General features: G+C 50.9%; 1 protein-coding gene and 1 non-coding gene across 5 annotated transcripts; one reads left to right on the forward strand and one right to left on the reverse strand.

Annotated features, from left to right (window-relative positions):
* Positions 1-5938: 5938 nt before the first annotated feature.
* Positions 5939-65164, reverse strand: FAM222A (family with sequence similarity 222 member A). Of its 4 annotated transcripts, none has more exons than XM_036904032.2 (3): positions 64105-65162; positions 36010-36137; positions 5939-9981 (listed from the first exon to the last, which is right to left on the reverse strand). In XM_036904032.2, the coding sequence occupies exons 2-3, from the start codon at positions 36089-36091 to the stop codon at positions 8705-8707; spliced, it is 1359 nt and encodes a 452-aa protein (XP_036759927.2). In that variant the 5' UTR covers positions 36092-36137; positions 64105-65162; the 3' UTR covers positions 5939-8704. The 4 variants fall into 4 exon arrangements, with proteins under 4 accessions (XP_036759927.2, XP_036759930.2, XP_057347343.1 ...); XM_036904035.2 differs by lacking the exons at positions 36010-36137; positions 64105-65162 and adding exons at positions 13781-13842; positions 22647-25467; XM_057491360.1 differs by lacking the exon at positions 36010-36137 and having other exon boundaries at positions 64105-65164.
* Positions 28159-28265, forward strand: LOC118922022 (U6 spliceosomal RNA). The gene has a single exon (XR_005028602.1). It is a non-coding gene; the product is annotated as a U6 spliceosomal RNA (small nuclear RNA).
* Positions 65165-106200: the final 41036 nt, after the last annotated feature.

Below are 106200 nucleotides of genomic sequence, written 5' to 3' on the forward strand. Positions count from 1 at the left end.
TGCCACTCATTTATCCCTTTGGCATTTGTCAGGCTCTGTGCTAGGCACCACCAGCCCAGGGGTGCTGGCTTTTTCCTCAAGGATGCAACAGGGCACCACTGTTCCAAGCACCGCACCGAGATTCAGCTACATCCTGAGAAAGGAGAGATGAGCTTTCCTGTGTTTTTTTTTATGGGGAGGAAACCTTTCCCTGAAGTCCCCCAACCAGACTCCCCTTTTGTATTATTGGCTAGAGTTGTGTCAGGTGTCCTATGCTTCAGCCAATCAGCTGGCAGGAAGCAGCAGTTGTTCTAAAGAAGCAGAGGGCAATTTGGAGAAAGGTAGTTCCCCCAGCCAGGTCTGCGTTCTGTGGGGGAGGCTGATGGGGCAGTCAGCATTGCTCGGGCAGCCAGTAGCATCTGCTACAGACCTGGGGGGTGGGCAGCTTTGCCACTGAGAATGGCTGTGGCTCATTCTGGGGCATGAAGAGGTCTCATCTCTAGGGGTAACGGGATGGGCTTGCCCACAAGATCAAAGCACCCCCTCAGCTCAGAGGGATTCCATAACTATTGAGGTGAATGCTTCATTCATTCATCTTTTAAAATAACAAGGTAATTGTAGGCTATGAATTTTCCTCTGAGAACATTGTTTAGCTAAATGGGTACTCACTTTTTCAACTGTGACTTTCCAAAATTTGATGGTTTGGGTATTGATTCTCTGTAAGTTGAAAGCTGTTTAGGGGGAATTTAAAATGTTTTGAAGTCATTGAGAATTTGTTTGTTCCAGTAAGACCTTAAAGTAACCTTTTCCAGTGTCCTTCCAAGTGTGGAACTTGGACTGGTCTTCATGGGACCATTGGATGTAGAATCACTTAGAACGCATACACCCTTTTCACTTTTCTGTCCCCCATTATAACAAGGTCTCCGTTGGGTGCTTCTGTGTTTTTAATGTCTTGCTAACACTTGCAAATCTCTGTCTATCTAAAGAGAAAAGCCTGAGGTTCAGAACCTCTGAAGGGCGGCGCTGGACCACGGAGGGGGTTAGATCCCCCCAGACTACAGGGACTGAGAACGGGGAAGGGCAGTTCAGAGGGACGCTGGACTGTTGGTGCCTGTGCCATTCTCCCTTTTACCCATGCCTTTGCAGTATAACTTTATGGTTATTCTCCCACTGTGGGCAAAACATAATTTCCAACTCCTGGCTTGACTTGGCCATGTGACTAGTTTTAACCAATGGGGTGTTAGCAGGCTTGCCTGGGCTCACCCCGAGAGGATGAGAGGTACTTGGAGCAGAGCTATGGCGTCCCAGGTGAGCCTACGTAAGATCAGAGGAATCCCACGGATGCATGACAAAGAAATGTTTTTGTATGCCACTGAGATTTTGTCATTTTGTTTAAGTGCAGGCATCAATTTTGTGGCAAGAACTAATGGATACAGACACTAAAAGAAATAGCAAATAGAACCTGAGCAGGTCAAAAATAGCTCCACGTTATAGACGAGAAAACTGAGGCTCAGAGAGATGAAGACTCTTGCCCAGGGTACCTGGCTGGCAAGTGGTGGGGCTGGGATTTGAGTCCAGGCATTCTGCTGTCAGACCCCACTCTGGAGAGAAAAACTCTGACCCCTGATGGGCGAGAGGGGACAAGTCCAGGTCACTTCTGCGGGGAAGACACTGTCTCCTGCCACTTTTGCTGAGCCCCAGAGACTGTCAGCTCCCACCCAGAACCTTCTCCTTTTGAACATACCCCTAACTTGATTCCAACAAGGATGTCTTATTATGTGTGTGCATGTGTATTTAATAATGATGAAGCACTTGTATGTCATATTTGACAGGAGGGCTTTTTTCTTCCCAAGTTTAAAGCACTATGGGGAAATTAGTGTTACTCGAGTCAAAAACAATGGGACCCCATCAGAAAAGACAGTCTTAGACACTCTCAGATCTTAATTGAACAATTACCTCTTATGCCTATGAATAGTTCATTATTACATGCCCTGTTATTATTAGCTGTTATTATTGTTGTAGATGAATGCTGGGGATTTTTTAAAAATCAAAAGCCATTTTCAACTACACCGTTCATCTCCCCCGAATGCACGCTTCTGACATTTCCAAATGTAATGATGTCGCGGTCGGCATACCTTCTTGCCTGGATAATGGTGGATTCTGATCATTTTGATTGTTTGGACAGGGTGGTTAAATACTCCAGGCCTCTGTTCATGCTGTTATTAATTTTTTACTCTCTGGCAAAAGCATTTGCATGAGAATTAAGCACCCCCTACCTCTTAGTTTTTAGGAATCCAAAATCATCCAGGACAATGGGGAGATCTTTGTTCATCCTGAGCTTTTGAGATGCAAACAAGAGAGGCAGTTATGGAACCAGAGACAGGGTAGAGGAACACTGGGCAACAAGGGACCTGAGCCCCAAGGGTGGGGAGTGGGAGGCTGGTCAGGAGAGGCCAAGCGGGCTGTTTGGGCTGTTTGTAGAGAATCACAAAAAGGAGGAAGCAAATAAACACAGAGAAGGCTTAGGCACCATGCTCAGCGTTTGGCATTCTTATCACAGGACCCACGTGCAGAGTTCATGGACCAGTGTCAGTGCCTCCCCAGAAGTCCTGGCCCTTCCTCTTTTTTCACAGCACCTCATTTTATTTAGGGTTCTCCACTCAGCTCCACAGTTCTGGGCTTCCCTGAGCCAAGCACTGTGGCTCTACTTCCTTTACAAGGCATTGGTATAGGAATAGCCATGTGAGCCAGTTCTGACCCATGAGACAAGAGGGGAAGTCTGCTAAAGGAGGGGTAATTCTGGGAAAATAAGACAAATATAGGCACCATCTTCTCCTTTGCTAGGCACTGCCAGGTCTGGATGTGATGCCTGGTACTGCAGTAGCCATTTTGTGACCGCGAAGGGGCTTGATGGAACAGAAGGGTAAAAAGGACATGGATCCTTGATAACACAGTCCTGCTGCTGAGTTAACTCACCCTGGGGCTACCCTACCTTAGGCCTTCATATGAGGGAGATCATAATGTTTCTTTCTCATTTAAGCCAGTGAGGCAGGATTTCCTTATTACTCTGACCAAATCATGCAGATACAAGAATGCATTTTTATCCCTATTTTATAGATGAAGAAAGTGAGACCTAATGAAGTAAACACACTTGCCTAAGGACACACAGCCTGCATGTGGTAGAATGAGGAGCTGAATACTCGCTTAGGAAGATAAATCTTCTAGGGGGATGGGTGGCAGAATATCCTATTTTTACTCGGTGTTTTGGCCTTTCCAACACATGCACATATTCTGTTTTCTACAACAGGATGTAATAATGACCTCTAACAGGTGAGGACAGGAGAGGCTGGGTGGAGGTGAGACTTGGACCCAGGTCCCCAGATCCTGACTCAGTCCTCTCAGCATCCCAAGGGGCTCAGTGACAGCACAGAGCCCCCCCGCGGCTCTTAGTCCACCTCAGTTTTAGATGCATCTGCTGCATCTCGCAGATCTGCCTTTGGCCTGCAAGGGGTGGGGTGCTGCTCCTGGAGATTGGCCAGCAGGGGCCGCTGCATTCACACCCAGGGGCCTCCTACGAAGAGGCCAGAGGGAAACTTGGAACCAGGGACTTGATCCGGAAGAGCCCCTAGCAGAGAGCTCCCCATTAGATGTACCCTGAGACTGTAAGACTCAGGAAACGCCCCCACACCCCACAGGGAGAGATGGCCGACATCTGCCTCTGGAGTGTAGGACCTAGTTGCTGTGGGCCCTCAGGCAAGTTGCTCTCCTCTGAACCTCACTTTTCACATTTTCAAAATAGGGGTACTCATCTCCACTTCTCAAATGGGGGCTTCCTCTCTCTCCCTGGGGGGGGTCTCCCCTCTCCTTTGGGCCTTGCTCCACACAGTGGACCAAGAGACCAGTTGGGATGTGGTGGCCCAGAGTTGAGGCCCACCCCCTCGGGTCAGGCCTGGACTCCGGTCCTTGCTCTACTGTGGATTCGTTAGGCATCTTTGTGCTGCAGCTGGGGAAACAGAGAGGAGAAGGGACTTAGTTTCCCCAACTGCAGCACAAGAGGTAGGACTCAGTGTTTTCTGAATTATTTGCTCCTTGGAGTGTTATTAGAAACAAAACCTTAGGTGATCAAAAAAGTTAGGGAAATGATGGGTTAAAGTGAAAAGGGTACCTTGTCTGCAGAACTTTTCAGAGCCTTTAATATGCCCACATGATTTGTACTTCTCTAAGGTAGGGCGAGGGGATACACACCTGCTTCTCAAACTCTCAACCTGGAAACCTACTTTCTAAGGTGAAAATCAGCTGGACTAGGTGTGGACAGAAATCACACACCTTTCAGGCATGAATGGAACAGGCTCCGTGCTACCTCGGGGCTGACCACCTGCCCGGCTCCTTGGTCAACCCCACATGGCGCACGTGTTATACTAGTCTCACTTGACATTGCGAAGCAGATGGCTCAGAGAGGGATGATCATTTGCCAAGGGCCACATGCTCGGGAGGGGCAGCACCAGGACTGGAACCATGTCTGACCCTCAAAGCAACAGGCCCACTGCCCTCGGAGGTGGGGTCCCTCTCACAAAACTAATTCGTCCTCTCGTCCTTATCACGCATGACCTGGTGCCATCCCAGTCCCTCCGGTGCTAACATGTCCTTGGACAGATCTGGACTTGAGGCCCAGCGAGGTCACACAAGTGCCCCAGGGTCACCTATGGAGTGAATGGGATACTGAGGCCAGTTTTCCTACCTCTTTGCCTTCCCCTGTAACTCTCTAGCGAGTTGGTGATGGTGGCGATTTACACAGAAAATTTTCATCCACCTGGCTTGCCCACCCAGCGGGTCAGGCCCCGCCTTCCCAGTCAGCACAAAGGAGGCACTGGTGGGGGCACAGCGAAGGCCCTTTAAGAGCGCCAGGTGTACGGGATGCGCAGGCGCAGTGCGGCGCGGTGGAGCCAGGTGCACAAGGAGCACAGGTGGGCACGGGTCCGAGAGTCCAGGCGCCAGCTGGGAGCAGCGCTGGTTTGACGTCGCTGTTTGTAGGCAAGTCAGGGGTGGAACTTGTCTCAGTTTCCCCTCCTCGGAAGTGGGGCAGTGCTCTAAAGGCTGGGATAAGGGTCAGGACAGCACGAGTCACCCTGGAAAGGTGAGCATCCCCTGGACTGGTCTCTCCCCTCTGGGGTAGCTCTGCCATCTCTGTAAGCCGGGTGGTCTTCTAATGGTTGTTATGACGGTAAGAGGTAATGGTAGTCGGGGACACTACCTGTGTCCAGCCAGACAGGACGCGAGGAGGAGTCCATGCTGTGGGGTTCAAAACCCCCTTTCCAGCTGGACAGCTTAGCTCCAAGCAGTGTGAGCCCAAGAGAACCACATGGAGAGGAGGATCCCAGTGTCCCAACGAGAGACTTAAGTGACACGGGACTGCAGCTCTCATGGGGGACAGGGCCTAGATGGGGAGGCAGATTCTGTCCTTGGCCTTCTTCACTCCACAGTTAAGGCCCGGCAGCCAGGGAACCAAGGCTGGACCTAGGTTCTGGAGCCAGATCCCCACGTTTGGGGGCTGTGGTAGTTTCCTGTTCTCTGCATACTGCAGCAAGTCAGAGCCTGGACTGAATCTGACAGGCCTGTGTTCTGTCCCAGCTGCTTCTCCCTTCTGTCCTCAGCTGTATGACTGGGCAGTGACCACCCTTCCCTGGGCCTCTCTAGCCTCATCTGTGGCATGGGAACGTGCCCTGTGGTTATGAGGACTACACAGACCACACCTGGTGACCAGCTGCCTGTGGCAATCAAAAGGGAATACAGAAAGGCAGGGGTGCCGCAGGCCAGGAGGGGATGGTGGAGGGCCCGTTAAGACCAGCCAGTTGAGCTCCCAGGGAGTTGGGGATAGGAGAGAGCTGGAACCCCAGCTGGACTCGGGGGCCACGTGCACAGACTACCTGTGCCATATGCCTTCACCTGCCCTGCATGCAGAGGATGAGGTTTACCCAGGGCAGGAGGCAGGTCCTAGCCTGGATCTCCAAATGTGAGTGGTTCCAGTCTTGTTTCCTTCTCCTCCTAATGCCCCGGGCAGGGGTGAGGGTGGTGTTGGCCCGGACACCCACAGACCACACGGTGCTGAGGTGGCCCCTGGGAACAGCTGAGCCCCAGGCTCCAGCTCAGCTGTAAACCTGGCTCTAGACCCTGCTGTTCTGCCCTGCCCCTCCTGCAGGTACCCACACTGGGCTTCTGTCTCCCTGAATTCTGTCTCTGGTTCTGGTTGGGGACGGACTGGTTTAGTGTCAAAGTAGCAATGCCAGGATAGGAATCAGCCTCTAGCTCACTGCAGAGGCGTGCCTGCCTCCAGGGGCCTCTCGGGGTGCTGTGATATCCCCCAGGCCAACTCAGCTGTGGGTGAGGCTGGAGGCTTGGGGGGAGGTCTGGAGGCAGCCTGACCCACAATGCATGAGGCCTGATGCCTGATGCCAGAACCCGGCTCCCTCTTACCATCCTGGTGACCTTTTCTCAGATTCTCTGTGTCCTTGTATGTAAAATGGGAATGATTTTATTACATTTCTGATGGAATTGTTGTGAGATTCAATTACATGAGGTCAGAAAAACACTTAGCCAACTGCCCTTTACCTCCCGTTTATGATTACTCCCAGGGGCCCTCCACACGGCACTGACGTCCCCAGTGTGTCACGCGGCAGAACCCAGCTCCTGCTGCCCAGGGGTGGTTCACTGACCCAGTTCGGAAGGGCCTGAGTCCTGCCCTGGCATCGTGCATGGGACAGAAGGCCTGTATCAACCTGGGGACCCCCCAGGTGTCCACAGCCCAGATGTCAGGATGGCAGGCCAAAGTAGAAGTGGGCACAGGATCTGAGGAGTCCTTGCTGTGGGGTTCAAACCCCTACTTTCCAGACTTGTTATGTGCCCTTGGAGCAAGGCACTTCACACCTCTGACCCTGCAAGGGTATGGCACGTTCCAGAGAGATACAGCATCTGTGAAAATGCCCAGTGCACAGTGGGCGCCTGCTACATGCAGAGCATCCTGGGGCTGGGTGCTCTCCTGCGAACCCACGGGCACCAGGACATGCGATGTCTGCGTGCTGGGCTGGCCAGAGATGGCCACTGCCAAGCCACACGGCCCCCGGGAAGCCTCGAGTGTGCAGACAGAGGGAGAGCTGGGAAGGAATTTAGTGAGGCAGGTGGGGCACCACCCCCAGGCCCCCTCAGTACCTTGCAGGGACAAGCCAGGGGGGCCCAGGCTCAGTTCCATCTCAGCCCATCCTACAGCCTTGATCCCTGGCCGGGACCCAGTGGCGATCAGCCTGCGAGCTACCGTGTACACTGAGTGAATGACAATGTCCACGTGGAAAGGGCTGGAAGAGTAGGTGGAACACGGAGTGCAGAGGGGCCCCGCCCAGCAGGTGCCGGAGGCTCCCGGCCTTTCTCCTCAGGGCCCAAGCCCGGCCAGCTGGGGAGAACTGCCCCTTTCACTCCTAGGAGAGGAAGAAAGAACAGAAACAAGAGCTACAAAGCAAGCCCACAGCTGAGACACCATCTGTGTTGTCCTTTTTTTTTCTTTCTCTTCGTTTTTAAAACAATATAAGTGCAGACTGCACTTCTCACAGTAGAATATAATGGTCAATTTTAGTATAAAAAAAAAACATTCTCAGAGATTTGTAAATGCACTTAGTGCTTGAACAGGCCTTGGAGAGAGATACAGTACCGCTTCCGGAGTGCCAGAGGGGCCAGGACTTGGGGAACTGGGGCCTTGGGGACTTAATGGGGAGACCCCTGCCTGCCTCCCCACATTGGTGTGGGGCAGGCAATGGAGGGTGGCTTGCAGGAAGGAGTTGGATTGGGTCCCCAGTTAAAACTAGTGGGTTGCCTCCCTGCTGACTCCTAGAGGAGCCCCTGGAGAAGGCAGGGTAGGGTGCCTCTGACTGGTGTCTAATATGACAGGCCCATCATTAGCCCGTGCTGCCTTTGTGCGAATAGGAAAATGGCACCCCTTCCTCAAGATTCAGAAAATTGCTATAATAAATATACAAGTCTAGGATGCAAGTGGTGTCTCCTTGGACAAGGTGCCTTTGTGCAGTGCACAGCCTACACAACTGTGCCCAGCAGCCCTGTAAGATGTACTGGAGGGAAGGGGAAGATAGTAGTCCACGGTTTGGAGCGTGGGGGTGGGAGTACAATTCTGTGCTGGGAAGGACTGAGGGGAGGGGAAGGAGAGTCTAGGGGAGGGGCAGGGGGACTGTAGTCCGGGGAGCCTCTGCTAGTGGTCCTCACCTGGGGGACACTGTGGGCCCTGTGACTTCGTACAAGCCCCTTCTCCAGGAGGCTGGGAGCTGCTGGACCCCTGGGGGTTGCTCTTAGCCCACCTGACTCTACACCATCACACTTCCTCCTGTATCCCACCCTGGCCCGAGCCCCTCTCCTGAGAGAGCCAGAAAGAGCCACTCCTACTTAGAAGTGGTTTCTTTCTCTCTGTCTCTGCCAGCACGGATGGAGGAAGGTGTGGACATCAGCAGCTGCCCTGGGCCCTCCCCATATCCTGGGGCAGCCGGGGGTGAGCTTCAGTGAATGAGGTCACCCTGCCACTCCCCCTCAGGTAGCAGCCACATGGCAGCACCCAGCCTGGCTTCCCTGTGGGCACCAGCAGGCACTCGGGCACCTGCATGCCACCCACCCTGTTCTGCGGCCTGCCTCCCCCCAGACACCCCCGTCTGTCTGTGCGGCTGCCCGGCAGGCCTTATCTGTAGACAGGCAGGCGGATGTGGGCGTGCTGGTGGTCGAGCAGCCGGGGCACAGCCACGGTCTCGTAGCCCTTGCCCAGCATCTGCTCCTTGATGCAGGGTGGTCGGATGTCATTGATGAGATACTCCAGCGACTGCAGGCTGCTGCTCAGCACCGCTGTGTTGCACACACTCTTGCTGGGCAGGCCTGAGAGCGCCTCTGCAGGTGGCCCTGCCAGCTCTCGGGCCACTGCCGGCCCCAGCTCGGTGACTGCCACCGTGGCCGGGTTGTAGCAGTCACTGGTGGGGGTCACCAGCACGCTGTTCCAGGGGGCGGCAAAGTACTGACCCACAGTGAAGCTGGTGGGCAGGCCCATGCTGCAGTTGAGGGGCGACCCACTGGCCCGCTCATACACCCGCCCCCCGCAAGCCTCGGGGGACTTGCTGGCTACTGTGCCCCCGCTATAGGCCCGCAGTGGCTGCGGTGGTGGTGGGGGTGGCTTCTGTGGCCATAGCAGGTAATCCAGGCCGCTGTCCACATACCCTGCAGGCCTGGTGGCCCCAGCCAACGTCAAGGCCGCTGTGGTTCCCTGGCCCAGCTCAGTGCCTTTTCGGCAGTCAGGCAGGCCGGCTGCGGCGGAGTAGGCCATGCTGGGGAAGCTGGGCACAGGGCCGTGCTTGGCCGGGCTGGGGTGGGGCACAGCCACGCCCTGGCAGGCAGTGGGCGCGGCACCTGGGGCCTGGCACTGCTGGTTGAGCTGGTAGAGGATGCTGTGGATGGAGGGCAGGTTGGAAGGCGGCAGGGGTAGGCCGCGGCCCGGCAGGGGGATGACAGAGGCGGCAGTGGCGGCAGCCATGGGCAGGCCGGGTGGTGGGGCTGGCGCCTCGGGTTGCTTGGGGTAGGCCAAGGGCCCCAGAGTGCTGGGCGCCGGGTAGGGTGCGATGCCCACCTGCACGGTGGCCGGGGACAGCTTGGTCCGCTTGCCATCGGCACTCTTGAGCACGCTCTTGGTGGGCCCGGCAGGCGTGGCCACACTGGAGGAGGAGACGGCGGCCTTGACGATGGCCAACAGGCCCTGGTAGCCGGCGGCGTGCTGCGGGTAGGGGCTGTAGCGCTGGCCACTGGTGTCATAGCCGTTGACGGTGCGGCTGAGGTGCTTGTGCTGGGGCACACGGATGTTGGTGGGGAAGATCTTGATGGAGAGCGGGCTGTCAGCCACCTTCTCGGCGTAGGCGTCCAGCTCGGCCGGGCTCGGGTAGCGGGAGGAATGCATGGAGCTGGCCGCCGTCTCGCCTGTGGGCACAAGCAAGGAGAGGAAAGCACAGGTTATTGCCGACCCAGTGACAAGGGGAGGACTTGAGGCCCCCACCCACCAAGCCCCGGGGCCCTAGAAGCACACATGGGCTGCCCTTCGCTTGTTCCTTCATTTTTTCCTTCTCTATCTGTAAAGGTTTGGCTCAAAGCACAAAGTACATAAAGGAAACTGCACACACCATCAGTGTCCTGAATTTTCACAGAACAACCACATCAGTATAACCACACCTAGGTCAGGAGGCGAACCGCTGCCAGTCCCCTGGAGGGCCCCTGCAGCCCTCCCGCTCACTAGCCATGCACCATTCAAGGGCTCCCTGGATGAGCTGTGCTTGGTCGTGTACCTGCAACGTGTTCACGTCTGCTCTGTCCCCCATCATCAGGTGGTTTGCGAGATTCATCCATGTGGCCGGGTATGGTCGTGGTTCATTCTTTCTCCCTGCTGTGGGGTGTTCTTGTATGACTACATCACAGTTTTACTCATCATTCCTACTGTGGATGGCACTTGGGTCATATTCAGTTTGGGGCTGATACAAATACAGGCACACCTCATTTTACTGCACTTCAAAGATACTGTGTGTTTTACACACTGAAGGTTTGTGGCCTCCTTTCGAGGAGCAAGTCTGTTGGCACCATTTTCCCCGACAGTTTGCTCATTTCACGTCATGTCACCTTTTACTAGTTCTTGCGATACTTCAAGCTTTGTCATTGTTACATTTGTTATGGTGATCTGTGGTCAGTGACTACAACTTGCTGAAAGCTTAGATGATGGTTAGCTTTTTTAGCAATACAGTATTTTTTAATGAAGGTATGTACTTTTTTTTATATGTCATGCTATTGCACACTTAATAGACTATAGTGTAAACATAATTTTGTGTGTGCTGGGAAACCAAAAAATTCATTTGATTCCCTTTATTGTGGCATTTGCTTTATTGTGGTGGTTTGGAACTGAATCCATGACATCTCCAAGGTAAGCCTGTAGTGCTTTCAGCCCCTGGTACACATATTCCGTGAATTCTGTTGAGAATATGAGCAGGAGTAGAACTGCTGGGATGTGGGGGAGGCAAATGCTCAGCTTCAGAAGATGCCCAACCATCTGCCAGAGACTGTGCCAGGCTGTGCCCCCACTGTAGGGCACGGGAGTTCCGGGGCTCCCACACCCTCAACAGCACTTGGTGTTGTCTGCCTGCCCATCTGATGTCTCCACTGGCTGTCCACTCCGTCTGTGCTTTACCTGTCCTCTTGGTGCCTCCCTTTCCTCCTCTGTAAAATGGGGTGTGGACGACCTGCTGACCTCTGTGGGAAGATCACGTGCATTGCCGTGAACAGAGCCCAGCAGGAGGTCTGGCAGGTGGGGAGGTGGTGTAGGCGGCGGCTTCCCCCCACACTCCTTTGCTCAATCAGCCAGCAGGTGAGATGGAGGGATTTTGTCCATGCTGGCTACCCAACCCCTCCCGAAGTCTGCCTGTCACCTGCAAGGCCAGTGTGGTAGCCAGTGCCTTTTTTGTGAGCTGTCAGCATGGGGCTAAAAGGTGTGTAGCAGGTCGACTGGCCCTACTGTTGGTGGGCACAGCTGGCCCTTGCCACAGGGAGGTGGCTTATTGATAGACCCCCTCTTCCATCCAGAGCCCCTCTCTGGTCCTGACACACTTCCTCAGTGCCACCCAGGACCCTTCCTGGGGTAGGGAACCTGCATGAGGCAGGTGGAGGCCCCTGGGGCTCTGGAGCTGGCTGCCTGGGCAGAGTCCTGCCTGCTGCTGGGGTTTGTGGCCCTGAACAAGTTGTTCGCCTTGCTGAGTCTAGTTCGCCACCTCTGGAACAGGGAAAATGACCACACCAGCTCTGCAGGGCGGCCCAGGGAACAGCTGTGCCGAGGGGCCGAGTGGAGGGTGAGCACGCAGTGCCTGGAGACGTGACCTACCTGGCCCTTGCGTGAGGACCCTACAAGGTCTCCGTGGCTCCTCCTGCCCTGTGGGCAGCCCTGGGGCCTACCAGTGCCTGGGGGACTGGGCTGTGGCCTCTCCACTGAGCCTGCTGTTACTACTACTTCCCAGGGTGGCCACAAGGATATAAGGATTCGAATGTGGGGAAGTGAATTAGCAGAAGTGGGTGCTAAGTGGGAGTGTGGACACCCCCCCACTGTCTGCCTGGGACAGAGGTACCGCCTTCCCTTCGGACCAGCTCAGGTGGGCCTGGCAATGTGGCTGGGGCAGAGGGCAGACCCACCGTCCTCCCTAGGCTGCCCCACATGCCAAATCCCATCCTTCCAAGAGCCTCAACCTCCTGTTGGTCTCACAATCTGAGCAAAATATACACCATGATGGGCACGTGCAGACAGCATGGGAAGTCTCACCCAGCTGGGACTTCGGAAAGCAAGACAGCTTCCCGGAGGAAAGGGCATCTCAATTAGGGCCATGGTGAAGGGGGTGAGGAGGGAAGAGGGAAATGTACCTCAGGCAGAGCAGCATGGGTAAAGGTCCAGAGGGGAGGAAGCATACCCCCACTGGGACTAAATAATTTAGGAGAGCAGAAGCCCAGGGCAGGCGTGTAGAGGAGAGACCAAGAGGGGTGACCGGAGAGGGCATGGGCCAGTGCAGGTGGGGCCTCTGCACTGCAGGGCAGCGCTTCTCAGCGGTTCTGCCCCCCCAGGACGTTTGGTTCCTGGGGAGGGGGTGCTACTGGCATGAGATGTGTAGAGGCCAGGGGTGCTGCTCGACACCCTACAGGGCCCAGAATAGCCCCGTGCCCCAACGTCAGCAGCGCTGCAATGGTGGAGCTCTGCCCAGGGTGTTGGCACCCAGGGAGGGGTTTAAGCTGGGGAAAGTGCAGAGGCAGGCCTGTCTGTTAGAAAGGTCATCCCCCTGCCCTGAGGGGCAGGGATGTGGTCGGCCCTGGGCAGCGAGCAGGGAGGAGAGAGGCAGGCCGCACCTAGCACCCCTCCACCCCTCTGGCCTAATCTGGGCTGGGCAGGTGGAGCCGACCCCTGGCTAGCCACAGGCGTCTGTCCTGACCCCGGCCTGGGGCAGCCCCCTCCTAAGTGGCCTAAAATAAACACGGTGTGGAGAATGGAAATGTCACTTTGGCCAACGGGGGAATCTTTCTCTGAGATTGGATTTAAACTACATTATACAAGCAATTTCATGGGCACTTAGCGCCACTCGGAGAGTCCCACAAAAAAAGGGACCAGCTCTTCATTTACCAGCCATAAATCAGCACTTGCTGTAATGAGCACAAAAATGTCACTTTTATGCAATTTTACAGATGAACAAAACTGGTGAAATTAACTGTGGTAACCTACTATAGTCAGCAAAAGCGGCTGCCGGGGGAAAAAATTATATCTGTATGTATTTTTGTTCCTCTTAAACTCTCTTCCCAAGCAAGTTTCTGCCATTGTGGTGTGAAAACTCGTTTGTCCTCACCATTATACTTTCATTTGGAGTTTATCTTGAGTATCCAATGAGCCACCAACTGTGAAAATGATTAAATCTACAAAATCTATCTAATGGGCAGAATAAATTAGGTGTTTAAAACCTTAAGAAGAAAAAAAAAAGCCATGCCTGTTACTCGTTCCCATTCATTGAAAGCAGGGGCCTTCTGGCCCAGACTAGTTGGCAGGGCTCAGTACACGGTAAGCCCCGTGCCAGCTGCACCCCTCAGAGCTTCTTGTTCGGAGCGCCTGACGACTCTGAGAGGTGGGAGGGGGACAAGGAAGCAGACAAGTTACGGCATTTGGCAGGTGGCCTCCAAGATCTGCCATACCCCGGACCCCACTGACTCTGACCTCCTGGTGGCCACGCCCTTGTGTGGTCCCCTTCCACTCCAAATGGGCCTGACCTGTGTGACCTAGGAGACAGCGCGGAAGCAAAGGGGTGTGACTTGTGGGGTTGGGTCATAAAAGACGCTGCAGCTTCCTTCTTGCTCCTTCTCTCTTGATCACATGCTTTGGGGGAAGCGGCTGCCACGGGGGGACACTGGGGCAGCCCATGGGGAGGCCCACACAGGGGCACGTGAGCCTTCTTGGAAGCAAGGCCCCCGGCCCCGGTCGAGCCTTCAGGTGGTGCAGCCCAGCCGACATCCCGACTGCAGCTTTCTAAGACCTGCAGCAGAACCACGCAGCTAAGCTGCTCCTGAATTCCTGACGCACCGGCACCATGAGAGCACGTGAATATTGATGTTTCCAGCCATTAACGTTTTGGAGCAACTTGTTACACAGCAACAGATACTGAAGATATAGGCCCTGTTTTGCAAATAAGGAAATGGGGGCCTACAGCTTCCTGAGACCACACAAGTGGCGATGGGCAGAGCTTGGGGTTTGGGTCTGTCTGTCTGCCTTCCAAGTCATCTCCCGCAACCCCTGCGTACCCAGGGGCAGGCCCCGGATGAAGCCAGGATACTCATGAGGCCCTCCCTCTTTCTCCATAGCATTAGGAGGAGGACAGTCAGCCTGGAGGCTCAGGGAGGCTGGAAGGGCGCCAGCAGAGGCTGCGTGGCCACGCAGTTCTCACCCCTGCCCTGGCTTCTGCCTTGCTCCCAGATACTGCCAACTGGAGGGCCTGTGCAGTTCTCGCCTGGGTGTGTGTGTGCATAGTGCTCTTCGGGATTTTGAATGTGAGCAACCTCAGGAGGGGCATGGACCTGCAGGTCACCAGAGTCCCTTATCTCAAACCTGGCCTGGTCACAGTGCTGCTGTGACCCCTGGGAGGCTGGGAGTCTGCAGCCCCCACTTTATACCTTGTTCCTGAAGGGCCTTCTCCTGGGCACCTCAATCCCAGACTTACCCCAGGGTACAGTGGCCATGGCTTGGGCTCTCGGCCAGCTGGGCCAGACAGGACCCTTGCCGCAGCCTGGTGAGGGCTCCTGACCCTCTCCTGGAGGTGGGCCCAGCCACCAGTGCTCAGTGCAAATGTAATGACACAAAGAAAGGCCTCACAGGAAGCAGCCAGTCGAGCCTGCTGTCTGCAGTGAGCTTCAAAGCAGTGCTGAGGATGGGGCCAGTTTCGCAGTCACTCTGGGCCCCACCCTCTGTGCTGGGCTGGGACCTCCCGCTGGAGCTCCCCTCCAGGCCTGGGCTTCACCCCGTATGGGCCATGGCAGGTTCTGGCGGCCTGGGGCTCCCGAGCTGCTCGTCCCACTGCCTGCAGGACACAGTCAGTGCTCAGGAACGTTGTGATGGATGACGGCATGGCTGCACCAAGTCACAGCACTTGGAGGGAATTAGTCCTTGGAGGAACTGAGCCAAAGAGCTCCTGGGGGGGCTGCCCTTCAGGAGCCTCCCTCCAGCCGTGCACCCCCCGGCTGCCCCCAAGCCCCTCCTCTGTGCGGGCCTCTAGTGGGCCTTGGAGGTGCAGCACAGAGCAAACCTGAGTCCCTGCCCTCGCGGAGCTGACAATCTAGTTGGCGGGGGTGGGAGACACTGACATACAATGTATCAGACAGCAAGGAGCCCAGGAACAGGAATAAAGCAGGGCTGGCAGTTTTAAAACCTGCCCATAAATCCTTTGGCACTTCTCCCACAAGTTGAGCCTCATTTTCCTTCACCTGAATGTAGCAGCTCAGTCCTGCTGGCTGGGATGCAGCAGACGTGGCGTCACAGGACCACCATGGCCATGCAGTGAAAGGCACTGTGGCTTCTACCTGGAAATCCAGGTGACTCTCTGTCTCTTGGGATGTCCGGCCCTGGAACCCAGCCACCGTGTTCTGGGATGCCCAAACATCAGCCTCCCCATGCGTGCGGGAGCAGGCCTGCAGAAGGTTCCAGCCCCCAGTCTGGGCTCCAAGCAGGCCCCGCACCCGACTCCCTGTGACACGTGGAGCACAGACACCCATCTCCTCTGTGCCCTGTCTCTATCCCTGGCATACCAAGTGGCTGTTTAACATGACTGAGTTTTGGGGTCATTTGTTAAACAGCCACAGTGACCAGGACAGCAGGGTATGGCGGACCAAGGGACGCCTCGTTTGGACACAGTGATCAGCAAAGAAGGTTTCTCGGATGAAGTGGCTTTTGAGGAAAGGCTGGACAGAGGTGAGGGAGAGGGGGCAACAGACATCTGATGAGGGTGGTGTGGGCGGCGGGACAGCGAGCAGAGGCTGAGGGGAGCCGTGGCCGTGTGGCTGGGGGTTAGGCTCAGCAGAAGGGTCGGGGAAGATGGGCCGGAGGAGGCATGGGTGTGCAGAGCACACGGGCCAGGCCTCAGGGGCCCCCAGGAGGACCTGGGCTCTTGCTTCAGAAGCAAGAGGAGAGCAGAGGGAGGCACAACCTGCCTCAGGCTTTGGAGAGGCCCCTCAGGCTCACGCAGTGGCAGAAATGGGGGCCTGAGGCAGGGGTCCCGGGAGCACTGCGACTCCCCATGAGACGGAGCACCCAGAAATATGCCTTCCCTCTCAGGGAGGACAAGCCAAGTCTTGGGAAGAGCCCTGGGTGCCAGCAGTGGCCCTGCCTGGGAAGGGGGCATTTTATTTTTCCTCTGTGTGCTTCTGTAATTGCATGTGGCTGGCCACAGCCACGAGTGGCTTTCCAGTGGGACCCAGGCACATGGCTCCCCTTCCTCCCAGGGTCCTGCCCTGGTGGCTGCGTCATGCAGCCTGCTTCAAAGCATCCTCCACTTCCCCTGGCCTTGAGCAGCCCAGGGCCCTCCCACTCCTCACCCACCACCGCTGCCATGCTGCCAGGCTCAAGGGTGCAGCACAGAGGGTAGCGGGCAGTCTTTTGAGAACACGTCCAAATCATGGCTCTGCCACACTGTGTGGCCTTGGACAGGCCGCTGCCTCTGTCTGAGGGACAGTGGTGTGGCTGCTGCTCTTGTCGAGTTTTTATGAGGATGACGGGGGCCTACCCTCAGCGGGTGCCACGGCTGTTGGCAGTGATAAGTTCACTGAAGCCCCCTACTGCCTCTCTCCGTGAAACCCTCTATTAAGCCTGTTTGGAGTCTGAGCTGCTCAGGGTGGCCTTCGAGGTCCTGGCCCCCTGACCCTGACCTCCCTCTGCGGCTCTCCCTCCCCACATGCTGCCAGACACCCTCCGCTGAGTGCCGGCTCTGGGCCAGGCACTGTGTCAAGTCCTATGGCCTTGTCCTTCTGCAGGCCTGGCTCCAGGAGGGGGGTCCTGCATTTCAGAAGAGCAAGTCAGACATTCAAGGAGCAGAGTGTCACCGTGTTTCTGCTGACTGCTGGTGGACAGAGGGGCTGGGACTGAGCCAGAGGCCCCAGGTTGGGCAGGGACTGAAGTGGGTGGGCTGGGTGGGCCCTGCCCAGAGGCATTCACTTTGGAAACCATGTTCAAACACTGCACAGGGCAAACCATACACCTGGTAGGTGGAATGCAGCCTGTGGGCTGCCAGTTTGAGACTTCTGGTGGTGCAGAAAGGATCTGTGAGCCAGAGTTTGAGACCTGGCTACCCACCCCCGGGCCCCTGCTCTCAGCCGTTGGGCACCGTGGATGTTCTGGTTGGCTCTCTCGAGCTGACGCACCTTCTCTCAGTAACCCAAATCCCACTGGTCCTTCAGAGTACAGCCTGCGTGACGCCCAGCTGGACAACCTACTGATCCCAGGGTCTGTGCCTGCCTGCTTCCTTCCCCTCCTGGTGGGAAGCCTCCTGCCTCTGGGTCCCCCACAACACCACACAGGAGTGGCTGGTTATACCCAATACCAGATCGATCTGGGGTTGGGTGGAATTGTCCACACAGTGCCTGGCACACAGTAGGTGCTCGAATTATGTGCTGGGAGAGTGAAGTAAGAGGTGTTGCTGACATCCACCCTACCTCTGGTCCTGACATGCCCCCCAGATCCCCATGATGTCCGTGTCCATTGACTTGTTTCCTGGGCTAGATTTGGAGGCCTTTGAGGGCAGGCCCTGCTCTCTCTCATCACCCTGGTGCCTAAAAGAACTTGTGGAACCACGGCAGGAGCTTGGGACAAGGTGCATGAACGACGGCGCAGAGCCCAGCAAATCCCTGGTGTCCAGGAGGCTGCAGGCCAGCCGCCAGACAGAGCAGGGACGCCCATGTGCAGAGAAAGGCCCCTGCGCTGTGAACCACGCTGCCTCTGCCCCCGTTCTGCCCACCAGGGCCCCACTAAAGCCTTGTCAGGAAATTTAAAAGGCTGGCTGGAACTGCGGGTGAGTCGTCACTGCCATTAACTTAATGTTATGGGCCTTTTACAGGTGTGTTAAATAGACGTGGTTATTAACGAGTATATTAAGCCAATTAAAAGCAGCTCTTTAAGGGGGATTTAATACTGCTACAGGGAGACACCGAGAGTGGGCCTCGGCACCCTGCCTTTCAGGAGTGGGGAGGAGGGGAGGGGTGGGTGGAGGGTGGGGCTCTGCGGGGAGCCTGCAGAGAAGCGAGAAGCTCAGAGGACCTGACTGTAGTCAGGCTGTGGCCATTTGATGCCCAGCATTACCACTTGCTGCGGGTGACCTTGGGCCAGCGACTTAATGTGACCCTTAGCTTCTCATCTTTGAGGCGATGAAGGGGTGGACGCGCCGTGGGTTGTTGAGGTCGGAGCAGTGCTCTGCACAGGAAGGCATGTGCTACTTGCTCATCAAGGAGCAGTGGAGGTGGGGTGTCACCCAGAGTCCCCGTCCCACGCCGCAGGGCTCCCCATGGGTAGATGCCAGTCCCTGTGGTACTGTCCCGCTGACGCACCCCTGGAGAACGTGTTCCCTTAGCGGGCCTTGGACTTTCTGGCTGTAGAGTGGAGTTACCTGTAGCCTTCCACAGGAGGGGAGGGAGAAGTAAAGGTGTGCAGGCACACAGTAGGTTTTCAGCAAATGCCCACTCTTTCCCAGGCTGTGGCTGCTTGTGCTACCGCCTCCTCCCATGGGCCCAGGAAGTCACAGCAGCAGTATCTGTGCTGAAGTGGGTGGAGGGTGTCCAGGGCTGCTCCAGGGGCAGAGGGCCGGCCCAGCCCACAGCGGGGAGCAGCCTGCATCTGCATTCCCCTTCGCTGCCACACTGCCCTTGGAGGTGGCAGCCTCCTGAATGCTCAATTAACGTGACACTAATTAGCTGGTGGTACCAGCAGAATCCCTAATGAGGCCGCCCAGGAGGGGGTGCAGGGAGGCGGCTGGGCCAGGGCAGATGCAGCTGCTCTCTGGCCTCCACTGGGAGGCGTGTGGGGTGGGACCTGACCTGCCCTCAGCCCGGCCCTGAGCAGGGTGTGAAGCCAGGTGCCCCACTCACCAGATGGGGGACCTCAGGGGAGTGACGGCAGTTCCCTGGCCTCCATTTCCCTAAGGAGACTGAGTTAAGATCAAATGAGAGAACGTGAAACTGAAAGATTGGCACGAAGAGGGTGATAAGAAGAGGCTGGGCGCCTGGCCTTCTCGCTTTCTGGGTCAGCCGGGCAGGGCAGGGTTATCACTGGGCACTGCACGAAGAACCCTGTCTCTTGCCCTCCAGCCACGTGCATGTACAGATGTGTGCAGGCTCACACACATGCTCGCAGGCAGGTGCTCATAGGCACATGTGTCCCTGGAGTGGCTGAGGTGTCCCTGTGCGTGGGGCTGGGAGTACTTTCCAGCTCCTACCCTGTGCCTCAGTTTCCCTCACACGCACCCTGACTGTGCTGCCTTTGGGAGCCCACTCCTCACGCTCCCTGTACCCAGCCCCTGGCTTTGTCTGTGTCCCGACTCCCCCTGTTGCATTTCTGCCTGTCCTCTGTCTTCCTGGTGGCTGCCCCTGCCCTGTGAACTATGGCCATATACCTATTCCTGTCTCCGCGTCCGTGCTGGCCTGAGCCACCTTCCCCTTCCCTCCCACTGTGGCCTCTGCCTCCAGCTCTCGTGCTCATCCCTCCACACCACCATCCTTCTGTAGCCATGTGGCTCTCTATTCTGGAGACTGGTCCATTAGAAGTGTAGCAGACGCCCTCTCTCAATTTTTGGCTGATCTTGACTTTATGGTATATGTTGCTTGTTTTTTTTATGGTATCTGGTATATGTTGCTTTTAAACCGTAGTTAATTTTAATGTGGCCCAAGTTACTTTCTTTATTTGGGCATTCTTTCAGTTTGCAAATGCTTCCTAAACTAAGGATGATACTCTCCAGCATTGTCTTCAAAGAATGGTACGGTCTTTGCTTCCCACAGTATTAGAGTTTTAGTCTTTCTAGACTTCCTTTCTGTGTGTGGTGTGATGTGAGGCAGGCTGCACATCTCCTCCCCAGCAATGGCTCAGCCACCTGGTGCTATAGCCTGAGCTGCTCCCTCCCCCTCTGCTGGTCACTCCCCCAGCCTCCAGCCCTGGTAGGACCTGAGCCTTCCCTACCCTTATCCTTGTGGTCAAAAGCCCATGGCCATTCTTGGCTTCTTGGCCTCTTGGTCTTTCCTTATCGACTTTGAAGTCAGCTTTTCAAGTTACACACACATACATACACCATCAGGATTAGGGATTGGATTGCATTTTTCCCATATTGAATCTCTGTCCATGTACATGACATATGTCTAAGTTTACTTAGTCTTTAAAAAAAATATTGAGTAAACTTGGATTTTCCTCCATAAAGGTCATTTACCTCTTTTGTCAATTTAGGTTCCTTAATAAATTGTAGTGTATCATAGCTTGGATAAAATGGACATTTCCTAGAAAGACACAAAAACTACTGATTTAAGAAGAAACAGAAAACCTGAATAGACCTATAACAAAGAGATTCAATGGCAATCAAAACAGTACCCATAAATCAAAACCACAATGAGATACCACCTCACACCCACTAGGATGGCTATAATCAAAAAGACAGATGATTAAGTTTTGGTGAGGATTGGAGAAATTGGACCTTCATATACCACTGGTGGGAATGTAAAATGGTGCAGCTGTTTTTGAAATCATTCTGGCAGCTCCTCAAAAAGTTAAACATAGAATTACCATGTGACCCAGCAATTCCACTTCTAGATAAATACACAAGAGAAATTAACACATACATCTGCACAAAAATTTATACATGAATGTTCATAGCAGCACAACCCAAATGTCCATCAGCTGATAAATGGTAAATAAAACATGGCATATCCATACAATGAAATATTCCACAATAACCAGAAATGAAATACTGGCTTATGCTACTATATGGATGAACCTTGAAAACATTATAAAAGCCAGGCACATAAGGCTACATAGTGAGTAATTCCATTTATATGCAGTGTCCAAAACAGGTAAATCTAGAGAGAAAGTAGTTTAGGTGGTTGCCAGGGAATGGGAGGGGGCTAGCAGGGGAAATCAGGGGGTGACTGCTAATGGCTGTTGGGTTTTTCTTTGTGGTGATGAGAAAATGTTCTGCTAATGGTGGTGGTCGTACAACTCTGAATTTACTAAAAAATTCACTAGTGCTTTGAATGGGTTAATTGTATGGTATGTGTTGCTATACACAAAAAATTATTTCCAAAAAGAATTGTAATAGCATCTTTTTAAAAAATACATTTTCCAACTCTATTGGTGTAGAGCTGGAGCTGGCAAAATACTATATACTGGCCAAATCCAGCCTGCCACCTGCTTTTGTAAGTAAAGTTTTATTGGAACACAGCCATGCCTATTCATTTCTGTGTGTCTGTGGCTGTTTTCAGACTACAAAGCAGAACTGAATAGTTAAAACGGAGACTGCAGGGCTTGCAAAGCCGAAAATAACAGGTCTTCACAGAAAAAGTTTGCCAACATCTGTTGTACAGGAACACAACTGTGTTTGTGTGTTACTCTTTAACTGCTGTCTTGCTAAATTTTTATTTTCTTGGGGTATACGGATAGTTTAACTTCTTTCTAATCCTTACAACTTGTTGTATACTTTCCCTGTCTTACTGCGCTGTCAGGACCTCTGTACAGTGTGGGGAGGCAGCCATTTGGATCTTCACCTTCCTCTGATTTTGCCACCTCAGGTTGGTGTGCTGTGGACTGTGGCTGGATACTGTGCGACAGAAGACAGAGGTTGCTTGCCTTCCTGGTTCGCTAAAAACTTAAGTGTCTTTGTTAGATCATAAAGGGGGCTACCTGCCTCTGGCCCACCCGGCCCCTCCCCAGCCGTGGTCCTCGCCCAGGGGCGGTTCCAAAGGCAGGGGCGGTGTGGGACCTTCTCTTCGTCCTCTAGGCTGCACTGCACTCGGCAACAGCTACGTAATTGAATCTGCTGCCAGAGGCTTATTTTTAATTTTATTGGAATTTTAAATGGCTTTGCTTCTCCCGTACTTTACACTGTCAGGGGGAGCAGCTGCACCTGCAGGAATGCCTGTGGGGCAGTGGCTCCAGCCGGCCCAGGGCAGGGAGGGTTGTTGGGCAAGAGGCAACAGGCGGGAGCGGGGAGAAGAGCAGCCCCCTGATCACATAGGCTTAGCAAGCCTTTCAAACTTATTGCCCATGAAGACGAGAGAGCTGAGCCAGGGAACCTCTGGTTCCCTTGTGCATGTGGGAAGGGGGCTTCCCCTCCTGGGGGATGGGGCAGGTGAAGTGTGTGTCTGCTCCCAGGCCCCTAGGGTTCTCTCCTTTCCTCATCCTCACATCACAGGAGGAAACTGAGGCCCACTCATGCCCAAGACCACAACACGGCCCATTCAGGGCACCTTGGTCTCAAAGCCTGCCCTGGGGTCTTAGGGAGGTGAGCAGCGTGGGTGCACGACCCTCACCCCCAGAGGAGCCGCCTGAGGCACAGAGAGGCTGTGTCACTTACCCAAGTTCTGGCAGGGTGAGGGTGGAGGCTCACAGCAGGCAGTCTCCAGGGGCAGCTACCTCGGTTCCCCCTCCTTGAATGACAGGTCCGTGAGTACCCGATGCTCCCCCATAAGCCAAGCCCCCACAGTGCCTCTCTGGGTTTTTCTGCACAGCCTGTACTTTGAGCAGCGTGTGACTCAAAGCTTATGTATCCACACGGTGAAGAGAAAGTCAAATATTTATTAGTGGGGAAGGTCCTGAGCAGCTGAGGAAAACAGGCCTCTGTCCCAGGCGTGGGAAGGTCCTGTTTGGGACCCAGGGAGTACGCCCAGCTGGGAGCAGCCCAGGATCTTAGGCCTGAGGTAGGGGAGGGGGAATGGACTTTCCTTCCCCCCCACCTTTTTTTTTTTCCTTTCTTTTTCTCCAGATAGCTGTCTAGTCACCTAGAACAGGCTGCAACAGACGGCCACCTGTGGCTCCTGCTCCTCCACCTCCCTGACCTCAGGTCCCAGAGAGGGGAACTGCAGCCATTTAGGGTTCACTGGCCACGTTCTGTGCATATGCGGAGGTCAGTCCCCATGCAGCCCTGTGGAGTCAGCCCTCTCTGATCCCTTTCACAGGAAGAGGAGGGAGAGGGTCTCAAACTAGGCCACATCTTCCCCCTACCAGGCTTTCGACAGTATCATCACAGATGGTCAGAGCTGGACGGCTTCTCGGCTTCATCTGACCTGAGCCCTCACTTTCCAGAGGGGGAGACACAGGCCCCAAGAGGCCAACCCACTCATCACCCTGCACATGGCCCTGTCGAGACCTGTCTCCCTTGGTGAGAAACACTGGAGCTCACAGTCTGGTCATAAGGCTCAGGGCCAGTCCTTCCTGTCTCAGTTCTGTGGGGCTGCAGGGAAAAAGAGGGTCCGCTTGGAGACTGACAGCCCAGGAGTCATGCCCAGGAGCCAAGGGCAGGAGCCTCTTCTGCCAGTTTTCCAGGCCTTGACCGGCAGCAGGGCACCCAATTTAATTTGCTTATCTCCTTTCCTGCCTCCCTCTTTCCTGTACTCTTCAATTACAGCAGAGTCAGTGTCCTTCCCAATAAGTATAAAGATGTCAAAGGGTCTGAGTGGGCAGGGAAGCAGGATGGCCTTGGTGGCCTCTGGTTCCAGCCTTGGAGTGGGAAGGGAGGACTAGCCCAGATTGTCATGCCTAGCTTGCCAGCAGGGGTCAAGGCAGGGAACCCCAGTAGCTGGACAGTAACAATCAAAGGCTAAAATGCATTGATCCTTTGAGCCAGCAAGTCCATCCTGGAAGAATTTTTCTGCACAGATATTTACACATGTACAAAGATGCTCATTACAGCACTGTTCAGAATAGCAAGAGACTAGAAACAACCTAAATGTCCATCAGCGGGAGAATGGTTAAAAATGTTATTCTTTGTGCAATGGAATACAATGCAAGTATTAGAATGAGGGCACTCTTTCTATCAGATGTGGAATGATCTCCAAGATATATTAGTGAGGAAAAGAGGCAAGGAGCTGGGAAGAATGTGTTGGGGGGCAAATGTTTATGTAAAAGGTATTACTGCCCCTCACACATATACATACTTTTCTGAAAGGTACTTAAGAAGCTGCTAATGCTGATTTCCTCTAGGAAGAGTTAAAATCTTTGCTGTAAATTCTTCCTCTTTTTGAATTGGGTGCCATGGACAATCTATTCAGTTAAGTACTTAGTTTTATAAAAGACAATGAGATGTTCTCCCTGGAGGTCATGTATGAGAGGAGCTGTGCATGAAAAATATTTTTTCTTAAAACCAAAGGCCCTCCCTGGGAATGTAAATTGGTTCAACTGTTGTGGAAAGCAATATGGAGGTTCCTCAAAAAACTAAAAATAGAAACACCATTTGACCCAGTAATTCCGCTCCTAGGTATTTACCCAAAGAAAACAAGATACCTGATTTGAAAAGACATATGCACCCCTATGTTTATTGCAGCACTATTTACAATAGCCAAGATATGGAAGCAACCTAAGTGTCCATCAGTAGATGAATGGATAAAGAAGAGGTGATACATATACACAATGGAATATTATTCAGCCATAAAAAGAAAAATCCCACCATTTGCAACAACATGGATGGATCTAGAGAGTATTATGCTCAGTGAAATAAGCCAAGTAGAGAAAGACAAGTACCAAATGACTTCACTCATTTGTGAAGTATAAGAACAAAGCAAAACTGAAGGAACAAAAAGGGACTAGTGGTTACCAAAGGGGAGAAGTTGGGGAGGGAGGGAGAAAGGGATTAAGCTGCATTATAATCAGCACTCATAATACAGGTACGTCACAGGGAAGGCAGTATAGCATGGAGAAGACAGGCAATGACCCTATAACATCTTACTACACTGATGGACAGTGACTGCAACAGAGGGGGTGAGGACTTGATAGTATGGGTGAATGTTGAAACCACAGTGTTGTTTATGGGAAACTATCATAAGATTGTATATTAATGATACTTATAAACAAACAAACAAACCCAAAGGCCTTCCCAAATTATCTGTGTCTGTTCACTGTTCTGTTTTGATGAGGCAGACAAATATTTCTCTAAACCCCTCTCTCTGGAAGAACCCCATCAGAGGACCTTCACTTTTGAGGATGTTACTGTAATATCTTAGGTGCCCCTACTCCTCCTGAAAATACCCTGAAAGCAACATGGAACAAAAACCTAAGTTCCATTTTTGGCAAAGCTAGGAGCTAGCTAAACCCCCTCAACAAAAAGGCAACCCACTGTGTGGGAGAATATATTTGCAAATTATATATTTTGGACATTAGCCCCTTATCAGATCTATCAAGAACTCATATAACACAACACCAAAAAAAAAAAATCCAATTAAAAAATGGGCAAAGGACCTGAATAGATTTTTTTCCAAAGACAATATACAGATGGTCAATAGACACATGAAAAGAGAATGTTCCATGTCACTGATCATCTGGGAAATGCAAATTAAACCACAATGTGGTAGCACCTCACACCAGTCAGAACAGCTACTACCCAAAAGACAAGAAATAACAAATATTGGTGAGGTTGTGCAGAAAAGGGAACCTTCCTACACTGTTGGTAGGAATATACATTGGTGTAGCCACTGTGGAAACAATATGGAGATGCCTCAAAAACTAAAAATAGAAATACCATAAGACCCAGCAATTCTACTTCTGGGAATTTACCCAAAGAAAACAAAACCACTAATTCAAAAAGATATATGTATGCCTATGTTCACTGCAACATTATTTACAATAGCAAAGATATGGAAGCAATCCAAACGCTCACTGACAGAAGAATGGAAGAAGATGTGGTTTATATACATAATAGAGTATTACTCAGCCATAAAAAGAAGGAAATCTTGCCATTTGCAACAACATGGATGGACCTAGAGGGTATTATGCTAAGTGAAATAAGCCTGGCAGAGAAAGACAAATACCATATGATTTCACTTATATGTGGAATCTAAAACACAAAACAAAAAAGGAACAGGCCCACAAATATAGACAACAGACTGTTGGTTACCATGGGGATGGGGTGGGTTTCGGTAAAACAGGTGAAGTGAGTAAAGAGGTACAAACATCCAGTAATGTATATAATTACCGAGTCACTATGTTGTACATCTGAAACCAATATAATATTATATACCAACTGTATTCCCCTCAAAAAGAGTGGACAGGCTGCCCAACACAACAGAGATCAAGTGGGCCTGAGAGAGGAAGCAGAGGGTGCCACAGCTATAGATTTCTGAAAGAGTCAGCACTGTACACTTACCAAATGTGAGGTACAAAATCTAAACCCCTTTCAGCAGTGAAACCAGGAGTACATCAGCTGGTGACAGAGCTTTCCTAGACCTAATTTGTTCCAAAGAGCAAAGAAGGTAGGGCTAAATAAGAAAACCCACAAATAAACCATATTTTCAGGAGACTGTATGTCTCTGAGGCAACTGGAGGGAAATAGCTGGACCGGGAAAAACTCACCTCTTTCAGAGCCAAGTAATCAAAAGTGAGCCAGTACAGAACCTAGTCAACATATATAAGAAAACTGATGGAACAGCAAAGCATAAGTTAAGTAATGGTTGGCACAAAACACTTCCATCAGAAAAATGTGGCCATAGAAGAGATGAAGATTATAGCCAAATATTTAATTGTGAAGGAAATACTTAGGAACACAGTTGTTTCTATATCAAAAACACAAAGGAGATATACAAGAGCAGAAGAAAAAACTTATTGTAAAGCCAATGGGGAAAACAGAATGAGCATACAGGAAGAAAGAAAACACAGGGAAAAAAGTTAGCAAAATGAAAAGGAAAAAAAAGTTTAAGTTAGAGGAGGATATATAGGGAAGAAAGATGAAAGACAGCCCATCAATCTGTGCTTAACTGAAGTCCCCAAAAAAGAAACTAAAGTAATACAAGCTGTGGATCTGCCTGTCAAAAGGCATGGTAGTGTGTTCGAAGAAAAATAGACTGAACAGGCAACCTCAAGACACATGCTAGTAAAGTAAAGGCATAAAAATATGGAAAGATCAAAATGAAATATAAAGGAGAAAAAAAATAGGCTTCAAATTCTCCATGGCAATATTCAGCATGAGAAGAGAATAGAAGAAGATCTATAAAAAATCTTCAAGGAAACAAAGTGACCCAGGGATTATATTTTACTCATTTAAGTGGGAAGCTGACAGACATCTGAACTTTCAGGGACTCTAGGAGGGTTGTTCATATGAAGCCTTGAGCCATCTGTTAGTGGGCCAATTTGGGATGATGAGAAGCTAAGGGAAAAAGATTGGTGGTGAGCACTAACCCTATTTATGTAGGAGACTGAGACTGAAACAGCTGCAGGGCTGTGGTGATGTAACCAAGATGCTCACAGCATAAGCCTTGGGAATAGAGCAAAGGTTCTGCTAGTAACAAAAGGGAAAGAGGGGACAGTAGTATAAGTACATGGATAGCCTCATCTTTAATAGCTGGGATCAAAAGACATCATTTAAAGCTGGTGTCAGGTAACAGAGGTTTAAAACAGTAACAGAGGTTTAAAACAATGACATGCACTCCAAGAAGTTGTACAGAGAAAGTACATACATTAATTTCATTATTTTGTCCACCTTAGTGAAAGTAATAGATACTATTCCAAAGAAATAAAAGAACTGGGGTATTACTTAAAGTTGTATCACTAGAAAAAAATCACCAGCCTTCCTTATGATTAGTAGAGACAAAGCAGAGAACACAGGTCACATAGGGAAAAACCTTTGAAAGCAACTAAAACAAAGCCCAAAATGACTGAAGACTAGATATCAGTTACATCAATAAATGAAAATGGGCTAAACTCTCAAAAAGTTTTAAAAAGACATTCAGATTGGATCACAAAGCTAAATCCAACTCTATAGTATGAGTCACATCTTAAAGTAATTCAGAAAGGTTAAAGTAACAGGATTGGCAAAGGTTTCAAGAAAAATGTGAATTCAAAATGCAGAGGTTACCAACTTAATAGGTAAAATTGAATCCAGGGTGCTTGCTGCAGCAGCATATATACTAAAATTGGAATGATACAGAGAAGATTAGCATGGCCCCTGCACAAGGATAACATGCAAATTCATGAAGCGTTCCATATTTTTACAGAATATGATTCATAACATACAAAGAACGGAGGAGGAAGAAAAAGGAGGAAAAAAAAAACCTTTATGTTGTGTTTGTAATAGCATATGAAGTGAGTTAAATTAGACTGTTAGATAGTAAGGGAATTACCCTTGAACCTTTGGTAACTATGAATCTAAAGCCTGCAATGGCAATAAGTACATACCCATCGATAATCAACCTAAATGTAAACGGTCTGAATGCACCAATCAAAAGACATAGAGTTACTGAATGGATAAAAAAACAAGACCCATCTATATGCTGCCTACAAGAGACTCACTTCAAACCCAAAGGCATCTATATGCTGCCTACAAGAGACTCACTTCAAGCCCAAAGACTGAAAGTAAAGGGATGGAAAAAGATAATTCATGCAACTAATAGTGAGAAAAAAGCAGGAGTAACAGTACTTGTATCAGACAAAATAGACTTCACAAACAAAGTAACAAGAGACAAAAAAGGACATTACATAATGATAAAGGGCTCAGTCCAGTAAGAGGATATAACTATTATAAATATCTATGCTCCCAACACAGGAGCACCTACCTATGTGAAACAAATACTAACTGAATTAAAAGGGGAAAAAGAATGCAATGCATTCATTCTAGGAGACTTCAACACTCCACTCTCTCTGAAGGACAGATCCACCAGAGAGAAAATGAGTAAGGACACAGAGGCACTGAACAACACATTAGAACAGATGGACCTAACAGACATCTACAAAAGCAGCAGAATACATTCTTCTCAAGTGCACATGGAACATTTTCAAGAATAGATCATACATTAGGCCACAAAAAGAGCATCGGTAAATTCAAAAAGATTGAAATTGTACCAACCAGTTTCTCAGACCACAAAGGTATGAAACTAGAAATAAACTACACAAAGAAAATGAAAAATCCCACAAACACATGGAGGCTTCACAACATGCTCCTAAATAACCAACGGATCAATGACCAAATAAAATTAGAGATCAAGCAATATATGGAGACAAATGACAACAATAATTCAACAACACAAAATCTGTGGGACGCAGTGAAGGCCGTGCTAAGAGAGAAATATATTGCAATACAGGACTACCTCAGGAAAGAAGAACAATCCCAGATGAACAGTCTAAACTCACAATTAATGAAACTAGAAAAGTAAGGACAAATGAGGCCCAAAGTCAGTAGAAGGATGGACATAATAAAGATTAAAGCAGAAATAAATAAAATTGAGAAGAATAAAATAATAGAAAGAATCAATGAAAGCAAGAGCTGGTTCTTTGAGAAAATAAACAAAATAGATAAACCCCTAGTCAGACTTATTAAGAAAATAAGTCTACACACATTAACAGAATCAGAAATGAGAAAGGAAAAATCACTACAGACACCACAGAAATACAAAGAATTATGAGAGAATACTACGAAAAATTACATGCTAACAAATTGGATAACCTAGAAGAAATGGACAACTTTCTAGAAAAATACAACCTTCTAAGGCTGACCAAGGAAGGAAGAAAATCTGAACAAATTACCAGCAATGAAATTGAACTGGTAATCAAAAACTACCCAAGAAAAAAACACCTGGACCAGATGGCTTCACCGCTGAATTTTATCAAACATTTAGTGAAGACCTAATACCCATTCTCCTTAAAGTTTTCCAAAAAATAGAAGAGGAGGGAATACTCACAAACTCATTCTACGAGGCCAACATCATTCTAATACCAAAACCAGGCAAAGACACCACAAAAAAAGAAAATTACAACCAATATCCCCAATGAACATAGATGCAAAAATACTCAATAAAATATTAGCAAATATAATGGATATACAATGGGGAAATGACAGCCTCTTCAACAGCTGGTGTTGGCAAAACTGGACAGCTACATATAAGAGAATGAAACTGGATTATTGTCTAACCTCATATACAAAAGTAAACTCAAATGGATCAAAGACCTGAATTTAAGTCATGTATGAAACCATAAAACTCTTAGAAAAAAATATAGGCAAAAATCTTTTGGACACAAACATGAGCAACTTCTTCATGAACCTGTCTCCCCGGGCAAGGGAAACAAAAGCAAAAATGAACAAGTGGAACTATATCAAACTAAAAAGCTTCTGTACAGCAAAGGATACCATCAGTAGAACAAAAAGACATCCTACAGTATGGGGAATATATTCATAAATGACATATCCGATAAGGGGTTGACATCCAAATTATAGAAAGATCTCACGCACCTCAACAAACAAAAAGCAAATAAGCCAATTAAAAAATGGGCAGACGAGCTGAACAGACACTTCTCCAAAGAAATTCAGATGGCCAACAGCCACATGAAAAGATGCTCCACATCGCTAATCATCAGAGAAATGCAAATTAAAACCACAATGAGGTATCACCTCACACCAGTTAGGATGGCCAACATCCAAAAGGCAAACAACAACAAATGTTGGTGAGGATGTGGAGAAAGGGGAACCCTCCTACACTGCTGGTGGGAATGTAAACTAGTTAAACCATTGTGGAAAGCAGTATGGAGGTTCCTCAAAAAACTCAAAATAGACATACCATTTGACTCAGGAATTCCACTCCTAGGAATTTACTCTAAGAATGCAGGAGCCCAGTTTGAAAAAGTCATATGCACCCCCATGTTTATCACAGCACTATTTACAATAGCCAAGAAATGGAAGCAACCTAAGTGTCCATCTGTAGATGAATGGATAAAGAAGAGGTGGTACATACACATGATGGAATATTATTCAGCCATAAGAAGAAAACAAATCCCACCATTTGCTACAACATGGATGGAGCTAGAGGGTATTATGCTCAGTGAAATAAGCCAGGTGGAGAAAGACAAGTATCAAATGACTTCACTCATCTGTGGAATATAAGAACAAAGAAAAAACTGAAGGAAAAAAACAGCAGCAGACTCACAGAACCCAAGAATGGACTAACAGTTACCAAAGGGGAGGACCCGGGAAGGGAAGGATAATGGGGGAAAGGGGGCATTACAATTAGCACACATAATGTAGCGGCAGCGGGGGGACATGGGAAAGGCAGTATATACAGAGAAGACAAGCAATGATTCTGCAGCATCTTACTATGCTTATGGACAGTGACTGTAATGGGGTATGTAGGGGGGACTTGATAATAGGGGGAGTCTAGTGACCGTAATGTTGTTCAAGTAATTGTACATTAATGATATCAAAAGAAAAGAAAAAATTGTAACCAACCAGCTTCTCAGACCAGAAAGGTATGAAGCTAGAAAAAAATTTAAAAAAACCACAATGACATATCACCTCTCACCAGTTAGGATGGCCAACAACAACAACAACAACAGAATTGAATCCAGGCCAGAAAGAATTAAATACAGCAAAGAAGGATGCAACTCATTGTGAAGATTAATATCTGAGTTAAATAACATTGCAACACCATTCATAAGGCCACAGGTATAGGGACAAGAGGAAATAAACTGGAACACATTAGCAGTAGGTGTCTAATTCATTTCTCTATTCATGACAGGTAAGGATATAGAAGATATAACTAATATAATCAATGGGTTAGATATGATTGGCATACACCAAACTCTGAATCCTGCAAACAGAGCCGTGCATCTTTACAAGTCCCATGAAAAGGTCCCAAGACTCACAAAGATAATCATAGATTATACTGCCAAGAAAACGTCACTAAAATACAAAGTAGTAGAAATCACAGGCAACAGTCTCTGATCATAATGCAATAATACTAGAAATAATTAAACATAAAAGCACCTATCTAGGTGGATATGGGGGGCCCCAATGAGTCTTAGGCCAAAGAAGAAATCAAACCAAAATTATAAAATATCTAGAAAATGATAATGATAAAAATACTATGTATTAGGCTTATAGGATATAGCTAAAGGAGTACTCAGAGGATTCATAGCCTTAATTTTTCCATTTTTTCATGTTTACCAGTAAAAACTTTAAGCCTCTAAAGAAATTTTAAAAAAAAAGGAAAGCCAGAAGATAAAAGCATAAATTAACAAATTAGAAACCAGGAAAGGGTAATTACTAATAAATAAATCCTAAAGATGCATCTGTGGGAAAGGGGGATAGATAACCTCATTAGCTAACTAACCTAATCAAGAAAAATGGTGTTGGTGGGAGGACAAAATATGCAATGTAAGAAATAAGGATGAAATAATCATTTAAAAGAATTCTAAATTATTTTGCTCAACTTCATGCAAATAAACTTGAAAACCTGGATAAAATGAATACTTTTATGGAACAACATAATTGAACAAGCAGAAGAATAATTAAAACAGATCACTATTACAGAAGAAACACAGACAATTATCAAAGAGCTACTCACCTATCCCAAATAAATGTACTAGTCTGGAGAGTTTTCATAGAGGACCAACAAATCTTTAAAGAATCCATTTCTACTTAAACTGTTACAAATGTGTTAACATAGAATAAGAAGGAAAGCCTTCATTCTCTTTATGATGCAAATATAAAATTGATAGCAAAACCCATCCCAAGAAAGAAAACTGAAGACTAATCTCACTAATAAAATTGAGGCAAAACTTGTAAATAAAATAGCAAATCTAATCCAGCAACATATTAGAAGAAATATTCACCAAGACCACAGGGGATTCAACCAGGAATGCAAGGATGGTTCAATATTAAGAAATCTGTATCATTACTCCTATTAATACATCAAAAGAAAATATATGATCAACTTCATATATACTGAGAAGTCATTTTGTAAACTTCAACTTCCATTCTTGATTTTTAAAATTCTTAATAAAACAGGAATAGGGGGACACTTATTTAACATAGTGAAATAACTGCCCCCAAAACCAGCATTTTGTATACCGGGAAAATCCTAGAAACATCTCATTAAAAGTCAGGGATGAAGCAAGAGTACATATTTTCACCACTATTATTTTACATTGTTCCAATGATAATTGCTAACAGCATTAAATAAGACAAAGAAATTAAGGTATAAAACTTCTAAAGTAGGAGGTAAAATTACCATTTCCAATGATATAACAGTATAACTGGAAAATCTAAGAGCTAAGTTGAAAAATGGTTACAAACAATAATTCAGTAAGGCAGCGGAAGTTAATAGTCTTTACTATAAACAACCTCTGTTTATGAAAGAGAAGACTGGCCCAAAAAGGTTAAATATCCAGAAATAAACATAAAAAATGTGCAAGAAAGATCTAAATGAAGCAAATACTAAAATATTCCTGAGATGTTGGAAAAAGCAGAAGGGTGTATCATGTTCTTGGAGGGAAAGACATCATCATAAAAACATTTCTTCCTAAATTATAAATTTCATGCAATTCCAGTAAAAACACAAGCAGGATTTTTGGTCTTACCTAGATAAGTTGATTCTATAGTTCAGACAGAAAAATAAATAGAACACATCCAAGGAAATTCTGCATGGGGAGGGAGGATGGAGAATCACAAGGAACTACAGATGTCACCAAATATTAAAATGTGGTATATGCATCCTACAATATGAATGAACCTTGAAAGCATTATGCTAAGTGAAAGAGCCAATCACAAGAGGCCACATGCTGTATAATTCCCTATTTATGAAAGTCCAGAATAGGGGAATCTATGCAGAAAGAAGAGGGGCTGGGGGAATAAGGGAGTGGCTGCTAATGGGTAAGGGGTTTCTTCTTGAGGTGATAAAAATGTCCTAAAATTGTGGTGGTAGTTACAAAATTCTGTGACTATATTAAAAGCCATTGAATTGTACACTTCAATGGACTGTATGGTATGTGCACTTCAATAAAACTGTTAAAATTTTTAGAAAGGTATTAAAACTACAATAATTAAAACCATATTGCACTGATTACTTGAACATGCTTGGATCCACACCTCACACTTTATACCAGATAAATTACAAAACAGAGATCATCTATTTTAAAAATCAAACCATGAAAGACTAGAAGTTAAAATTAAACCATAAGAGACATAGAAATCCTAAGGAAATTTTTATCAAAACAATCCCAGCAAGAGGTAGGACGTTCTAAGTATGACACAAAATCCAAAGGCCATGAAAGGAAATACATATTTCTTTTCTCAAAAGAAAATTCCTCCATGGCAGAATCAGGGACAAATGCCAAATTGGAAAAGACACCTGCAATTCATAAGACAGAGGGGGGTCTAATTCCATCATACAAAGAGCTCCTACAAATCAATAAGGACAAAAAGAACCCAATAGAAAAAGTGGACCAAGGAGACGAATAGGTAAGTTCTAAGGAAAAACAAATGGCCAAACATGAAAAGATGTCCAACCTCATTCATACTGAACTTAAAACTATACTGTGATCCTGTTTTCACTAATCAGGCAAGCAAAGCCTGAGAGTCTGATGCCACGGTGAGGGTGTGGAGAAACAGGCTCTCTCACACAATATCCTCTAAAGGTGTCAGGCCACACCCATCAGAACTGCAAAGTACCAAATCACACATACCTTTGACTCCATTATTTCCACTTCTAGAAATTATCCTGTAGTTTTATTCACACCTTTGGGACCCATTACATGTTGGTTTCCTGCTGTGTTGCTTGTAATGAACAGGTTGGGTCCAGTCTATACAGGGCACTGGTCAAATTATGGCTCATCCTTGCTATGGAAAACGATGTGGCAAAAGAATGAGGAGGCTCTTTAGAGGCTGACAGAGGATGTATTGCTAAGTGAAAAAGGAGTGCAGGACTATGTTCCAGGTATGTTGGGACATGCATAAAACATCAGGAAGGACACATAGGAAGCTTACAATATTGGCTGCCTCTGGGCAACAGGAGAGGGAAACTTTTGTCTATATACCCCTTCATTCCTTTTGAATACTGGACCATATCAGTGTGTTGACCTTGTCTAAAGATAAATTCATATTAAGGAAGAAAAAAGCAACAGCATGAGCACAATGATAAATGGCACCCAATCCTGTGCTATAAGGCAGAGGCAATAGGGAGAGGTGGGGGCTGTGGTGAATTGGAGCTAGAGGTCCCCTTTAAGGAGACAATAGTTCTCATCAACAGCTGCAGTTCAGGAACTCAGGCCTATGTTGCTATATCCTCTGACTTTTTTTTTTCAAGACACACTAGAAATCTAGATTTTTATGCATACCTCCTGTTTTTAAGTGTTTTCAAATACTTTCAGTTAAAAAAACCCTATGGTGACTAAAAGAGAGTTGATGATCTCTGTCCTAGATAGTCAAGGAGAACAGACCCTTAGGTCACCAAGTCCAGCTCCTTAATTTGACACATTGAAACAGCAAGGCCCAGAGAGGGGAAGGACATGCCCAAGATCACACACCATATCAGGCCCTGAGCTGGGATCCCATTTAGGACTATGTTTCAACATTATCTGGCTTTCTGATAATGCAGGAACATGATAGTGACTGAGACCGACATGGCATACTGCGGGGTCCCAGGGGAGGGGCCCAGCTGGGGCCATAGCGCTGGCAGGGGTCAGAGGCTGCTGGGAAGAGGTGGTCACACCCAGTGGGAGGGGACCAGACAAAGGGACTGGGAACCAGTCGGGGAGGCTCTCCAGAGAGGCAGACCAGAATGGGCAAAAGCCTCCAGGAGCAGGGAGAGTTCAAAACCAGGTCGTGGTGGGTGACCTGCCGGGGTGTGGATGGCATTCCTTGCCTGGGACTGCCCTGCAAAGTCCCAAGGTGGGAAGGGCTTGGTGTGTCCAGGAACAGAAAGCCCCCCGTGGACTCGGTGGCCGGTGGAAGGGGAGAGGTGCCCACTCACACTTGCGCAGCTCCAGGCTCTTGCTGGGGCAGGCCAGGTGCTGGCCCGGTGGGTTCTGGGTCCTCTGCAGACAGGCCAGCATGGCTGAGGTGGGGCGCCACAGCAGGGCGCGCTCTGCGGCAGGGTCCCTGAGAGGAAGGAAACGAGGTGCTCGTCACACGGGGCTGCTCAGTGCCTGCCTCCCGCCTCCCCAAGCTGGGAGTCTCTGCCAGCCGCCTTTCTGCTACCGGGCAGAACATCAGAGCTGTTCAGAGCAGACTCCTTTCTCCATTATTTGACAGAAGTGGAGGCTGAGGCCCGGAGACATCAAGAGGCTCATCTGTGGCCTCACAGTGAAGAAAAGGACTGGGGTGCGGGGGGAGGGAGAGTCTCTTGAGTGGTGGACTTCCAACATGACAGGGCCAGCAGGAACCGGTCAGACAGGCCCTGGCCCTGCTCAGTGTGAGGGTTTACGTCCTTTAAGGGATCCCTGACACCCCTCGGCCTGGTCAGATACTCAGCCCCTTGGTGCAAGGTTGCCCTTCCAGCCGGCAGTGGCCTCTGGCTCTCTTGTAACCACCTGTGAGTGGATCTGTCCCCTCTCTTCAGCCTTGAGCCCATCGAGGACACAGACCCCATGTGGTCATCTTGGGAAGAGCTACATGAGGGTGCCCCAGAACTGCCAGTGGGCACACGGATGTTCAAGTTTACTGAAATGTCGGTTTGGGGCATTCTCACAGCCCCCAAGAGGAGAGATGTCTGGGAGGGCATTCCTGGGAGAACAAGGGGTCCCCAGCCCTGAGCTGCACTGGGCCTGACCTTTGCTTCACACTGAGCCCTGAGGACCACCAGGGTTCTCTGATGGAGCCCCCCATCCCAGACTGGAAGGGCGAGGCCACCCAGGACGGGCAGAGTAGCAGCTTAGACGTGGGTCCAGACAGGTCCATGCTGTGCTCAGTCATCCGAGTCAGAGGCCGAGTTCCCATGCAGATATATCTTCCTAAACCCCCTTCCCGGAACCCGTGGCCCCCAGGGCACAGAGGCGGAACAGGAAGGGCCTGCCCTGATGCCGGCTCCCTTCTCGCTGAGCCGGAGCCTGGCGTCCACCACGCCCGGACACCCCGTCCCCACCGCACCTCCCGCGCAGCCGGGCTGGGCCAACTCCATCCTGGTGCTGCTTTCAGAAAAGGAGAAGAAAGAGGAGGGGGTGTGTTTAAGGGGAAGAAAGGAAGTTATTTAATACTAAACAGGTGTCTGGAGCCCTTAAATTCTGCTGCTTTCTTCTAATAATGAAGTATTCATGAGGAAAAGCCTTTTTTCACTACTTTCTTAAGATACTAATTTCACAACAAGCTCCTTGTTACTGCGCAATTATTCCAATCTTGAATTTCCCCGAGACGGTTGCAGCCTCCTGTCTGTCCTGGCCTCTCAGTAAATGAAAGACAATCACGTAACCACCTTTCATTATGCTCTATTTTACTTTCAGCAAAGGTACCCTGAAAGAAATGATTTACTCTGAAAGGGACTTTTATTCAGTTTCAAAACCAATTTTCTCCTATTACTGTCTCAAAAAAAAAAAAGAGTGCGAGAGAAAGCAGGGGCGGGTGGGGGAGGGGAGGTGGCGCTCACCCCCCTCCACCCCCACAATCGCCAGCCTCAGCGCAGCAAGGCGATAAAAGCTGCAGTATCCACTTCCCGGCTTTGATTTCTGGTAATTTTAAAATATGCCATTACAATCAGGCAGAAATTATACAGTTTAAAAAGGGAATGAAGTGGGGCTTATTGCAGGGATGAAAGCCCTTGACTGCAGGAGCGAGGAGCTGCTCCTCGGGGACTTGGACGTGGCCCTTTAGGACACATCTGCACAAGCAGGCACGTTCTGCCCAGCTCTGATCCCTGGGGACATGCGGGCATGCCACCCGCTGTGCCGGGTGTCCACATGTGCCAGACATGGTCACTACATGCATTCTCCCCCAGATGGGCACACCACGGACCTGCCCTCACCCTGAGTGACATGCTCTGCCACGCCCTCTGGCACACACAGGCAGTCCTTGGACACGCACATGTGTGCACCTGGGAGGTCGCCCAGCAGCCCAGCCTCTGTCCCCACCTGCTCCAACCCAGAGCACTGTCCACTTTCCGGTGCTCTGACTCAGGGTTTGGGGGACAGAGGAGAGCCAGGGGAGGCTGGCCAGCTACAGGTAAAAGGGTCAAAGCCCCCTCCTTCCACTAATGGGGAAACCAGAGCCAGAGAGAGGCAACACTTACCCTGGCCACCCAGCAGACAGCCTGACCCCTCACCACCGGGCTACACTGCTGCCCACAGGCCAGGGCAGAACTAAGCTGGGAAGGAGGGCAGTGAACGACCTAGTGTGCCGAGGACACCTGGGCTGGAAGTCCGGAGCCTGCTCCTACCCAGGGCCCTTGCTGTGACCCCAGGGAGCTTCTGCTTACATCTTGTAAAAGCAGCTCCATGATCCTTCCTTCTCAGGTCACCTTCCTCCGGGGACCTGGCCATGCCCGGTCCCACCCCTGGAGGTCCTCCCCACCTCTGGCCTGGCATCAGGTGCCAAGGGCCCAGAAGCCCAGCCCCTCTGCAGGACCTCCATAGGCTTTGCATTCCAGCACACTTTATGTTTGAAAAGGGCAGGCTGGGGGTACAGTTCTTAGAGGATGAGGAGCAGGTTGCTTATTCTGGGGCCTGTCTGGACCCCATCAACTGCCCTGCCAGTGGGGCTCTGCTTTGCAGAATGCTCTAATGCCCACGCAGTTCTGGGAGCTGAGAGGTGGCCCAGCTCCATGGGCCACAGCGGCTTCCCGAGAGGAGACTGTACCCACATGAAGGCCTCAGAGCTTTCCTGGTGCAGCTGCCTGGGTCATTTCAGCCCTCACTTCTGGAGGACCAGCAGCAGGGCCTTGCAGCCTGAGAGACCATGTCCACCTGGAGAGGAGCAAAGCTCCCTCTGTACCTCCACTCTCCCCAGCTCACTGCTGTTCTCCCTGGAGCAGGGCAGGAGGGGATCCAGTGTGGGAGCAGGGCCGGAGCCAGCCAAGCAGGAGGACCAGTGGAGTCCTCATTCCTGTATCATTCCAGTCATCTACAAACAGGACCAAGTCAGAGTCCTCTCCTTGGCCTTTCAACCTCTTTATGTCCTCAGAATAGGGCCCAGCCCTTTCTGCCTGGCCCACAAGAACCCCATGATCGGCCCCCTCAACTCTCTGGGCTCCCTCCCAGCCATCCCTCTGGCCGCTGCCTCACACCTCCAAACCTCTGTCTGTGCTGGTCCCTCAGTCTGCAGCACCACTACCCTGATCCCCCTAAACTCAGACTCTGGCTCGGCTGTTCCCTCCTCTGGGCATCCCCCTTCACAGTGCTGATAACACCGAGTTGTAATTGCCAATTTTCACGTCTGACTATCTCCACTGGACTGTGAGTTTTTCAGGGGCAAGGACCATGTCTCATTTGTCTCTTTCTCCCCAGTGCCTGGCAAAAAATAATCATTTAATAAATAAGTGTTGAATGTATGGCTGAATCAATGAATCAGTTGTTGTCAGATGAAATGACTGGGGTCCAGAGAAGCCAAGCATCCTGCACAAGGTCACACAGCAAGCTGAGGACAGGATTGGGGCAGATACCTAAAACACTCTTGTTCTTCCCGTGACACCACCCTGTCCCCTCTCTGCTTGGCATCATTGCATCTGCAGAAAGCCAGCCCCTTGGAGCCCTCACCCCAAATCGTTACTCCCTAGCTGGGGACCATCCTGAGAGCTCTGCTCATTTTGAAACCCTATCTGCAAATCGGGCTGTTTAGAAGCTCAAGGTCCTTTGTGACTTTAATAATAAAAAAGGGGGTGGGGTGGGGAGAGAGGGAGGGAGAAAATGTCGCAAGCTTCAATGATTAGAATGCTTTGGCATCGCCCCTGACATGGGGGCTGATAAGACGCCTTATCTCAGAGGCACCCCTAGGAAAAGGACCCTCCACCAGATAACACCCCCAGCTGTCGATGTGCCCTTTCATGGCTGAGAATTTAGATAAAAGAAATGTGACAGGGGAGGGGAAAGAACGGAAGGAACTTTCCAAGTCCGAGGAGGAACTGAGTCTGTGCTGCCTGCCTTGGCAGAACAAAGCATAGCAGCCGGCTGTCTTTATTTTTATTAAAAGAACAGGAAACTGGGGCCTTGGGCCCTGCCTGCCTTTTGTTGTCTCTCCCAGCCGGTCTGGCTGCAGGGGTCCTTGGGAAGCCCTTAGGCCAGTGAGGGGGGCGCTAAAAAATAACAATCCCAACATTAGTGCTAAAAACAGCAGTGGGGGCACTTAATGAATGTGCCCTCCAGCCCTCTGCTTCCCACACGCATCCTAGCTGTTACACCTCACCAGAGCCTCCTGGCAGCCTCTGTGGTGGGTTCTGTTTTTAGCCCCATTTTACAGATTAAGAAGGGGCCACTGAGAAGGGAAGTAATCTGCACGAGGTCACACAGCTTCAGGTGGCAGCGCCTGAGGTTCTCAACCCCAGCCAGAGCCTGCACCCTCAGTCCCCACTGTACGGCCCCCACCCCTGCTCCATCATGGTGGGGGGCCCTCTTGGCCCCCAACTCCTCGTCAGCTGGGCAGGAAGGAGCAGAAGGAAAGGCCTGCTTCTCCCCAGGGCCCAAATCTACTTACCCTGAGAGGAGCTGGGATCACAGAGAGGGAAAGGAGAGGAGGGGTCCCCAGGGGGCCACTTATTCACCCTGTGAACGTTCACGGAGGACACTGTCGGGCAGCACAATACTGAGATGAATATAGCCCGGGCCTACCTCTGTGGGGGGAACCCTTTTGAGAGGTCTGTCATTTACCCACCCATTCCTTCACTCATTCATCCGTTCAAGCAGCAAACACTCCCTGAGCATCTTTTGGGTGTCCACCCTGGGCCATTTACAGTATGGAAATGGGTAAGAACGTGCTGCCAAAAGCAAACATCCAGCCGGAACTTATTTCCTGCTCCCAAATCCAGCAAGTTAAAAATGGACTTTCCTGGCTCTCCCTCTAGCCTCTAATCTTTCCCTGAAGTGGCAGGTGGGCAGAACTCTCTCTCGTGTCTACTGCCCTCCGCTGGGCTGGCTGCCTCTGGAGGAGGGCAGAACGGGAGGACGTGCTTGGGCTCCACAGCACGGCGAGGCTGTGACTTCACGAAGGCCACGCTACGCCGCTGCCAGCCCCCGCCCTTCTCCCTTCCCCTGAGCTGCCCGCTCTAGCCTCTGTGGCTCCCCTGGAGACCAAAGACTGGCTGTGGCTTGGAGGGGAAGGTCATGCCAGGCCTGTCCCAGTGTCCAATGGGACTCGTTCAGACAGGAGAGCTGGTCCCAGAGGTCTCAGGGTGGCACCTGCCAGCACTGGGATTCCGACTGCCCGAGTGACCTTGAGGAAATCACAGTCCCTCTCTGAATCTTGATGGGGGGTGGCCCAGCCAATCATAGGATGGCCTTCCAGTTTGGACATGAGGGAACATTACAATCTGGTTTTCAGACATAATCCAGTGCACTAGCTGCGCACACGGCAGCAGGGCTAGGTCCTCAGCCCATCAGCACACAAAGAAGGTTCTAGATGTAGTCTGTCCTGAAGGAATTTAGAATCTTCAGTTGGGACCCGACAGGAAACTGGAAAAAGCCAGCAGTTCATGGAAAGCACTGAGTGGGCTATTGAGACTCTGAGTTTCCTGAAAGGAAGGGGAAGGAGAAGCCTGCCCCTCATTCCTCAGGGGCCCACAGCCTGCATGGGGAGGGACGAGGGGCCACCCACCGTCCTCACCTGGATCCCCCTTGCTCTACATGAAGCCTCATTCTCCTCCGCCCTGTCCTGGCCAAAGAGCAGGTCCCCAAATGCAGGGAAGACCTCGAAGTGGTGGTGGGCCTGGGGAGGGGACTGAGCACTGGGCTAGGGGCCTGGAAGAGGCACACCCCAGCCGTGTGGCCCTAAGTGAGTTATTCTCTGGGACAGTCCCCAGCACAAGTAGGGCCCGCATGAAGCCTCAGAAAGCCCAGTGCTCCCTAAACAGCATGGGGCGGGAAATGGCCCCCCCACAGGCAGGACAGCGGGTGGAGGACACTTGCCCAGACAGGGGATCTGGGTGGACAGGAGGATCCACTGTCTCTATCCTTGTCCCTCTCCCTCCCTGTCCTGGTGTCCTTCCTCCTCCCTTCCTGCTCTGTCTCTCACCCCCTTCCTGACCCCACTCTCCCCTACCCCTTCCCTCCACCCCCTCAAGTCTGTCTGGCTTTGAGGCAGCCAGAGTAGAAGCCCACCCCCATTCCCCTCCTGCTTCCCTCCCCCATCCCTGTTCAAGCCGGAGGCCTTCCAGGGGACCCTGTTAATAATTAAATGTTAATCTAAAAAGCAATTTGAGCTGCGGCTAGGCAGATCTGGTTAGAGATTACATTAGCATGGAGGAGGCGAGGGTAATTTTCTTTAACCCCTCTCCTGATCTCTCAAGCCCCAGAATCTTCAAGTCACACTGCCACTGCTGATTAAACTGGTGCAGGGCTTGGCTGTGGATAAGGGGCCTGTGAAAAGTGATTATTTTCTACTGCCATTTGGGCTGTGGCTCCAGAAGGGGATTTTAATTCTCTTAAAATTGACGGTGGAGAGGCATTGCCCCCTTCAACAGGAGGCCTCATCTGCCAGGATTACTGCTGCATCCATTCCCACCCTGCCAGGGACAGAGGTCTCTAAAATGCAAATCTGGCCACAAAGCATATCTGGCTCCCGCTGTTCACAGGCCTGGCGGACAACATCCCTTCCTTCAGTCTTGGCTTTCTGTTTCAGCACCTGTCTGGGCCTGTCCCTGGGCAGGGCAACGGAGCAAGAGATATACGTGGTTTTGGGCCACAGGAGAGCCCCAAAAATCATGAATTATAGGTGGCAGGCAGCTGGAGTCCTGAGGTGGGCACAAGCTTCTCACTGCCACACTTGCTGGCCTGTGCCCATGTAATCCCTTCTGCCTGTGAGCCCTTCCTGTGTCTCTACCCGTTGAAATTCTATTTGACTTTCAACTGAAGCCTAGATTCCTCAAGGGCTTCTCAGAGACATACAAGGTGCTTGGTAAATGCTGATGAATAATCTAATGAATGGAGTTGCTCAGGTGGCTCTCCCTGATCCCTCCTTCACAGGTTCACTGTGCTATGACCTGTGTCCATGTGCATAGTAGGCCCTCAGGAAACTGGCTCCTGAAGGAAGTAAGGGCAGGAGGCTGGCCTAGGAAATCAGGGCAAGGCGGGGCAGGCAGTGTCTGACTGGGCCAGGGGCTGCAGTCTGGGGTGTGGGGGCGGGGGGCTGTCCTGGGCCTTTCAGCACCAAGGCCAGCTCCCCACCCACGTGCCCTGCCGAGGGGTTGGGCTGAGCCTGGGAGCACAGTGACGCCGGTCACCATGGAAACTGACCTTGACATTATCTGCCCTGGGCAGCACTCCAACCTCTGGAGATGTGACACATTAAGCACCTACTGTGTATGCTAGGTCCAGTGCTAGATACGGAGGCAGTGACAGATTCTGACCAGGGAGAGGGGCAGGGAGAGGGGAATTACAAGGCAGGGTGACACGTGGTAGCCAAGGTGAAAGGACAGCCTGTCGCTTCACAAGGAGGGTGACAGTATTGTCTCGGGCTTTGGAACCAGACACCTGAGCTTTAGCCTTAACTGAACTCCAATTTTATTCCTTAACTCTGGCCTTGGGCAAATCCCACCATCTCTTTGAGCCTCAGTTTCCTTGTCTGAAAAAGGGGTTAACTCCTTACTAATTTGTAATTAGTACAATAAAGTGCCAGGGTCATAGTTGTAACCCCCTAAGTGGTAGCTGTTATTCAGTAATATTTATTACTATTATCAACAGGTAGGTAGGAAATAGCTAGGTAAGGAAGGCAGGGGAATGAGGTCTCAGGCAGAATTTGGAGACTTGACAAAAATTGGTGTGTGGGGAATTAAAGCATCTCCACATTGCAGAGGAGAAACCCTCTTAGTGGGTAGTCAAGAGCACCCCATCTGTGTGAGGCCAGGCAGGGCCACCCAGACAGAGGGAACAAGGGCAGGGTCCTCAACCTCTCCCCGAGCCCAGGTCCCCCAAGGGTCAGTATCTCAGGAGTGAAGGGGGCAGGCGCCTGTTCTTATGAAAAAGAGCCTTCAGGAAGCCCTAGCTGGGAGAGCAAAGCCCCCAAATCTCAGACCCCCTTCCTAGCTCCACCTCCTGAAGCACTCTTACCCAGCAGCAAGGCCCCAAGGAGGGGAGACTATATGCGTCATTCCTTCCTTCCCTAGTTCCAGCCTTGGCTCTGTAATGACAAGTGGCACTCAAGTCTCTTTTGTCACCTTCCAGCAAAGGGTAGGGCAGGGGTGGAGCTGGGGAGTGGGAAACCGGGAATCAGTGCTGAATGCCATCAGTGCTATAATGCCATAATAGGGGCTGTGGGGCTCCACAGAAAGGCCCCAACACAGTATTTTTGGAGGAGGCCATGGACCCTTCCAGGAGGAACATGTAAGTGGAGACTAAAAGGATAGCGGGCGTTACCGCAGGACTCCAGGAACAGTGGCTCCAGGAAAGGGAGCACTGTGTAGAGGGCAAAGGATAAGACCCGTGGTGGAGCTGGGAGGGGCTAGGTACTCCCAGCCATCCCCCTCCCCTCTCCATCCACCCAGGTCCCTGCACCCACAATTTAGGGTTAACCCAGCAACCGGGAAGGAGAAAATCTAATCATCAGGGCAATAATAGGAGCTCATTGTTATTTTTAGTGTTACCCATGGGCTCAACACTTTACAGGCATCACCTCATTCAACCCACTCCACAACCAGTAAAAACATAATCACTACAGTCTGTGTTCCCTGAGGAACAAGAGGCTGGAGGAGGAAAGGGGTCTCCAGGGCCACAGGGCTGGTGCAGGGGGCAGGAAGCCCAGTGGAAGTGGTGCGGCTGGGCCCGGTGGGCTTGAGGATTAGATCCCAAGGGGGTAGGAGAAAGGGAAGAGGAGTGGGCTCCAGGCAGGAATGGCAGGAGTGCTGAGGATACAGAGGCCAGGATCAGGTTGCAGAAGTGGATAAAAATGGCTGGTGAGGGTTGGTCTTGATTTTTTTGCCCAAAGCCAAGGATCAACAGATGCTCCTTGGGGGTCAGGGTGAAGCAGAAATGAGTATCCTTCCAGGTAGAGGCAGAGAAATAGGACAGAGCACACACTAGCCTGACAACAGTGTGTGTGTGTGAGAGAGATAAAACATATGTATAACACAAACATATTACCCCCTGGGAGCAAACCCCAATCATATGTGGGCCAGGTGGGCAGTTCCTGCCCTCTGCTGAGAGCTGCACTGGGGCTGCCATGTTTCTAAGCCCTTTTCTGGTGGGGGGGGGGGTTCCCTTCGTGCCAGTCACAGGGTACCATGATTGCAGCACTGGGGTGTAGGGACCAGACCCCCCTGGGTTCAACCCCAGTTCTGTCTCAGCCTGGTCATCTGACTATGTCTATTTCTGGGAGTTTGATTTTTCTTCTTTGTGCTTGTCTGTATTGCTAATTTTTCTACAGTGAACACACATCACTTCTGTTTTTTTTAAATAACTTTCAAAAGGGATTTCAACCACTGACCACCTGGAGACAAGGAGCTGGGGCGTACTGAGAATCACTGACGTGACAGAGAGCAGCTGCTCAGGGATGAGGCAGCAGCAGCCAGGGAAGGTGGGGATGTGCGGGGAGGGAGGCAGCAGGAAGGGAAGGCCTAGAGGCTTCAAAATCCAGGAGCCAAGGGAAGCAGTCAGCTTTCTGGGGAGCAAGTCCAGTCTAGCCAACCCTCCAGCAGGTCCTTTCGGCAACTCTTCTTCAACAGACCCCTGCCCTGACCATGTGTCCCATCACCTCCCAGACTCTGCACAGGCCCCTTTACCCATTGTCCACCCTGTAGGGGCCAGGATGAACTTTTCCACGTGAAACTCACTCCCTTCTCCACCCAAAACTCCCCCACTGGCTTCCATGGCATCTTTCTAGCAATATCCTCTGAGGGCCTGCACGAACTCCTTCCCTGCTTTCCACCCACATTGTTCCTCTCCTCTTGCTCACCCTGGGCCTAACAGGCCAACCTTGGTCTCACCCAGGGCCTTTGCACTTACAGTTTTGTCTCCACCTAAAGACTACACCAGTGCTCTCCAACAGAAATATAAGGTAATTATAAATTTTCTAGGACCCACATGGGAAATTGTGTTTACTAATATTTTATTTTATCCCAATATATCCAAAATAATATCACTTCAAGATGTAATCAATATTCAAAAATTGCTAGAGAGATATTTTATGTTCTTTTTTTATACTAAATCTTTGAAATCTGGGGTAGATTTTCTACTTACAGGACATCTCAGTTAGGATGGATGGCTATCTATGACAAGTCTGTCTCTTCATCCAAGCCTCAACTCAAACATCATCTCCTCCAAGAGGCCCTCCTTGACCACCGTAAGTTGGCAACCCTCTGCCCCCACCACTATACTACCACCACTGCAGTTCTTTGACTGTCATTACTACCCTGAAATTATCTTATTGGTGAATGGCTTAACATGTATTCTGTCTACCAGAGCACAGACTCTGCTGTGTTTGCACACCAGGGCACACAGTAGGTGCTCAGGTGGGGATGGTGATGGCAGCTCACGGCCCTTGTCTACCCACCTCATTCTAAATTCTACTCTCAGTGACAAGAGGCAGAGGCCTGTGCATGTGTGTGTATGCACATGTGAGGAACGTGTGTGCATGTGTGTGCGTGCATGCACACACATACAGACACACACACAACCGCCCCCCACCAAAATCTCTCCCTGCTTCTGATAAAGCAGGCCCAGAGGATGGGCCTCCTTTCAAAATCAGCCCAGCGCAGAAAAATGGCTGTGACAGCACAAAGACGAGATTGAATCAGCAACAGGCCCGATTGCCTGGTGACGGTTACAAATGATCTGATGTGGCAAAGACAGGATCAGATGTGTGCAGCACAACGACTGCTCTGAACCCCCACACCAGACAATGGGGGGCTGGGAGGGTGGGCAGTCGGCCAGGGTGCTCCCAGAAGCTCAGGTTGGAAAGTGCCAATTGGCACGGGGCTCTGAGTAGGCTTAGCATGTAGCAGGCTCTTCCTTGGGGCCAGGCCCTAGGCTTAGCCACGTCCATGTACCAACTCACATGAGCCCTGGTTGACCGCAACAGTCACTGATGCAAGCCAAAATCAGACACTCCCCAAATGGCCAACACCTGGGAAGAATGTCCCCAACCTGAGACCAAGTGCTTAGCTCTGGGCACTTGGATAATGGCTGAATCTTTCTTCATCAGAACGTGTCAGTTCCAAGTGCTAAAAGATGAGTATTACTTTTGAAATGGAGAAGGAAAAAGAACCTTTTCCTGATGTCTTGTGCACCCATCCCCCCCAGCTTCTGTTCTCAGAACTTCAGAAGGTTGGGCAGGAAGAGGCCATGCTCCCTGCCACACAGAGCTCCATGACAGCCACAGGAACTGGCTCCTACCCCCACGGGACAGGGCAGGGGTTTGAACCTCTGTGTGCAATCCCAGGCTCTCAACAGTTAGTACTAATGTCATCTTACTGAGACCCTCTCCACAGCCCTGTGCAAGAAGGCTGGGTTCAGACAGACTGCATGGCCCATGTTCAGTCTCCTTTATCTCAAGGCCAGGCACCTAGTAGATGCTCAACAAATCCACACAGACCAGAGGGATGTGTTGGGGCTTTTCTTTTCCCATCACTCCTTGTATTTACAGCTCTCCTCTCCTCTCTGGTCATCTGCCCTCTGGGTCTCTCCCCTCTCATTTCACTGCATTTTACCACCTCAATCCAAGAATTCCCTCTGTACATCTGGAACATCTAGGCCCCCAGAGAACAGAGTAGGTGCTCGTCAATGCAGGTGGGTGAGTGGGGCCTGAGAGGGGAGGCAACACAAGCCATATCCCCAGCCATGTCGTGGATGCTCAAGAGCTGGGAAGCTTCTGGAGGAACGGGGGTGCCCCTTCCTCAGGAGGTCTGGGCAGGGGGCTGTTTTATCTAGTAGCGGCCATGTGCTGGATGCCATGTCTCAGCCTAGAACCCATCCTGAGAGGTGTGGGTACACCAACACTGACCATTCTCCAGCAGGGAGCAGAGGCTCAGAGAGAACACCTGGTGGCCTCTAGACATGAAACTGGGTCTTTTGAACTCTCAAGCCCGTGGCAGGGCCATGCCAAGGGAGGGCTGGGATTCCAAGTGGGCACCCGATGTCCCACTGGCTATTCCTGTGCAGGCACTGGGTCACCTCCTCTGGGTGCTGCTCTGGCCCTGAATGGTCAGCATGACTACAGGCCAAGAGGCTGATGTCAAAGGGGCCGTCCTGAGGCCAATAAAGTCAGCCCTGTACCACCACAACCAGGATGGCATCCTACTAGTCCTTATTCTCTAGATCTGAGAGACACAGTCCCCTTTAGCCCTGGACCAGTGGCATCCAGGAAGGGCCCAACAGCACTGCGGCTAAAGCACACACCTAGGATTATAGTGTTGGCACTGACCAGCAGGACTGTCTTGAGTTAGTCACTGAGTCTTTTGGGACCTCAGTTTCTCCATATGAAAAACAGAGGCACACCTCCCGCCCACCCATGGTGAGGAACTACTCGGGAATGTCACCCTGCACTCAGCAGCAGTGACCACTCTCACCATGGCTCCTCTTAGCTCCTTGAAATCCACTATCCACTGGGCACTCCCTGTGCTGGCAATGTCCACCCTCACTTCCTCCATCACGGGCTAAAGATGACAGTAAGAGGCTTAGAGAGGAAAAGGGATTTGTCCACGGTCAGGGAGGCATCGGCAGCTCTGGCCTGGGGACCCTTTAGCTCTAGGACCTGAAGTCCAACCCCTCACCTCCCAGGGTTGAGCCCCAGATATTCCCAGGTGAGCATGGGAGAGGCTACTATGGCTCCATTCCCCAGCGCCTGCCCAAGGACTGCCATGTGCTGGGCTGCTGGGACCAGAGAAGAACCAGCACTGCCAGGGTGATTAGGCATATGCCTGGCAACCTGCATGGAGCTTCAAGGGAGCCCAGAAAAGAGGGGTTGTTCCGAGGAGGAGCAGCTTTCTGCAAGAGGGAGCATCTGAATGCCTTGACTGTGAGCTCTGGGGGCAAGGGCAGCACCTTGCATAGAGCCCAAAAGCACCCAGGAGGGACTCAGTGAATTGGGTGAGTCAGGCTTCACAGGGCCGACTGCGTGGTGCAGGGATGGGGAAGGGCGTTCTGGTGCAGGAACCACCCACCATGGGGAGATGTCAGAGGCAGTACCTAGCAGTTATTCATCCACTGAATCCCCCTAACCTCTCTGAGGTAGGGACTATTATTATCCCAATCTTCCAAGAGGGGAAACTGAGGCACAGAGAGGGGAAGCCCCTTGCCCAAAGTCATCCAGTGAGGGACTGGTAGATTGCATATGTGGGCATGAGACAGCACACAGGGTGGGGGTGGGCAGTTTGGGCAGGGTGTGCGAGAGAATGGACACAGGCTGGAGGGGCTGGGTCAGGGAGGGCCCTTGAAGGCTGGGCTGAGGTCTTGGCACATCATCCACAGACAAGAGAGAACTATGGAGGTGTGGTGGTTACAATGGGCACCCTGGAGCCGGCCTGTCTGGGTTCAAACCCCAGCTCTTCCACTTGCCAGCTGTGCAGTCTCAGGCAGGCCAACGAACCTCTCTGGGCTTTGGTTTCCCCATCAGATCAATGAGGCTAAATTCTGGCACAAAAGGCATCTCATGTGTTTATTAAATTGAATAAACACAAAGACACTGAAAGCTGGCAGACTGAGACACTGCCTACTCAAGCTTAGGGACAATCTAGTCTCTGGGCTTAGGGCACGTTTTGGCCCTGGGCAGTAAGGACCGCCTGGCCCAGCCCAGCCCTGCCCGGTGGGTGCCAGGCCCAAGGAGGGGTGGCAGCATCTCTGAGCTTTGCTGGGGCGTGCGCCAGCATGTGCATGCACGTGTCTGTGTGTGTTGCTGCAGCGGCTTCTATGCAAACATGTTAATTTGTTTTCATTTTGTGTTTTTTTTCTCTTGCAAGATAATTGGGTGAGTTTGAAGTCTTGGCGAGGCTGCTGATTATAGCTATTTGGGTGGTGCCCTCGCAGGGCTCAGGCCCTGCCTCCTGCCTCTGGCGGTAGAGAAAGCATCTGGGGGTGTCTTAAGGGGTGCTCAGAGCTACTGCTCAGAGCTACTCTCGCTGGTCAGGCACAGGGAAGGCAAGACATCCTGGGACCCCCGTCATGCTCTCCGCCCAGACACCACCACGTCACTGAAGGGTGCAAACCTTGCCCAAAACAGCTTTTCTTTGCCCTGTTTGCTGCAGTAAAAAACTGTGATATGGTTGCCAATATTAAGAAAAATGAAAATTCCATCTAAAATTCTCATTGTCTACTTTCTCTTGAAAACAAACTAAAACCAGCAGCTCCGGTACCACTCAGCCCATTCCCATGAGGCCAAGCAGCAGCAGCTCTATTCACTATGTCACCAGGTTGGTCCCCACGGGCACCTGAGTTTTATGCCCTGGAGAAGGGCACGGGCTCCGGGGTGCGATGGGCCAAGCCTCCACTCTCAGAAGCTCCGTGGTCTCACCTTCCTGTGGTATCTGCCTTCCTGACGCTCTTTTCCCACCTCTAGAACCTCTGATTTGCCCTAGGAGGACTAAAATGAGACGGCCACATTTTCAGGAGCATAGTAGGGCTCAGAAGTGTTCATTCCCTTCTGAAGGGGAAGGAGAGCAGGGGTGGTGGCTTCCTGCCCCCCAGGGCATCCTGCACTTGAACCCATCCCAGTGGATGCCGCCTTGTCACTGATCTGTTTGTATCTGTTTCTCCAGTGAGGCGGGGACCAGGTCCCTGAGGGCCAGGGCTGCATCTCCCTTTCAGACCTGACTGCGGCCTATGTGCCACACCGAGGGGAGGAGGGTTACCAGGGAAGAGGAGTGCATGGAAGGCCCTACCTGAGCGAAGTCACAGAGGAGGAATCGCCACATTGCCAGAATATGCCACGGGAGGCCAAGCAGCCCTTGAGGGCTCCCAGGTGTGGTTCTGGCCTTACAAAGAGGACTTCGTCAGTGTCGGCGATGGACAGCTGCCCGATGGGCCAGGTGAGGGTCCAGAGGAGACTAAGGGCTGGGCCTTCCAGGAAGCCACCTTCCCTGTGTTCCCAGGCTTCTTGGGGCCCTGTCACCCTTGACAAATCATCTGAGCCTCAGTCTGCTTACCTGTAAAATGGGGTTGCAGCAGGGACCCAATGAGACAATCTCTGCCATGTGTTTACGCTCCCAAGAGTTACCCCCCACATCCCTGCCACTGACCTACTGTCTCAGCTTGTCCCCTTATTTCTCCCAGGAGGTGGTAGGAATGCCAGAAACAGCAAATTTGTGCAGTCTGTAGGTGCTGAGCTCAGAGCCCGTTTACCCTTGTCCTGGCACAACATCCCCCGGTGCTCCTGGGGGTGCATTCTATTTCATTCCCATTTCTAAGGTAAAGAGACTGAGGCTCAAAGAAGTTTAATGGGTAGGAAAGCCTCAACAGGGTCTTGTTCTTAATCTCCACAAAAGCTGCAGTCACGAGCCCAGAGCCTGGCCAGGACTGAGGGGTGGAGAGGATGCCTGGTGCCCACCGAGGGACAGACCCACAGCCTTCTGGAGGCCACCCAGGCAACTGAGGTGGGCAGCTCAAGTTGCAGCCCTGGGTCCTGGAACCAGAGACCAGCAGGGCACAAAGGGCAACTCCATAGAAAGAAAAGGCTTCGAAGCTGGCGAAATCCTGGCCTCATAACCAGCTGTGTGAGTACAGTAAATTGCCTTCCTCCATGACCCCAGTATCTTTACCTGTAACCTGGGGTGACTGTCTTTTACCTGCAGGGTTGATGAAGGGTCTGTCAGGCCCACAGCAAACCAGGTTAATGGCTGCTGTTGGCTCCTCTAGCAGCCAGAGGCCCCAGGAAACAAGAGAAAGGCGAATCATGGTGATAGGAGGTAGTGGGAAGAAGATGGCAGGCTCCCAGGCGGGTCCCCTGGGGGTGGCGGCAGACCTCTGTGGAGGGCTCGGGCTTCTCTGGTCACACAAGGTGGCAGCTGGCAGCACCTCCTCCTCCACTGAGCACCACACAAAGGAGCCTCTATTCCCCACTCTGAGCCTTTATTCCTGGCCGGCTGGGCTGCACTGCCCTCTCCCTATTCCACTGGCGGCTCTGCCTGGCCCGAGCCTACTCGAGCCTACACAAAGGCCGGTGTGTCCCTGCAGAGCCAGCCTGGCCTTAGAAGACCCTGTCCACAAAGAGCTACAGAGGGCCCTGGGATGGGTTCGTAGCGTGCGGCAAGGCCTCACCTCCATGCCATGATGAGGAGGGGGCTAGGAAGGTGCCAAAAAGACTTGGGAATGGATGAACCTGAACTGGGCTCCAGCTTCCCCAGGCTTATAACCTTAGGTCAGTTTGGAGCTCAGTTTTCTCATCTGTACAATGGACACAATCATAATAACATGCCCAACTATCTGGGCTGCTGAGGGCTCAGTTAGATGACGCAGGGCCTTTCGGGCAAACAGCACCTCAGAGCCAGATTTAAGGCAACTGGGGGACGGAGAGGCAGTCAGGAGTCCCTGGGGCTTGGCTAGGCAGGCTGTCAGCATCTCCCTCTCCTGTACCCTGGAAGCCTCATGGGCCCAGCCCCCTGGGGAGGGAGGAGAATGGCACCACTCACAGTCCACTGCATCTTCCACTCTCCATCGAGCAATGTCCACACGTATGGGTACTGACCCTCAGGCCAAGGTCTGAGTCCATACTGCCCTGGCCCATCTGCAGGCAGTTGTAGGACAACAGCTACTGTTTATGAAAACACCTACTGCATGCTAGGACTTTTAGCTTCTTTTAACCCTATGGCTGCCCTGGGAGGGCGTGGAAGGACAGGCCAATGGTTACAACAGGCTCTGGAGTTCCTTAACCTGGGTACAAGTCCCAGCACCACTTCTAGCCATAACACTCTGGGCCTCATGCTCCCTGGGCCTTGACACTCCCTCAACCAACCAAATGAGGAAAATGTTGCTTGATGCCCTCAGTCCAGAATCCAGTCCCAGCAAGCTTGAAATCCTGACCACTAGGCTATTACCCCCAACTCACAGATGGGCAAACTGAGGCCCAGCCGCTAAGTGGAACAGTGCCTACCCTGCAGGAGGAGGCAATACATCAGATGGATCATTCCAGGAGACGGACTCAGGATTCAAAGCCAAAGCTGGTGGACGCTGAGTCCTTTTCTCTTTGAAGATATTACAAACATATCTTAGCAGTTTTTTCTTGTTTCATAAGTGTCCTCAGCTCCGTGGGCCACACGACCTACAAAGAGTTGGGCAGGAGAACTGGGCTTGGAGCCTGACCCATCTCCCTGGCTGACCTCCAGGGGCCCTCACCATGCCATACAAAAGTCCCCCTTTCTCCCTCCCACCCGCTCAGGGCGGCCAAGTGAACAGCGGAATACCAAGTAATTAAGCCAGCGCGCACCATCCGGGCGCCCAGGAACACTGTGGAGTTTCCCTTTTATGTTTATAGCAATTGTATGAAAATGTGCAACATGGAACGGCACCAGCTGACAAATGAGACGAAACAGACAGAATTCCGGGCCGGCTTTTTTCCGGGCCTGATTGGCATTAATTGTGAGCGTTTACAAAGCACAACTCGGCGCCTGACATTTGCTTCAAGCGAACGTTTCCTTCTAATAGTTTTAATGATTACAGCGGGAGCCAGTGAACACTGCCGGGCGGGGAATGGGCTGCCTGGAGCCTGGCCTGAGCTCCTGCCAGGGGCCTGGCTAGCCTGTGCCTACCTGGGTCCCTGGGGTCCCACTTTTCCCTGCTATCTGTTGCAGGAGAGCCATACTGAATATCAGGTCCAGGGCCCTGGACATCAGGACCCTTGCTTGGGGCCTGGCTGCTGGCACCCACTCGGCTGCCAGCTTGTAAAGTTGATGGGGAAGCCCATGGGTTCAGTGATCCTGGGTGCAGACCTCGGGGTGGGGAACAGTAGGATTTGGCTGGCCTGGCTCTGACGCTGGAGCACCTCGGTTTCCTTATCTTACTTGGGGGTAGGAAGGCCCCCACAAATGCTGTCAACTATTTCTTTGCTGAGTGACACTGGCAAAATCCCTTCTCCACTCTGGGCCTATCCTTCTTCACCTATGATGTGAGGGGCAGGGCCTCAATCACTAGAAGCCACATGGCTGAGTTCCAGTCCCAGCTCTGGCCCCCTTCCAGCTGCATGACCTTGGGACAGTCCCTTGGTCTCTCTGAGCTTCAGTTTTCCTCATCTGTAGAATGGAGTTCATAATCCCCACAGGTTTCTGAACCGTTTCTAGACTCCAAAAGAAAGGGTGTAAAAACCCTGAATTTCTAGCAAGTCAAAGAAGCCTGTGTCCCATTCTCTCCCAGAGAGTCTTCCAAATACCTCACTTATTCATTCATTCAGTAAACATTGAGTGTCCTGATTAGGAACTGCGGAAGACACTGGTGAACAAAGTGACCTTCCTTGGAGAAGAGAGATGACAGATATAAAAGCATTTCACATGCACCATCTCATTGACTTCTTATCCCATTTTACAGAGGGAAAAACTGAGGCATGGAGAGGGAAAAATGATAATCTGAAGTCACTCAGTTGGGATGGATGGCATGGCAGCTGAATCCTGGCAGGCTGCCCAGAGGTGAGTCCTCTCAGAACCGCCTAATGACCAGGCCCCAGGTGGAAACCCTTTCTAAGGGCCTAAAGATTGCTGAGCCCTTGGGTAGCGCTCATCTGCCAAGCTGGGCTGGGCACCACGCAAGGAGGCCTGGGTCACTGGGAAGAAGGGAGTCCCTGACGCCTGGACAGCCTCATCCTCCTGGGCTAGAAATGGGAAGGAAGCCCACAGCACTGTCCATTTCCACCTTCTCATGCTGTGCAGTGCTCACTCCATGCCAAGTCCTGCTCTAGAGGCCATGCAAACAGCAAGGTGGCTGAGAAAGGACAGTGGGTACTTGGATGGCTGTGTGGCACAAGCAAAGGCCCGGAGCTGTGAGAGAATCCAGTGGGCTCGGGAACTGCTGGTGGGTGTGGAGGTCATGGGCTCCTCTCAGCAGTCAGGCCCGATGGGGCCTTCTCAGCCCTGATTTTGCCAGGCTCACCCTGCAGGAAGCCCCCAGGAGGGGTCCCAGTTCCATGCTTGGCTCCAGCCAGAAAAACCTTGGCAACTGTTTCTTTTGGAGTCAGTTTGGGGTGTGGGGTAGGGAGAATTTTTTTTTTTAATGGGGATTTTTTTCCCTTTTGCATATGGTGGCACAGATGGGCCCATGATCCATAAAAACTGTTTGCAATTAAACTCCCACTTTGCATGGCTGGATCTGTCAGTTGTTTGAACCATGAGTGTGGGGCTCCATACTGACAGGGAGATGGGACTCAGGGTGGGGTGGGGCCAGATTCTGCAGGACGGGCGGAGGCCCAGGAACCTGCTCTGGGCTTGGGGCCCAAACTGATGGGATGTCACAATGGCCATGCCAACTCCCTGTCTGGGCATCCCCTAGCCTTCGCCAGGAGTCGGAGTGTGGCCAGGCAGCTGGGGTGGGGCTTGGCAGGGCTTCCCTGCCCAGCAGAGACTTGGCCAGTGCTTGGTGCTCTGGCTGCAGGGGTAATGAGGAGGGGGGTGTGGAGCCAGTCATGATTCAGCCCTTGCCAGAGGCTGGATCTGGGACCCAGGACAGGCAGGAGGGTGGCTGGGCAGTGCGAGCTATAATGGGGGTCTAGCAGGTGGAGTGCAATGGCAGGTTCAAGAGCTGGAGCTTCTGGCCCAGCTGGCAGAAAGGTGGTGCCAGGAAGAGCTGCCAAGGGCCACAACCAGTTCCTTCCTCATCCCTAGGGAAATTGGCCCAGCCTCCTTATGCCTCTTTGAGGCAGGTATGGAAACTGAGGCAGGCACTGAGAATATCTCAAGGACCTGGGCTTCCCTTGCCAAAACAATGAACTCTCTGCATCTGGAGCCTTTTCAGAGGGCTTTCACAATGGGGGTTAGGGGCCTGCACCCCTTTCACTACTGGACTCAAAACACCAGCCTGCCACCCCAGCTGCTGCCCTGGGATGCTTGCTTGTTTGGGTTAGCAAATGCATCATTTGGCTTTGGGAAATCCTGAGATCGCTAATAATTATTCCCTGATGAAAAGAAATAAGGCCCTGATACTGCTCCCCCAACCCAAGCTGGGAAAGAAAAGTCATAAAAATAGCTCGTTATCTCACCTATTGAGGCTCCGACTGGATGTTACTGCTAATTGGGTATAACATCCTTGTCTTGTTCTCTCAGAAGCTAAATCAAGAAAGCGCCACTGCTGCGAACTAATTATATCTCCGGCCTGCAGCCTGCAGCTTGTCTCTCCCCTTTATTGAGTTAAAAAATGGTCACGAACCTTCATCTTTTATCCCCCCAAGTGCTGGGTCCAGGCTGCTCGCCAGGCATGGACAGGCCTGCAGGAAGGTCTAGAAAGGGTCTTGAGAACAGGCAGCAGGGTCAGTGGTGCTGGGAGAGAAGCTCTGCCCCAGCCTGGTTGCCTCCCCAGCCCCAACGCCCAGGCCTAGTGTTCAACTTGTCCTGGAGAGAGGGACTTTGGCCTCTTCTCCTTGTAGCTGGGCCCACAGGGAGGTCAGAAGCATTTTGGTCCAGTGAGCATTCATTTATTCATTCAACAAGCATTTCTTGGTTGTCTGCCTACTGAGTGCCAGGCAGTGTTCTAGGCATAAGCTTCCAATAGACCAGAGGTAACCTCAAGCACTAGCTGACCTCACCCCAGATTTGTGGAAATATTGAATATGCACACTGGGACCGGATCATTTATCTACTCAAAGAACTGCCACAGTTCTCTGCTACAGGAGGGCAAAAGTCCAAAGGCAAAGACAGCCCTGCCTCCCTCTGTGGGCCCTCTCTCCCCACATTCCAGCCACACACTAGTCCCTCAACTTAGGCACTCTTGCTTGCCTGCCTCTGAGCTGCTTCTCATGCTGTTCCCTCCACCTAGAAGGGCTCCCCTCCCTTTCTTAGGAGGCCCAGCTCTGCCTGTGAGAAGCCCTCTAGCCAGTAAGGACTTTAATGACACCTCCTCCAGGAAGGCTGCCCTGCCTGCCACCCTCAGCTCTGCCTCAGGCTGTGGACTTTAAGACCTGGGTATGAATGCCAGCTCAGCCGCTCGGCAAGTGTACAACCCTACTCTGCCTACCAACTATGAGCCTTGGTTTCTTCATCTCTAAAATGGGTTCAGCCTTTTTCCTAGAGGTGCTAAGAGGCACACTGCAGTTGCTCTGCAAAATGATGAACATGGGGTACCCATGAAGGACCTAGCTCTCAGGAAGGGCTCAATAAATGCTATTATTATTATCTAGACTGAAATCATCTAGAATCTGCCCAGAGTGCTTCCAATGAGCACATGCTGGGCTTCATGGGTGCAGGTCTTTCTGGGAATTGGAGGAAGGGAACAAACTCTCACACAATAGCTCTTGTGGCTAAAGAATCTATACCCTTAAAGAAGATCCCCAGAATCCCTCATTTTGGTACCTTGGTCCTCTGAACCACATGGAGACAGGCCAGAGCAACCTCTGAGCTCAAGGCCAGGCAGGCAAGCAGGCTTCAGCTCATAGGCCCCACTGATTGACTGGTGCTGCCTGCCCAGAGCCCTGGAAAGAACCCAAGGTCAGGGGAAGAACTCAGCAGGGGAAGAGGGCAGTGGTTGATTGACAATGTCTGCCAAGGGCACAACAGTATAAGGCCAGCCAGGCCTGCCACGGACTGCCATCCTTGACATTTTACAGAGGACACAGCTGAGGCTGGGCTGGGGTGGGAGGTGACTTGCTCAAGGTCATGCACGTCATACAGACAACAGCTGGCCCAGAACTGGGCCCTTTCAATCCCTGCTCAAGGACCTCCTATGATGGCCCCACCCAGCCCAGTGCCCTCACAGGCAGGGGACAGGCAAAAGCTTGCATAGATAACAAAGAGGATTCTGTTAACCTGCCATGTAGCCCTGGGCTGCTGCTTCATCTTGCTGAGCCTCAGTTTCTTCAGTTATACAACAGGGATAAAAACACCCTTCCCAGAACCAGAACCATATGAGGAATAAATGAAAGAACAATGCCAAAGTAGGAAGCTCAGTCTGGCACACAGCAGATGCCAACAGTGTCCTGTGATTCCCATGATAAGCAAAGGGGTTTAGGTGGAAGTCCCTGAAGCCAGCAACCAAAAGTGCCTTCTTCCTCCAGGGAGCCCTCCCTGGCTACCCCAGCCAGAAGTAATAGTTTCGATCTCTTTTCCTAGCATGCTTGGAGAGACTGGGGGCCCCAGAGGGCAGAGGCCAGACCTAACTTGTTCACTGCTGTCCCTTCACTCTTGGCACACTGCCTATACACTGTGAATTCCTGTATTGTGGTGACTAACCCATTGTACTGTGACTGTATCCGAGGCCTCACCACCTTTCAAGGCAACTGGGCTTGTTCATCTTTGTGTCCCCAGCACCTGGCAGGGAGCCTGGCATGGAGCAGTGAATCTTTCTGAATGAACGGATGAATAAAGAGCAAAAAGAGCAGTTCCTGTTTACTGCCCACTTGCTGTCGGTTACTGCCAAGCCTCACACCTGCCCTCCGAAGTGGATCCTTGGCCCATCTGACAGATGAGGGGACTGAGGTTACACAGATGCTGAGGGGCAGGGCCAATCCCCAAATTCAGGCCCGGGACTGGAGACTGGTGGGCTCTGCCACCTCTGCCTCCCCCGGTGCCAAGCTCCAGCCTGAACCTGTCAGGAAGCTGCCCTTCCTTGGCAGGGGACCCTGGAGCAGGGAGCTGGTGGCTGGACCTCCCTTCTCCTCCTCCAAGGGAGGCTCCCCTCCCCACAGACTCTGGGTCATGAAGTTCTGCATCATTAAGTTCCATCCCCAGGAGCCTGTTCACAGCCAGCCTGGGCTTTACCCCCTGACCTCCCAGGCCTTTGTCTCCTGTGCCCTCTTCACAATGGCAGGGGCTCCCAGGGCCCCAAACAGCTGCTGTGGCTGGGATGCTGGTTTGCTGTGGGGCCAGGAAGGCTGTTCAGGGCCTGTGTCTGAGCCCACCCAGCTCTGAAAGGCTCAGTAAGCTCATCCTGTGAGAAAACTGTTATTATTCCCTTGAACAGATGAGGAAAGTGAAGCCCAGAGAGGTAAAGTGACTTTTCTGAGGGACACTGCCAGTGAGAGTGCAGAGGCCAGGTATTCCATCCCAGTCCACAACTCCAAGACCGTGCAAAAGTGGCCAGACTAACCTCTACAGCCCCCAGATCAAGTCACACCCCTCTTCCCAGACACCTGCACGGACTTCCAGCTGTTGTTCTCTGGACAGGTGGGTACTTAGCTTGGCACTCAAGGCCCACCCTCCTAGTTTACCTCCATCTTCTTATAAGCTCTGCCTGCTCTTCCTGGTCATGCCCTTGGTTCGCAGACTCCCTCAGTCAGCGACAACCCCATTCACTCCATGCTGGGCAGATCCACCCAGTCCTCGAGGTCCAGAGCAAAAGCCCTCTCCATCAGGAAGCCCTCCATGACCAGCTGTAATTTTGCCCTCCTCAATGTCTGTTCTCCAGCCCTGCTTTGGTGGTGTCCAGAATCCAAGTTAGTTGCAGATTCATTTTACTCCCCACGGAGGCTGTGGGTTGTCTGGTTCCTCTGCCACCCAGAGAGTGGCCAGTAGGTTGCCCTCACCAAGGCTGCTGCTGGATGTTTACTCGACTGGAACCGAGAGGGGTTTGGAGAGGGGGGAGCTGGGACACAGGCTTGCCCTTCCACCCTCTTCTCACTGCCCATGGTGTGCCCCCAGTTCTGGCCACCCTGCTTCCTCCCTGGTAAGATGGGGGTAGTAACAGCACCTGCATTTCTTAGGGCTATGACATGAACCCTGGAAGGACCAGACAGGTGACCTCTACCAGGAACCATTACCATCATTACCGCTGTCTGAACCCTACTGGACTGCACAGCACATGAATCTGGGGGTCAGAGACTCCAACCACTTACAGGGTATGTGATTCTGGGCAGGTGGCTCATTCCTCATTGCCTCTACTTCACCATCTCTGAAATGGTATAAACTCTGCCCGTAGGAATGCAGCCCCCCCGCCCCCCCCACTCCTCCAAACACACACACAGCCCCAGTCTCTGACCCGTCTTTTGTTCCAGGCTCGCAGTAGGCACTCAGATATTTCTCAACTAACGAATCAACAGTCCAGGTGGAAAGAATCCACCCCCCTTCCAGCCTCCGCCCCTCCCACCCCAGCCTCTAGAATCCTCCCTCCCACCCCAAGCCCGTGCAGACTAAAATAGTCATTAGGCAGATTTCAAAAGATGTCAGTGGCTTATAATTATAGTCGACATCCTTCTGAGATAAAAGTGATTACCTTGGATGCAAATCACTTAGCAACCAATCAGGACGGTGGGCGGCGCCCGCGGAGGTGACCAGCCGGCCGGTGTGCGGCCCTCCGCCCGCAGTCCGCCCCGCACAGGCGGAGAAAGCGCACAATAGCTCTTGACACGCAAATGGGTTAACACAATAAAGGCGGCTCCGGCCGCTGCTGGGGGAGAGCAGCAATTCCCGGCCCGCAGGAGGTAATAAAGCGGCCCTTTTGTGTGCGCCTCCTCGTTCTCACCACCCACCTACCCCCACCCCCGAGCCCAGAGGAATCGCCGCCTGATTGAATTACGGTTCATGAATATGAGCTGCTCCGCTTCCTTCGGTTTGTGAGGGATTGTAAGGCGGAGGGGGCAGGAGCGAGGTTGGGGAGCAGGACCCACCCCCAGAAGCTCAGATGGAAGCCACGTGTGCTCACCACGTGGGGTGCCCTGGGTAGGTGTGTGGGAGACCCAGAAGAGGCAGTTGGAAGGGTGGGGGTCCCTGCCTGCCCTGGAGTCTTTCACATTTGTCTGCAAGAGGGACAGGGAGAGCCATTCAAGGCCCTGTTCTGAGGATGAGGTTCAGAGAAGTGAAGGTACTTACCCAAGGTCACACAGCTAACAAGGGTGGACCCAATCCACAGCCTGGCTCTTACCCATGAGCCACTGCCCACCACTGGGGGTTAAGCAGCCCAACCCCAGCCTTGGTCCGGAGCAACTGTGAGGCTCAGAAGGGATAGGGGATAGGCAAGCTTACACGGAATTAGACAAGTGATAAGGATTACTGGGGGATGGAAAGCAGGGAGCTAACCTTGAGAGAGGAGACTGCCCAGAGTCCTCAGAAGGCCGCCCCCAACACCCCCACCACTGGAAGGGGTGTCCAGGGTTAACATCCCTGTCAGGGGTGCCCTAACTCCCTTGCTCATGCCTGGCCCACGCACCTACGCCCCCAGGACACAGGGCCACCCCTTCAGCACACTCCAGCACTCACAGGCCCACTCCATGGCCACTCCCAATGCTCAGAACACTCCTTCCACTCCTCTGCCTGGTGGATCTCTGTTTGTCCTTCCTGGGAGTCGCACAGCACGCCTCCTACAGGGCCCTTCCTGACTCCAGGCTGGCTCAGGAAGCAAATTACCAAAACTGCCATTGCCCCATCTACATCCTTAACTCCCCCACCAGCTGAGTGCCTGCCAAGAGGGTCCCTGGATGGCTGAGGGCATCTGCACACCCCTCCCCGAGATGAGCCCAGAGGGGCAGATGACAAGGAGCCCAGGGCCGGCTCTCTCAACCCTTCCTGGCAGGTGGGTTTTCTGCCATACCTTTTGCCTCCCCCAGTGCTGTAGGAGAAAGAGGTGCCAGGGAGAGGGCAACAGGCTGCCCACGAGGCTAGGGCAGAAGTTGCTACTCTGCTCAATACCATCCTGTAAGTAATGAGCAAGCAGGATTCAAACCCAGGTTTCAGTGTGCCAAGGCATCTTGGTGAGGCCGGACTCCCTCCACAGATGATAGCCACTCACTCTTGCAGGGACCCTAACAAGTATTCCCTTCACCCATGGAAGGGGCTGGGAAAGCCTGAGGACTTGAGCCAAGGCAATTCAGGGCCAAACCTCTGTGGCTGCCTGGCTGAGCACTGTAGCCCATCACTTCCTCTTTTGAGCCTCAGTTTCCTCACCTGTAAAATGGGCCACAGCCCAGGAGCCACTCCTAGGAGTAACTGAGATCCTATACAATGCCTGGCACATAGGGAGACGCTGAGTAAGCTGGCACTCCCTCCTGCTCATCGTCTGGTACTATTGCCAAGCCCAGGGAAGGGAACAGAAGGAATCGCCCAATTCTGACAGCCTTTCCCTCTGCCTTGGCTGTGTAAGTGTAAATACTCCACGGAGGACCTCCAACTGCCTGTGTTTGTGGATCTCTGGCGTGCACTCCTAGTTTGTTTCTAAACTGGGAAGCTTTGAGAGGCAGCGCAAACAGCCCTTCTGCCCACCTCTCCCCCCATCTGCTGTTGCTCTGTCCTTGGAAGCCTGTGTGTTTAACGACACCATTTCAGCTGGAAATACCATCTCCCTGCCAAGTCCCCAAAAGAAGCATCGCTGATATTTATTGACCTGTTAATCCAGCTGGAGAGCCTGGGAGAACAGGAAAAAATGCTCGCTGAATGGAAACAGGGGCCTGGCTTCTGAGAATGACCCACCCACACTCCCCTCTGCTCTCACCCCACCCCGTGACACTGAAGCGGTGACACAGTTCTCTAACCTTTTCCTAGAAATGTGATCACATCTGACACTGGCAGCAATTGCTGGAAGGAACTTAGAAGAGGAATCAACCAGCCAGCAGCACGAAGCTGGCTGGGGGTTCTCTGGGCTTTCAAAAGGAACTGGGCCAGTACTGGGGTGTGGTGGGGGAAGAGAAGGCTGGTGTCTGACCCCCATCAAAGCTGGCCCCTGGCAGGGACACACTTTACTTAAACCTTGGCACTGATGGGCCTGACCTGCCCTCCTTTCACTTAATAAGCACCATGCTGCTGCAGGGTCAAAATCAACTTAAACACCAAAGGAGAGTGGGGCAATTAGGAGTTCAGGCTGGGCCAAGACCCCTTATCTTGTGGTTGAGCAGCAGCGGGGTGCCCTGGACTTGAAGGGCAGCAGCTCCTCTGCACCTTCCCTGGCTGGGGGTGGGCAACCACGGTTTCCCTGGGCAAAAGCAGCCCATTTTAAGCCAGAGGCCCACATCTCTCTAGAGACCCTGGGGACTTCAGCCTGCTGGCTGGGTACATAGTGGGTTTCAGGGAGGTCCCCACTATAGCATTCCTTTTGAAAGCAGAAAGTTGCTATGTTGGAGTCGTGAGCCCCCAGGCACTGCCAGGCTATCTGAGCAAAGCTGAACACCTGTCCTTGGGGGGAGGAGCATCAGCAGGGACAGCTGGCACTGCCTCCCTCCCCCACCTCACAGGGGAGCTGGGGATTTAGGTCAAAGGACTGAAGCTCGGCGTGGGGGAAGTCTGCCTTCACCCCTCCACTATCTAAAGGTATCCAGCCTTGCTCTGGTTACCACGACACCGCCCCCCCCCTTTGGCCTTGGGTCAAGCAAGCCACGTCACCACGGCAACCCGTGAGGTCAGAGGCCTAAGTAACATCATGCCACGGCCCCACTGGAACCCAAGGTCCCCTCGGTTTTTTAGAAGAACGTGGGTTGTAAGGGGAACCCTGCTACGATCCAGCCGCAAGAGGTGACAGTCCGCTAAAGCAGCCCCCTTTATGGTTTGGACTCCACATCCTTTTCTGAGCTGATGTCCCTTGAAGATCTCAGAGGCTACTTGGGAGAACCCCAAGGTGTTTCATCCTGGGTACTCCCTTCCCCCCAAGACGCAGGAGTTCCCAGAGAATTTTCGAATGATGGAGCCGCTACCTTTGTTTATTGGGTTTAGGGATGCGGTGACCTTTCCTCCCCGGCACACACCCGGCCAGGGTTTCCGCGGAGTCCGCACAACGGGCCCCCAACCTCCACATGGGCCGGCTGGCTGGTATACAAGCCTGCATGTGTAAGGAAAGGGGCAGACAGGGAGCACCGCTGCTTCACGATCCCCAACAGTCCTAGGCCCCTGTAATTCCAATCCGGCTGCCCCAACGCCAGGGAGTGCCTCTAGCTCCAGCCCGGAACCCCGCCCCGCGGAACTCACAGGATCAGCCAGGCTGTGGAAGGGCACCAGGTCTCAGCAGCGACGACTCTCGGCTCGCTGGATCGCAGCCACGCGGAGGTGGCAAAGGCTGCCTGAGGAAGCCCCCCTTGGGGGCCGATGCCTCTTTCCGGGTGGGAAGAAACACTGGCTGTGAGGGCTATCCAGGCACCGGCCGGCGCTGTCCGAAGTCGGGGTGGGGGGTGGGGAGGGGGTGGGTCTCTGCTCAGCGGGGGTCGCGCCCTCCAGGAACCAGGGCCGCGCGGGCGCTCAGGCGGTGCATCTTCGCCAAGGCCTGCGCTCACAGCGTGCGCCGGGCGGCGCTGCGCCTCTCCTCGGGGTCCTGCTCAGGGCAGCAGCTCGGCCGGCGCCGCTCCTCGGGACTCCCTCTCCTCCTGAGCCAGGAGCCTGGAGGCCTCGGCCCCTCTCGCTAGCTCCAGCTGCAAGCTGTCTTTGTTGCTTCCTCTCGCTCGACCGCCCGCCCGTGGCTTGCAGCCCCCCGGCTGGCCGGGGGGTGGGGGAGTCGTCTCCTCCGGGGTTGCACGCACCTGCAGCAGCCCCGGTTCCTCGCGGGGCATGCACCGGTCCCCGCAGGTTGCGAAGAGCGGCGGCGAGAATGCACCGGCCCCACCTCCTCCTCCTCCTGCTCCGAGCCCCGGGTGTTGGGGGAGGGGAAGCCGGAGAGCAGTGGCAGCCGCGGCAGCTGCAGCGGGCGGCGGAGGCTCGGATGCAGCCCCAGGGGCCTCGGTGCCGAGAAATAACCAGTCGGGGTGGCGCAGGGTGGATGTGCGGACGGCCCAGAGGACTGTGCACCTGGCGTGCGAGCTAGCGAGCTGCAGCAGGGGCGGCGCGCGCCGGGCTCTCACGCGCCCATGGCCCCGGGCGGCGCGCGGGGCTCCCGGGGCCTCAGCCTCGCGCCGCCTAGCGCGCGCCGGCGCCTCGCCTCAAGCCCGGGTGCCGCGCGCCGCGCCCCGAAGGCGGCGGGCTCGGCTCTTCACCTCCCCCGGCTGGCGCGCGCAGCCTCTCCGTGGAGCCGTCGGCCCGGCAGTCCGACACGCTGCTGTGCTCTGGCCCGACTGACAGGCGCGAGCGCCGGCAGCGGCAGCCGAGTCTCGCCCCCCGCCCGCCCCCTGTGGTCTGGCCCAATCAGTGGCGGCCGAGAGGCGGTTACCAGGGTGACGCGGCGTCGCGTCCTGCGGAGGGCGGGGCCGGCGGCCGCCACGCGCGCTTTTCGCGGCAAAATTCAAAGGCCTGCAGGGCGGCTCTCCAACCTCCTCCCACAAGCTGAGGCAAGGCGGGGCCTGAGTAGCGAGGACTGCAACTCCTAGCATGCAGCGCGCCCGCGTTGGGCGGAGGGGCCCGACTGGGGGCGCAGGGCATGCTCGTACTTGTAGTCTCTGCCGCGAATGGAGGGGATGAAAAACCTGTTAAGCACATATTTGGGGCAATGCACAGTGCTAAATGTATCATCTCTATCGTTTCACTTAATCTTGGAAACAATGCCATGAGGAATTTTTCAAAAATAATAAAAAGAATAGCAAGCTACCACGTAATCCTAATTCTTACAACCACCCTGTATTATCATCCCATCTCATTACAGATGAGACAGCTGATAAGGCAGGCATAATAATATACTCCCAATTTATAGAGGAAATAGGGGTTAAGAGACGTGAGGTTAAGAGTGTTATACTCCAAGGCATATTTTGGGCAGTGATAGATTTTTGGTATCACAGTTACTATCTGTGGAGCACTAATATATACCCAGACACTATGCTGAGCTCTTGGCAAGTTCCACCTCATGGAATCCACACCAGACATATGGAAAGCAGGCACTGGTATTCTGCCCCCATGTAACAGGTGGTGAAACTGAGGCACAGTATCATCTGGGGCCCAAATTTTGAGTCCATCAAACTATACGGCACCTTGTCTTTTACTTTCTAAGCAGCTTCATAGGTTCTCATTTGGTCTGCCTGATATCCTATGGGTGGCCTGCTTAGCAGTCCCATTTTACAGCTGGAGAAATTGAGTCCTGGGAGGGGCAATGCCCTCAGTTGCCCTGTGTCCATTACACAGAAAGTGGAGGGGCCAGCTTTCCAGGAAAAAACCTCCGGATGCTTACAAAAATGCAAAGCAGCAGCCAGAATGCCTCCCACCTCCCTCAGGCTATGTCCGAGTATCTGCTGGAACCCCAAGGAACCTGAATGGGATTCCAGCCCTGTCCTTGCCAGCTGTTGGCCTTGGACCCTTATCTTCATGACTCTGTGCCTCAGTTTCCTGTGTGTGTATCATAATTCCCACATTACAGAGTTATGGGGCAAAGTGAATTATTGTGTGGAAAGGACTCAGAACACAGTAAATGGTCAGTAAATGCCCAGTATGGTCATCTAGAGGGAGAGAGCTTTGGAGACCCTGGTGAATATACCCAGGGGAATGGGACGATTATAGTTGGGCCCTAACCTACTTTTAGGAGCCAACCCACCCCTACCCAGAGTCTGGGACAGGCGCCGGCAGGGATCCTCCAGGGCCAGACCAAGTAGGCCACCTGCTGCCTTATCTAGGGCAGGAGCTGGCCCTGTTTCAGGCTGCCATGCATGCCGTTGCCAGCAGCTCCCCACCTGGGTGCCCTGCTCTAGTTCTCCTGGCCGACCCACCCAACATCCCTGGAGTTTACCTGGAAATATGATCCAGCCACCAGCAGCTTCGGCTCAGGGCCAGCCATCAGGGCTGACAGTGACATCAGGCAGGTTGCCCCAGCAACACACTGGGTGAACCCAGGGTGTGGACAGATGGGAGAATGCACAGCCAGACTCAAGCCGGGCGCAGGGCAAGGGACAGCAGGTCAAGGGACAGTTACAACCAAACCCCAGGGAGAAAAAGAGGGCAGGATGGGGAGAAGGCAGCAGGATCACACAATCATTTTTCTGAAGTTTGGAATTTTTTTCCAATTTTTTCCATTGTAGGTTTCCATGACTTGACACCTACTATGTGCCCAGCATTGTGCTCAGTCCTATTTATATCACATTATTTCTATCTCCTTTCACCCTGACAGCAACGTGTGAAGTTTTTTCGATTGTTCTCCCCGTCCTACAGCTGAGGAAGGCCATGTGACTTGCAGTAAGGTCACACAATGACAGAACTGGTTCTCAAACACCAGAGCCCCTGACCTTGATTTATTGCTCCCTGTACCAGCCACTGGTTGTACAGCCACTTGAGGTCAAGTTTCTTCTTCTCTCCACACCTCAGTTTCCTCTGCTGTAAAGTGGAGGGTGAGGCTCATAACCCAGCCCTACCAATCAGACTCTCTGGAGTTGGCACCCCCTTTCCGCCTCAGTAGCCTCTAAAGGTCCCCCTGTGACTCCAGTGTACAGACAGAGGTTTGGGATCTCAAAGGCCCCTCCATCTCTGACAGTCTGTGAGGCCATGTGCTAACAGTGGGATTTCAGACAGCAGCAGGCATGAAGGTAGCTATGTCACTCAGTATTCCAGGTGCCTGTCACATCCTCCAGGCAGGTGAACACCTCACAGATGCTTAGCCTCAGTCCTTCAGTAACGCCCTGCCCTGACACAGTGCCCCCAGCCCACACCATTCCCCACACACCCACCCCCTGAAGTCAGGCCCCCCGCCATGCTCCCCACCTTGGTCGTGTCCAATAACTCTGCATTACGTGAATGGAGACAGTGTCAAGATGGATTTGCCACGGTCCACAGAACCACCAGGCAGCCATCCCTGAATCCTGGCTCCAGCCAGGAGTCCAAGGGACAGGCACAGAGAGCACCTCATTCCTTACTAATCCTGTAGACCCCCTACATAACAGCCTTGCTGAAATAACTGCAAATTCTCCCATCCTCTGGCTTCCAGGTATTTGTCCATGCTGTTCCCCCCACCTAGAATATCCTCCCTCCAGGTAGTTGTTCCTCCTTCAGATTTCAGCTAGGGTACCACCTCCTCTGGGAAGCCTTCCCTGACTACTGCCCTCTAGGCTGGAGCACTTCCCCTTCATAGATGTACCCATCTGTTTTATAGTGGCCCACTGATTGGAGAGTCTTCCCCACCAACCTAGAGCTCTATGAGGGCAGGAGCTGAGTTTAAACTGCCTTATCATAACACAGTCCTGGCATAGTCAGTGGTCCATAAAGGTTTATTGAATTAATCTCTGAATCAATGAATGACCATGGTAGGCTTTTGTTTTGTTTCCCTGTGGGGCCAGGAAAAAGAGGGAGAGGACGAGGGAGTAGAACCAGCCTGCCTGTGTTTGGATCTTCACACTTTAGGTTCCTAGCCATGTGACCCATCTTCTGTCTGCCTCAGTTTTCCCCACCTGTGAAATGGGGTTAATTGCTACAAGGACACTGCTCAAGGGGTCTGAAGCCTGGAACTTTTATTTCTACCCTCCCATTTATATAAGGTTAGTCATGCTCATTCCATCTTTAACTCTGCTAATTCATTCATTCATACATTTCCTAAGTACCTGCTCTGTGCCAGACACTGGGGCTTCAGCGATGATCCACACACAACATAGCCCTTGACCTTGGGGAACTTGTTTCATGGGGGGATAAGGTAACAACAGTTATCATTCAGGGTAACAGGAGAGGGGGGAAAGCATAGAGCAGGCACCCGACCTAGCTGGTGGGCTGGTGATGGTGGAAGGACTGATCAACTGCCTTGTGAAAAAGGAGGAGGTAGCCAAGGAGCAGGCAGAGGGAACAGTAACGCAAAGGCCTAGTGTCCCAAGTAAGGGAACTGTGACTGTCCAAGAGCGGAGGTAGGTCAGAGGCTGAGCTGGGGCTGGGGAGGGAGGCGAGGAGGCTAAGACTGAGTTTTGTCCTGGTGGGGGAGCAGGCCTGCCCCAGCCTCCCACCCCAGCCCCCAGTTGCCTCACCTGCCCTTATTACCGTAATCTAGGCCAGAGCCTGGAGGGAGCTGAGCCCCCATTGGTGCACACCACGTAGGCTTTTCAGAGATAATTTAATCAGAGCTATTAATAAGCAGAAAGAAAGAGCTCTTTATGCTCCTCCTGGAGGAAAGGGGGAAGAAGGGGCACGTGTAACCTTATTATTCACCCAGCCCTGGCCCAACACCTGGAGCCTCTCCCTGGGGTAGCCTAGGGGGATGGGGCAAAGAGGCCACAGGAGGGGGCTGAGCAGGCCCAGGTAGCCTTGGGACTGACCCCTGCACCCCTCACTCCCTCTCCTGTAGCTGCTTTGGCCTCCTCTTAGTTGCTTAAAAGTGCCATACTGTTTCCCACCTCAAGGCCTTTGCACAAGCTGTTCCCTCCACCTGGTACACTCTTCCTTCTGTGCTTTGTATGGCTGGCTCGTCAATATACTTTGGGTCTCAGAACAAATGTCACCTCCTCAGAGAAGCCCTCTCCGACCACCCCATCTGCAATTAGCTTCCCCAGAGCACCTTCCTTTTACTTTTCCCTTCCTATCACTTATTACTGTTGGCAACTCCCTGAGCACTTGTGGGTTGACTGGTTTATTTTCTGACTCCCTGCATAGACTGTCAGTTCCTGGAGGGGAGGACTCTTTGTCATCCAGCACCTTGCATAATCACTGGCACATAGTAGATGCAATGTCAATGTTTGTTGACAGAATTGGGGAAGGTTCAAGAGGCCTGGGGAGCTGGGACAGGAACCAGGAGGTGGTGAGGGTCCCTTCTATCCGTGAGACCCTCCAGAGAATCTGGGAACCATTAAATGCCCCCTTTGTTTCCACACTGGGAGTCAGGAGGCCCAGAGAGGAGAAGGCACTGGTCCAAAGTCATGCAGTAAGTTTGGGGCCAGAGACAGGACTTGAACCCAGAGGTTTGGATGCACACAGTTCCATATGACTCTCATCTCAAACACCAGCTCTGTGCTGAGGAGGATTCTGAGGCCTCACCCAGGCTCAAAAGGGAAAGAGTGATGTGCTGCCATCAATAGTGATGTCTGCCACGAGTCTGTGGCTGGGAACTAGTGCGTGTATTTGTCAGGTGGGAGTGGCTATTCCTGTGAACAGTTTGAAAGAGCTTTGGACTGGGAGGCAGGAGGCTTCCTCCCTTCAACTACCCCCTCATCTCATCATGTGACCCCTGGAAGAGTCAGGCAACTTCCCTGGGCCTCAGTTTCCTCATAGAGTTGGGACTATTTACCCCATCCCTACCTATCCCAAGGACTGTAATGAGAAAATAGGTACAACATACCCAAAAGCCTAATGGGCTCTACAAATATAATGATTATTATTGTAAAATACAGTGACAACAATAATAACAATATCCATCAAGTGAGGCCCCACTGTGGGCCAGGATCTACCCCGAGTGCTTCACATACCTCGTCTGTAAACCTTGCGACAAGCCTAGGAAGAGGAACCCCAGTCCTGTGTTACAGCTGTGGACCCAGAGGCTGAGGTCAGTGGCCTTGCTCAAGGGTGGCAGAGAGCTCCTGAGTGGGTGTGACCAGGATTTGAACCCTGCTGGGTCTTTTATAGATAGAAGGTTTCTGATTTAGCTGAAGGGCTTAACAAACAGGAAACAGTGCCTGGAGGTGGGGGTGGTCCCCACGGCCAACCAGCCCAGGCCATCTCTGCTCCCGGGGCCAGCTGGGCCTGGTTCCCCCAGGCTCTGAGTGGCAGGGACATTCCCAGGGCATTAAACCCAGCCCAATACCTCCCCTCTGGCCTAGAAGGGCCAGCAGGCCCTCGCAAGCCCACCTAGCAGATCTCCTTTTGTACGAAAAGTTATTGACTTATCAAGGTTAAAATACATTCAGCTCAGGCCAATAAAACAGGGATTCCGCCGCATCCTGGCTGTCATGTGCGGCTCGGTGTTCATGGCAACAGGCCCTCTTCTGCACAGGAAAGGTTCGGTTGTGCAAAGTTCAGGCGTTACATAAACAGGGAGTTAACAACAGCGGCAAAAATCAATGTCTGGCCCGGCATGGCCTGGGGAGATAGCATTGATTGGGCCCTTCGGCCTCCTCCTGGATAGGCCAGTAGGCCGGGTCCCTGCTTCCTGCCCAGGGCCTCGGGCTCCCTCCCACGGCTCCTGGCCCTGGCTCAGACCCAGAGAGCTCCAGGAAGGTGACTCCGCCCTTGCCCCAGAGCCCCCTTTCTGGCTGGGATGGAGCAGGGAGGGGATCTGCTAAACTGTCTGCAGCCGTTCAGAGATGCCATTCCACTGCTTTAAGCTATGTTCACACCACTGTTAATGGAGAAAGCATCCCTTTGCCTTTTAAGCCATCCTTGTGACAGGGAGCAATCCCACTGCCTCTATGTTTAGCTACAAAAGCCACCCATACATCAAGATGTGCCTCAAACGGATCAAATAGACCAGCATATGAAAGCAAGCTGGCTGTGCAATCTTGGGTAAGTTACCTCACCTCTCTGAGCCTTGGCCTCTTGATTTCTAAAATACCTAGAATAACAGCACCTACTGCATGGTGTAGGGCAGGAAGGAAGAAATGAAGGGACACATGTGAAGCCCTAGCTAGGGTCTGTGTCAGGAAGCTAACCTGTGTCTCTCTTGTACTGTATATTCCCCCAGACATCCTGATAGAGCAGAAAAGAGCAGGGAACTAAGAAGTGACATTTGGGTTCAAATCCCAACTCCACCGCTAGCTGGGTGACCTTAGGCAAGTCACTGCACCACTCTGAGCCTTGGTGTTCATTCCTGTATAAAATGGGGAAAGTGCCTTTGCAAGAGGGAAGGATGGATGAGATGAGCTCAACCACATGAACTGTTGGTCTGGGCACACAGAAGATAATACCTAGTAAAAATTTATCAAATCAGATCCTTTTCCAGTGTTCCAGAGTCAAATCTACCTACCCTCACAAAATGGAAAATCTCCTGGGCTTTCCCTTAGGAAAAGGAAGGCTCAAGAAGAAAAAGTAGTCTGTTCCATTTACTGGGAGGTTCTTAAAAGCACAGGGGCCTGGTCTTGTTTATCTTTGTATGGTTAAGGTTTGGTACAGAGCCCAGGTATACAGTAAGAGCTCCATAAATGTTCATTGAACAAAGTTACACTCCTCTAGAGAGCTGGCTGGGACCCTTCAGATCTCACATGGGCAGCATGGAGACAAGGGGGTGGCTAGGATGATTTAGGGTGCTTGGGAGGGCTTCCAGCCATAGTGGGTATGGCAGATTCAGTCAACTCACCCTGAAATTCATCCCCACTGCCATAGGATGGAATGGATGCCAGGGAAGCAGAGCTCAGTGAGAGTATGTGGCTGGGGTATATTTCTAGGTACTTCTGAATGAGTAACTTTTGCCAGTGAAATGTGAGTAAGCATGATGTAAGAAGTAGATATGCACCTTTTCAATACAAGTTTTCTCTTTGATACAAGGCAGGCAGACAACCCTTCCAGGGCAGGGCAGGGCCAAAAGGTGGATAGAGTCTGGGTCCCTAGATCACTGATGGAGAAAAGTAGTCTACCTACTGACCAACGACACAGGTTTTGAAGTGTTATATGAGAAACGAGCTTCTTGAGCTGAGTTACACCATTAAGGTGCTGGTGTCTATTTGTTACAGCAGCCGATCCGTGTTGCCATATCACAAATTCACAGGGGGCTTCCCAGAAATGACTTGGAACAGCCCCCCTCCATGGCCCTCTCTGGGTCATGGAACTTTGCAAAGCTGAGAGGGTGCCTTTGTTTAATAAAGCAAGTACAGTAAAATATTAATCGTAGAATCTAGGTAGTGGATATTTGGATATTTAAGTATTCACTGTAAATGTCTTTCAACTTTGCTCTGTTTGAAATGTTTCATAAGAAAATTATTGAAAAAATATCCGTTCCTGAGCTTTTCAAAATCATCCTAGGAACCCCAGGGTTCTAGGAAGATGCATCAGGAACCACTAGCTGTGGTGGGGGTGGGCAGAGGGAACTAGAAAAGGGGGAGCGTGGGGTCTACACTCCGTTTCCCACCCCACCAACTTCAACCAGAGAAGGTTCAATTGCATCTCTTTTTCAATGTGTGATTTAATTTGAAAAAAGGTTTCCATTGTTTTAACAATAGAGGTTTGAAAGCCACTGAGTTCAATCCTTTCGAGTTGCAAATGGGGAAACTGAGGTTCAGAGAGGGCAAGGGACCTGCTTCAGGTCACATAGCCAGCCAGTGGCTGAGCAGGGATTCAAACCCAGGTCTCCTGATCCCCAGGGCAGAGTTCTTCTCCAGGGCTTTCTTAGGGTGGTTCTCTGGGGCAGCCACCCTGAAGGCTCCGGGAGGCAGGGAGGTGTGTCAGGTATTGGGCAAGACTCCCTCCCATCCTGCACCCTCCAGCCGAGACCCTGCCCATGGCTGTCCCATGCAATGGTTCCAAGATATGTGACCAAAGGGTTCTGCAGATGGGGAGTAGCTGTTTGGGAGGTGATGCAGGGGAGCCCGGAGAGGACTCAAGTGAGACCCTCCCCTCCATCCCAGCCCCACCTCCTTCTCTCTAGCTGCAATGGGAAGATGGATGGGGGAGGCAGGGCTTGAACAGACCACTCTGGAATGATGGATTTGGGCTTTGACTAGAAGCCCCAGGGGTCATCTGGGGCCATGAGCAGAGGTGAGAGGTCACCCAGCTGGGGCAGGTGGGCCAGCAAGGGACAGAGACAAGGAGTTGGCTTAGGGATCCAAGGGCCGGTGATGGGAAGGGTGGTGTGTACCCTACCCTAGTACCTTTAGGACTAGCTGTCTCCATTCATTCCTTCCATGACTCCAGTGTGCCAGCCCTGGGCTGGGCACTGGGGATTCCAGGATAAATGGGCACTATTCCTGCAGGGAGAGAGGCAGGTGGGAAATGAACAGTGCCACCTCACCCCACCCCAACAAATGCCCAGTCGCGTGACCTTGGGCAGGGCCTGTCACTCCTCTGAGCTTCAGCTTCCTACTCTGTAAACTGAGGATGACTGCAGTTCCAAACCGATAATGTGTGTGACTCATGGCACAGAGTTGGGTGTGCAGAAACGGTGACACTCCTCCCCAGACTTCCAATTAGAAGAGGAGAGAAGGGTCCCATTACCCCATCTGACCGTTTTAGGTAAGAACAGGGCATGGGTTCAAATCTTGATTCCACTTAATATGAGCTGTGTGACCTTGGGCCAAATAGTAACTGCCTTATCTGATGACTATGAGGTTTCAACCAGTTGATATATGAAACTGTTTAGAACAGTGCCTGGACCACAGCTAATACTCAAATGAATGTCAACCTTTGCTATTATGCTATGGTGGACTCTGAGTCTACTACAGCAGTAATAACACTACTGATGAATACTGACGTAGTGCTAGAGAAGGACTTGCAGACCATCTAAACCCAGCCCTGTGCCTGCGTGCCCACTCTGACCCATCCAGGGGGAATACCTGGAGCTCTGGCTTGGATTGGTTTTGCTATCCAATCCAAGCTCAGTGAGAACAGTGCTGCAGTCAATTAGTGATGCCTGCCACAAGCAAGGAAGGGGACAGAGAGAGGAGGTGTGCTATCTATTAGTCATTCTGATGCTGGCCCCATCCCTCTCCTTGCACAGATGGGGCAGCTAAGGCTCAAAGGAAACAAGACTTGCCCAAGGTCACACAGGCAGTCACAGGCAGGGCTCTTGCGCCTCCCTCTGTGATTCCTCACTGGGTCCTGGTCTATGTCATTTAATCCTGTGGAGAAAAGCCATTATTTCTCCATTACATTTCCCTGCCTGTTTTCTGGAAGGAAGTTAATTGATTTAAACTTTTCCAGGATGATTCCCCCTCCTCCTCCTCTCCCCTGGGCCCCCAATTCTATTATAGCTCTGCCTCTCGGAAATGAGTAGGTGGCATCTGCCAGGACAGACACACAAGTCTCCAGGCAGGGCCTCCAAGCAGGTGTGGAGGGTGTGAACTTTGCCCAGGGCTGGGTCTCCTGGGGACCTCCACATTTGATGACAATAACTGCCAAGACTCAAGTGTGTGGTGTTGCTTAACCTTAGAGTGGTTGCCACTGGTGTGTGCTAGACGCAGCTCCGAGGGTTGATTGGCTCATCACATCCACCAAATTGACAGAAGGGGAAACTAAGGCTCAGGAATGGTCCCAAAGCTGGGGTTCAAACCCAAGACTGACTGGCCCTGAATTCTTAGCTCTTTACTATTCACAATTACTGCCTTCACAGCTCTGTCAAAACCTGGTCACCCCAAATGCCCTTTCAGATTCTCACTCGAGACTTTTGAGCTTGGCTGATGGGTCATCATTGACACCTTGTTTGATAGATGAGGCCACTGAACCAAAAAGGGGAGGGACTGGTCTGAGCCACATAGCAAGTGGGGCCAGGGTTCGGTCCATTGTCTGCCCTTATGAGGAAGAAGCAGGACAAGCAAGACTCAGAGCAGGGCTGGCTGGGGCAGTGCTCCTAACCTATTCATCTTCCAGGCTGAGATATTTATTTACACACCCCGTTTAATCAGGATATGCCATAATTAGCAGCAGATTTGTGCCTCCTGCCTGTGGTATTATTTATTTGGGGTTCCAGGTGGCCACTTTTCCGGGCTGAGTGTGCCCTGGGCCTGGATTTCAATCAGACAGGGCCACAGCAGAGCTGTCCCAGGGGATCTCAGGACGGTGATGTCCCCCTCGGAATGATAAATGAGCCCACAGACAGCAGAAATGCTGCCCAGCTGCTCTGGGTGGCTGGCGTGCATGGGGTGGGGAAAGGGGTGTTCCCGCCAATCCCAGGATCCTGTCACTGAGGAACTCCTCCTCCCCCAGTGCCAGACAATTGCCTGGCATTCCTCAACCTCAGGAAGAAACATACCAGAGAGATGGCACCGAGCAGGTTCCACTACAGTGTTGCTTCTAGAATCCTAAGGCTGGAAGGAACTTGGGAGGGCCATCTGTCCCTACTGCTGTCTCAGGATGGGCTTTTATCTCAGCATCCTTCAGCCTTAACCGTGGGGGATATAATCTACTCACTCTGCTCACAGACCCTGTGGCTGGGAAGTTCCTTCTGCTGTCCAACGTTAGTCAAAGTGAAAGCATTTGCAACTGTCCCCTGGGTGATCCCATGAGTGACACCCTCTGTTGCTGTCCAGGAGGCAGAAGAACTGGAAGGGTAAGGAGTGTGGACTGGGGTTCTTTGGACACTAAAGGGAGGGGAACAGAAATATAAGCTACCATTTACTGAGGCCTCCTGTGCTAAGGCTTTTATCTGTTTGGCTGGGTTTCTTAACCTCTCACTGCCTCTGTTGCTCAACTGTAAAATGGGAATAATAGCAGGAGCTACCTTCCGAGACTGCTATGAGAATTAAAAGAGTGAATACATGCAGAGCCCCTAAAAAGTACCCGACACACAGCGGGTGCTCAATAATTGTGCACGACTGTTATTATTTGGTGGTTAATTCTTACACTAACCTGGCAAGTCAGATCTATACCATTTTACAGATGAGGAAACTGAGGCCAGTGCCTTGCCCACAAAAGGGGCCTCGCCATCCCCATTTCCAGGTGAAGAGACCAAGGCCCAGGATGCCAGGGAGCTCCTCAAGGGCTGCCTCCAGCACGGCGAGGGCTCCGTGGATGGTCACCCGGCTCCCCGGGGCTCCTTCTCTGGAAAATGGGGACACACGTACTGACCTCACCTGGTGCATTGGGGATCAAGCAAGAGCGTCCACGGGAGGCACAGTTCGGTAACTGAAGCCCAGCCTCTGGCCACAGAGAGGCTGGGTCCTGGGGTTGACTCGGAGGTGTGCCAGGCAAGTGTTTGACGGGTTGTGAAATGATCATAACAAAGCTGGCACAGCTCCTGAGGTCCACTGCCAATTAGGCCAGGTGCCCACAGGGGGAATCCCATTGTCCCTGGCCTAGCTGGGACAGGATTTATGGCTAAGCCTCCCCCAAGGACCACTGCTTCCAGGCCAACTCCCCTAATGAGGTCAGTGAGCGATGGGGCTGTAATAGGTGTTTGTGTGTCGGAGGACGTCACCTATGTCTCATTTTGCAGACGAGGAAGCTGGGACTGAGCAAGAAGAGGTGACTTGCTGAGGGTGCAGGCCATACACCAGGGAGGCTCTGGGGGAGCGCCTGACAAACATCTCCTCGATTCCCACATTCAAACTGGTCTAGATCCAAAGCGCCTTTGCTCTGTGGCCTTGAGGGAATTATTCAACCTCTCTGAGACTCCCTTACCTCAGATGACATAACGGAATTAATATCTACCTGGGAAAGGGGGTGGAGGACATGCTGGATGTGAGGATCACGTGACGGCAGACACACCTGCTGCCCAGAGGATTCCAACCCTGAAAGTGGACAGTGTAGTGCTGTGGGGGGGGGATGGCACCTTCTGTGTCCACACTCCATGCCTTCTCACTTTTCCCAGGCTGTTCCCTCTGCCTGAAATGCATTTCCTGGCCCTTTTCCCAGGCTGACTTCTGTTTATTGTTTGGGTTCCAGTTCAACTGTCACCTCCACTGGAAAGCTCTCGCAGACCCTCCTCCACGTATGGATTGAGTTCCACCTCTGTGCTCCCCAGCCTTGCCCTAATCACACTGGACTACACCACCTGCTTCCTCACTGTCTGCTCTGCAGGGCAGGGGCCCTTACTGAATTGGCTGCAGCCCTGGCGTGTGTCCAGCATGAGGCCTGGCACATGGTAGGTGCTGATAAACATTTGTTCAATGAACTGACTCACTCACTGTGTGAGTGAATGACAGAACCAATGAATGGAATTCACCTGCATGCTGCTATGGTCTGAATGTTAATGCCCTCCCAGATTTAGCGGTGTAACGCCCCAGGTGATGGTATGGGAAGGTGGGGCCTTTGGGAGGGGATTAGGTCATGAGGGTGGAGCCTCATGACTGGGATTAGCGCCCTTATAAAATAAGGCCCCAAGAACTCCCGCACCTTTCCCGCCATGGGAGGACCTAGTGAGAAGTCTGCAGGCCAGAAGAGGACCCTCACCCAACAATGCTGGCACCTTGATCTCAGACTTTCAACTTGCAGAGCTGTGAGAAATAAATTTCTGTTACTTATAAGCCACCTAGACTCTGGCATTTTGTTAAAGCAGCCGTAATGGACAAAAACACATGCCCACTACTCCTGGCTCTCCGACCTTCCTCCCTCTTTGGAGAGAAGCAGGAAGCTGGCAGCAGCTACATCTGAGTTCCCCGTAGAAGGAGCTGCACAGGTGTAGAGCCAGGTTCTTGGCTCCGAGAGTGTGTTGGCTTTCTCCGGAGTGGCTGGGTCGGGTAGATGCTGCTGGGGAGAAACCAGCTTCGGGCTGCCCACCTCTGGTGTCTAGAGGAGCAGCAGGAAAGGCTGATATGGAATCTGCAGTGCCTGGGTTCAAATTTCAGTCCTGGCACAATCTAATTGGGTGACCACAGCCAAATGCCTCCACCACCCTGGGCCACAGCTTTCTCATCTATGAAATGGGCTTGCTGCCAACCTGTGCACACTTAGGGAAGCTCTTTGATGGGAAAGGGGCAACACACAGACATAGCCTGTCTCACATCTTGGCCTCTTCATCCACGAGAGGGCACAGGCCCCAGCTCCCAACATGCTGGGTTTGAGGGATCCTCAGCATCTGCCCATCCTATCCTTCCTCTTTCCACACTGATGCTGAGCTCTCCCTCTGGAAATTTCCACTGTGAAAGAGCCAAAAGTGTCCACGGTCATTTACTGAGCACCTCCTACATGCTAGGCACTGGATATTCCTGCTCTCCCTCGGTCTTCCCTACTGTCCCCATTTTACAGCTGAGGAAATTGAGGCTCAAATGGGGGGAACAGGAGCCCAGAAGCATGCAGCTGGGAAGGATATGAGACTTGAACTCACATCCCCCAGCTCTGGGAGGGGCCTCTCCTTGAGTGATGGCTCATGGCCCCTGTGATTGCACAAAAAACAGAAGCCAAAACCCACCTCCAAACTGGGGCCCAGCAGAGGTGATGGCAGAAGAGGAAAGTTATTTGCTGGGGCATGGGGCCAGACAAAGAAAAGAAGCCCCCTATAGAGACCATTAATTGTAATTATTGCTGTCTGATTAACAGTAATAATAACCTGTGTTTTGAGCCTTTTTCACATGCAATGCCCACCGAGGCCTCCCAATGACTCAGGACATATTCAGAATGTATCCCCATTTTACAGATGTGGAAACTGAGGCTCAGAGACGTGAGGTGATTTTCTGGAAGTCACCCAGCTCAGCAATGGCAGTAATGTGATTTGAACCCCAGTAAGACCAGAGTTTATGCTCCTTGCTCCTTGGCCAGGGGCCTTGCACAGGGATGGCACCAGGAAATGTTTGTCGATTGACTGACTAAGTGGAAGAATGAATGAGTGAAGGAATGATTTAATGAATGAATGGCTAGCTCTACGAAGCCTGTTACGGGTTGGTGGGAGCTGGAAAGGAGCCTCCGAGTCCAACCCAAGCCCTCTGCCTGCCTCCTGACCTCCTACTGCTTCGATCTTTTGCCTGCATGGGGGTGGAGGTAGGTGGCCATCCGGTGGGCAGAGCAGGAGGAGGGGCCAGACCGGCTCAGCCCCCATCCTGCCCTTGAATGCTCACACTCTTTGCGACTCATTGTTCAACTTTACAAGCCCCTAGCTTTATGAGGGTTATTTATAAAGCTCTGCGCTTTGATCTGCAGCATAAAAAAAGCAAACTCCCAAGTCTGAAAATGTCACTGGGGATTAGGGAGTCTTTGAAGTCCCCTCCCTGCAGGCAGCACCGCCCAGCTTCCCCTCCAAAGGGCCTCCAAGCCTGGGAGCCCTGGCTAGGGTCTAGGGGCCCTCTTCTGGGGTGGAAGTGGCCCCTCTCCAGATGAATGACAGGTAGGGGTCCCCTCCCCCTGGAGCACTCCACCCAGCCAGGCACTCTTCCCAGTTCCAAGCAGGACTGGGCCTCCCTGATCTCCAGATGTTAGCAACATCTGTCTCTCATGTTCACAGACAGCCAGAGGCTGCTATCTCACGTCCCTGAGCCCAGCAGTAGGGACGGCAGGGGTTTGAAAAATGGATGATTATTACTGGCTTATTGGGAGGGAGGATGGCAGGGAATGTAAATAGGGCGGTAGGGTAGAAAGAAGAGCTCCTAGGGAGGAGGTGGCTGTGCCCCTCCCCCTAACCCTGGGATCTTGCCTTTCACCCTGCCTGGTAGGGGGGACGCCTCATTCGTTTCTTCCCTCCTATTCAGTCAGGTGACAGCTGGGGGTTTAGGCTAGCTAGCTCACCGCAGGGATAGAGAGAGAGACCCAAGTTAACAGTCCAGAGAAGCTACAGTGTCCCCTGCTCCCTGGCAGGGTCCCCAGTGGTCGAGGCCAGAGGGAGGAACAAGACCTCGCCAGGCTCCACCAACTTTCCCGGTGGCCTGAGTATGTCTAGGACATTTTCTCTCTTGCCGTCTCTGGATCTCAAGGGAACTTCAAGCATCTCAGTAGCCAGTGAGGAGGTGAAGTCCCCACTCTGAGCGTGTGATCTTGGACAAGCCCTTGCCCTCTCTGAGCTGCCCTTACCCATTTGGGCAAATATTTCCCAAATGGGCAGCCCTGTACCATAAAAGACAGTGTGGCGATTAAACAAGGTTGTTCCCATGAGATGCTTGATAGCATTCAAAGATCTAGTGGTCCCTCCTGCCTCCTCCAGACCCGCTTCCTTTCTCAAGGCTCAGAGGAGGCGAAGCTGGAGCCCCAGGGGAAAGAGGCCTCAGCCAAGACCCCCTGCATGGCCCTCTGCCCAGCTTCCTCCCAGACCCAAGGCCTGGCCTCCACCAGTGGAGGAGGCAGCTACCATAGCCATCCACAGTGCTGACCTCACTACCACAGCCTTTTCCTACACCTTTCCAGGGTCACTGTGGAGAGGTGCAGTTCTTCCCTTCACGGGGGCAAGGCAGTAAGGCGGCAGTGGGCGTGTGCAGGGCAGAGCGCTGGGTGTGTGAGGGTTGCAGTGTGAGGTGCAAGGAGGGGGCAGCGCTGTGGGGACCAGGGTGGGTGGAGGTGGGGCCATGCGAGCAGGTGTGTGAACAGGTTTGCAAGGAGAGTGAAGGGAATTGTGGCCCACTTGGATGATGGAGTATTTCTCAGAGACAGGAAAGAATGCACACCTGATGCAAGCAACAACACGCGTGAATCTTGAAAAACATATATTTGCACCTGCTATGCCATCTGCCGCAAAGCTTCCTCCCTTACCCACCGTCCCCCACCCTTTTCCCCTTTACTTGGCTAAACACCTCCTCATCCTTCAGAGTCAGATTCAAAAGACTATGCACAGTTGATTTCATGTGCATGAAATTCAAGAAAAGGCAAAACTATAGATAGTGACAGAGAGCAGATCAGTGGCTGCCTGGGGGGCCAAAGTGTGGAGTATGGAAACTGACTGCCAAGGGACCTGAGGAAAATTTGGGGGTTCATGGAAATGTTCTATGCTCCATTATGGTGTTGATGACATGACTGTATACATTTGTATTTAAACTGTATGCATTTGTAGAATTTGTATACTCATCAAATTGCACACTTAAAATCAGTGAATTTTGTAGTATGTTCTTTACACTTCCACAAAACAAAAAGGTTAAAGTAAAAAAAAATATATGCAAATAGAAAACAATCATCCTGGAAGAATATAAGATTACAAAGTAAACAAGTAAAATGCTTTTTAAATGTTTTAAAATGAAGGTCTGGTAAGCCTTCCCTTATTCATTTCTACTCCCCAAAGCAAAAATGCACTCATTCATTCATTCACTCACTCAATACTATCTACTACGTGCCATGCACCACTAAACCTACTTTTAAAACCATGCTGTTTGCAGAGAAGACAAGTAGTGACTCTATAGCATCTTACTATGCTGACAGACAGTGACTGCAGTGGGGTTGGGGGGACTTGATAATAAGGGTGAATGTTGAAACCACAATGTTGCTCATGTGAAACCTTCATAAGATTGTATATCAATGATATCTTAATTAAAAAACAAACAAAAACAAAAAATATATATAAATTCAAAAAAAATTGTGCTGTATGTGTGTGACTTTCTAGAAACTTTTTCTGGTTATACTTTGCTTTGGGTGGATGTGAATAAACAGCAGTCTGTTTTGCACATTTCCCCCCAACCCAGCAGCCCAGCCTAGAGAGAGTTCTGTGTGAGCATGTCCATGTTTCCCTCATGCTTTTAAAAGGCTGTACAGGAGTCCTTGAATGGATGAACCAAAGTTACTGAACCTGTCTTCTCCTGATTGACATTTTGGTGGGCTCTGCGTTTCATTTTTTATCACACACTGTGCTGCAGTGAATATCCTTGTACATGCAGGTGGCCTTTTCCTTGGGGTAAATATCTGTGAGTCCAAGAATCTTTGTATTTCAAAACTTGACAAAATTCAAAATGTAAATTTCTCCAGTCAGCCCTCTTTTGACTTTTAGATGTGTTTCCACTCCCCTCAGAAAAGGGACCCAAATCCCCACTCACACTCACAAGCTGCATGGTCCTATCCCTACCAGTTTTTCTGGCTTTGTCTCACTCTGTGCTCTAGCCACTCTAATCTCTTTTCTCATGGGGCCTTTACTTGCTGTGCTGCCTGCAAAGCTTTCTCCCTTTCCCGTGTCCCCTTTTGCTGGCCAAACTCCCTCTTATCCTTCAGAGTTCATCCTACAGGAAACACTACTTCCTCCAGGAAGCCTTCCCTGATTCTGTTATATGTTTCTGTTACAGCTTTCAGAGACCCTGTTCCTGATTCTGTTGCTTCCTATTGGAGCACTGATCTCCACTTATAAAGACCTTTTTTTAGGAAACTGTGAACAATGCCTGCCTCCCAACTAGACTGTGAGCTCCACAGGGCAGAGACAGACTGCTGGGACAAGGAATGGTGGATTGTTGTGCAGTGACTGTTTAAGGAAGCGATCCCATGGGAGATGAGTAAGGGAGGAAGGGAAGCAGGACAGGGATGGGGAGGAAGCCAAGTAGGGTACAACTTTAGGCAAAGCCCATGGAAGGTGGCTTCAGCTTGATCCCACAGGAGGCGGGGGGGTGAGTTATCCCAGAGAGTTATCCTGATCTGAGACAAGGGACCTACCTGGCTTTCACCCTCATTGACAGCCACTAAGAACTGCCCCAGCATGCGGGTGGTGGGAATATAAGCTCCTTGGCTCTTTGCAGGTGTCAGAAAAGTGGCTCCAATAGCCTAAGGATGGTTCTTTGAAGGAGCCACAATTGTAGGCAAATGGAAGAAAAGCACACAGGAGCTGGTGGACAGCCACACAGAAATGATCAAAGAGACCCTAGAGTATCTAGTGACTGTACCCACTGCAGCTGATGTCTATTTTCTTCACTCTCCCAAGTGCCTAACATATGGCTTGGCACATGCATGTGCCCAAGAAAGCCCTGGTGAGCAAGTGAAGGAACAAGGGAAGGGGGGGGCTTGTAGGGAGGGTATTCGGGGAGAAGGAATGGCAGAGGCAAAGGCTCAGAGGTGGAACTAAGCAGTGGCCCTTGTACCAGTCCAATGAGAGCCACTTGTGACATTTTCAGGAATTTTGTGAGCCAGCTGTGAAACACAGTATTCTCACACCAATGGGTGCTTGCCATTCCATCTGGTTTTGATGCTTAACCACTTGCAGCTAGCATCAGTGTCCACAGGTTAAGGGGCACGGTTCCCGACAAGACTGCTCACTTCAGATGATGGCAACAAATGTAGGGGTCCCTACTTTTATGACCCACTGGGTACAAAATCAGGGGGTGCCTTATCCACTCTCAGGTTTGATAATTTGCTAGAACAGATTGTAGAACTCAGGGAAGCACTATACTTGTGATTACAGTTTTATGATAAGGGATAAAATCAGGACCAGCCAAATGAAGAGATATGCAAGGTGAGTCTGGAAGGTTCCAGAACTCAGAGCTGGAATCAGGGCACACCCATAGGTTTACCAACCAGGAAGCTGTATTGAACTTTGGTGTCCAGAGTGTTTATTAGGGTTCCATTTCCTAGGCATGGTTGATTGAATCATTAAACTTAATTGAACTCAATCTCAAGGCCTTGCCCCTCCTTGGGGTGGAAGAAGGGGCTCAAAGCCTCCACCTTCCAATCACATGGTCCGTCTTCCTGGTCACCAGACCCCATCCTGCATCATCTCATCTCTGAGCATAAACTTAGGTGTGATTCAAGGGACCCAACAAAGACACTCCTATCACTCCAGAAATTTCAAGGATTTAGTTTTCCTCTCGGGAACCAGGGTTAAAGGCCAGTCACATTCTTTTGCTATAATATACAGCAATTATTGAAATTTAAATTATATAAATTTGAAGTCAAATAAATCATAACAGTAATTAATAATCGAATGTTTACTCTATTTTGCCATTGTCTATGCTCTTGAGGTTATTTCCATTTATCCTTTCTAGATGATGGAAGTACTGTAGTGGTATCTGCATGTTTTCCCCCAATTCCTTACTCAGTAACATGTCAGTAAGTTTGAAATGAGAGTATTTACACCACAGAAATTGGCAGGTGCTCCAAAGTAGGGTTTAACCTATTGTGTTCTTGATGATCTAAAGTTAGAAAGTAATGGAGAAAATGTTAATAACGCAGATTAAGCTTAAAAGTGTACTGTGTTTATAGCCATTACCTGTGACTAGCACAAAAAACTGAGGAAATATTCTCCAGTATTCAACAACCATTAAGCAATTCAGCAGAGAAGTTGCTCACATCACTGAAAAATGAGTGAAGTCCTGACATTCATTTTCATGGTCTCCCTTTCAGCGTACCCACTGACACTTAAATGAAAAGAGCAACCGATATTCATGCTGAGCTACACTTGTTCATCAATTGCAACCATAGGTTGGCTGTTGATACCAGAGTTTGGCAAAAATCAGTGAAAGCATTTTATGAGAATCAATTGACTCTATGGAATTTACAATAAAGACTATTGTATATTTTGCTATTGTTTTTAAATTGTGTGCCACAGAGCAATATCAATACAATATATCAAAAAAAGCTATAATTAGGTGCACACACACATATGATGCATATGGTTCTTTCCCCAGGAGCTGGGACTAAGTCCCCATGATTGGGCAGGTTGGATGGAGAGCAAGGGACAAGTTATAGGAGCTAAAGTTAGAGACAAGGCTCAATTCAGATAGTGCAGGAACCTGAATACCAGGCTCAGAGAGGGAGACAATCTGCCCTAAGGCGCACAGCCAGGAAGTGGCAGAGCTGAGCTCCTCAGAGGGTCACAGTGGGGCTCTCCCTCAGTTCTCTGCTCCCACCCAGGGCTCCAGCTCATTTCTCTTAGGAAGAAACCTGGGTGGTGTGGGTGTGGGAGGTTGGCCCAGCCTAGCCCCGGAATCCTGGAGCTATGTGTCAGGTCTTTGAGTACCAATTAGTGGGCCCGAGCCTGATGGCCTGGCAGATCTGAGGGGATTTAACCAGACTGGAGGTGGTGGCAGGGCAGGGGAGGAGGAGCATGGATGCGGAGGGCTGGAGGACCCGGATGATCCTGCCTTACAAGTGGCCCTTTGGTGTGTCTGGGGAAGAACTGCCATAGCCCCTGGGGGATGTCACTGCATGTGTGGGGAGCAGTATTCTGGGGAACCAGGAGGGCCTTCGCACCCTTCCCTAGAAAGCCACATCATGTTTGCTCAAATTGGCTTGGGAAATGACTGTGTGTGGGGCCCTGCCTCCCCTGCCTGGATTTCAGAAGTTAGAGGTGGGTGGGCGTGAGGGAGGGTGTTCTCGGGCAGCTATGCATAGTGGATGGTGTCCTGACACCCCCTCCTCTTTGGTCCCAGCTTGCCTGGGAGAATGTCAGCAACTGTCTCCCACCTACCAAGGTTGCGCTAGCTCTTTCCTGCAAGTGAGCCTCCAGGGACCCCACCTTGAAAAATGTCATCTTAAAAGCTGGGCAGAATTTCTCAGCTCCTGCCAATATGCTCACCTTTGAAGATGTGTTTCCACCAGGATTCCAGGGAGCTCATTTTGGGGCTTTGTTGGAATTAGGAAAAAGCATCACCCCTGGGCAGACCCATTAGGAAAAAGCACTCTTCCAAGTGTAGTAATTACCAAAGGGCAGCCTTTTCTCCAGGCTGTGGAAGGCTCTTGGTACAAGCCTCAGCTAGCACCATGAGCTGGATTTCAGATGCATTTCACCTCTAATTCCACTGCTTCAACCAGGAGCCTCTAGGCAGAGCACAACCTGAACAACTGGCTGTATCCTACAGCCCAGTCCCCATCTTTGGACCCCAGCGCCTGCCTCTGTCCCCTCTGACACCGTGGAAAGAATACAGGCTCTGTAAGCAGCTAGTTCTGGATCCAGATCCCAGCGCTGCCTCCAGCTCTGCATGTGCCCTCTACTCCCCTCTTGGGGCCTCAGTTGCTTCATCTCTAAAATGGGGATAACAGCCCTTCCATCCCAGAGCTCAGAGACAATTGAAGGAGATAACATATGCAGCCATGTGGGGCCCCACATAGGTTCTCAGCACACATGTGAGCCTTTATTCCCCGGCACCAGCCCAGATCCTGGCCTGGGCCCTCCTGAGAACCAGGACTGCCCATCTGTCTGCCTGTGGCAGAACTGGGGTCTGATGATAGCAAGGCTGACAGATGACCTGAGGACTGGGCCTGGAGTTGGGGCTGGGGCAGCATGTGACAGGAAATTGGATCCAGACCTCAGAGCAGTGGTCCTTGGCGTTTGGGGGTCATAGGCATTTAACAGAAACTATGGACTCTCTACCCATACACAGTTTTGCAGATTCTTTCAGGGGTCCATAAGCACAGTAAAACCTATCCACGGACCCCCAACAACTCCCATGCTAGAAAAGGCAGGTTCTGCTCCCTGTCCCCCAGGGGGCCCATCCAGCCACTGGATTCTTCCACAGGGCAAGAAGAGAAGAAGGTGGGAAGGAAACTGGCATCTATGGAGCTGACTTCACATGCATTAGCTCAGCTAAGGCAACCTGTGGTGTGGTAGCTGTTCCTACATTACAGATGAGCAAACTGAGTCAGCTAAGAGATTGTGCTAAGATCACACAGCTAGTGACAGAGCCAGGACCTGAGCCTTGGTTGTCTGATGTCAAAGCTGTTTTACTGGGCTAGGTGGAGGCCTTTTCCTGGTGGGCCAATGCCCTGGTTGTGCCTTTACAGGGAGAAAGATGGGCATCAAAGACCTGGTTTCTCTAGTCTGATCCTGAATATTAGGGACTGTCAACTGCTCTGCACCCAGCTCCTTGCACACACCCTCCTGTGCTCGTGATGCCAGAGTCCTACTTGCTGCTGCTGCATCAGACATTCATCCTCCATCCTCCACATTATCCAGGCATTGTCCCTGGATCAAGTCAGAGCAAATTATCCTTTTCCCAGGAGACTCTGGTTTGTCTATGTTTGTCTATGTTCGGCCACAAAGTGATGGAGCACTTGGTGGTTGCTAACAGTTTATACAAAAAAAAATCATATGTGGAATGTCTCTATGCAAAACTACTATCAAGAAACTGATCCATAATGTTGTCTATGGTCATTCTACATTATATAGATCTAGAATGGCCCAGGGGAACACATCCCTCTCAGCATTCAAACCTGAGAAATGTCTCTCTTTCTAGATAACCCATAGTTTTACTTCTCTTAAACTTTGCTTTTGTTAAACAATGAAAACTAGGAAAACTAACTTGTTTGCCTTTTTGCCATGGCTGCTAGGAAGCTCGAGGCTAGGTTTAGATTTCAATTGTTGATCTCTGTCTTACCTTAGGTTTTCTGATACAATTTGTTTCCGTACATACTGTTGGGAAAAAAAACACATTCTACCAAAGAGGTACCTTTTAAATATTTTCTAAGGGAATATGTTGACTTAATAATTATCTTGCAAGACTGTGAAAAACAGAGAAGGTAGTCAAGGAATGAAGCCCTTTTTGTGCACATCCCCTGCACCCCCACCCATTGGTATAGGCTTGTTTCCCCACCCCCTTCCTCTGATGTTAAACGCTGGCTACCTCTCTGCTCCCAACCATTTTATACTTGGCTCTTGTATTCTATTTCTAGTTTTAATGGTATAATTTTAACTAGTCTGGGTTTTTAAAATGTTAAATACTTCAAATCATTTTTTTGAAGCAACACAGTTAGCTAATATAAACAGTGCCTATCTTTAAATGCACACAGAGACCCCCACAAAGGCACATAGACACATTTATACACATCTGGTCTGAAGACCTCTTTACTCTTTGCTTCCTGGGACTTTGGTTTGTCTATGTTCTGCCTTCCCTCACCTGCAGCATTCTGGAACCTGGTGCTGAATTAAAAGAGAGGTCCTACGGAGTTGCCTCTCTCTGCTCCAGGTCCCTGAAGATCTCTGTTCTTTTTCTTTCTGGCCCGGTGGGCCCATAGAAGGGAATCAGAGTTGATTATAGGTCTACAGGGCCACCATGGGAAATGCAGGGAGTAAAGACGCTTAGATCCCAGCTCCAGTTCTAGCCCCATCACTTTACCCTGCTTGGGCACCTTGTCTAAATTTCTTCATTTCCCTGATTCTCAGTTTCTTTCTTTGAATAATGAGAAGAAATAATGACACAGACTGTTAGGAGGATGAAAAAGCATGTAAAGTGGCTGGCGCACAGTCAGGGCATAATGAATGGTCACTCCTTTCACTGCCTTGTCAGGTGAGCAATTATCTCAAGCCCCCAGTCTGGTGACTGAGAGGTGGGAAATAGTCTTAGTTCTAATAAGGGCCACTACCAAAACCAGAAGTCAACATCTACCAATCCATTCACTTCCCATCCAGCCAACCATCCAGTCATCCATCCATCCATCCACCCACCTTCCAACCCAGCCATTCATCCATCTACCAGCCACAAATCCTTCAGTGTGTTCATCCATTCATGTACCCATTCTTTCAGCATCCATTCTTCCACTTATCCAACTACTTTCCCTGAGCACCTTCTCAGTGCTAATTTCTAGAGTTAAAGAGGAGAATAAAGCATAATATGTTCTCTTAAGAAATCCTGGTATTCAGGGGAAGATGAGATGCATAGTTAGATTACTTTCTCATATGTGTCTTCCCCGCCCCACCCCAAGGTGTCAGGAAAAGGAATGTGGGAGATGTTGCCTATTAGATTCCCCTCTGGGTGATTCCCCACTCACATTATTAGCACATTAAGAGATCTGACAAGTTCTATAGTCAAGATCTCTTTTCAATCCTTTTCAACCACTATTGCCCCAAATGACTTGGAATGAGATAGTCTCAGAATAGATTTTGGGAAATGCTGATAAACCAAGGAAGAAAGAACCCAGTGTCATTTTAAAAGCATGCGGTAGTAGTGGATTGTAACACAAAGTATAAAATAAATATCCATGGGTCCATACTGATATAAATAAATGACTGAATAGATAAATGAAAGGAAAAAGACTCCCCTGGACAGAAGAATTTCAAATAATTTATGTAGACACTCTGCCCTCAAGGAGGGGTCATAACTCCCTACTCCTTAAGTATCAGTTGTACAAAGTGACATCCTTCTAAAGAGGGCAGTATAGAAAGGAGGGGAAAAAGTAATTTTACAGTGGAGAAGCCTGACAGATGCTACCCACCACGTGATCAAGGTCAAGATCAACAGTGATATATCAAATTCATAGTATGTACCCTTGATGAGATTGATGAGAATGGCACTTTATCTCTATGGTCTTCCTCTCCAAAACACATGACCTCATCTAATTATGAGAAGAGTATTGGACAAATCCCAATTGAGGTACATTCCTGTACTGGCCAGGACTCCTCAACTTTGTCAAGGTCACCAAAAACAAGGACAGCCTGAGAAACTGCCACAGCCAGGAGAAGCCTAGCAAGAAGTGATGACTAAATGTAGCCTGGGCGGGATTCTGGAGCAGAAAAAGGACATTGGGTAAAAACTTAAAAAATCTGAATAAAGAATGAACCTTAGTTAATAATAATGTATCAATATTGGTTCAGTAATTGTGACAAATGGAAGATGTTAATAATAGGGGAAATGGTGCGGGGCATATGGCAACTCTCTGCATTATCTAGGTAATTTTTTGTAAGCGTAAAATTGTTCTGAGATTAAAAGTTATTGAAAAAATAAGTAAATTGGTAAATGAGTAAATAAGACCTCAAACAAGCCAAGTATAGGGTTTGGGGAGCAGCTTGGGAGAGGCAAGATGTTCTAGTTAAGGGGAACATCTGAAAGCAGAAAAGCCTGGGTTCTGTACATTAATTACTGTGTGACCTTGAGCAAATTGCTTCATCTATCTGATCTTCAGCTTCTTCATCTGCAATATGGGGATTTTAAAATGCTGACTGCTACTTGATTTGGATGAAATGAGGCAATGTATATAAAGTAGTAGGCACCAATAACACTCTACGACTGTTAGAGTTACTATGTAGTCATTTTTGGCAGGCGAAGTAGAGGGTCTTGAAAGGCTAAAGGGAATATAGGAATATTGGCACCAAGTCTTGGAGAACTGGTATAGAATCTGGACAGGGTTGGAAGGGAGGGTCAGCTTCCTCCAAAGCAGAGAGGTCTTCTTTCCATCCTTCACTCCTCACCCATTTCCAGAGCAGGGCTAAGGGGGCTGGGAGGAGATGGAGACCTCACAGTGAGGCCCCTGGCTTCCTACCTCAGCTCTCACCCTGGCTTGCTGTCTGTCTGCCAGGGTCTCTAGGCTAAGTCATCACTAATTCCTCCCTGATGAAGCACCTGTATCTGTAAGCAAATGGGCTGGCAGGTGGCGCCCAGATAAAATATGACCAGCTCAGCAGGGGATTTGCTTACCAATAGGGAGGCAGCCCATCCGGCTGCTTGCAGCCTGGAGGGCCTCCCAGTAAAGCATAAATCACAGGTGCCCATAAGGCAGGTGGGAGGGCAGGAGGCACCTGAGAGAGGAAATGCCCTCTGTTCGGTCCTTGGTCACAGGTCTAAGGGGTATGGACACTGTCTCAGTGCTTGCAGAAAAGAGCCAGGACTAGGAATCCAGAGATAAGGGGAGTTTATTCTAGCTCTGCCACATACTTCCTGGGGAGGCTTGGGCAAGTCACTTTCCCCCTCTGGGCCTTAGTCCTCAACTCTCTGAAATAAGAATTGTTCCTCTTTTTCTCCTTGGGTTTGCTACAAAGATCATAGGAGAACTGTACGGAAACACAAAATACTTGTTATAATCTTAATTAATATTATGTTGTTACTATGTTGCTCCTATGGAAGCCCCAACAAGCAGAGTTCTGGGGCTAGTAACTTTCTGGTAGGCTGGTAGCTTTCAGGAATTACCTTCAAGGCTATAGTAGCTATTGGCAAAAAAAAAACCTGATCAGAGACTTTTCCAAGGAAGCAACAGGATATACGGAAAAGCACACAGCCTGGAGGCATCGGAACTTGGTGCAAACCTACTCGTTAGCTGAAGGGACTTGGGCAAGTCACCTGTCCTCCCTGAGCCTTAGTTAACTCAGTGAAGCCCTCTCAGCTACCTTTATACAGCACAATGAAGAATATAATCTGTTAGGTTGTGGTTATGAGGTTTGCACAAGATTGCATTCCAGAGCGCCTGGCTCCTAAGTAGCTGCCCCATAAAGGTTAGTTCTTCAAGGCCGAACCGGGTTTACAAATCAGATTTCCTAAATTTCTACTCAGCTCTTTGCTGAGGCTTCAGCAAGCCTTGGGGGACTCTCCAGGCCCCTGTGAGCTGAATCACTGCCCCCACCTCCAGCCTCCTACCAGGAGACTTCTGCAACTTGGACCTGGAAGGAGACCCCCTGGGAAGTGCTCCTGCCCAGGGGCTGCGGGGACTGCATGATGAAGACAGAGCCGTTTGCTAATACCATGTGGCTGCTGTGACAGTCTGTTAATGCCATTTACAACGTGCTGTAATTATGTCTCACACATGCTGGCGGCCCAGCCAGCAGGAACGGTCCCTGGGAGGGGCCTCAGAAAGATTCCTTTAGCAGGGTGGGGGTTGGGCCTCCTCAGGAGCCTGGGGACTAGGGGGCTGGAAGCCATTGTGAAGGAGGAAAAATTCCTCCCAGACCCTGGCGACCCCGGGCGCCAAAGAAAGAGTTCACCCTTTCTCGGGCCAGGAGTTCCCATCCTGAATTTAGGTGGAACTTTGGACAAGTCATGGTTCCTCTCTGGGCCTCAGCATCCCCTTTTGTAAAATAAGGATTTAGGGAAAGATGAAAGAAATGTATTAGAGCAGTAGTTCTTAACATTTTCTGTGGCATTTCCCTAAAAAAAAATGCACATATTCACATCCAATCACAATGTAGCCTGCATTTTCAGGGGGCTCATAGGCCACTGAGGTCATAAAGCTCCAAGGACCCCCGGTCAAGAATCAGTCTAGATCACTTCATGGACGTACCACCAATGTTTCTACTTCTCCCTGTGGGTCCTGAGGCTGCTGTCTACTGGACGTTGCTGCCATGTTGCTTGGGGCATAGGCATTCATGACAGTTAGCTGCTCACTCTGGATTGGGTTTCTTATCATAAAGTGCCCAAAGTTGTCCTAAAGCCTTTTTGTCTTGAATTTAATGGGTCAGCTAATTTCCACAACGCTGCTCAAACTCTGACATTCCACAATCTTTGCTAGTTTGTGATGCTCATTATCCTCGAAGTTTGGTAAAAAGAGCTCAGCTTTGGAGTCAGATGGGTGTGAGTAAGGATCTTTCCATACTTCCTTGCTGACAAGCCACTGGCTTCCTTGAGCCTCAGTTTTCCCTTTCAGGAAGTGGGTTGTCATGAAGGTTTAATGCATCATTGCCACTCAGGTGCTCAGCACAGAGGAAGCACCCAAAACATGCCAGTTTTTCTATCCCTCTCACCGTCCCCCCAACCACACTGAGCTCAGGCCCTCCTCTCCCTTTCCTGGTGGGAGCGGATAAGTCTTGGGGAAAAGCTCTTGGGAATGGAGAAGCCTATTTCCAAGTCATTAGTGCCCCAGTGTTGGGCTGCAGGATGGATTTTGATCAAGAGCAGGGTGACATTTGGCAAAAGTTGCTGATGAGGGATTGAATGATTAATCGTCATGACAACCAGGCTGGAGTAATGACAGGGATGCGATGGCGCCCGAGTTAAACACAAAGCGGCCCCGCAAGCCGGGGCGGTAAATTACTAGGCATGTCACCACTGCGCTTTTGGAGAAAGCGGCCGTGCGTTCCTAATGAGAGGTTAACTGTGTCCCCAAAGTAATTACAGCCGATTGAAGAGGTGGCTGGTAATTAGAGGATTAGCAGTGATGAGGCTCACCTGCATGGTTGCCATGGTGATGGCGGGTGGGATAAGGACATGAGGAGGGTCCAGACTCCTCCCCAAGGCAGGTGCCAGGGGCCTCCCTAGTTGCCCCAGCCTTGGTGTCCACCACTGATGGGACAGGCCCTGGAGAACTGGTGGTCAAGCCCCAAGGTTCTGCCTTTGATGGCTGGGACTCAGTCTTCCCATCTGTAAAATGAGGGCATGAGCCCATTTGAGAGTATGGAGTAGAAAACCTGGAATTCTGGAACGTTCTGGCTGAGTCAAGTGACATCTCTTTCAGGATCCAAGTAGTCTTTAATTTGCCACCCTCCCTGCAAGCCTGGCATTGCTGGGATCCAGGAAATCACACAAATTCCACTTCTTGGCTGAGTGACTCGAGTCAGAGCGGCAGTTTCCTCTCCTCTAAAATAGAATAATAATGGTTCCTACATCTAGTACTTTCTGGAGAATGAGGTGACACCATAACTGCAGAGTACTAGGACAAAGGCTCTATAACGTTACTGGTTTTGATCACTTCTCTGCTGACCTGGGGTAGCTGGGGGCAAGGAGGGGACAGGAGCCTCAACCCTTTGTTGGGGAATGGGCTTAGCCCTCCCACAGGTGACAGATAACAGGGACTCCGGGGGAAGGAAGTAGATGCCCACTTTTACTCACTTGCTGCGCACCCTTGGGTAAGTCCCTTTACCTCTATATGCCTCCTGATTCCCGCCTGCCTGACTGCTCTGTTGGGAGAAGAAAGGAATGAGACGCTGGATTTGTGGAGCACTTACTGTATGCTTACCGGCCCTCACTTGGTACTTTATAGCTATTATTTAATTTTATCCTCCACATAATCCATAGAATATATTATCATGTCCATTTTTGAGAGAAATCAAAGGCCCAGAGAGGTGAAGGGACTAGCCCAGAGGCACACAGCTGGAGTGTGAGAGAGCCAAGATTTGAACCAGTCAATCCAGATTTCTTACTCTTTCTACCATATGAGGCAGCCTCTTTGCATCCCGAGGAGAAGCCAGACCAGTACCTCTAACTAAGGGGCAGGGCACTCCAGGGCGGAGCTTCGAAAGAAAGCTCCCTGGGATTGGCCAGGGCTGTTAGGACATCACAAGGGTGGGGCACTGCAACTGATCTGTGTGAATCGCTACCCTGGCTGCTGGTGGGTCTGATTTGAGATGCTGAGGGGTGGGGAAGACAACAGTGAAGGCCCCAAACTGGTCCCTGGGCTCAGGCCTTGGTGAACCACCGAGCGCAGTGGCTTAATTATTCCATCCATAAATGATAAGCTCTGTTCATTTCCAGGCCTTCATGACAAATTTATGGCCTTATTTAATGTGCTGGCTGCTGACCTTCCTGGGATGGCGGGGAAACAAGGGGCGCTCTGGAGAGCAGCAGGCGACTCTTTCTGCAGTGGCCGCTGGACCACTTGTCCCCGCCGATCAGCCCCAGGAGCAATCCAGGCCTCCGTCCTCAGGTGGGCCTGGCCTGTTGCAGTTTGCAAACCTGGTTTTTCATTGCTTTACTTCTATAGGTAGGTGCTGGAGTATGAACCAAGGGCCTGTACTCTAGAGTCAGAAAGACCCAGGTTTGGGTTCCAACACTGTTACTTTTAAGCTATACGACCTTAAGCATTTTATTTGTCAATTTTTTTCGGTGCCACTGTTTGGGGCCTGGTGACCCTGGGGTGAGCCATATCTTAAAGTATCCTAAAGTAGAAGGACACCTAGGCTGGGCCACCAGTTCCTGCTTCTGCTCTGAGCAGAGAAGGCTGCAGAAAATGATCGTTGCATGAGTCCAGCCCCGAGCAACAAGGAGCCTGGTTTCCAGCGTCAGTCCCAATTCTGAGCTGGCTTTGGGGACTCATACTGCTCCCTCAGTTTCTTCATTTGTCACAGGGCCTGCCAGCAACATAATACTCGTTACTGCCATGGGCCAGAGGTTCCAGCCTAATGGAGGAGTGGCAGAATCACCTTTCTGGGCCAATTTCTGGAACCTACATAAGGCCCTTCATCCTTGATGGCTGGCAGGCTCTGGTAAGGGTGGGGAATGCCACTAACAGACCACAGGACCTTGGAGCTGGCCAGGAGTTTATAGGCACCTCCTCCAGCCTCACACTTCACAGATGGGACATATTAAGTGCTTACTGTACACCAGGCCCCATGGTCATAGCTTGCCATCCACTGTGCCATTCAGTCCTCACCACAATCAAATATGGGCCAGGTCAACTTAGCCCATTTACAAAATAGGAAAACAGAGGCCCAGAGAAGTACAGAGACTGAGGCAAGGCCACACAGTACCACCTCCAGGTCCAGGTCCTTTCCTCATTAATGTTCATGCATTCCCATTCATTCCTATGTATGTGCATGCTTCTGTGTTGGTACCATATAAGGATGTGGGTGTACACCACATGTGAGCTTGTGCATGCCGGACCCACACTATCATCCATGGAGCCCATTCCCCCAACTCCCTCTCCAGTGCTCTCGGTCTTTCAGCAAAGACACTGGACATGGGAGGTTGGACTTGGAAGCCTTTCAGCCTGGGGAGTGACTGGCCTCTCACAGTCTTAGGGAATGAACTTATTTGCATGCTCATTTGCATGACAGTGCAGTCAAGTCCTCAGCGGGCCGGCCTAGCCAGGGAATGCTCATGTTGACCCCCTGCACTGCCTCTAATTCCACCATCAGCCATCCACTGGCTGTTTGATTTCTGTGAGGTAGCATTTCTATCATTTCCGCCATTGTGCAGACCAGGAAACTGAGGCTTAGGAATGCAGGGCCAGGGTCATGCTACCAGCAAGTGGCACAGCGGGGGTCTGATACTTACCTGGCTTGGGGTTGCCAAATCCAGTGGTCTTTTCCTAATCCCCTCCTGCCTGCAGCCTTGAGGTGGATGTGGAGGAGTGAGCAGTCAGGAGGGCTTCGGGGAGAAGCCATGGAGTCCTGGAAGGTCCTTGGGACGCATAGATGGGGAAGGGGAGGGACAGAGGGTGGGTATGTGTGTGTTACGGGTATGTGGGTATGGAGGGGCGTGTTTAATCATCTTGAATGGTTCAGAGCCTATTATGTGACAGGCACATAAACGACAGTAACAATAATGACCTAGCAAATATCTATCTAGCGCCAATGGTGCACCAGGCAAGTGAATTCCATTAACTCATCTGATCCTCACCACAGCCCCATGAGATGGTAACATTATCATTCCCATGTGGGGAAACAGCAGCACAGAGAGGTGAAGTAATTTGCTCAAGGTCACACAGCTGGTAAGTGGCAGAGCTGGGATTCAAATCCAGACCGTCTGGGTCCATGGTTCATGGATCCACCCATTCCACTCTCAAGCTGGGAGCCTTGGCCAGCTGCTGTCCCACTTCCAGCACAGTAGGGCCCACGATGGCATGTGTGTGTCTAGTTGGATGGGTGGCTTAAGTAACAGAAACTGATTTTCTCAACAGAAATTGTTTAGAGACCAGGAAGTCCAAGATCAAGGTGCCAGCCAGTTCAGTTCCTGGTAAGAGCTCTCTTCCTGCCTTGTAGACAGCTGCCTTCTCGTGTGTGCTCACACGGCCTTTCCTCAGTTCCCATGCATGGAGAGAGGGAGATCTCTCTCTCTGGCATCTCTTCTAATAAGCGTACAATCCCCTCATGAGGAACACACCCTCATGACCTCACCTAACCCTCATTACCTCCCAAACACCATCTCTAAACACCATCACATTGGAGGTTAGAGCTTGAAAACATGCACGTTGGCAGAAGGGAAGACACAAACATTCAGTCCATAACAGTATGAATGCTGTACATGTATTCACATGTTCATACATGTATACATGCACACACGAGTATGTTGCATTTCCATGCATGCATTTCAGGTATGTGCATATTCATGTGAAGGTGCCCATGGATATATAAGGGTTTGAATGTATATACATGTGCAAGTGTGTGCATGTAGGCACATGCTGAACCTGCACATATATACCTTGGAATGTGTGTGCATGGGTCTAGCAGAGGTTGGGAAACATCCCAGATCAGCTCCTCTGCCAATGAGTCCAAGAGCCCTGTGAAAGCAAGGGTCCCACAGAGGGGGCTTTAGGTACCTAGGGTCTAAAGCTAGTGCTCCCTGGATGGCAGGGGACTCCCCAGCTGCTCACGCCTGTCACCCTGGTCTCCAGGAGACATTAATAATAGATCAGCAAATTTTAAATGTAAATAGGGCAATCAGGCCTGCAAACACAGACATTCATCACCAAGATATAAATTATGCTGCTGGCCCTGATGTAATTACCGGAGTTGAGCTCGATGTTTTGAGCAACCCCCGCCCTGTACCCTGGCGTGTTGCTTTGTGCTGCTGTTCTCTCCACTGAGAAGGCTCACCCACCTGACCCACAGCCACAGCCAAGGGTCTCCAGCTCTTTTAAGTAGGTATGAAGACAGAAAACCCCTAAGATTCTTGTGCTTTGATGGCAAAGCTCCAAAGGTCCTTGGGTAGACACCAGGCAACGAGTCAGATGCCTGCTTGTGACACCAGTTTTGAAATGACTTATATGACCCTGGGCAAGTCACTCACCCTTTCTGTTTCCTCTTCTGTCCAAAGGAGATAACAATACAATATGGTGTTAGATCTTTGGGTTTCTTAGTCAGAAGGACCTGGATTTGGATCCTAACCTTACTACTTTCGAGTTGGGAGACCTTGGGCAAATTTTCTCCACTCTGAAGCTCAATTCCTTCATCTGTAAAGTGGTATAATAATGCCTATCTCATGGGATTATTTTGAGGAAAGAATAAAATAATATTTTTCTTTTAATGGGTGAATTTAACTCATTCACATTTATTGTGATTATATTATAATATCATGTATAAAATATATATTACCAATATATCAGTATATCAAAAAACCTGTCTCTGTACATATAGTGATTATGAAATCATGTGATATAAAGCTGGACCGTTTCTTGCCACATTTGTTTGTGTTTCCTATTTATCAGTCTTTTTTATGTTTCTGTCTTTCCCGTGGTTGTTGTTTTTTGTTATCATTACTCTAAAACTTAGCAGCATCCCCCAAAACCTTTTTAGCTTCTCATAGTTTCTGTGGGTCAGGAACCGGAGTAGCTTGGCTGGGTGGTTCTGGCTCAGGGTCTTTCCTGAGGTTCAGTCAGGACGTTGGCCAGGGCTGCAGTCTCATCGGAAGGCCTGATTGGACTGGAGGTTCCACTCCCTAAGTGGCTCCTCAGTTTCCCACCATGTGGATCTCACCATAGGGCTGCTTTAGTGCCCTCATGACCTGGCAACTGGCTTCTCCTAGAGCAAGTGATCTAAGAAAGCAAGGCAGAGGCCACAGTGTCTTCAACGACTGGGCCTCAGAAGCCACAAGCTGTCACTTTTGCAGTGTTGATTACCCAGGCCTTTCTCTTCACACACGAGAGGACTATGCAACCGGTGAATACAGGGGGGTAGGGGTCACTGGGAACCAACTTGGAGTCTGGCTTCCTTACCCATCTAGTGTTGGATTGAACAATAATGTGTGTAAAGCTCTTCACCCAGGCACTGGAGAAATTCATTAATCCCTATGACCCCAATGTCCAGCACAGTGCCTGGCACAGAGTAGGCATCCACAATGCTAGGGTGGCATGAAAAGGACTGCAGCAGAATCTGGTCTCTTCTCCCCCAAAGCCATTTTCTAGAGGCCAGTGGGCTGGTGGCTACTTGCAAGACCACAGCTTCTTTCCTGCTCAGGTCTTGGCTCAGGATGGGCTGAACCATGGAAGGCCAGAGCTCCTGCCTTTTCTGAAGCAGAGAGAAGAGTCTAGACCAAAGGCAGTTTCCAGGCCTGTCTCGTCCCAACTTTACACTGATCAGTAATTAAACACAGCCTCCAATTACTATAACGTTTGGCAAGGCACCAAGCTCGTGTGAAACCTTGCAATAAACATCTGCTTTATAAATTGTCTCTCAGTGCAGAACACCAGCAGGGTTCTGGGGGGTTGGGGAGAGAGAAAATCAGAGAACTGGGAAAGAGAGCAGAGGTTAGGAGGCAGGAGGAGAGGTGAGAGGGAGGGAAGAGGAGGGCAGGGGGAAGGGGGAGAAGCTGGCCTCCTGAGATGCGGCAGGACATGAAGGCCTTTTACCACCCTCTAAGGTGGAGGGTCTGAATTCACCCTAGAGGCATGTCTCTTGAATCCATGTCTCTTGAGATTGTGTCAAGAGCTGCTTACATACCTAATGTAAATGACTTTTCTGTTGCTTTTTATTTTTCCCAAACCCATAACATCTTACTCGCCTGCCATTTACATTTAGAGGGAGAAACATAAAAATTTATTTGCTATACCAACAGCCCCTCAGAGATGAGATATTTCCTAGACTGCAGAGGAAGGGGGTGTGGGGTCACTGGGTTTCCACCACAGTCCTGGAGCCCAGTCATCCCCACTACATACACTGTCCCGTGAGTCAGAAATGGGCCCGTGCATCCCATTTGTCTCTTCAGGGTCTTGTTCAGAGAGGCTGCAAGGGAAAGGAACCCCCAGGATTGGAAGACCGATGGACCTGGGCTGTGGTCTGGCTTTGAACACGTGACTTTGCCTCTCTGGGCCTCTGTTTCTGCACCCGTGAAGTGGGCATAAGACTACCTATGGAGGTTTGCGAGGTTCAGGGAGTGGTGGAAACAGCGTAGTGGCATGGGTAGGGCTGGAGCTCTGAAGCCAGACAGGCCTGCTCTTTGGGCAAGACCTCTTCCTCATGAGCCTCATGGAAAATGAGAAGATGAAAGTACCACCTCACAGAGGTGTATGAGGACAAAGCCAGGTGTGCGGCATAGTCGGCACTCAATAAATACCAGCTCCTGTTGCTACTGTTGTGTTAGGCACACAGACAATGCTCAGTGGACAGAGATTTCCTTCTGTTCTGGGGAGCTAGGACCCTCCAGGGACGTGGGGGCTCCCCTCCCGCTGCCTTTTCTCTGCCCCTCTCTTCCCACATCTTGGAGCCTGTGCTCTGCCCCTTGCCTGACACACATGACCTGGGCTCTCCAGGAAACCCAACTTGATTGGTCTGCTCTTCCCACCACTGGTACCACTGTCCACCCTCCAGTCTGCCTGCTTGTTCACCCAGTATCGGAGGAGGCTGAGGACTTCCAGTGGCTGGGGGAGGCTGAAGGGGAGGATGGTTTGAGGCCAAGTTGCTGGCCAGAGGAAGCCCCACCGCCGCCCAGGGCAGCTGAGATGAAACGAGCTGTCGCATGAGCCCATGTGTCAGCTGGTCATGTTGATGCAGTTACTGTGATCTGACCTCGGGCCTGGGGGCTGGTGGGGTGTGTCCCTCTCCTTTACTCCACCCACTGTGGTCAGGTAAGATGTGAGGTGAGGTGAGTGGGGCCGCCTCCCGTCTTTATGCCCGGGTAAGCTGCCAAAGTGCCTCAGAGTCCATTAGAAACTCATTCCTTAGCATTAGCATTGACGCTTGAGCCTCTTTAAAAATGAAATTGGCCCCCAGAATGGTGGGTAGAGTGCTTCCTTCCTTAGCAAGAATCCCTTTATGAAATAATCTACTCTGAGAGTTGGTGGGAACGTTCAGCAGAGTGCCTGGGTCATGGTAAATATTTGATGAGTGAGTGGATGACGCTGGCATCCCTATCACAACGATGTTCACTGCACGGGACTCCAGGCAAACCCTTTCCCATAGGGACAGCCTGGTCCCTCTCTAGACAACTCCATGCCCTGGAAAACGTTCCGTATGTTGAGCTCAAACTCACTTCCCTAAAACTTCCCTAGAGATCCCCTCTTCCCCTCACCATGGCTCCAAGGTCACTGTCCAGAGAAGCCTAAGTCACAGATAAACAGTTGCCAACCAGTTTGGTAAAAGCCTCCCTGCCATCTCAGGGTGTGTGTCAACAAAACTGCCATAGCAGGCGAAGTTTTATTCTGGTGAAGCTGTCAGCCCATAGCAGCACACAGGTGCTCCGGTGACGGGGAAAGCGGGGGAACGGCAACGAGAGGTCACCCATGCCAGGTGTCAGGCACTAGCTAAATGCTTTCACGTGCATTGGCTCAGCTACTCCCAACCCTCCAACGAGGTAGGTGCTGAGAAAAGGAGACTCAGAGAGGTGAAGTGACCCCAGGTCCCACAGCTACTGAGTATCAGGCAGGGACCTGAACCCCACACTGTCTTGCGCCAGAGTCTGGGAACCTAAGCTTTACAGTGAACTGTTGTAACTTACCTGTGAATTAGGATTTTCTTGATGCTGGGCAACCAAAGCCAAATACAGAAGTAAATCGGATATGGAGTTGGTCAGACAGCGGCTGTCATCCCTAATTCTTGATTTCAAATGTTTACATCTGTCAAAGCAGTGCCACTGATCTTCCTAACTGGCTATATGAACAAATCTGTACTATTATTTAGCCTACCTTTGGTTGCAAGACACAGAAAACCCAACCGGCTGGAGCATAATGGCTCCTGAGACAAAAGCCTGCAGGGGTGGGGCTGGCTTCAGGGACAGTGTGATTCAGGGGCTCTCATGATGTCACCAGGGATCAAGCTTGTGCCATCCTTCAGCTCTGCCTCTGACAGTACTGGCTTCATTCTTAGACTCCGAGGGTGAACGCTGACAGCTCTAGGCTTACCCCTCCCCACCCCAGGCTCTAATCCAGAGAAAAAGGAGAAAAGGACCTTCTTTCCCTCTACAGTTTGCATGGAAGTTACAAACGTGACTGGTCCACACTGGTCACAGTCTGGTCTCTGAACCTTTCCCTGTGGCCAAGGGATATCTTTGGTATTGGGTCTATGCCTACTGCTGGTGTGGAGGTGGCCAAGAGTAGGGGAAGGACAAACCCCCCAGAGAAAGATTGGGGGGTGTTGTCACCAAAAGAAGGAGAAAGGACACAGGACAGCCAGAAGGCTGTCGACATCCACTGGGTATAAATGTCACTCTTTGAATGCTGCTAAAACGTTCTTGTTCCTGTTTTACATACTGGGTTCCCACTGACGATTTCATTTATCAAGGAATCACATACCTAAAAACTGTTTACAAGATTACTGGGCTACACCATTTCGAACAGTTTCATAGGGTCTGTCAGAGATGGGCGTTAAGTCACCAGCTGGCATGGCGTGTGAGCGTCTGCCACCTCTCTCTATGGGATTGCAATAATTATGATGATAAAGCTCCTATGCACTGCGTGCCTGCACTGTACATACTATTAACATCCAATATTGCTGGAAGAAGTTGAAACTCAGAGAAGTTAAATATCTTGCCTCATAGCACTCAGCTGATAAAGGAAAGAGAACAAGAACCTGATCGGCCGCCTTCTGACAGCAAAGCTGTGATTTTCTCATTTAAAAAATGTGAATTATATTTTTATATTTACAGACCTAATAGTGTATTGTTGTAAAAAAAAAAAAAAAACCTCAAACAACAGAGAAAGATATAAAGGAAAAAATTAAACTACCCCTGAGCTGCACATTTTAAAAGATTAAAAATTTTTTAAATGATGGAAGTCATACTGCACACAGTTAAAAGTAAATTAACCTAGCACATAAGTGAATGAAGTGAAAGTCAAAAGCTGTCTCCTTCCCCCAGCTATTCAGTCTTACTTCCCAGAGAGGATGAGTGTGAATAGATGTTTGTGTACATAAACACACATCAAGCACACAGAGGCTTTCTTTTACATACATGGTGGCACATATAAATTATCCTATAGTTTGCTTTTTCCACTTAGTAATATCTTATATACTTTCTTCTCTATTGGTCCACACAGGACTCATTCTTTTTCCTAGCTGTGTAGCACTCCTCTTAAATGGCCATATGATAATTTACATTTAACCAGTCCCCTGTTGATGGACACTTAGGTTGTTCCTGGTTTTATGCTTTTGTTTTTAAGGTTGGCACGAACATGCTTATACTTTTTCTTTGCCCATGTGGAGGCACAGAGTCAGCTCCTAGGTTGTAACCACCTGCTATACAGCACTCAGCTGCTTGGCCACATTCCTTGTATCAGGTGTGGCTTTCTCACCAACCTCTGCTTTGGTAAGGCCCCTGGGGCAGCCTTGACCACTTGGGGGCATGAAGGGGCCTCCCTTCCTCGCACTCTAGTCAGGGTCTGCTCTGTCTCCTCTGAAGGCTCTGCTCAGACTTCTCGGTGTCTTTCCATAATGAGATAATTTACATTTCCTGTTCTTTTTAATTTTTTCAGCAGAAAGGGGGCACTTAAAGTGAAATATCTCTTTTTGCACTGTTAACAAGGATTCATAAAAGTGAGCTGTTCACCTTGTCTGCCAGCTGGTGGTTATGAAAAATCAATAGCACACAGAGGAACCCTGCTTCTCATGTCTGAGGTTGTCTGTTTGGTGGCAGGCACAGGGCAAGAGCTGCCTGGCCTCCTTGAACCCACCACTCTGCGAGCCTTCTGGGTTTGCAAACATGGGGCCCTTGGGCCCCGGTGGCAGACCCGGTCAGAGGTCAATGCAGGAGACCTACCATTTGGTGCAGAAAAAGCTGCCCAGCCCTACACCCTGACTGCTTCCTTCCTCAATACCACCGTGAGGGCGTGACTGAAACACGGCATCAAGCAAGTGTGTTCACTCACTCCTTGACTGAGCACGTATGGAAGCCCCCAAGATGTGGCAGGCCTGTTCTGGGCACACACAGGGGGCTCAACATGGTCTCTGCTTTCTACAGAGGAGCAGACAGGTAAATAGGAATTCATCACAGAAGCAGGGTGAGGTGTGCTACAGTGGGGGACACTCGGGGACTGTGGGGACCTAGAAGGGGTCTCTGACCCAGCCTGAGGGCTGGAGTGCCCAGAGGAGGCTCCCTAGAGGGCCCAGGTCTACGCTCAGAGCCCAGGGGGTGTGGAGTCGGGCAGATGGAGTACAGGAGGAAGGCCATGCTGAGCAGAAGGAACAGCACATGCACGGGCCCAGAGGCAAGGGGAAAGGAGGGCTGGCGGGCCTGAGGATGGTAGAGGTTTGGTCTGACTAGAGCACACAGTCAGACAGGAGGTGGGATGGGGAGGTGGGCAGTGGCCAGCCACCAAGGGCCCTGCGGACCCCGCTGAGGAATGGGGACCTAATGCGGGCTCACACCTCTGATGGTGATATTTGGGGGTCAGTTTTAATTTTTCTTTGAAATCATCTCAAATTTCTTAATTTTTCTATCGTGAACATGTGTTATGTCTGTAGTATGAGTTTTAAAATAACAACAAAAATTAGTGCGGAAGGGAAAAAGGGAGCAGGAGGAGGAGGAGAAGTAATGGCAGTGACCGTGGCAGCGCTACTGATTGCAATATTGGTAACACTGGTAATAGCAGCCATAGTGGCAGCAATAATGGTAATAGTGATAGTAGCAGTAGTGGTGGCTAGTAACAGTGGCCATAGTGCCAGTAAAAGTAGCAATAGTGGTAGTAATGGTGATGGTAGCCACACGAACAGCAGTAAATAGTGGTGTGGCAGTAGCAATAGCAGTAACAGGGTTGGTAGTGGTGGCAGCAATAGCAGTAATAGAGGTAGTAATAGTGGCGATAGTACCAGCGATAGTGGTCATGTGATGATAAGAACAGACATAGTGGTGATAGTACTAGTGATAGTCCTGACGGTGGTGGTTGCGATCGCAGTAACAGTATTAGTAATGTCAGTGGTAAGGGTGGTACGAGCACGAGTAACTGTGGAAGTAAAAGGAGTGGCAGTACTAGTACTAGAGTAATAGTCTGAATTCCACTTAGGAACCCAACTGTAGGCAGAGGGAGCCATGGAAGGGAAGGGAAGGATGTGAGATTGAGTTGCTGGAGGACTCAGGAAGGTGGCTAGGGCTGGACCCTGGCTCCTCACCATCTCCTCTTAGATAACTCGCCTGGGGGAAGTGGTCTGTTTTCAGAATATCCCGACATCCCAGTGGGATCAGGCTCTGTGGCCGATCAGTCAGCCCTGGCCGTCCGTGGAAGGAGTGAAGGCCGGCGGGGCCAGGGCTCTCACCACCACTCCCAGCATCCAGAACCTCAACTGTCTCTCTCCCCAGCTCCTAAAACCCTCAAAAGTCAGAATTACTTCCTTCATTTTATCTTTTGTTTCTCCATCTATTCATCTATCCTATCACCTGTCTACCCACCCACCTACCTATCAAACACCCATCTATCCATCCTTCCATCTGTCCATCCATCCATTCATCCTTCCATCTTTCTTTTCTGTTGTAGAAGTTTCCCTGGTTAAGGTTCACCAAACGTAAATTTGGGGTAGTGGAATCTTGAGTGATCTTTTCCTCTAATCTCTGCACTTTTCTGTACTGTTCTAATTTTTACCCCATCCATCCACCCATCCATCATTTGTGTTTGTATAAAAACAATGTATCATAAAAACAAACAAGCACATTAAAATAAAAAACATAGCCAAGATTCAGGAATGCTCGCTGTGATGGAAGTCAGCCACTACATAAAGAGTCTGGGCTGCCCTGAGCCCGCCTGCTCTGAGGACCGAGCCAGCTAAGTGGTGAGGCTGCGGGGAGAGGAGGACACCTGGCCAGCCCAGCCGCCCCCGCCAGTGAGCCCGGGCATCAGGCAGGTGTGTGAGAGTGCCACCATGAACCCTCCAGCCCTGACATACACAACTTGGCGAAGGAGCCAACGAACTCCCCTGACGGCCAGAACGGGGACCCCAGACGTACTTCTAGTCACTCAAGCCACACCAAATGAGGACCCATCACCAATGAGCAAACACAAGCTGTCCCTGCTGTGCCCCGAAGTCAACATCCTAACAAAGCCACTTAAAACACACACAGTGCAGACCTGGATGTGAATTCCAGCTTTGCCGTGGAATGGGTACCACCATCGTCAAGTCTGTACTTCTCTGGCCTCGGTTCTGTGCCAGTGGTGCAGGGGCTGGATGGCAGAAGGCGATCAGACCTTCCAGATTTCTTACTCATTGTACCAGGAGGGCATACCATGGGGTGGTGCTAACTTGGGCTTCGGAGTCAGAGTCCCGAGTTCAAGTCCTGGCTCTGGCATTTGTGACCAGAATCCCATGCA

The sequence above is a fragment of the Manis pentadactyla genome, chromosome 14 (assembly GCF_030020395.1).
Source record: "Manis pentadactyla isolate mManPen7 chromosome 14, mManPen7.hap1, whole genome shotgun sequence".
Taxonomy (NCBI): domain Eukaryota; kingdom Metazoa; phylum Chordata; class Mammalia; order Pholidota; family Manidae; genus Manis; species Manis pentadactyla.

Coding starts and splice junctions, on each gene's coding strand:
- FAM222A (XM_036904032.2), bottom strand. CDS start 36,091: ATGCTGGCCTGTCTGCAGAGGACCCAGAACCCACCGGGCCAGCACCTG. Junction 9,982..36,009: donor GAGCCTGGAGCTGCGCAAGT/GTGAGTGGGCAC, acceptor TTGTGCCCACAG/GCGAGACGGCGGCCAGCTCC.